Source organism: Petromyzon marinus, chromosome 66 (genome assembly GCF_048934315.1).
Source record: "Petromyzon marinus isolate PM22_M1 ecotype Great Lakes invasive population chromosome 66, UKy_Petmar_22M1.pri1.0, whole genome shotgun sequence".
In the NCBI taxonomy this organism is placed as follows: domain Eukaryota; kingdom Metazoa; phylum Chordata; class Hyperoartia; order Petromyzontiformes; family Petromyzontidae; genus Petromyzon; species Petromyzon marinus.
In genome coordinates, this window is record NC_133732.1 from 5744970 (window position 1) to 5868425 (window position 123456).

Consider the following 123456-nt stretch of genomic DNA (forward strand, 5'->3'; position numbering starts at 1 on the left):
ACCATCCACCCACTCAATCACTCGGTCATTCGCCCACTCACTCGCCCACTCACTCGCTCGCCCATCCACTCACTCACTTGCCCATCCACCCACTCACTCACCCACTCACTCACTCACTCACTCGCCCATCAACACACTCACCCGTTCACTCACTCACTCGCCCATCCACACGCTCACTCAGTCACTCGCCCATCCACACGCTCGCCCATTCACTCGCCCATCCACACGCTCGCCCGTTCACTCACTCACTCGCCCATCCACACGCTCGCCCGTTCACTCACTCACTCACTCGCCCATCCACACGCTCACTCACTCACTCGCTAGTAGAGACTTGTACCACGTGGAGTGTGTGAGCTACTCGCTGGTAGAGACTTGTCCCACGTGGAGTGTGTGAGCTACTCGCTGGTAGAGACTTGTCCCACGTGGAGTGTGTGAGCTACTCGCTGGTAGAGACTTGTCCCACGTGGAGTGTGTGAGCTACACGCTGGTAGAGACTTGTCCCACGTGGAGTGTGTGAGCTACACGCTGGTAGAGACTTGTCCCACGTGGAGTGTGTGAGCTACTCGCTAGTAGAGACTTGTCCCACGTGGAGTGTGTGAGCTACTCACTAGTAGAGACTTGTCCCACGTGGAGTGTGTGAGCTACTCGCTGGTAGAGACTTGTCCCACGTGGAGTGTGTGAGCTACTCGCTGGTAGAGACTTGTCCCACGTGGAGTGTGTGAGCTACTCGCTGGTAGAGACTTGTCCCACGTGGAGTGTGTGAGCTACTCGCTGGTAGAGACTTGTGAGCTACTCACTAGTAGAGACTTGTCCCACGTGGAGTGTGTGAGCTACTCACTGGTAGAGACTTGTCCCACGTGGAGTGTGTGAGCTACACGCTGGTAGAGACTTGTCCCACGTGGAGTGTGTGAGCTACACGCTGGTAGAGACTTGTCCCACGTGGAGTGTGTGAGCTACACACTGGTAGAGACTTGTCCCACGTGGAGTGTGTGAGCTACTCGCTGGTAGAGACTTGTCCCACGTGGAGTGTGTGAGCTACACACTGGTAGAGACTTGTCCCACGTGGAGTGTGTGAGCTACTCGCTGGTAGAGACTTGTCCCACGTGGAGTGTGTGAGCTACTCACTAGTAGAGACTTGTCCCACGTGGAGTGTGTGAGCTACACGCTGGTAGAGACTTGTCCCACGTGGAGTAGCTGGTAGAGACTTGTCCCACGTGGAGTGTGTGAGCTACTCGCTAGTAGAGACTTGTCCCACGTGGAGTGTGTGAGCTACTCGCTGGTAGAGACTTGTCCCACGTGGAGTGTGTGAGCTACACACTGGTAGAGACTTGTCCCCCACGTGGAGTGTGTGAGCTACTCGCTGGTAGAGACTTGTCCCACGTGGAGTGTGTGAGCTACACACTGGTAGAGACTTGTCCCACGTGGAGTGTGTGAGCTACACGCTAGTAGAGACTTGTCCCACGTGGAGTGTGTGAGCTACACGCTGGTAGAGACTTGTCCCACGTGGAGTGTGTGAGCTACTCGCTGGTAGAGACTTGTCCCACGTGGAGTGTGTGAGCTACTCGCTGGTAGAGACTTGTCCCACGTGGAGTGTGTGAGCTACTCGCTGGTAGAGACTTGTCCCCCACGTGGAGTGTGTGAGCTACTCGCTGGTAGAGACTTGTCCCACGTGGAGTGTGTGAGCTACTCGCTGGTAGAGACTTGTCCCACGTGGAGTGTGTGAGCTACACGCTAGTAGAGACTTGTCCCACGTGGTGTGTGAGCTACTCGCTGGTAGAGACTTGTCCCACGTGGAGTGTGTGAGCTACTCGCAGGTAGAGACTTGTCCCACGTGGAGTGTGTGAGCTACTCGCTGGTAGAGACTTGTCCCACGTGGAGTGTGTGAGCTACTCGCTGGTAGAGACTTGTCCCACGTGGAGTGTGTGAGCTTCTCGCTGGTAGAGACTTGTCCCCCACGTGGAGTGTGTGAGCTACTCGCTGGTAGAGACTTGTCCCAAGTGGAGTGTGTGAGCTACTCGCTGGTAGAGACTTGTCCCACGTGGAGTGTGTGAGCTACACGCTGGTAGAGACTTGTCCCACGTGGAGTGTGTGAGCTACTCACTAGTAGAGACTTGTCCCACGTGGACTGTGTGAGCTACTCGCTGGTAGAGACTTGTCCCACGTGGAGTGTGTGAGCTACTCGCTGGTAGAGACTTGTCCCACGTGGAGTGTGTGAGCGACTCGCTGGTAGAGACTTGTCCCACGTGGAGTGTGTGAGCTACACGCTGGTAGAGATTTGTCCCACGTGGAGTGTGTGAGCTACACGCTGGTAGAGACTTGTCCCACGTGGAGTGTGTGAGCTACTCGCTGGTAGAGACTTGTCCCACGTGGAGTGTGTGAGCTCCTCGCTGGTAGAGACTTGTCCCACGTGGAGTGTGTGAGCTACTCACTAGTAGAGACTTGTCCCACGTGGAGTGTGTGAGCTACACACTGGTAGAGACTTGTCCCACGTGGAGTGTGTGAGCTACTCGCTGGTAGAGACTTGTCCCTGACGTGGAGTTTGTGAGCTACACACTGGTAGAGACTTGTCCCACGTGGAGTGTGTGAGCTACTCGCTGGTAGAGACTTGTCCCACGTGGAGTGTGTGAGCTACTCGCTGGTAGAGACTTGTCCCCCACGTGGAGTGTGTGAGTTACTCGCTGGTAGAGACTTGTCCCACGTGGAGTGTGTGAGCTACACGCTGGTAGAGATTTGTCCCACGTGGAGTGTGTGAGCTACTCGCTGGTAGAGACTTGTCCCACGTGGAGTGTGTGAGCTACTCGCTGGTAGAGACTTGTCCCACGTGGAGTGTGTGAGCTACACGCTAGTAGAGACTTGTCCCACGTGGTGTGTGAGCTACTCGCTGGTAGAGACTTGTCCCACGTGGAGTGTGTGAGCTACTCGCTGGTAGAGACTTGTCCCACGTGGAGTGTGTGAGCTACTCGCTGGTAGAGACTTGTCCCACGTGGAGTGTGTGAGCTACTCGCTGGTAGAGACTTGTCCCTCACGTGGAGTGTGTGAGCTACACGCTAGTAGAGACTTGTCCCACGTGGTGTGTGAGCTACTCGCTGGTAGAGACTTGTCCCACGTGGAGTGTGTGAGCTACTCGCAGGTAGAGACTTGTCCCACGTGGAGTGTGTGAGCTACTCGCTGGTAGAGACTTGTCCCACGTGGAGTGTGTGAGCTACTCGCTGGTAGAGACTTGTCCCACGTGGAGTGTGTGAGCTTCTCGCTGGTAGAGACTTGTCCCCCACGTGGAGTGTGTGAGCTACTCGCTGGTAGAGACTTGTCCCAAGTGGAGTGTGTGAGCTACTCGCTGGTAGAGACTTGTCCCAAGTGGAGTGTGTGAGCTACACGCTGGTAGAGACTTGTCCCACGTGGAGTGTGTGAGCTACTCACTAGTAGAGACTTGTCCCACGTGGACTGTGTGAGCTACTCGCTGGTAGAGACTTGTCCCACGTGGAGTGTGTGAGCTACTCGCTGGTAGAGACTTGTCCCACGTGGAGTGTGTGAGCGACTCGCTGGTAGAGACTTGTCCCACGTGGAGTGTGTGAGCTACACGCTGGTAGAGATTTGTCCCACGTGGAGTGTGTGAGCTACACGCTGGTAGAGACTTGTCCCACGTGGAGTGTGTGAGCTACTCGCTGGTAGAGACTTGTCCCACGTGGAGTGTGTGAGCTCCTCGCTGGTAGAGACTTGTCCCACGTGGAGTGTGTGAGCTACTCACTAGTAGAGACTTGTCCCACGTGGAGTGTGTGAGCTACACACTGGTAGAGACTTGTCCCACGTGGAGTGTGTGAGCTACTCGCTGGTAGAGACTTGTCCCTGACGTGGAGTTTGTGAGCTACACACTGGTAGAGACTTGTCCCACGTGGAGTGTGTGAGCTACACACTGGTAGAGACTTGTCCCACGTGGAGTGTGTGAGCTACACACTAGTAGAGACTTGTCCCACGTGGAGTGTGTGAGCTACACACTGGTAGAGACTTGTCCCACGTGGAGTGTGTGAGCTACACACTGGTAGAGACTTGTCCCACGTGGAGTGTGTGAGCTACACACTAGTAGAGACTTGTCCCACGTGGAGTGTGTGAGCTACACACTGGTAGAGACTTGTCCCACGTGGAGTGTGTGAGCTACTCGCTGGTAGAGACTTGTCCTCCACGTGGAGTGTGTGAGCTACTCGCTGGTAGAGACTTGTCCCACGTGGAGTGTGTGAGCTACACACTGGTAGAGACTTGTCCCATGTGGAGTGTGTGAGCTACACGCTGGTAGAGACTTGTCCCATGTGGAGTGTGTGAGCTACTCACTGGTAGAGACTTGTCCCACGTGGAGTTTGTGAGCTACTCGCTGGTAGAGACTTGTCTCACGTGGACTGTGTGAGCTACACGCTGGTAGAGACTTGTCCCACGTGGAGTGTGTGAGCTACTCGCTGGTAGAGACTTGTCCCACGTGGAGTGTGTGAGCTACACACTGGTAGAGACTTGTCCCACGTGGAGTGTGTGAGCTACTGGCTGGTAGAGACTTGTCCCACGTGGAGTGTGTGAGCTACTCGCTGGTAGAGACTTGTCCCACGTGGAGTGTGTGAGCTACTCGCTGGTAGAGACTTGTCCCACGTGGAGTGTGTGAGCTACTCGCTGGTAGAGACTTGTCCCACGTGGAGTGTGTGAGCTACACGCTGGTAGAGACTTGTCCCACGTGGAGTGTGTGAGCTACTCGCTGGTAGAGACTTGTCCCACGTGGAGTGTGTGAGCTACTCGCTGGTAGAGACTTGTCCCACGTGGAGTGTGTGAGCTACTCGCTGGTAGAGACTTGTCCCACGTGGAGTGTGTGAGCTACTCGCTGGTAGAGACTTGTCCCACGTGGAGTGTGTGAGCTACACACTGGTAGAGTCTTGTCCCACGTGGAGTGTGTGAGCTCCTCGCTGGTAGAGACTTGTCCCACGTGGAGTGTGTGAGCTACACACTAGTAGAGACTTGTCCCACGTGGAGTGTGTGAGCTACTTGCTGGTAGAGACTTGTCCCACGTGGAGTGTGTGAGCTACACGCTGGTAGAGACTTGTCCCACGTGGAATGTGTGAGCTACTCGCTGGTAGAGACTTGTCCCACGTGGAGTGTGTGAGCTACACACTAGTAGAGACTTGTCCCACGTGGAGTGTGTGAGCTACACGTTGGTAGAGACTTGTCCCACGTGGAGTGTGTGAGCTACACACTGGTAGAGACTTGTCCCACGTGGAGTGTGTGAGCTACTCGCTGGTAGAGACTTGTCCCACGTGGAGTGTGTGAGCTACTCGCTGGTAGAGACTTGTCCCACGTGGAGTGTGTGAGTTACACACTGGTAGAGACTTGTCCCACGTGGAGTGTGTGAGCTACTCGCTGGTAGAGACTTGTCCCACGTGGAGTGTGTGAGCTACACGCTGGTAGAAACTTGTCCCACGTGGAGTGTGTGAGCTACACACTGGTAGAGACTTGTCCCACGTGGAGTGTGTGAGCTACTCGCTGGTAGAGACTTGTCCCACGTGGAGTGTGTGAGCTACACACTGGTAGAGACTTGTCCCACGTGGAGTGTGTGAGCTACTCACTGGTAGAGACTTGTCCCACGTGGAGTGTGTGAGCTACACACTGGTAGAGACTTGTCCCCCACGTGGAGTGTGTGAGCTACTCGCTGGTAGAGACTTGTCCCACGTGGAGTGTGTGAGCTACACACTGGTAGAGACTTGTCCCACGTGGAGTGTGTGAGCTACTCACTGGTAGAGACTTGTCCCACGTGGAGTGTGTGAGCTACACACTGGTAGAGACTTGTCCCACGTGGAGTGTGTGAGCTACACGCTGGTAGAGACTTGTCCCACGTGGAGTGTGTGAGCTACTCACTGGTAGAGACTTGTCCCACGTGGAGTGTGTGAGCTACTCACTGGTAGAGACTTGTCCCACGTGGAGTGTGTGAGCTACACACTGGTAGAGACTTGTCCCACGTGGAGTGTGTGAGCTCCTCGCTGGTAGAGACTTGTCCCACGTGGAGTGTGTGAGCTACACGCTGGTAGAGACTTGTCCCACGTGGAGTGTGTGAGCTACTCGCTGGTAGAGACTTGTCCCACGTGGAGTGTGTGAGCTACTCGCTGGTAGAGACTTGTCCCACGTGGAGTGTGTGAGCTACTCGCTGGTAGAGACTTGTACCACGTAGAGTGTGTGAGCTACTCGCTGGTAGAGACTTGTCCCACGTGGAGTGTGTGAGCTACACACTGGTAGAGACTTGTCCCACGTGGAGTGTGTGAGCTCCTCGCTGGTAGAGACTTGTCCCACGTGGAGTGTGTGAGCTACACACTAGTAGAGACTTGTCCCACGTGGAGTGTGTGAGCTACTTGCTGGTAGAGACTTGTCCCACGTGGAGTGTGTGAGCTACACGCTGGTAGAGACTTGTCCCACGTGGAATGTGTGAGCTACTCGCTGGTAGAGACTTGTCCCACGTGGAGTGTGTGAGCTACACACTGGTAGAGACTTGTCCCCCACGTGGAGTGTGTGAGCTACTCGCTGGTAGAGACTTGTCCCACGTGGAGTGTGTGAACTACACGCTGGTAGAGACTTGTCCCCCACGTGGAGTGTGTGAGCTACACGCTGGTAGAGACTTGTCCCACGTGGAGTGTGTGAGCTACTCACTGGTAGAGACTTGTCCCACGTGGAGTGTGTGAGCTACACACTGGTAGAGACTTGTCCCACGTGGAGTGTGTGAGCTCCTCGCTGGTAGAGACTTGTCCCACGTGGAGTGTGTGAGCTACACGCTGGTAGAGACTTGTCCCACGTGGAGTGTGTGAGCTACTCGCTGGTAGAGACTTGTCCCACGTGGAGTGTGTGAGCTACTCGCTGGTAGAGACTTGTCCCACGTGGAGTGTGTGAGCTACACACTGGTAGAGACTTGTCCCACGTGGAGTGTGTGAGCTCCTCGCTGGTAGAGACTTGTCCCACGTGGAGTGTGTGAGCTACACACTAGTAGAGACTTGTCCCACGTGGAGTGTGTGAGCTACTTGCTGGTAGAGACTTGTCCCACGTGGAGTGTGTGAGCTACACGCTGGTAGAGACTTGTCCCACGTAGAATGTGTGAGCTACTCGCTGGTAGAGACTTGTCCCACGTGGAGTGTGTGAGCTACACACTAGTAGAGACTTGTCCCACGTGGAGTGTGTGAGCTATACGTTGGTAGAGACTTGTCCCACGTGGAGTGTGTGAGCTACACACTGGTAGAGACTTGTCCCACGTGGAGTGTGTGAGCTACTCGCTGGTAGAGACTTGTCCCACGTGGAGTGTGTGAGCTACTCGCTGGTAGAGACTTGTCCCACGTGGAGTGTGTGAGTTACACACTGGTAGAGACTTGTCCCACGTGGAGTGTGTGAGCTACTCGCTGGTAGAGACTTGTCCCACGTGGAGTGTGTGAGCTACACGCTGGTAGAAACTTGTCCCACGTGGAGTGTGTGAGCTACACACTGGTAGAGACTTGTCCCACGTGGAGTGTGTGAGCTACTCGCTGGTAGAGACTTGTCCCACGTGGAGTGTGTGAGCTACACACTGGTAGAGACTTGTCCCACGTGGAGTGTGTGAGCTACTCGCTGGTAGAGACTTGTCCCACGTGGAGTGTGTGAGCTACACACTGGTAGAGACTTGTCCCCCACGTGGAGTGTGTGAGCTACTCGCTGTTAGAGACTTGTCCCACGTGGAGTGTGTGAACTACACGCTGGTAGAGACTTGTCCCACGTGGAGTGTGTGAGCTACTCGCTGGTAGAGACTTGTCCCCCACGTGGAGTGTGTGAGCTTCTCGCTGGTAGAGACTTGTCCCCCACGTGGAGTGTGTGAGCTACTCGCTGGTAGAGACTTGTCCCACGTGGAGTGTGTGAGCTACTCGCTGGTAGAGACTTGTCCCAAGTGGAGTGTGTGAGCTACTCGCTGGTAGAGACTTGTCCCAAGTGGAGTGTGTGAGCTACACGCTGGTAGAGACTTGTCCCACGTGGAGTGTGTGAGCTACTCACTAGTAGAGACTTGTCCCACGTGGACTGTGTGAGCTACTCGCTGGTAGAGACTTGTCCCACGTGGAGTGTGTGAGCTACTCGCTGGTAGAGACTTGTCCCACGTGGAGTGTGTGAGCGACTCGCTGGTAGAGACTTGTCCCACGTGGAGTGTGTGAGCTACTCGCTGGTAGAGACTTGTCCCACGTGGAGTGTGTGAGCTACACACTAGTAGAGACTTGTCCCACGTGGAGTGTGTGAGCTACACACTAGTAGAGACTTGTCCCACGTGGAGTGTGTGAGCTACTCACTGGTAGAGACTTGTCCCACGTGGAGTGTGTGAGCTACACACTGGTAGAGACTTGTCCCACGTGGAGTGTGTGAGCTACACGCTGGTAGAGACTTGTCCCACGTGGAGTGTGTGAGCTACACGCTGGTAGAGACTTGTCCCACGTGGAGTGTGTGAGCTACTCGCTGGTAGAGACTTGTCCCACGTGGAGTGTGTGAGCTACTCGCTAGTAGAGACTTGTCCCACGTGGAGTGTGTGAGCTACACACTGGTAGAGACTTGTCCCACGTGGAGTGTGTGAGCTACTCGCTGGTAGAGACTTGTCCCTGACGTGGAGTTTGTGAGCTACACACTGGTAGAGACTTGTCCCACGTGGAGTGTGTGAGCTACACACTGGTAGAGACTTGTCCCACGTGGAGTGTGTGAGCTACTCGCTGGTAGAGACTTGTCCCACGTGGAGTGTGTGAGCTACACACTGGTAGAGACTTGTCCCACGTGGAGTGTGTGAGCTACACACTGGGAGAGACTTGTCCCACGTGGAGTGTGTGAGCTACACGCTGGTAGAGACTTGTCCCACGTGGAGTGTGTGAGCTACACACTGGTAGAGACTTGTCCCACGTGGAGTGTATGAGCTCCTCGCTGGTAGAGACTTGTCCGACGTGGAGTGTGTGAGCTACTCGCTGGTAGAGACTTGTCCCACGTGGAGTGTGTGAGCTACTCGCTGGTAGAGACTTGTCCCACGTGGAGTGTGTGAGCTACTCGCTGGTAGAGACTTGTCCCACGTGGAGTGTGTGAGCTACTCGCTGGTAGAGACTTGTCCCACGTGGAGTGTGTGAGCTACTCGCTGGTAGAGACTTGTGAGCTACACGCTGGTAGAGACTTGTCCCACGTGGAGTGTGAGAGATTTGTATCTCGTCTGTGTTACTCGCCCCCCCCTCCCCCGTTGATTTTGCTTCTTCAAATGGACGCAGATCATCGACAAGAGCAAGCGGGACCCCTCGGAGGAGATTGAGATCCTTCTCCGCTACGGGCAGCACCCCAACATCATCACGCTGCGCGACGTGAGTGCTGGTCGCTCGATCGCCCGCTCGCTCGCTCGCTCGCTCACTCACCCACTCACTCATCCACCCACTCGCTCGCCCACTCATTCACTCACTCGCCCACTCACTCACTCACTCGCCCACTCACTCACTCGCTCACTCGCCCACTCACTCACTCGCTCACTCACTCACTCATTCACTCACTCGCTCGCCCACTCACTCACTCACTCACTCGCCCGCCCACTCGCCCACTCACTCGCCGGCTCGCTCGCTCGCTCGACCGATGGCGCGTGTTTGTGTGTGTGTGTGTTTGTGTGTTTGTGTGTGTGTGTTTGTGTGTGTGTGTTTGTGTGTGTGTTTGTGTGTGTGTGTTTGTGTGTGTGTGTTTGTGTGTTTGTGTGTGTGTTTGTGTGTGTGTTTGTGTGTGTTTGTGTTTGTGTGTGTGTGTGTGTTTGTGTGTGTGTGTGTGTGTTTGTGTGTGTGTGTTTGTGTGTGTGTGTTTGTGTTTGTGTGTGTGCGTGCGTGTCGGTGCGAAGGTTTACGACGACGGGAAGCACGTCCACCTGGTCACGGAGCTGATGACGGGCGGCGAGCTGCTGGACAAGATCCTGCTGCAGAAGTTCTTCTCGGAGCGCGAGGCCAGCGCAGTGCTGCAGACGGTGACGCGCACCGTAGCTTACCTTCACTCGCAGGGGGTGAGACTCGCTCACTCACTCACACACACACGTTTACTTACACACACACTCACTCACTCACACACTCACTCACTCACACACACTCACTCACACACTCACTCACTCACACACACACACACTCACACACGCTCACTCACCACTCACACACACACTCACTCACACACACGCTTACTCACACACTCATTCACACACTCACTCACACACTCACTCACGTTTACTTACACACTCACTCACACACTCACTCACTCACACGCTCACTCACTCACTCACACACTCACACACTCACTCACACACTCGCTCACTCACTCACTCACACGTTTACTCACACGCTCACTCACACACTCACTCACTCGCTCACTCACTCACACGCTCACTCACACGCTCACTCATTCACACACACACTCACTCACACACTCACTCACACACTCACTCACACACTCACTCACACACTCACACACACTCACTCGCTCACTCACACGCTCACTCACTCACTCATTCACACACTCACTCACACACTCACTCACACACTCACTCACACACTCACTCACACACTCACACACTCACACACTCACACACACGCTTACTCACACACACACACACACGCTCACTCACTTGCTCACTCACTCACACGCTCACTCGCTCACTCACTTACACACTCACACACTCACACACTCACGCACTCGCTCACTCACTCACTCGCTCACTCACTCACACACTCACGTTTACTTACACACTCACTCACACACTCACACACACTCACACACTCACACACTCACACGCTCACTCACTCACTCATTCACACACTCACTCACTCGCTCACTCACTCACACGCTCACTCGCTCACACACTCACACACTCACACACTCACTCACGTTTACTTACACACACTCACACACACGCTTACTCACACACACACTCACACGCTCACTCACTCACTCGCAGGGGGTGCGACACGCTCACTCACTCACGCTCACTCGCTCACACACTCACACGCACTCACACACTCATTCACACGCTCACTCACACACACACTCACACACTCACTCGCTCACTCACTCACACACACACTCACACACTCATTCACACACTCACTCACTCACACACACTCACTCACACACGTTTACTTACACACACTCACACACACGCTTACTCACACACACACTCATTCACACACTCATTCACACACTCACTCACGTTTACTTACACACACACTCACACGCTCGCTCACTCACTCACTCACACACACACACACACGTTTACTTACACACACACTCACTCACACACTCACTCACTCGCTCACACGCTCACTCACACACTCACTCACTCACACGCTCACTCACTCGCTCACACACACACACACTCACTCACACACTCACACACTCACACACGTTTACTTACACACACTCACACACTCACTCACTCACACACTCACTCGCTCACTCACTCACTCACACACTCGCTCACTCACTCACTCGCTCGCTCACTCACTCACACGCTCACTCGCTCACTCACACACACACTCACACACTCACTCACTCACACACACTCACACACTCACACACGTTTACTTACACACTCACTCACACACTCACACACTCACTCACACACACACTCACTCACACGCTCACTCACTCACTCACACACTCACTCACACACACACTCACTCACACACTCACACACTCACACACTCACACACTCGCTTACTCACACACACGCTCACTCACTCACTCACACACTCACTCACACACACACTCACTCACACACTCACACACACGTTTACTTACACACACACTCACACACTCACTCACTCACTCACACACACTCACACACTCACACACGTTTACTTACACACTCACTCACACACTCACACACTCGCTTACTCACACACACGCTCACTCACTCACTCACACACTCACTCACACACACACTCACTCACACACTCACACACACGTTTACTTACACACACACTCACTCACACGCTCACACACTCGCTCACACGCTCACACGCTCACTCACACGCTCACTCACTCACACGCTCACTCACTCACACGCTCACTCACACGCTCACTCACATGCTCACTCACACGCTCACACGCTCACTCACACACTCACTCACACACTCACTCACACACTCACTCACACACTCACTCACTCACTCACACACTCACACACACACTCACACACTCACTCACACACTCACACGCTCACACGCTCACTCACACGCTCACTCACTCACTCACACACTCACTCACTCACTCACACGCTTACTCACTCACACGCTTACTCACTCACACGCACACTCACACACTCACACACACACACGCTCACTCACTCACTCACTCGCTCACTCGCTCACTCACTCACTCACACGTTTACTTACACACACACTCACACACACGCTCACACACACGTTTACACACACTCACTCGCTCACACACACACTCACACACTCACTCGCTCACTCACACAATCACTCACTCACTCGCTCACACGCTCACACGTTTACTTACACACACTCACTCAGACACACGCTCACTCACACGCTCACTCACTCACTCACACACTCACTCACTCACACACACGCTTACTCACACACACACACACTCACTCACTCACACACTCACTCACTCACACGCTCACTCGCTCACTCACTCGCCCACTCACTCACACACACGCTCACTCACACACACACTCACACACTCACTCACTCGCTCACTCACTCACTCACACAATCACTCACTCACTCACACACTCACTCACTCACACACACGCTTACTCACACACACACACTCGCTCATTCGCTCACACACTCACACACTCACTCGCTCACTCGCTCACTTGCTCACACGCTCACACACACGCTCACTCACTCACTCACACGTTTACTTACACACACACTCACACGCACACTCACACGCTCACTCACTCACACGTTTACTCACACACTCACTCGCTCACACGTTTACTTACACACACACGCGCACACTCACTCACACACTCGCTCACTCACTCACACGTTTACTCGCTCACACGTTTACTCACTCGCTCACTCACACGCTCACTCGCTCACACGCTCACACGCTCACTCGCTCACACACACACACACTCACACACTCACTCACTCACACACACACACTCGCTCACACACTCACTCACACGCTCACTCACACGCACGCTCACTCACACGCTCACTCACTCACACGCTCACTCACACGCACGCTCACTCATACACTCACTCATACACTCAGTCACACGCTCACTCGCTCACACGCTCACTTACACGCTCACTCACACGCTCCCTCACTCACACGCTCACTCGCTCACTCGCTCACACACTCACTCGCTCACACATACACTCACTCACACGCTCACTCACTCGCTCGCTCACTCACACATACACTCACTCACACGCACGCTCACTCATACACTCACACATACACTCAGTCACACACTCACTCGCTCACTCGCTCACTCGCTCACACGCTCACTTACACGCTCACTCACACGCTCACTCACACGCTCACATGCTCACTCACATGCTCACACACTCACACACTCACACGCTCGCTCACTCGCTCACACACTCACTCACTCACTCACACGCTCACTCACTCACACACTCACTCACACGCTCGCTCACTCGCTCGCTCACTCAGTCACACGCTCGCTCACACGCTCGCTCACTCACACGCTCACTCACACGCTCAATCACACGCTCACTCACACATACTCACTCACACGCTCACACGCTCACTCACACGCTCACTCACACGCTCACACGCTCACTCACACGCTCACTCGCTCACTCACACGCTCACACACACGCTCACACGCTCACTCACACGCTCACTCGCTCACTCGTACGCTCACTCGCTCACACACTCACACGCTCACTCACACGTTCACTCGTACGCTCACTCGCTCACACGCTCACTCACTCGCTCGCTCACTCACTCACTCACACGCTCGCTCACTCACACGCTCACACGCTCACTCACTCACTCACACGCTCACTCACACGCTCACTCACACGCTCACTCACACGCTCACACGCTCACTCACTCATCTCACCCACTCACACGCTCACTCGCTCACTCGCTTACTACTAACAGCACTTGCCCCTACAGTCTGCTCGAGGCTACACGGGTTATCTGTGTCTTTGTATGCTCATAGGTAGCTGCTGCTACTCGCTACTCACGGCACTTGCCCCATCACTGTACGAGGCTACACGGGGGACCTTTGTGTGTGTGTGTGTGTGTTGGCCAGGTGGTGCACAGGGATCTCAAGCCCAGCAACATGCTGTTTGTGTGTGTGTGTGTTGGCCAGGTGGTGCACAGGGATCTCAAGCCCAGCAACATGCTGCTTGTGTGTGTGTGTGTTGGCCAGGTGGTGCACAGGGATCTCAAGCCCAGCAACATGCTGTTTGTGTGTGTGTTGGCCAGGTGGTGTACAGGGATCTCAAGCCCAGCAACATGCTCTTTGTGTGTGTGTGTGTGTTGGCCAGGTGGTGCACAGGGATCTCAAGCCCAGCAACATGCTGTTTGTGTGTGTGTGTGTGTTGGCCAGGTGGTGCACAGGGATCTCAAGCCCAGCAACATGCTGTTTGTGTGTGTGTGTTGGCTAGGTGGTGCACAGGGATCTCAAGCCCAGCAACAATGCTCTTTGTTTGTGTGTGTGTGTGTTGGCTAGGTGGTGCACAGGGATCTCAAGCCCATCAACATGCTGTTTGTGTGTGTGTGTTGTCCAGGTGGTGCACAGGGATCTCAAGCCCAGCAACATGCTGTTTGTGTGTGTGTGTGTGTTGTCCAGGTGGTGCACAGGGATCTCAAGCCCAGCAACATGCTGTTTGTGTGTGTGTGTTGGCTAGGTGGTGCACAGGGATCTCAAGCCCAGCAACATGCTCTTTGTTTGTGTGTGTGTGTGTTGGCTAGGTGGTGCACAGGGATCTCAAGCCCATCAACATGCTGTTTGTGTGTGTGTGTTGTCCAGGTGGTGCACAGGGATCTCAAGCCCAGCAACATGCTCTTTGTGTGTTTGTGTGTTGGCCAGGTGGTGCACAGGGATCTCAAGCCCAGCAACATGCTGTTTGTGTGTGTGTGTGTGTTGGCCAGGTGGTGCACAGGGATCTCAAGCCCAGCAACATGCTGTTTGTGTGTGTGTGTTGTCCAGGTGGTGCACAGGGATCTCAAGCCCAGCAACATGCTGTTTGTGTGTGTGTGTTGTCCAGGTGGTGCACAGGGATCTCAAGCCCAGCAACATGCTATTTGTGTGTGTGTGTGTGTTGTCCAGGTGGTGCACAGGGATATCAAGCCCAGCAACATGCTATTTGTGTGTGTGTGTTGTCCAGGTGGTGCACAGGGATCTCAAGCCCAGCAACATGCTGTTTGTGTGTGTGTGTGTTGGCCAGGTGGTGCACAGGGATCTCAAGCCCAGCAACATGTTGTGTGTGTGTGTGTGTTGGCCAGGTGGTGCACAGGGATCTCAAGCCCAGCAACATGCTGTTTGTGTGTGTGTGTGTGTTGGCCAGGTGGTGCACAGGGATCTCAAGCCCAGCAACATGCTGTGTGTGTGTGTGTGTTGGCCAGGTGGTGCACAGGGATCTCAAGCCCAGCAACATGCTGTGTGTGTGTGTGTGTTGGCCAGGTGGTGCACAGGGATCTCAAGCCCAGCAACATGCTGTTTGTGTGTGTGTGTGTGTGTTGGCCAGGTGGTGCACAGGGATCTCAAGCCCAGCAACATGCTGTTTGTGTGTGTGTGTGTTGTCCAGGTGGTGCACAGGGATCTCAAGCCTAGCAACATGCTGTTTGTGTGTGTGTGTGTTGGCCAGGTGGTGCACAGGGATCTCAAGCCCAGCAACATGCTGTTTGTGTGTGTGTGTGTTGTCCAGGTGGTGCACAGGGATCTCAAGCCCAGCAACATGCTGTTTGTGTGTGTGTGTGTTGTCCAGGTGGTGCACAGGGATCTCAAGCCCAGCAACATGCTCTTTGTGTGTGTGTGTGTGTTGGCCAGGTGGTGCACAGGGATCTCAAGCCCAGCAACATGCTGTTTGTGTGTGTGTGTGTGTTGTCCAGGTGGTGCACAGGGATCTCAAGCCCCGCAACATGCTGTTTGTGTGTGTGTGTGTTGGTCAGGTGGTGCACAGGGATCTCAAGCCCAGCAACATGCTGTTTGTGTGTTTGTGTGTTGGCCAGGTGGTGCACAGGGATCTCAAGCCCAGCAACATGCTGTGTGTGTGTGTGTGTTGGCCAGGTGGTGCACAGGGATCTCAAGCCCAGCAACATGCTGTTTGTGTGTGTGTGTGTTGGCCAGGTGGTGCACAGGGATCTCAAGCCCAGCAACATGCTGTTTGTGTGTGTGTGTGTGTTGGCCAGGTGGTGCACAGGGATCTCAAGCCCAGCAACATGCTGTTTGTGTGTGTGTGTGTGTTGGCCAGGTGGTGCACAGGGATCTCAAGCCCAGCAACATGCTGTTTGTGTGTGTGTGTTGGCCAGGTGGTGCACAGGGATCTCAAGCCCAGCAACATGCTGTTTGTGTGTGTGTGTGTGTTGGCCAGGTGGTGCACAGGGATCTCAAGCCCAGCAACATGCTGTTTGTGTGTGTGTGTTGTCCAGGTGGTGCACAGGGATCTCAAGCCCAGCAACATGCTGTGTGTGTGTGTGTGTTGGCAAGGTGGTGCACAGGGATCTCAAGCCCAGCAACATGCTCTTTGTGTGTGTGTGTTGGCAAGGTGGTGCACAGGGATCTCAAGCCCAGCAACATGCTGTTTGTGTGTGTGTGTGTTGGCAAGGTGGTGCACAGGGATCTCAAGCCCAGCAACATGCTCTTTGTGTGTGTGTGTGTGTTGTCCAGGTGGTGCACAGGGATCTCAAGCCCAGCAACATGCTGTTTGTGTGTGTGTGTTGTCCAGGTGGTGCACAGGGATCTCAAGCCTAGCAACATGCTGTTTGTGTGTGTGTGTGTGTTGGCCAGGTGGTGCACAGGGATCTCAAGCCTAGCAACATGCTGTTTGTGTGTGTGTGTGTGTTGGCCAGGTGGTGCACAGGGATCTCAAGCCCAGCAACATGCTGTTTGTGTGTGTGTGTGTGTTGGCCAGGTGGTGCACAGGGATCTCAAGCCTAGCAACATGCTGTTTGTGTGTGTGTGTGTGTTGGCTAGGTGGTGCACAGGGATCTCAAGCCCAGCAACATGCTGTTTGTGTGTGTGTGTGTTGTCCAGGTGGTGCACAGGGATCTCAAGCCCAGCAACATGCTGTGTGTGTGTGTGTTGTCCAGGTGGTGCACAGGGATCTCAAGCCCAGCAACATGCTGTTTGTGTGTGTGTGTGTTGGCCAGGTGGTGCACAGGGATCTCAAGCCCAGCAACATGCTGTGTGTGTGTGTGTTGTCCAGGTGGTGCACAGGGATCTCAAGCCCAGCAACATGCTGTTTGTGTGTGTGTGTGTGTTGTCCAGGTGGTGCACAGGGATCTCAAGCCCAGCAACATGCTGTTTGTGTGTGTGTGTTGTCCAGGTGGTGCACAGGGATCTCAAGCCCAGCAACATGCTGTTTGTGTGTGTGTGTGTGTTGTCCAGGTGGTGCACAGGGATCTCAAGCCCAGCAACATGCTGTGTGTGTGTGTGTTGGCAAGGTGGTGCACAGGGATCTCAAGCCCAGCAACATGCTGTGTGTGTGTGTGTTGGCAAGGTGGTGCACAGGGATCTCAAGCCCAGCAACATGCTCTTTGTGTGTGTGTGTGTGTTGGCTAGGTGGTGCACAGGGATCTCAAGCCCAGCAACATGCTCTTTGTGTGTGTGTGTGTGTTGGCCAGGTGGTGCACAGGGATCTCAAGCCCAGCAACATGCTGTTTGTGTGTGTGTGTGTTGGCTAGGTGGTGCACAGGGATCTCAAGCCCAGCAACATGCTGTTTGTGTGTGTGTGTGTGTTGTCCAGGTGGTGCACAGGGATCTCAAGCCCAGCAACATGCTGTTTGTGTGTGTGTGTGTGTGTTGGCCAGGTGGTGTACAGGGATCTCAAGCCCAGCAACATGCTGTTTGTGTTTGTGTGTGTGTTGGCCAGGTGGTGCACAGGGATCTCAAGCCCAGCAACATGCTGTTTGTGTGTGTGTGTGTGTTGTCCAGGTGGTGCACAGGGATCTCAAGCCCAGCAACATGCTGTTTGTGTGTGTGTGTGTGTTGTCCAGGTGGTGCACAGGGATCTCAAGCCCAGCAACATGCTGTTTGTGTTTGTGTGTGTGTGTTGGCCAGGTGGTGCACAGGGATCTCAAGCCCAGCAACATGCTGTTTGTGTGTGTGTGTGTGTTGTCCAGGTGGTGCACAGGGATCTCAAGCCCAGCAACATGCTGTTTGTGTGTGTGTGTGTTGGCCAGGTGGTGCACAGGGATCTCAAGCCCAGCAACATGCTGTTTGTGTGTGTGTGTTGGCTAGGTGGTGCACAGGGATCTCAAGCCCAGCAACATGCTCTGTGTGTGTGTGTGTTGGCCAGGTGGTGTACAGGGATCTCAAGCCCAGCAACATGCTGTGTGTGTGTGTGTGTGTTGGCTAGGTGGTGCACAGGGATCTCAAGTCCAGCAACATGCTGTTTGTGTGTGTGTGTTGTCCAGGTGGTGCACAGGGATCTCAAGCCCAGCAACATGCTCTTTGTGTGTGTGTGTTGGCAAGGTGGTGCACAGGGATCTCAAGCCCAGCAACATGCTGTTTGTGTGTGTGTGTTGGCCAGGTGGTGCACAGGGATCTCAAGCCCAGCAACATGCTGTGTGTGTGTGTGTGTTGGCCAGGTGGTGCACAGGGATCTCAAGCCCAGCAACATGCTGTTTGTGTGTGTGTGTGTTGGCCAGGTGGTGCACAGGGATCTCAAGCCCAGCAACATGCTGTTTGTGTTTGTGTGTTGGCTAGGTGGTGCACAGGGATCTCAAGCCCAGCAACATGCTGTTTGTGTGTGTGTGTTGGCTAGGTGGTGCACAGGGATCTCAAGCCCAGCAACATGCTGTTTGTGTGTGTGTTGGCCAGGTGGTGCACAGGGATCTCAAGCCCAGCAACATGCTCTTTGTGTGTGTGTGTGTGTTGGCCAGGTGGTGCACAGGGATCTCAAGCCCAGCAACATGCTGTTTGTGTGTGTGTGTGTGTTGGCCAGGTGGTGCACAGGGATCTCAAGCCCAGCAACATGCTGCTTGTGTGTGTGTGTGTTGGCCAGGTGGTGCACAGGGATCTCAAGCCCAGCAACATGCTGTGTGTGTGTGTGTGTTGGCCAGGTGGTGCACAGGGATCTCAAGCCCAGCAACATGCTGTTTGTGTGTGTGTGTGTTGGCCAGGTGGTGCACAGGGATCTCAAGCCCAGCAACATGCTGTTTGTGTTTGTGTGTTGGCTAGGTGGTGCACAGGGATCTCAAGCCCAGCAACATGCTGTTTGTGTGTGTGTGTGTTGGCTAGGTGGTGCACAGGGATCTCAAGCCCAGCAACATGCTGTTTGTGTGTGTGTTGGCCAGGTGGTGCACAGGGATCTCAAGCCCAGCAACATGCTGTTTGTGGACGCGTCGGCCGACCCGGAGTCCGTGAGGCTCTGTGACTTCGGCTTCGCCAAGCAACTCCGTGCCGACAACGGCCTGCTGATGACGCCCTGCTACACCGCCAACTTCGTCGCTCCAGAGGTCGCCTGCCCGCTCGCTCGCTCGCTCGCTCACTCGCTCACCCACTCACTCACCCACTCACTCACCCACTCACCCACTCACTCACCCACTCACTCACCCACTCACTCACTCGCCCACTCACTCGCCCACTCACTCACTCACCCACTCACTCACCCACTCGCCCACTCACTCGCCCACTCACTCACCCACTCACTCACTCACTCACCCACCCACTCACTCACTCGCTCACTCACCAACTCGCTCACTCAGTCACTCGCTCACTCGCTCACCCACTCACTCACCCACTCACTCACCCACTCGCTCGCTCACTCGCTCACCCACTCACTCACCCACTCACTCACCCACTCACTCACTCACCCACCCACTCACTCACCCACCCACTCACTCACTCGCTTACTCACTAACTCACCCACTCACTCACTCACTCAATCACTCACCCACTCGCCCGCTCACTCACTCACACACCAACTCACCCGCCCACTCAGTCACTCACTCGCTCACTCACTCACTCGCCCACTCAATCGCTCACCCACTCACTCACCCACTCACCCACCCACTCACCCACTCACTCACCCACTCGCTCACTCACTCGCTCGCCCACCCACTCCCTCACTCACTCGCTCACCCACTCACGCACTCACTCAGTCACTCACTCACTCACCCACCCACTCACTCACCCACTCAATCGCTCACCCACTCACTCACCCACTCACTCACTCACCCACTCACTCGCCCACTCACTCACCCACTCACTCACTCACCCACTCACTCACTCACTCACCCACCCACTCACTCGCTTACTCACTAACTCACCCACTCACTCACTCAATCACTCACCCACTCGCCCGCTCACTCACTCACACACCAACTCACCCGCCCACTCACTCACACACTCACTCGCTCGCTCACTCACTCACTCACTCACTCGCCCGCTCACTTACTCACTCACACACTCACTCAGTCACTCGCTCGCTCACTCACTCACTCACACACTCACTCAGTCACTCGCTCGCTCACTCACTCACTCGCCCACTCACTCACTCAGTCACTCACTCACTCACCCACCCACTCACTCACCCACTCGCTCGCTACTCAATCGCTCACCCACTCACTCACCCACTCACTCACTCGCCCACTCACTCACCCACTCACTAACTCACCCACTCACTCACTCACTCACTCGCCCACTCAATCGCTCACCCACTCACTCACCCACTCGCCCACTCACTCGCCCACTTACTCGCCCACTCACTCACCCACTCACTCGCCCACTCACTCACTCACTCACACACTCACTCAGTCACTCGCTCGCTCACTCGATCGCCCGCTCACTCACTCACCCACTCTCTCACCCGCCCGCTCACCCACCTGCTCGCTCACTCACATGCTCACTCAATTGCCCACTCACTCACCCACCCACTCACCCAACAACTCACTCACCCACCCGCTCACTCACCCACCCGCTCACTCACCCACCCACTCACCCACCCGCCCACTCACCCACCCACTCACCCACTCACTCACCCACTCACTCACTCACTCACCCACCCACCCACTCACCCACCCACCCGCCCACTCAATCACCCAACCACTCACCCACCCACTCACCCACTTACTTGTCCATGACCCTTGACCCTTGGCCGTAACCCTTGACCCCGTCCTCAGGTTCTGAAGAAGCAAGGTTACGACGCGGCCTGCGACATCTGGAGCCTGGGCATCCTCCTGTACACCATGCTGGCTGGGTACCTCATTCACTCATTCATTCACTCATTCATTCACTCATTCATTCACTCATTCATTCATTCACTCATTCACTCACTCATTCACTCACTCATCCTCCTGTACACCATGCTGGCTGGGTACCTCATTCACTCACTCATTCACTCACTCATTCATTCACTCATTCACTCACTCATTCACTAATTCACTCACTCATACACTCATACACTCACTCATCCTCCTGTACACCATGCTGGCTGGGTACCTCATTCACTCATTCATTCACTCATTCACTCACTCGTTCACTCATTCACTCATTCATTCACTCACTCATTCACTCACGCATCCTCCTGTACACCATGCTGGCTGGGCACCACACTCATTCATTCACTCACTCATTCACTCATTCATTCACTCATTCACTCATTCATTCACTCATTCATTCACTCATTCATTCACTCATTCACTCACTCATTCATTCACTCATTCATTCACTCATTCACTCACTCATTCACTCACACATCCTCCTGTACACCATGCTGGCTGGGTACCACACTCATTCATTCACTCATTCATTCACTCATTCATTCATTCACTCACTCACACACTCATCCTCCTGTACACCATGCTGGCTGGGTACCTCATTCACTCATTCATTCACTCACTCATTCACTCACTCACTCATCCTCCTGTACACCATGCTGGCTGGGTACCTCATTCACTCATTCATTCACTCATTCATTCACTCATTCATTCACTCATTCACTCACTCATTCACTCACTCACTCACTCATCCTCCTGTACACCATGCTGGCTGGGTACCTCATTCACTCATTCATTCACTCATTCATTCACTCATTCATTCACTCATTCACTCACTCATTCACTCACTCACTCATCCTCCTGTACACCATGCTGGCTGGGTACCTCATTCACTCATTCATTCACTCATTCATTCACTCATTCATTCACTCATTCACTCACTCATTCACTCACTCACTCATCCTCCTGTACACCATGCTGGCTGGGTATCTCATTCACTCACTCATTCACTCATTCATTCACTCACTCATTCATTCACTCACTCATTCACTCATTCATTCACTCATACACTCACTCATACACTCACTCATCCTCCTGTACACCATGCTGGCTGGGTACCTCATTCACTCATTCATTCATTCACTCATTCACTCACTCATTCACTCATTCATTCACTCATTCATTCATTCACTCATTCACTCACTCACTCACTCATCCTCCTGTACACCATGCTGGCTGGGTACCTCATTCACTCATTCATTCACTCATTCATTCACTCATTCATTCACTCATTCACTCACTCATTCACTCACTCACTCATCCTCCTGTACACCATGCTGGCTGGGTACCTCATTCACTCATTCATTCACTCATTCATTCACTCATTCATTCACTCATTCATTCACTCATTCACTCACTCATTCACTCACTCACTCATCCTCCTGTACACCATGCTGGCTGGGTATCTCATTCACTCACTCATTCACTCATTCACTCACTCATTCATTCACTCACTCATTCACTCATTCATTCACTCATACACTCACTCATACACTCACTCATCCTCCTGTACACCATGCTGGCTGGGTACCTCATTCACTCATTCATTCATTCACTCATTCACTCACTCATTCACTCATTCATTCACTCATTCATTCACTCATTCACTCACTCATTCACTCACTCACTCATCCTCCTGTACACCATGCTGGCTGGGTACCTCATTCACTCATTCATTCACTCATTCATTCACTCATTCACTCATTCACTCATTCATTCACTCATTCATTCACTCATACACTCACTCATACACTCACTCATCCTCCTGTACACCATGCTGGCTGGGTACCACACTCATTCATTCACTCATTCACTCATTCATTCACTCATTCACTCACTCATTCACTCACTCATCCTCCTGTACACCATGCTGGCTGGGTACCACACTCATTCATTCACTCATTCATTCACTCATTCACTCATTCACTCACTCATCCTCCTGTACACCATGCTGGCTGGGTACCACACTCATTCATTCACTCACTCATTCATTCACTCACTCATTCACTCACTCATCCTCCTGTACACCATGCTGGCTGGGTATCTCATTCACTCATTCATTCACTCATTCATTCACTCATTCACTCACTCATTCACTCATTCACTCATCCTCCTGTACACCATGCTGGCTGGGTACCACACTCATTCATTCACTCACTCATTCATTCACTCACTCATTCACTCACTCATCCTCCTGTACACCATGCTGGCTGGGTATCTCATTCACTCATTCATTCACTCATTCATTCACTCATTCACTCACTCATTCACTCATTCACTCATCCTCCTGTACACCATGCTGGCTGGGTACCACACTCATTCATTCATTCACTCATTCATTCACTCATTCACTCACTCATTCACTCATCCTCCTGTACACCATGCTGGCTGGGTACCACACTCATTCATTCACTCATTCATTCACTCATTCATTCACTCATTCACTCACTCACTCATTCATTCACTCATCCCCCTGTACACCATGCTGGCTGGGTACTCAATTCACTCATTCATTCACTCATTCATTCACTCACTCATTCACTCACTCATCCTCCTGTACACCATGCTGGTTGGGTACCACACTCATTCATTCACTCATTCACTCACTCATTCACTCATTCATTCACTCATTTACTCACTCATTCACTCACTCATCCTCCTGTACACCATGCTGGCTGGGTACTCAATTCACTCATTCATTCACTCATTCACTCACTCATTCACTCACTCATCCTCCTGTACACCATGCTGGCTGGGTATCTCATTCACTCATTCATTCACTCATTCACTCATTCATTCACTCACTCATTCACTCATTCACTCATCCTCCTGTACACCATGCTGGCTGGGTACCACACTCATTCACTCATTCATTCACTCATTCACTCACTCATTCACTCACTCATTCACTCATCCTCCTGTACACCATGCTGGCTGGGTACCACACTCATTCATTCACTCATTCATTCACTCATTCACTCATTCACTCACTCATTCATTCACTCATCCTCCTGTACACCATGCTGGCTGGGTACCTCATTCACTCATTCATTCACTCACTCATTCATTCACTCATTCATTCACTCATTCACTCACTCACTCATCCTCCTGTACACCATGCTGGCTGGGTACTCAATTCACTCATTCATTCACTCATTCATTCACTCATTCACTCACTCATTCACTCACTCATCCTCCTGTACACCATGCTGGCTGGGTATCTCATTCACTCATTCATTCACTCATTCATTCACTCATTCATTCACTCACTCACTCATTCACTCATTCACTCATCCTCCTGTACACCATGCTGGCTGGGTACCACACTCATTCATTCATTCACTCATTCATTCACTCATTCACTCACTCACTCATTCACTCATTCACTCATCCTCCTGTACACCATGCTGGCTGGGTACCACACTCATTCATTCATTCACTCATTCATTCACTCATTCACTCACTCATTCATTCACTCATCCTCCTGTACATCATGCTGGCTGGGTATCTCATTCACTCATTCATTCACTCATTCACTCACTCACTCATTCACTCATCCTCCTGTACACCATGGTGGCTGGGTACCACACTCATTCATTCATTCACTCATTCATTCACTCACTCATTCACTCATTCACTCATTCACTCATCCTCCTGTACACCATGCTGGCTGGGTACCACACTCATTCATTCATTCGCTCATTCATTCACTCACTCATTCACTCACTCACTCATTCATTCACTCATTCATTCACTCATTCATTCATTAGCTCACTCACTCATACATTCACTCACTCATTCACTCACTCACTCATTGACTCACTCACTCATACATTCACTCACTCATTCCCTCACTCACTCATTCACTCATTCACTCACTCACTCATACATTCACTCACTCACTGATTGACTCACTCACTCATACATTCACTCACTCATTCACTCATTCACTCACTCACTCACTCATTGACTCACTCGCTCATACATTCACTCACTCATTCACTCACTCACTCACTCATTCACTCACTCATACATTCACTCACTCAGTCACTCACTCACTCATTGACTCACTCACTCATACATTCACTCACTCATTCACTCACTCATTCACTCACTCACTCATTGACTCACTCACTCATACATTCACTCACTCATACATTCATTAACTCACTCATTCACTCACTCATTCACTCACTCATTGACTCACTCACTCATACATTCACTCTCTCATTCCCTCACTCATTGACTCACTCACTCACTCCTACACTCATACACTAATTCATTCACTTATTCACTCATTCACTCACTCATCCACTCACTCATTGACTCATTTACTCACTCATACATTCACTCACTCATTCACTCACTCACTCACTCATTGACTCACTCACTCATACATTCACTCACTCATTCACTCATTCACTCACTCATTCATTCACTCACTCATACATTCACTCACTCATTCACTCATTCACTCACTCACTCATTGACTCACTCACTCATACATTCACTCACTCATACATTCATTCACTCATTCACTCACTCATTCACTCACTCACTCACTCATACATTAACTCACTCATTCACTCACTCATTCACTCACTCATTGACTCACTCACTCATACATTCACTCTCTCATTCACTCACTCATTGACTCACTCACTCACTCCTACACTCATACACTAATTCATTCACTTATTCACTCATTCACTCACTCATCCACTCACTCATTGACTCATTTACTCACTCATACATTCACTCACTCATTCACTCACTCACTCACTCACTCATTGACTCACTCACTCATACATTCACTCACTCATTCACTCATTCACTCACTCATTCATTCACTCACTCATACATTCACTCACTCATTCACTCATTCACTCACTCACTCATTGACTCACTCACTCACTCATACATTCACTCACTCATTCACTCACTCACTCATACATTCACTCACTCATTGACTCACTCACTCACTCCTACACTCATACACTAATTCATTCACTTATTCACTCATTCACTCACTCATCCACTCACTCATCCACTCACTCATTGACTCATTTACTCACTCATACATTCACTCACTCATTCACTCACTCACTCATTGACTCACTCACTCATACATTCACTCACTCATTCACTCATTCACTCACTCACTCACTCATTCATTCACTCACTCATACATTCACTCACTCATTCACTCATTCACTCACTCACTCATTGACTCACTCACTCACTCATACATTCACTCACTCATTCACTCACTCACTCATACATTCACTCACTCATTCACTCACTCATTCACTCACTCATTCACTCACTCATACATTCACTCACTCATTCACTCACTCATTCACTGACTCACTCATTGACTCATTTACTCACTAATTAATTGATTTCTCCCCCCCCCGTGCCCCCCCCGTGCCCCCCCCCGTGCCCCCCCCATGCCCCCCCCCGTGCCCCCACCGTGACCCCCCCCGTGCCCCCCCCGTGCCCCCCCCGTGCCCCCCCCCGTGCCCCCCCCGTGCCCCCACCGTGCCCCCCCCGTGACCCCCCCCGTGCCCCCCCCGTGCCCCCCCCCAGCTTCACGCCGTTTGCTAACGGCCCTGAGGACTCAGCTGAAGAGATTCTCGCTCGCATCGGCAGCGGCCGTTTCTCACTCACGGGGGGCACCTGGGCCTCGGTGTCCAGCACCGCCAAGGTGGGGGGCAGGGGGGGGCAGGGGGGGGCAGGGGGGGGGCAGGGGTGGCTCTGTCTGACTCACCTCTCTCCGTGTGTCACTGTGTGTGTCACTGTGTGTGTGTCACTGTGTGTCACTGTGTGTGTCACTGTGTGTGTCACTGTGTGTGTGTCACTGTGTGTGTCACTGTGTGTGTCACTGTGTGTGTCACTGTGTGTCACTGTGTGTGTGTGTGTCACTGTGTGTGTGTCACTGTGTGTGTGTGTAACTGTGTGTGTCACTGTGTGTGTGTAACTGTGTGTCACTGTGTGTGTCACTGTGTGTGTCACTGTGTGTCACTGTGTGTGTGTGTGTCACTGTGTGTGTGTCACTGTGTGTGTGTGTAACTGTGTGTGTCACTGTGTGTGTGTAACTGTGTGTGTGTGTCACTGTGTGTGTCACTGTGTGTGTGTGTCACTGTGTGTGTGTGTCACTGTGTGTGTGTCACTGTGTGTGTGTGTGTCACTGTGTGTGTGTGTGTCACTGTGTGTGTGTGTCACTGTGTGTGTGTGTCACTGTGTGTGTGTCACTGTGTGTGTGTGTAACTGTGTGTGTCACTGTGTGTGTGTGTAACTGTGTGTGTCACTGTGTGTGTGTGTAACTGTGTGTGTCACTGTGTGTGTGTAACTGTGTGTGTCACTGTGTGTGTGTGTAACTGTGTGTGTCACTGTGTGTGTGTGTAACTGTGTGTGTCACTGTGTGTGTGTGTAACTGTGTGTGTGTCACTGTGTGTGTCACTGTGTGTCACTGTGTGTGTCAGTGTTACTGTGTGTGTGTCACTGTGTGTGTGTCACTGTGTGTCTGTGTGTGTGTGTGTCACTGTGTGTGTGTGTGTCACTGTGTGTGTGTGTGTCACTGTGTGTGTGTGTCTGTGTGTCACTGTGTGTGTGTGTCACTGTGTGTGTGTCACTGTGTGTGTGTCTGTGTGTGTGTCACTGTGTGTCACTGTGTGTCACTGTGTGTGTGTCACTGTGTGTCACTGTGTGTCACTGTGTGTGTGTCACTGTGTGTCACTGTGTGTGTGTGTTACTGTGTGTGTGTCACTGTGTGTGTGTCACTGTGTGTCACTCTGTTTCACTGTGTGTGTGTCACTGTGTGTCACTCTGTTTCACTGTGTGTGTGTCACTGTGTCACTCTGTGTCACTGTGTGTGTGTCACTGTGTGTCACTGTGTATGCCACTGTGTGTGTCACAGTGTGTGTGTGTGTGTGTCACAGTGTGTGTGTCACAGTGTGTGTGTCACAGTGTGTGTGTCACTGTGTGTGTCACTCTGTGTGTGACACTGTGTGTCACTGTGTGTGTCACTGTTTGTCACTGTGTGTGTCACTGTGTGTCACTCTGTGTCACTGTGTGTGTCACTGTGTGTCACTGTGTGTGTCACTGTGTGTGTCACTGTGTGTGTCTCCTCTTCCTGCACTTCCGCTACTGCTGCTACTTCTGCTGCTACTACTACTACTGATGATGATGATGCTACTACTGCTTCTGATGCTACTGCTGTTACTGATGATGCTACTACTGCTACTGATGCTACTGCTACTACTGATGCTACTACTACTGCTGCTGATGCTACTGATGCTACTGCTGCTGGTGATGCTACTACTACTGATGCTACTGCTGCTGATGCTACTGCTACTACTACTGTTGCTGATGCTACTGATGCTACTACTGCTACTGATGCTACTACTACTGATGCTACTGCTGCTGATGCTACTGCTACTACTACTGTTGCTGATGCTACTGATGCTACTACTGCTACTGATGCTCCTACTACTGCTGATGCTACTGCTGCTGCTGATGCTACTACTGCTACTGATGCTACTGCTACTACTGATGATGCTACTACTACTGATGATGCTACTACTACTACTGACGATGCTACTGATGCTACTGCTGCTGATGCTACTACTGCTACTACTGATGATGCTACTACTACTGATGCTACTACTACTGCTGATGCTACTACTACTACTGCTGATGCTACTACTACTGCTGATGCTACTACTACTACTGATGCTACTACAACTACTGCTGCTACTACTACTACTACTGATGATGCTACAACTACTACTGCTGCTACTACTGATGCTGCTGCTACTACTACTGCTGCTCCTGCTGCTGATGATGCTACTACTGCTACTACTACTACTACTGATGCTACTGCTGCTGCTACTACTGATGGTACTACTACTATTGATGCTACTACTACTACTGCTGCTACTGCTGCTGCTGATGCTACTACTACTGCTACTACTGATGCTACTGCTGCTGCTACTACTGATGGTACTACTACTACTATTGATGCTACTACTACTGATGATGCTACTACTAATACTGATGCTACTACTACTGATGATGCTACTGCTACTACTGCTGATGCTACTACTACTGATCCTACTGCTGATGCTACTACTACTGATGATGCTACTACTACTGATGCTACTACTACTGATGATGCTACTACTACTGATGCTACTACTGCTACTGCTGCTGCTACTACTGATGGTACTACTACTATTGATGCTACTACTACTGATGATGCTACTACTGCTGCTGCTGCTACTACTACTGCTACTGATGGTACTACTACTACTACTGATGCTACTGCTGCTACTACTGATGATGCTACTACTACTGATGCTACTACTACTACTGATGATGCTACTACTACTACTGATGCTACTGCTGTTGCTACTACTGATGATGCTACTACTACTGATGCTACTACTACTACTGATGATGCTACTACTACTGATGATGCTACTACTACTGATGATGCTACTACTACTGATGCTACTACTACTACTGATGATGCTACTACTACTGATGCTACTGCTGCTGCTACTACTACTGATGATGCTACTACTACTGATGCTACTGCTGCTGCTACTACTACTGATGATGCTACTACTACTGATGCTACTGCTGCTGCTACTACTACTGATGGTACTACTACTGATGCTACTGCTGCTACTACTGATGATGCTACTACTACTACTGATGCTACTACTACTACTGATGATGCTACTACTACTACTGATGATGCTACTACTATTGATGCTACTACTACTACTGATGCTACTGCTGCTACTGCTACTACTGATGACGCTACTACTACTGATGCTACTGCTGCTACTGCTGCTACAACTACTGATGATGCTACTACTACTGATGCTACTGCTACTACTGATGATGCTACTACTACTGATGATGCTACTACTACTGATGCTACTACTACTACTGATGATGCTACTACTACTGATGCTACTGCTGCTGCTGCTACTACTGATGATGCTACTACTACTGATGCTACTGCTGCTGCTACTACTACTGATGCTACTACTACTGATGCTACTACTGATGATGCTACTACTACTGATGATGCTACTACTATTGATGCTACTACTACTACTGATGCTACTGCTGCTACTGCTACTACTGATGACGCTACTACTACTGATGCTACTGCTGCTACTGCTGCTACAACTACTGATGATGCTACTACTACTGATGCTACTGCTACTACTGATGATGCTACTACTACTACTGATGATGCTACTACTACTGATGCTACTACTACTACTGATGATGCTACTACTACTGATGCTACTGCTGCTGCTGCTACTACTGATGATGCTACTACTACTGATGCTACTGCTGCTGCTACTACTACTGATGCTACTACTACTGATGCTACTACTGATGATGCTACTACTACTGATGATGCTACTACTATTGATGCTACTACTACTACTGATGCTACTGCTGCTACTGCTACTACTGATGACGCTACTACTACTGATGCTACTGCTGCTACTGCTGCTACAACTACTGATGATGCTACTACTACTGATGCTACTGCTACTACTGATGATGCTACTACTACTACTGATGATGCTACTACTACTGATGCTACTACTACTACTGATGATGCTACTACTACTGATGCTACTGCTGCTGCTACTACTACTGATGATGCTACTACTACTGATGCTACTGCTGCTGCTACTACTACTGATGGTACTACTACTGATGCTACTGCTGCTACTACTGATGATGCTACTACTACTGATGCTACTACTACTACTGATGATGCTACTACTACTACTGATGATGCTACTACTATTGATGCTACTACTACTACTGATGCTACTGCTGCTACTGCTACTACTGATGACGCTACTACTACTGATGCTACTGCTGCTACTGCTGCTACAACTACTGATGATGCTACTACTACTGATGCTACTGCTACTACTACTGCTACTGATGCTGCTACTGCTGCTGCTACCGCTGCAGGATCTGGTGCGCCGGATGCTGCACGTGGACCCGCAGCAGCGTCTCACAGCTGCCCAGGTGCTGCAGCACCCATTCATAGCTCAGCGTGACGCCCTGCCACAGAGCCAGCTTACACGGCCAGACGCACAGGCCGTCAAGGTACGTGTGTACGTGTACACGTGTGTGTGTGTACACGTGTGTGTGTGTACACGTGTGTGTGTGTACACGTGTGTGTGTGTACACGTGTGTGTGTGTACACGTGTGTGTGTGTACATGTGTGTGTGTGTACACGTGTGTGTGTGTACGTGTGTGTGTGTACATGTGTGTGTGTGTACACGTGTGTGTGTGTACGTGTATGTACATGTGTGTGTGTACGTGTGTACACGTGTGTGTGTGTGTGTACACGTGTGTGTACGTGTGTGTGTACACGTGTGTGTACGTGTGTGTACGTGTGTACGTGTGTGTGTGTGTGTGTCTGTGTGTACGTGTGTGTGTACGTGTGTGTGTGTACGTGTGCACGTGTGTGCGTGTACGTGTGTGTGTGTGTGTGTACGTGTGTGTGTGTACACGTGTGTGTGTGTGTGTACGTGTGTGTACGTGTGTGTGTGTGCGTCTGTGTGTGTGTACGTGTGTGTGTGTGCGTCTGTGTGTGTGTACGTGTGTGTGTGTGTGTGTGCGTCTGTGTGTGTGTACGTGTGTCTGTGTGTGTGTGCGTCTGTGTGTGTGTACGTGTGTGTGTGTACGTGTGTGTGTACGTGTGTGTGTGTGCGTGTGTTTGCGTGTGTGTGTACGTGCGTGTGTGTGTGTGTGTACGTGTGTGTGTGTGTACGTGTGTGTGTGTGTGTACGTGTGTGTGTGTGCGTGTGTGTGTGCGTGCGTGCGTGTGTGCGTGCGTGTGTGTTTGTGCGTACGTGTGTGTTTGTGCGTACGTGTGTGTGTGCGTGTACGTGTGTGTGTGCGTGTGCGTACGTGTGTGTGCGTGTGTGTGTGTATCTGTGTGTGTGTCTGTGTGTGTGTGTTAGTGTGTGTGTGGGGAGCGGTAGTGTAGTGGTTAGCGCTACGCTGCGCTATGAACCTGGCGACCCGGGTTCGATTCCCGCTCACGGCCAACACCAGCGACGATTATCTGAACCGGTCCCGGGCCTCCCCTAGGTCGACTCAGCCTCAAATGAGTACCTGGTGCTGTGTGTAGTAAACATCGCCACTAGGGAGACAAAGGCGGTCGGGCGTGGTGCTGGCCACCCACCCCCTCGTGTACCGTTCCGGCCTTCATAGGTGCTCGCTAACAGCACTTGCCCCTACAGTCTGTTAAGGCTATATGGGGGATCTTTGTCTTTGTGTGTTCATAGGCTGCTGCTGCTACTCGCTACTAACAGCACTTGCCCGTACAGTCTGCTAGAGGCTACACGGGGGATCTTTGTCTTTGTGTGTTCATAGGTAGCTGCTGCTACTCGCTACTAACAGCACTTGCCCCTACAGTATGTTGAGGCTACACGGGGGACCTTTGTCTTTGTGTGTTCATAGGTAGCTGCTGCTGCTACTCCCTACTAACAGCACTTGCCCCTACAGTTTGCTAGAGGCTACACGGGGGATCTTTGTCTTTGTGTGTTCATAGGTAGCTGCTGCTACTCGCTACTAACAGCACTTGCCCCTACAGTCTGCCAGAGGCTACACGGGGGACCTTTGTCTTTGTCTCTGTGTGTGTGTAGGGGGCGGTGCGGGCGACCTATCAGGCGCTCAGTTCTTCACCGCAGCAGCCGGCGCTGCAGCCAATCGCTGCGTCCGGCCTTGCCCAGCGCCGTGGGCTGAAGCCTGGCAACCTCCCGCACTGAGAGGGGGGAGGGGGAGGAGGAGGGGGAGGTGGTGGAGGAGGTGGATGAGGTGGTGGTGGAGGTGGTGGAGGTGGTGGTGGTGGTGGTGGTGGTAGTGGTGGTGGAGGTGGTGGATGTGGTGGAGGTGGTGGTGGTGGAGGTGGAGGAGGTGGTGGTAGTGGTGGAGGTGGTGGTGGTGGAGGTGGTGGTGGAGGTGGTGGTGGAGGAGGTGGTGGTAGTGGTGGTGGTGGTGGTGGTGGAGGAGGTGGTGGTAGTGGTGGTGGTGGAGGTGGTGGTGGAGGTGGTGGTGGTGGAGGTGGTGGAGGTGGTGGAGGAGGGGGAGGTGGTGGAGGAGGTGGTGGAGGTGGTAGTGGTGGAGGTGGTAGTGGTGGTGGAGGAGGTGGTGGTGGATGTGGTGGAGGAGGAGGTGGAGGAGGTGGTGGAGGTGGAGGAGGTGGTGGAGGAGGAGGTGGAGGAGGTGGTGGAGGTGGTGGTGGAGGTGGAGGAGGTGGTGGTGGTGGGGAAAGTGGAGGAGGTGGTGGAGGTGGAGGAGGTGGAGGAGGGAGCAGGGAGTCTATCCACCACCCCCACTCCCTCCTGTCATCGTCACCACGTTGCTTCCACCACCACTGCCACCACCACAACCATCACCACAACCATCACCACAACCATCACCACAACCATCACCACCACCACAACCATCACCACTTCCATCATCACCATCACCACAACTATCACAACCATCACCACAACCATCACCACAACCATCACCACAACCATCACCACAACCGTCACCACAACCAGAAAGATCTGGGGATCCCCAGCCCACCGATCTCCCCCGCGTCCAGTCCACCTGTGCTACAGCTCTCGGTGATGGTGATGATGGTGGTGGTGACGGCGGTGGTGACGATGATGATGGTGACGATGGTGACCATGATGATGGTGATGGTGATGATGACGACGACGGTGATGATGACAATGGTGACCATGATGATGGTGACGACGATGATGGTGATAATGACGATGGTGATGGTGACGATGGTGGTGGTGACGGCGGTGATGGTGACCATGATGATGGTGACGATGGTGATGATGATGACGATGGTGATGGTGACCATGATGATGGTGACGACGATGATGATGGTGACGATGGTGGTGGTGATGATGATGATGGTAATGATGATGATGATGGTGGTGACGATGGTGGTCGTGGTGACGGCGGTGACTGTGACGATGACCTTAGTGTCAAGGACCTCGCTGTGAACCGCAGCTGGCCAATCGCGACCTCCCAAACCTCATCCACACCTCTACACTGGGATCACACTCCCTGCCTCTCTCTCAACTCTCTCTTAACTCTCTCTTAACTCTCTCCCTGTCTCTCAACTCTCTCTTAACTCTCTCTTAACTCTCTCCCTGTCTCTCAACTCTCTCTTAACTCTCTCTTAACTCTCTCCCTACCTCTCTCTCTTAACTCTCTCTTAACTCTCTCTCAACTCTCTCTCTTAACTCTCTCTTAACTCTCTCCCTGCCCCTCTCTCAACTCTCTCTTAACTCTCTCCCTACCTCTCTCTCTTAACTCTCTCCCTGTCTCTCAACTCTCTCTTAACTCTCTCCCTCTCTCTCTTTACTCTCTCTTAACTCTCTCCCAACCTCTCTCTCTGCCTCTCTCCCCGCCCCTCTCCCTGCCTCTCTTAACTCTCTCTCTCCCTCTCTCCCTGCCTCTCTCCCTGCCTCTCCCCGCCTCTCTCTTAACTCTCTCTCCCTCTCCCCCTTGCTTCTCTCTCTGCCTCTCTCTCCCTCTCCCCCTTGCCTCTCCCCCTGCCTCTCTCCCCCTGCCTCTCTCCCCTCCCTCCGTCGCTTCCCTCCCACCGGTCCCCTCCCCTTCCCAAAATCCACGGAACGCTCAGCGCGTTGTGGAGAGGGGGGGAAGATGGCGGTGTGGTCAGCCCTACGGATAGACTCGCCCTCCCCCAACCCCCCCCCGGGGCATAGGGAATGTGGAATTTCCATCCCAGCTGTCTCCGCAGGGGCTGTGAAAGGGAGACTGTTGCACCGTTGCCTCGGCAGGGAATCTCCTTGGACATCTTCCGTTTGAATTTAAATACTGTATCGTGTCCTCCTGAGAGCGAGTGTTACATTTCAGCAACCGTGAACATATTGTCGCATTGACGCGGGGCCTTATTCTGAGTCGCATACGAACTACCGAGACCTGAGGGTTAGGGTTGTAACCGATCCTAGGGGTCCTATTAAGGTGGTCTGGAACCTATCACTGTGACCTGGGCCTTACTCTGTAGCTCATTCATATCGGCAGGACTCTCAGCTCAATGTGAATGCCATCCGTGGAACGTTTAACAAAAACTTCTGCCGCCCTGTTTTTAACCCGCCTTCAGGTTCGTGTTGATTTTTTTTCTTTCCCCGAGGCTGTGGTTATTAAGAATGGTTAAATGATGGTGCGGTTTTTTTTTTGGGGCGGTGGGATTTATGTCTTTGCATTTAAAACAAAAAAATATATAAAAATAGAACAAAACAGAACAAACTTGTTTTTAGGTTGGAGGAGATGGGGGAGGGAGGCGTGAATTCGTTAAATGTTTCGAAATAAAATGGCCGCGTTTCCGACCACGGCTCTCACCGATTGGCTGGTGGGGTGTGAGGTGAGGTCACGTGGGAGTTTTTGTTTAAACGCAAAATGGCCGCCAGGCAAAGGGTTAAAAATAAAATGGCCGCCGGCTGCTGGCGAGTCTTTAAATCTAGAATTGAGTCTTAAAAAGGTTTAAAGAGGTTGATTTTTGGGGGGTGGAAAAAAAACGATTTAAGATTAAAGCTTTCGTGACTGCAAGGATGATTCATCTTCTTTGGTTCTTTCGGTAAAGTCACCGCCGCGTAGAATGAGAGTAAAATAATAAAATAAAACAATAAAATTCTCACGACGTTTCGGCCACAACACAAGCGGCCTTCACCAGCCGACTGTCCTCCAAGACAGTCTCGTCCCTTCACCTGATGATGGCCGCTCGCGTTGTGGCCGAAACGTCGTGAGAATTTAATCGTGTTATTTTATTTTATTCTCATTCTACGTGGTGACTTTACCGAAAGAACCAAAGAATAAGAAAAAAAACTATAGCCACTTGGGTGGGGTGGGGGGTCAAAAAATATAAAATAAATTTGCATGGACGTGCACAGCCTCATGATGGACTCTGCTCGAGTCTCCTGTGTGATCACGCCTGCTCAGAAGCCCCTCCCCTCTCATCCAGAGATCTCGACCTCTCTCTACCTCTCTCTCTAAACCAGCTCAAGCATCCAGTAGACCACGTGGCTCTTGTCTGGTCACGCCCACTCTGAATCACCACCCCCCACCCCCCCCATCCAAACGCTCCCAACAATTTCCCCAAGCTTACCGCTGTCCGACATTGACGGGGATTCCGGATTTGAAGCTTGTCGCGAGTGCAAGGATTCACGCTTTTTTTTTCTCTCTTCGGTAAAGTCGCGCGGGGTAAAACGAAATCAATTAAATTTCGATTTGAAGCTTTCGTGACTGCAAGGATGATTCATCTTCTTTGGTTCTTTCGGTAAAGTCACGTAGAATGAGAATAAAATAATAAATTGATAAAATAAAATAACACCAATAATATTCTCACGACGTTTCGGCCACAACACAAGCGGCCTTCATCAGGTGAAGGGACGAGACTGTCTGGAGGACAGCGCTGGAGTGAAAGAGCCACGTTCAGATCACGGCCTTTAAGCTGTGTGAGAAGAAACAAAGCGCCTTGACAAAGGAATTAGCATATAATTTAGCATTGAAATAGCTGAGTGATTAGCTTGTGACTGGTCACAGAAATAGCTATGTTAAAAGTTAAAGCATACACATCCGCCTCTGCAGATGTGTATGCTTTAACTTAGCTATTTCAATGCTAAATTCTATGCTAATTCCTTTATTAAGGGGTGTCTCTGCGGATGTGTATGCTTTAACTTTAACATAGCTATTTCTGTGACCAGTCACAAGCTAATCACTCAGTTATTTCAATGCTAAATTCTATGCTAATTCCTTTGTCAAGGGGTGTCTCTGTGGATGTGTATGCTTTAACTTTTAATATAGCTATTTCTGTGACCAGTCACAAGCTAATCACTCAGCCATTTCAATGCTAAATTAATTGCTAATTCCTTTGTCAAGGCGCTTTGTTTCCTCTCACACAGCTTAAAGGTTGTGATCTGAACGTGGCTCTTTCACTCCAGCGCTGTCCTACCAGACAGTCTCGTCCCTTCACCTGATGAAGGCCGCTTGTGTTGTGGCCGAAACGTCGTGAGAATATTATTGTGTTATTTTATTTTATCAATTTATTATTTTATTCTCATTCTACGTGACTTTACCGAAAGAACCAAAGAAGATAAATCAACTAAAACGACTAAATTTTTTTAAAAAAACATCGCGACGTTCCGGTGGCAACGCGAAGACTCCCCTTCTTCGGGTGACTCTACCGAAAAGAAAACTAAGAGAGTATTGACGGGGCCGTTTGAGGGAACAACCCCCCGGGGACGAGATAACCCCGCTAGGCGATGCGAACCAACCCCGATGTCCCCCTCCCCCACCCACCCAAACACATTTCCCAAGCTCTGCTGGTCCCCACGTTCAAGTCGGGATGTTTTGGGCCCCGCTCCAGAAAGTTGATCTCGAAGAAGCGTGCCGTGACGTCGGCCGGGCAGCCGCACGCGGCGGGGAGGGGGGTAGGGGGTGGTGGTGGTGGTGGGGTGGTGGGAGGGGGGAGGGGTGAGTGCGCCGTGTCCGACGTTTCGCTCCGCGTGCCTGCGTGGACGCGGGGCGGGGAGCGCCCGTTCTTCCTGTGCGAGCTGTACCCCCTCACCACGTCCCTCACCACCACGCTCACCACCCACCTCACCACCACCCTCACCACCCCCCTCACCACCACCCTCACCACCACGCTCACCACCACCTCACCACCACGCTCACCACCACCCTCACCACCCACCTCACCACCCACCTCACCACCACCCTCACCACCCACCTCACCACCCACCTCACCACCACCCTCACCACCACCACCCTCACCACCACCCTCACCACCACCTCACCACCACCCTCACCACCCCCCTCACCATCCACCTCACCACCACCCTCACCACCCCCCTCACCATCCACCTCACCACCACCCTCACCACCCCCCTCACCATCCACCTCACCACCACCCTCACCACCCACCTCACCACCACCCTCACCACCACGCTCACCATCCACCTCACCACCACCCTCACCACCCACCTCACCACCACCCTCACCACCCCCCTCACCATCCACCTCACCACCACCCTCACCACCCACCTCACCACCACGCTCACCACCCACCTCACCACCACCCTCACCACCACCCTCACCACCACCCTCACCACGTCCCTCACCACCACCCTCACCACCCACCTCACCACCACGCTCACCACCCACCTCACCACCCACTGTGTTTCTGTCTGCTAACCTCGAAGGCCTTAATTTTACTCTGGTGGCAGTCGACCACCAACGTGGAGGGGGGCCCCGGTGGCGCCCCCCCCCCACCTCACTGTGACGCGGGGGACTGGGCGGGAGAGCCCCCCCCCCCCACAGCCCCCCGAGAAGCCAGCACGGTGGAGAGAGGAGACGCGAGAGAGCGACGATTGGGAACGACGAAGAACGAGACGCCGTGAAGTGTGCCCAACTCTCTTCGCCACCACCACCACCACCACCAACCCCCCCACCACCACCACCCCCCCACCACCACCACCCCCAACCCCCCACCACCACCACCCCTCCCCGCCGTCGAGCCAGCTTCTGACACGTCTGTGACCTGTCTACGACCTGCCTACGACCTGTCTATGACCTGTCTACGACCTGTCTACGACCTGTCTATGACCTGTCTGTGACCTGTCTACGACCTGTCTACGACCTGTCTACGACCTGCCCACGACCTGTCTACGACCTGTCTACGACCTGCCCACGACCTGTCTACGACCTGTCTACGACCTGTCTACGACCTGTCTACGACCTGTCTATGACCTGTCTACGACCTGTCTACGACCTGTCTATGACCTGTCTACGACCTGTCTATGACCTGCCCACGACCTGTCTACGACCTGTCTATGACCTGTCTGTGACCTGTCTACGACCTGTCTATGACCTGTCTACGACCTGCCTACGACCTGCCTACGACCTGTCCATGACCTGTCTATGACCTGTCTACGACCTGTCTACGACCTGTCTACGACCTGTCTACGACCTGTCTACGACCTGTCTACGACCTGCCTACGACCTGTCTACGACCTGTCTATGACCTGCCTACGACCTGCCTACGACCTGTCTACGACCTGCCTATGACCTGTCTACGACCTGTCTACGACCTGCCCACGACCTGCCCACGACCTGTCTACGACCTGTCTACGACCTGTCCAAGACCTGTCTACGACCTGTCTACGACCTGCCCACGACCTTCCTACGACCTGTCTGTGACCTGTCTATGACCTGTCTACGACCTGTCTACGACCTGTCCACGACCTGTCTACGACCTGTCTACGACCTGCCCACGACCTTCCTACGACCTGTCTGTGACCTGTCTATGACCTGCCCACGACCTGTCTACGCGTGACCTTTATTGGCCTTCCAAAGCGTCGCTCCAACATTTCTGGTCGGCGGGGGGTGGGTGGAGGTGGGGGGAAGTTTGTGGTGGTGGTGGTGGTGATGGTGGTGGTGGTGGTGATGGTGGTGGTGGTTTTTGTGGTGGTGGTGATGGTGGTGGTGCCAAGGCGCAGGGGGAGCGGTGGCGCTGTGGTTAGCTCACTGCGCTGCGAACCCAGCGAGGGCCCCCGCGTTCGATTCCCGCTCGAGGCCAGCGCACGATCGCCCGAGCCGGCTCTCCCCACGGTTGACTCGGCCTCAAAACGAGCACCTCGTGGCGACGATTTAAAAGCATCCGCCGCTCGGTGGTTAGACAGGCGTGGTTCTTTTTTTGTTGTGGCCACGCCACCCTCCCATCCATAGGTGCGGCACCGTGCCGGCCTTTTGTAGATGCTGCTGCTCGCCAACAGCCCGTTGAATGGTCCACGGTGGATCTTCGTCTTACGGTGGTGGTGGTGGTGGTTGTAGAAGGTTCATTTTAATGGTTGAATCGCTGGGGCGGGTCGAGTGGGTGCGGTGGGGTGGGTGGGGTGCGGTGGGTGGGGTGGGTGGGGTGGGTGGGGTGGGTGGGGTGGGTTGTGTTTCGAATCAAGCAGCCACGTGCCACCACCACCACCACTACCAGATGAATCTCGAAAGTGGATGGACAATCACCGCCACCGCTAAGCCCCACCCCCACTAAGCCCCGCCCCCCACTACGCCCCGCCCCCCCCCCACTGTGTGACGTGCATGGCTTGTTCTGTTTTAGCCCCCGCCCCGACCCCCCTCCTCCATTAATTAACGAGCAGCATGCGCGCTAAGCGAAGCATTACTCGCCATCTCTCAGCGGTGCCTGTACGAGCACGTGGCCTAGCGCGTGGTCTGGCACGTGGTCTAGCACGTGGCCGAGCACGTGGTCGACCACGTGGCCGAGCACGTGGTCGACCACGTGGCCTAGCGCGTGGTCTGGCACGTGGTCTAGCACGTGGCCTAGCACGTGGCCTAGCGTGTGGTCTAGCACGTGGTCGACCGCGTGGTCTAGCACGTGGTCGACTACGTGGTCTAGCACGTGGCCTAGCCCGTGGTCGACCACGTGGTCTAGCACGTGGCCTAGCACGTGGTCGACCACGTGGCCTAGCACGTGGTCGACCACGTGGCCTAGCGTGTGGTCTAGCACGTGGTCTAGCGTGTGGTCTAGCACGTAGTCTAGCGCGTGGCCTAGCACGTGGTCGACCACGTGGTCTAGCACGTGGTCTAGCACGTGGTCTAGCACGTGGCCTAGCACGTGTGTGTGTGTTGGGTTCGTGACGTCAAGGGCCGTGTTGTATTATCACGGTTCCCCCCACCTCCTTTGTGCGCCGTGTACCCCGTTGTGAGTGTTATGGTTTGGGAGTGGGGGGGGGGGGGTGTGTAGGGGTGTGTGTGGGGGGCGGGGGGGGGGTCGAGTTTGTGTAACGGGCGCGAGAACGAACAACAACAACAAACTGCTGCGGACTGCCTAAAACAAAACAAGAAAATATATCGACAAGGATTGTTGATTCAGGATTGTTTTGTAAACTCGTTTCTTCACACACCCGTCTCCCTCCCCGTTGCATCATATCTCGGTTTTTTTTTAATTCGTTTTTGTTTGCGGGCGGCGGCGGCGGCGGTGGTGGCGGGCGGCGGTGGGGTTAAGGACGTGATAGATTTTAACAAAAATCCGGTGAGCCGCACGGTTCCACCGCCGGCTTCGCAGACCGCTCCACGGTTCGACGCGGGGCCCGGCCGCCCTGGTGAACTCGGCTCGCGTGTGTATTGTTGTAACCGCGGGAATGAAACTACTACTACTACTGCTACTCGCTTTGCTCATGTCTCGTTCTCGGTCTGCCTCTGTCTTGTACAAAAAGCAGCACCGAAGGCGATTTCGATACGAAACACACACACACAAGTCAACAGCAACAAACAACACAAACACAATCATTGGAAAGATGCCATCAACCACTCGGGGCCATGACTGCCTCCAACTGCCCAGTAGCGTCCTTCACGAGCCTCCTCCACAGAGGCCGATCTTGACACCGCTGGTACCAGTCATTGGCAAGTCCAATCAGCTCCACGTCTTCCTGTACCACGTCACTCCATCTGTTCTCTAGCCCGTGCCGCGCCCGTTTAGCCCCCTCGATCCGGCTGAACAAAAGCTGTTTAGGCATGCGATGACTTGGCATGCGGGCTACATGGGCCAGGCAACGCAGCCTTGCCTGCCGGAGAAGCTCACCGATGGGATTTTGCCCAGATCTTTCAAGGATTTGTGAGCTCCTCACACAATCCAGCCTGGTTAAACCCAGGATGGATCGTAGGCAGGCCAGCCTAAATGTTTCTAACCGGCGAAGATGTTCCATTAGGGGGGTCCACGTTTCGCAAGCGTAAAGAAGGGAGGGAACGACTGTGGCCGAGAAGACCTGAAGCCTCATGCAGAGCGACAGACCAGGTAGCTTCCACACAGCGTTACGCAACTGATGAAAATATATTGCCACTCGACTGATTCGGAGTGAGACTTCTGCTGTTAAACTGGAGCCGGTCATGAGCACACTGCCCAGGTATGGGAAACTCTCCACTCTCTCCACAACTGCCCCATCACAAATTGGAAGTTGTGGGGGTGGAGTGTCCGATGGTACAAAATACCCAGGCAGGTGCTTAGTTTTGGTGGGGCTGATGGTAAGACCCCATCTCTTAGTAGCACGCTCCAGTCTCAGCAGCAGCATCTCCAACTCCTCCTCTGAATGAGCAGCTATTACCAAATCATTGGCATACATAACGTGGTTGAGCAATAGGGAGCCATCCCTTGACCGCACCCGGGCATCAATCCCATTATATCTGTACCAAATATAAATTCCTCCGGTACAGCTATTGAAGGCTTCACGCACTAGGTGGTCAAAATAGATGTTAAATAATGTGGGAGCCAGAGGCCATCCCTGTTGCATCCCAAGGTGTACAGGGAATGGCTCTGACTCCCGGCCACGTAGTATTACCCAGGCCTGCTCACCATCGTGAAGGTCCTTAATGATTGTGAGCAGAGGGTTAGGGACTCCAAAAGCACGAAGAACAACCCAGAGCCCAGGCCTACTGATGGTATCATAGGCCCTTACCAGGTCAATAAAGCAGAGATGTAGGTCTTGTTGGAACTCCCTACACCTCTGCTGTAGCAGACGGACAGAAAATATGGCATCTGTGCAGGACCACCCTTTCCTGAAACTGCATTGGGGCTCTGAAAGCCTCTCCTCAGCGTGCCTGGCAAGGCGATGTTGAATAATCCTTGCCAGGACCTTTCCCGGCACACCGAGTGAGATGCCCCTGTAGTTGTTACAGTCTGTGCGGTCCCCCTTCTTAAAGAGGGGGGCGGTTAGGGCATCCTTCCAATCCTGCGGAACCTGTCCAGTGGTCCAGACTATTGTTATGTCATGTAGGGCAGTCTGTGCACAAATGCCACCCTCCCTCAGCATTTCGCTTGGGAGATCATCTCTGCCCGGTGCCTTTCCTGGTCAGTACTGCAACAGATGGAACCTCAGCAAGCCACTCCAGGCGGTGACTTCCTCCTCCAATATTTGAGGCACCGCAGCCTCAGCAGGGTCATCCCCACTTTGTCCCATGATGTTTTCCAGGCTGAGAGATTTCCCCTCCCCCAGGACCTCAGAAATGCTCAGCAAATCTGCAAACCTGTTCCTGGGGGTTGGAGATTGGATCACCGTTCTTTCCCCTAATGATGGTAATAGGTGTGTCGCTGCAGGTTACTTTTTTGTAGGAGTTAAATAGGGATTTGTGATCGCGGGCCACTGAGGCAGACTCCATCTCCTCAGCAACCCGCGACCACCACCCATCCTTGCAGTGCCTCACGGTTCTCCGAACCTCCGAGCGAAGGCTGCAGTAAGCCTCCTCATTCTCTGACATGGGATGCTGTAGACGATGAGAGTGGGCCTGTCGCTTTTTCTCAACCATCCTGAACACCTCCTCTGTCAGCTAGAGTCTATGGGGAGGTCTGGACCGCGTACCCAAAGCAGCCACTGCAGCTGCATGAGCCACAGTCCTAAACCTCGCCCATTTACCCTCGACATCAGGAGTGGGGGACGAACCCAACCCCAAGCGATGATGAAATTCTCGCTTGCAACTTCCATCAGCTGAGACCAGGCCACCTTTGGTTGGAATGGGGTCCTGGGTGTACACCCACCACCGGAGTGGAAGAATGGCAGGCGCATCTTACTGATGACAAGTCGATGGTCAGAGGGCAGATCAGCTCCACGGTAGGTCCTGGTGTCAAGGACATGGGCCCGCATCCGCTGTTCCGTCACTACGTAGTCCAGCAGATGTTCTTGCTTGGACCCGGCATGCATCCATGATGTTGTGTGGATGCGCCGATGCCGGAACAGCGTGTTGGTAATTACAAGCCCATGGGCTTGTAATTACCAACACGCTCACACAGACACACATCCTCACAGACACACACACACACAGTGTGACGAACAACTCCTCCAGCCGTACATCCACTGCCTATCCTTTATTACAAAACACGCCGACGTACACAAAAACACAGCGAGCATCAAAGTGCATCACATTTCTAAACGTGGAGTTTCCAGTTATCGATTTCTATAGTCGCAAGATTAATCCCAGCAGAGTTCGGTACCAGTTAACAGCCACACAACCCACACAAAATACAAACATCCCCCGTCTAGCCTATACCAGACTGTAGGGGCAAGTGCTGTAAGCGAGCACCTACCAAGGCCGGCGCTGCGGCACACGAGGGGGTGTGGGTGTCCAGCAGCACCACGCCCGGCCGCCTTTGTCTCCCCCAGTGCTGGCGATGTTCACTACACCGCTACACCAGGTAACTCATTTGAGGCTGAGTCGACCTAGGGGAGGCCCAGGACCGGTTCAGATAATCGTCACCGGTGTTGCTGGCCGTTAGAGCGGGAATCGAACCCGGGTCGCCGGGTTCGTAGTGCAGCGTGGCGCTAACCGCTACACCCACCGCTCCCCACACTTCGCTCACGAGCGCCAATCGCGTATACAATCACCCACAATCTAAACCCACCGACTCACTCATCTAATCGCTCGCTCGCTCGCTCTGTGTGTGTGTGTAAGGCGGGCGAGTGTTTGAGCGAGAATGCGAGTGGATGTGGGCGAGTGGCTATTTAAATAATTGCAGATCCCACCACCACCACCACCGCCGCCACCACAGGGCAGGGACGTGCGGGTCAGGTGAGGCAGGGGAGGCAGAGAGCCTCACCTGTCATACCGCAATGAAAACAGCTGTTACGAAAAGTAAAAAATAATAATAATCAAATAAAATAAATATTAAGATTTTTGCCACCGATCTGCGTTCATAAATGTCATTTCTGTACGATTCCAATCTTTTTCATGGTCACAGGCGCCAAATTTGCGGAGCTCCGCTGCAAATACTGCAAGGGGAGGCGAGAGGTGAGGCAGCGACGAGCTCAGCCTCCCCTGTGATTGCGCAACCCCTCAGTAACCGGATGGAGCGCGGGCAATAAGGGCCTGCCTGTCACGATCTCAGTACGTCACCAACGTAATGTTTGTAGACCCCCTTCATTTCACGTCCTCGCCTTCCACACTCCAGGTAACTCATTTCACGTCTTATGCGTATAAAGAGATTTAGTCTCGCTTGGTCTCGTCATGAAACTGCAATGGAAAAGCACCAGGGGAGGCAGCAGTCACATCTGCCTCACTGAGGGACACGTGTCTAACACGCCCCCCAGCTCAGTGAGGACACGCCCCCCCCCTCAGTGAGGCCACACCCCCTCTCCGTGAGGCCACACCCCCCCTCCCCTCAGCTGTGTTTAATCTGGCTCTGACACGAGCCAGTGCGCGCGTCCCCAGCCACTGACCTCGCCGCAACGTCACCACCACAGGGCCACAACGTCACCACCACGTCACCACCACAGGGCCACAACGTCACCACAACGTCACCACCACAGGGCCACAACGTCACCACAACGTCACCACCACGTCACCACCACAGGGCCACAACGTCACCACAACGTCACCACCACAGGGCCACAACGTCACCACAACGTCACCACCACGTCACCACCACAGGGCCACAACGTCACCACGTCACCACCACAGGGCCACAACGTCACCACCACAACGTCACCACCACAGGGCCACAACGTCACCACCACAGGGCCACAACGTCACCACAACGTCACCACCACGTCACCACCACAACGTCACCACCACGTCACCACAACGTCACCACCACAACGTCACCACCACAACGTCACCACCACGTCACCACCACGTCACCACCACAGGGCCACAACGTCACCACCACAACGTCACCACCACAACGTCACCACCACAACGTCACCACCACAACGTCACCACCACATCGTCACCACCACATCGTCACCACCACAGGGCCACAACGTCACCACCACAACCTCACCACCACAACGTCACCACAACGTCACCAACACCACAACGTCACCACCACAACGTCACCACCACAACGTCACCACCACCACGTCACCACCACAGGGCCACAAAGCGGGCCAAGGCACCTCGTGGTTCCCGTGATAAACATCGCAAGAACGTCACTCGCTCCACATTCCATTCTGCAGCGTCGGATCGATTACAAGATTGCCGCCGCCGCTACCGCCGCTACCGCTGCTGCTACCGCTGCTGCCGCTGCTGAGACACTGAATGTCGAGACCGCTCCCTGCCTATACACATCTGGGGCCAGTTCCATCAGCGTCGGCTCAAGCGGAGCCCGGATCGACTGCTGATGAGGTGGGCGGGGAGGGGTGGCAATGGGGGGGGGGGGGGTTCACACAGCTAGGGGGTTCAGGGGGGGGTTCACACAGCTAGGGGGTTCAGGGGGGGGTTCACACAGCTAGGGGGTTCACACCGCTAGGGGGTTCATACAGCTAGGGGGGTCACACAGCTAGGGGGTTCACACCGCTGGGGGTTCACACAGCTAGGGGGTTCACACCGCTGGGGGTTCAGACAGCTAGGGGGTTCAGGGGGGGTTCACACAGCTAGGGGGTTCATACAGCTAGGGGGTTCAGGGGGGGTTCACACCGCTAGGGGGTTCATACAGCTAGGGGGGTCACACAGCTAGGGGGTTCACACAGCTAGGGGGTTCACACAGCTAGGGGGTTCATACAGCTAGGGGGTTCACACAGCTAGGGGGTTCACACAGCTGAGGGGTTCATACAGCTAGGGGGGTCACACAGCTAGGGGGGTCACACAGCTAGGGGGTTCACACTGCTAGGGGGTTCACACCACTAGGGGTCACACCACTAGGGGTCACACCACTAGGGGTCACACAGCTGAGGGGTTCACACAGCTAGGGGGGTCACACCACTAGGGGGTTCACACAGCTGAGGGGTTCACACAGCTGAGGGGTTCACACAGCTGAGGGGTTCACACAGCTAGGGGGTTCACACCGCTAGGGGGTTCACACCGCTAGGGGATTCACATCACACCGCAGCTCCGCCGCCCGTGCCGCACAAAAAAACCCAATAAACGGGTAGGAGAAAAAAAATCCGCGTAGAGCTCCAAGCTCCAGCCGGCCTCGAAACGAACGTTGACATTTGGGACTTTAAAATTTGTTTTTTAAATTTTTTAAAACCCAACAGCAGCAGCAGCAGCAGGGAGGAGGGCCGAGGACGACAACAAGCCGCACTCGTACGGCGTCACAGATCAAAGACAAAAGCTCCCCCCCCCCGTTCCCCGTGTAGCCTCAACAGACGGCCCCGGGGTCAAGTGCCGTTAGCGAAGGGCGGCACGGCGGAACAACAACAAGGGGGGGTGGCCCAGCAGCACCACGCCCGGCCGCCTTTGTCTCCCCATAGCGGCGATGTTTACTACACACCGCTACACCGGGTAACTCATTTGAGGCCGAGTCGACGACCAGGGGAGAGCCCCGGGACCGGTTTGGATAATCGTCACCGGCGTTGGTCGTGGATGCGGGAATCGAACCCCGGGTCGCCGGGTTCATAGCACAGCGTGGCGCTAACCGCTACACACCACCGCTCCCCACCTATGTACACACACACACACAAACACACACACAAACACACACAAACACACACACACACACAAACACACACACACAAACACACACACACAAACACACACACACACAAACACACACACACACACACAAACACACACAAACAAACACACACACAAACACACAAACAAACACACAAACAAACACACACACACACACAAACAAACACACAAACAAACACACAAACACACACACAAACACACACACACACAAACACACACACACACAAACACACACACACACAAACAAACACACACACACAAACACACACACACACACAAACACACAAACACACAAACACACACAAACACACACAAACACACACACACAAACACACACACAAACACACAAACACAAACACACACAAACACACACAAACACACACACACAAACACACACACAAACACACAAACACACACACAAACAAACACACACAAACACACACACAAACACACACACACACAAACACACACACACACAAACACACACACAAACACACAAACAAACACACAAACAAACACACACAAACACACAAACACACACACACACACAAACAAACACACACAAACACACACACACAAACACAAACAAACACACACACACACAAACAAACACACACACAAACAAACACACACACACACACAAACACACACAAACACACACACAAACAAACACACACACACAAACACACACAAACACACACACACACAAAAACACACACACACAAACACACACACACAAACACACACACACAAACACACAAACAAACACACAAACAAACACACACACACAAACACACACACACAAACAAACACACACACACAAACACACACACACACACAAACACACACACACACAAACACACAAACAAACACACACACACAAACACGCGCGCGACACTGCGGCATTCCGGTGCGTGGAGAGGGTGGTGGGCGTGGGGGGTGTACACACGTTTCACTCGGTCGCAGAAAGCCTCGATTTGGCATCGTTCAGAAGTGCAGTGCCGTTGGCAAGCGTCTCCGTCTTGACCGCCTGCAGACCACCACCACCACCATCGTCAAAAGTCAGCCACTTCGTAGCCCGTCGGGTATGAATGCAGCCTGCGATGGCAAGCAACGGCGGGGAAGAGACTCGGGGTTACGGGAGAGGCCGGTGGACCGCAAGCAGTCGCTCTAAGCCACTCGCCCGTCTCTCTCAGAACGGACCACGGTAAGTGGATATCACAGAGCTACATCCGAGATCAACTTCGACTTCAAGTGACACTGTGGTCCACTCACAACGGCCCACGGAAGCGGCTATCACAGAGCTACACCCGAGATCAACTACAAGTGACACACTGTGGTCCACTCACAACGGCCCACGGAAGCAGCTATCACAGAGCTACACCCGAGATCAACTACAAGTGACACACTGTGGTCCACTCAGAACGCCCCACGGAAGTGGATATTAGAGAACTACCTTTGAGATTAACTTCTTCCAGTGACACTGGTCCACAATCAGAACAGCCCACGGAAGTGGATATCACAGAGCTACATTCGAGATCAACTTCAACTTCAAGCGATACTCTGTGGTCCACTCACAGCGCCCCACGGAAGTGGCTATCACAGAGCTACATCCGAGATTAACTTCAACTTCAAGTGACACTCTGTGGTCCGCTCACAACGGCCCACGGAAGCGGCTATCACAGAGCTACACCCGAGATCAACTACAAGTGACACACTGTGGTCCACTCACAACGTCCCACGGAAGCGGCTATCACAGAGCTACATCCGAGATCCACTTCAACCGACACTCTGTGGTCCACTCACAACGGCCCACGGAAGCGGCTATCACAGAGCTACACCCGAGATCTCCTTTTGAGCGACACTCCGTAGCCGCCATCAACGGGCGCACACACAATCTACCTTGGGGCTCCTGAACTCATTCAAGGGGGTGGTGGTGGTGGTGGGGTGGGGGGCAGCCACCTCTTTAAAGCCGTGCCGCGAGAATCAAGCGACGCTTTCACCGGGGCTGATCGAGCCGAGATCGTTCAGGGCGTTTGTCCGCTGGCAGGAATGTCCACGTGATGATGATGATGATGGTGGTGGTGCCGATGTTGAGCTGTCAATTCGCGAGAGCCAGAGTCCGCTTCTGACAAACAGCTCCACAGCTCTGGTGGAGGTGTTTTTGGTTGTGCGTTTTGTTGGGGTTAGATGGTGTAAATGTGACCCTAATAAAAACCCGGCACCACCCGACACAGCCAACTAGTACAGGGTTGTCACGTAAACAGAACGTGGCCAATTCGTCACTAGTACAGCACTAGTGTGTAGTGTAGTGTGTAGTGTAGTGTGTAGTGTAGTGTGTAGTGTAGTGTGTAGTGTATAGTGTAGTGTGTAGTGTAGTGTGTAGTGTAGTGTGTAGTGTAGTGTGTAGTGTATAGTGTAGTGTGTAGTGTAGTGTGTAGTGTAGTGTGTAGTGTAGTGTGTAGTGTATAGTGTAGTGTATAGTGTAGTGTGTAGTGTAGTGTGTAGTGTAGTGTGTAGTGTAGTGTAGTGTGTAGTGTAGTGTGTAGTGTAGTGTGTAGTGTATAGTGTAGTGTGTAGTGTAGTGTGTAGTGTATAGTGGTGTGTAGTGTAGTGTGTAGTGTATAGTGTAGTATACTAGTACAGCACTAGTACAGCACTAGTACAGCACTAGTGTATAGTGTAGTGTGTAGTGTATAGTGTAGTGTATAGTGTAGTGTGTAGTGTAGTGTGTAGTGTAGTGTATAGTGTGTAGTGTAGTGTGTAGTGTATAGTGTAGTGTATAGTATAGTATACTAGTACAGCACTAGTACAGCACTAGTACAGCACTAGTGTATAGTGTAGTGTATAGTGTAGTGTATAGTGTAGTGTATAGTGTAGTGTATAGTGTAGTGTATAGTGTAGTATACTAGTACAGCACTAGTGTATAGTGTAGTGTATAGTGTAGTGTGTAGTGTAGCGTGTAGTGTATAGTGTAGTGTGTAGTGTAGTGTGTAGTGTAGTGTATAGTGTAGTGTAGTGTGTAGTATACTAGTACAGCACTAGTGTGTAGTGTAGTGTAGCGTGTAGTGTAGCGTGTAGTGTAGCGTGTAGTGAAGCGTATAGTGTAATGTATAGTGTAGTATACTAGTACAGCACTAGTACAGCACTAGTGTATAGTATAGTGTGTAGTGTGTAGTGTAGTGTGTAGTGTATAGTGTAGTGTAGTGTATAGTGTAGTATACTAGTACAGCACTAGTACAGCACTAGTGTATAGTGTAGTGTGTAGTGTAGTGTGTAGTGTATCGTGTAGTATGGTTTAGTATATAGTGTAGTGTATAGTATAGTGTAGTAGTGTAGTGAATAGTGTAGTGTACAGTGTAGTGTATAGTGTAGTATATATTGTAGTGTATAGTGTAGTATGGTTTAGTATATAGTGTAGTGTATAGTGTAGTGTAAGTGTATAGTGTAGTATGGTTTAGTATATGGTGTAGTGTAGTGTATAGTGTAGTATGGCTTAGTATATGGTGTAGTGTATAGTGTAGTATACTCATACAGCACTAGTGTATAATGTAGTGTGTAGTGTATAGTGTAGTGTACAGTGTAGTATACAGTGTAGTGTATAGTGCAGTGCATAGTGTAGTGCAGTGTAGTGTATAGTGTAGTGTACAGTGTAGTGTACAGTGCAGTGCACAGTGTAGTGCATAGTGTAGTGCACAGTGTAGTGCATAGTGTAGCGCATAGTGTAGTATATAGTGTAGTGCACAGTGTAGTGTGTAGTGTATAGTGTAGTGCATAGTGTAGCGTACTCATACAGCACACCGGTGTGTTGGAGAGCCGAGCCACAACATTTCCTATCCGAGTACCGTAAAGTTTCGCCAGTAATTACAACCAGCTTAATCAGGCGACAGGCAGACATGCGATCTAACCCAAACAAAAAAGCCTCCCCTACGGATATCGGTCTCTCAGCGCGGCCTTTACCCCTGGTGAAGATAAAAAAATAATAATAATTATAGTAATTATCAATTATTAATTATTAAGTTTCATTTGCAGATTCGCATGTTTGTAAAAGCGATTCCGTCGATACCTTTCCTACATATCCTTGATTCTGTCAGTAAAGTCACGCAGAAGGGAAACAAGAAAAATAAAACATAATACAATAAAGCGATTTTTTTGTTAAACATTATATCACGTTAAATAATAAAAATAAAACAGTAAAAACGCATTTTTTCAGGGCGTTCGATTATTTTTTATTATTATTATTTTATCGTTTCCCTTCCGCGCGGCGGCGGCGGCGACTTTACCGGGAAAGAACCACGAATGTGACTCCCTGCAGTCGCTGAAGCTTCACATCGAAACCTTTCCTGCACTTTGTACTCCTAACCGTGTCCGTAGCCGTCACGGCCTTTTACACCCTCACCCACCCACACACCCACACACCCAACACCCCACACACACACCCACACACCCAGCCACCACCCCACACACACACACACACCCACCCACCCAGCCACCACCCCACACACACACACACACCCACCCACCACCCCACACACACACATCCACCCACCACCCCACACACACACACCCACCACCCCACACACACACACACCCACCACACACACACATCCACACACCCACCCACCACCCCACACACACACCCACCCACCCCACACACACACCCACCCACCCACCACCCCACACACACACCCACCCACCAACCCACCACCCCACACACACACCCACCCAGCCACCACCCCACACACCAACCCACCCACCCACCACCCCACACACACACACACCCACCCACCCCACACACACACACCCACCCACCCACCACCCCACACACACACACACACCCAGCCACCACCCCACACACACACACACCCACCCACCCACCACCCCACACACACACACCCACCCACCCCACACACACACCCACCCACCCACCACCCCACACACACACCCACCCACCCACCACACACACACACCGTGCTCCGGACTGGACATCGCTAAGGAAGAGGGAAGCTGCATCAGCTCATCGGATTCCCCTCCGGTAATGAATGCACCCTCCGGTTTGCGTCTCCGACGGTCGCGATGGGGCCACGGCAACAGCGCACCGGCAAACGCGGTGCCGGCATGGCAGAGTAGTCGCGTGTGGCTCGCTGTGAATGGCCACGTGCTGAGCGTACTGCTGAGCGTACTGCTGAGCGTACTGCTGAGTGTACTACTGTGTGTACTGCTGAGTGTACTACTGTGTGTACTACTGAGTGTACTACTGAGTGTACTGCTGAGCGTACTACTGAGCGTACTGAGTGTACTAGTACTACTGAGTGTACTGCTGAGCGTACTGCTGAGCGTACTGCTGAGCGTACTGTGTGTACTGCTGAGCGTACTGCTGAGCGTACTGCTGAGCGTACTGCTGAGCGTACTGCTGTGCGTACTGCTGAGCGTACTGCTGAGCGTACTACTGAGTGTACTGCTGAGCGTACTGCTGAGCGTACTGCTGTGCGTACTGCTGAGCGTACTGCTGAGCGTACTGCTGAGCGTACTGCTGTGCGTACTGCTGAGCGTACTGCTGTGCGTACTGCTGAGCGTACTGCTGAGCGTACTGCTGAGCGTACTGCTGAGCGTACTACTGTGCGTACTGCTGAGTGTACTGCTGAGCGTACTACTGAGCGTACTACTGTGTGTACTACTGAGTGTAGTACTGTGTGTACTACTGTGTGTACTACTGAGTGTACTACTGAGTGTACTGCTGTGTGTACTACTGAGTGTACTACTGAGTGTACTACTGAGTGTACTGCTGTGTGTACTGCTGAGCGTACTGCTGAGCGTACTGCTGAGCGTACTGCTGAGCGTACTGCTGAGCGTACTACTGTGCGTACTACTGAGCGTACTGCTGAGCGTACTGCTGAGCGTACTGCTGAGCGTACTACTGAGCGTACTACTGAGCGTACTACTGAGTGTACTACTGATTGTACTACTGAGTGTACTGCTGAGTGTACTGCTGAGTGTACTACTGTGTGTACTACTGTGTGTACTACTGAGTGTACTACTGAGTGTACTACTGAGTGTACTGCTGTGTGTACTACTGAGTGTACTACTGATTGTACTACTGAGTGTACTGCTGAGTGTACTACTGTGTGTACTACTGTGTGTACTACTGAGTGTACTGCTGAGTGTACTACTGAGTGTATTACTGTGTGTACTACTGTGTGTACTACTGAGTGTACTACTGTGTGTACTACTGAGTGTACTACTGAGTGTACTACTGAGTGTACTGCTGTGTGTACTACTGAGTGTACTACTGAGTGTACTACTGTGTGTACTACTGAGTGTACTACTGAGTGTACTACTGTGTGTACTACTGAGTGTACTACTGAGCGTACTGCTGTGTGTACTACTGAGTGTACTACTGAGTGTACTGCTGTGTGTACTGCTGAGTGTACTACTGTGTGTACTACTGAGTGTACTACTGAGTGTACTACTGAGTGTGCTGCTGTGTGTACTGCTGAGTGTACTACTGTGTGTACTACTGAGTGTACTACTGAGTGTACTACTGAGTGTACTACTGTGTGTACTACTGAGTGTACTACTGAGTGTACTACTGAGTGTACTACTGTGTGTACTACTGAGTGTACTACTGAGTGTACTGCTGTGTGTACTGCTGAGTGTACTGCTGTGTGTATTGTCGTACCGACGGCCCCGTTTTACCCACACTTTACCCCACCATCACCACCACCACCACCAAGAGGAGGGAGTCACCCACACTTTACCCCACCACCACCACCACCAAGAGGAGGGAGTCACCCACACTTTACCCCACCACCACCACCAAGAGGAGTGAGTCACCCACACTTTACACCACCACCACCACCAAGAGGAGGGAGTCACCCACACTTTACACCACCACCACCACCAAGAGGAGGGAGTCACCCACACTTTACACCACCACCACCACCAAGAGGAGGGAGTCACCCACACTTTACACCACCACCACCACCAAGAGGAGGGAGTCACCCACACTTTACACCACCACCACCACCACCAAGAGGAGGGAGTCACCCACACTTTACACCACCACCACCACCACCAAGAGGAGGGAGTCACCCACACTTTACACCACCACCACCACCAAGAGGAGGGAGTCACCCACACTTTACACCACCACCACCACCAAGAGGAGGGAGTCACCCACACTTTACACCACCACCACCACCACCAAGAGGAGGGAGTCACCCACACTTTACCCCACCACCATCACCACCAAGAGGTGGGAAGTCACCCACATTTAACAACGACACACTACCATAACACACACACACTCGTACACCGTAACACACACACACACACTCATACACCGTAACACACACACACTCATACACCGTAACACACACACACACACTCGTACACCGTAACACACACACACACACTCGTACACCGTAACACACACACACTCGTACACCGTAACACACACACACTCATACACCGTAACACACACACACACACACTCATACACCGTAACACACACACTCGTACACCATAACACACACTCCATAACACACACACACTCATACACCGTAACACACACACACTCCATAACACACACACTCATACACCGTAACACACACACACTCCATAACACACACACACTCATACACCGTAACACACACACACACTCATACACCGTAACACACACACACACTCGTACACCGTAACACACACAACGGATCTCTCACAACAGCAGTTGAAGTGGATGTCCCCAAGTCTTCAGAATGAAATTTCAACCCTCCGAATCTAACAGACACAGACAGAAGGCGAAACATCGTCATTAGCATCATCGTCATTGCACTTATCATCATCATCGCATCATCATCAGCATCATCATCATCATCAGCAGCAGCAGCAGCAGCATCACTTAACACTTAAACATCCGACGGGAGTCCGTATGGAGCTGCCCTGCCGCACTCTAGCCCGGGGGCGGGTGGTGGGGACGACCCGCCACCCGGGAGCGGGCAGGCGGGCGGGCGGGCGGGCGGGCAACTGGGGAGTCCAACTCATCCAGCGTCCGGCGTCCGTGACGCCGGACGGCCAACGGGGTGGGCTCCGCCGGCGGATCGGCCAGCGTCGTCCGCGTTTTTACCGTTGGGCTCGCGCGTCGAGTAAGCTGTGAACACGCCCGACCCGACGGCAGATACCCCACGGCTCGGGGCGAGCGGCGACATCACGAGTGCGGATGGGCATCGCGAGCCCTCGCTGCTCTGATGGGTGGCGTTTGCCTTCGTGCCGCGCGCGACTTTTGGCGTCCTCCGGTCTAACACCGTTTTTGAGACGAGGCTCAAAATTTAAAAAAAAAAAAAACAAAAGCCGCCTCTGCTGTGGACCAATCAGCTTCAAGGACAATGCCGCGCGGATTATCAGAGTGTGCGTTTTTTTTTGTGTGCATTCCGACCACAAGTGTTGTGGTTAATGCAGACATCATTCCACGTAAAAAAGGTTTCAGTTTGGTGTTTTAACATCTTAACGCGGCTGTTTTGTCTCCAGAAACATAGTTTAGTTTTCAAGTCTCGTGTCTCCTATTGCTGGAGAATCTGCGGGAGACTCCGTGTCTCTGTCTCACTCTCCCTCTACTGGAGACTCCGTGTCTCTGTCTCACTCTCCCTCTACTGGAGACTCAGTGTCTCTGTCTCACTCTCCCTGTACTGGACACTCAGTGTCTCTGTCTCACTCTCCCTCTACTGGAGACTCAGTGTCTCTGTCTCACTCTCCCTCTGCTGGAGACTCAGTGTCTCTGTCTCACTCTCCCTCTGTTGGAGACTCAGTGTCTCTGTCTCACTCTCCCTCTACTGGAGACTCAGTGTCTCTGTCTCACTCTCCCTCTACTGGAGACTCAGTGTCTCTGTCTCACTCTCCCTCTACTGGAGACTCAGTGTCTCTGTCTCACTCTCCCTCTACTGGACACTCAGTGTCTCTGTCTCACTCTCCCTGTACTGGACACTCAGTGTCTCTGTCTCACTCTCCCTGTACTGGAGACTCCGTGTCTCTGTCTCACTATCCCTCTGTTGGAGACTCCGTGTCTCTGTCTCACTCTCCCTCTACTGGACACTCAGTGTCTCTGTCTCACTCTCCCTCTGCTGGAGACTCAGTGTCTCTGTCTCACTCTCCCTCTACTGGAGACTCAGTGTCTCTGTCTCACTCTCCCTCTGCTGGACACTCAGTGTCTCTATCTCACTCTCCCTCTGCTGGACACTCCGTGTCTCTGTCTCACTCTCCCTCTGTTAGAGACTCAGTGTCTCTGTCTCACTCTCCCTCTACTGGAGACTCAGTGTCTCTGTCTCACTCTCCCTCTACTGGACACTCAGTGTCTCTGTCTCACTCTCCCTCTTCTGGACACTCAGTGTCTCTGTCTCAGCGTCTCCCTCTACTGGACACTCAGTGTCTCTGTCTCACTCTTCCTCTGCTGGAGACTCAGTGTCTCTGTCTCACTCTCCCTCTACTGGACACTCAGTGTCTCTGTCTCACTCTCCCTCTGCTGGAGACTCAGTGTCTCTGTCTCAGCGTCTCCCTCTGCTGGAGACTCAGTGTCTCTCTCTCCCTCTACTGGACACTCAGTGTCTCTGTCTCACTCTCCCTCTGCTGGAGACTCAGTGTCTCTGTCTCACTCTCCCTCTGTTGGACACTCAGTGTCTCTGTCTCACTCTCCCTCTACTGGAGACTCAGTGTCTCTGTCTCAGCGTCTCCTTCTGCTGGAGACTCAGTGTCTCTGTCTCACTCTCCCTCTGTTAGAGACTCAGTGTCTCTGTCTCACTCTCCCTCTGCTGGACACTCCGTGTCTCTGTCTCACTCTCCCTCTGCTGGACACTCAGTGTCTCTGTCTCAGCGTCTCCCTCTGCTGGAGACTCAGTGTCTCTCTGTCTCACTCTCCCTCTACTGGAGACTCAGTGTCTCTGTCCCACTCTCCCTCTGCTGGAGACTCAGTGTCTCTGTCTCACTCTCCCTCTGCTGGAGACTCAGTGTCTCTGTCCCACTCTCCCTCTGCTGGAGACTCCGTGTCTCTCTGTCTCACTCTCCCTCTACTGGAGACTCAGTGTCTCTGTCCCACTCTCCCTCTGCTGGAGACTCAGTGTCTCTGTCTCACTCTCCCTCTGCTGGAGACTCAGTGTCTCTGTCTCACTCTCCCTCTGCTGGAGACTCAGTGTCTCTGTCTCACTCTCCCTCTACTGGAGACTCAGTGTCTATGTCTCACTCTCCCTCTACTGGAGACTCAGTGTCTCTGTCTCACTCTCCCTCTACTGGAGACTCAGTGTCTCTGTCTCACTCTCCCTCTGCTGGAGACTCAGTGTCTCTGTCTCACTCTCCTTCTGCTGGAGACTCAGTGTCTCTGTCTCACTCTCTGCTGGAGACTCAGTGTCTCTGTCTCACTCTCTGCTGGAGACTCAGTGTCTCTGTCTCACTCTCTGCTGGAGACTCAGTGTCTCTGTCTCACTCTCCCTCTACTGGACACTCAGTGTCTCTGTCTCACTCTCCCTCTTCTGGACACTCAGTGTCTCTGTCTCAGCGTCTCCCTCTACTGGACACTCAGTGTCTCTGTCTCACTCTTCCTCTGCTGGAGACTCAGTGTCTCTGTCTCACTCTCCCTCTACTGGACACTCAGTGTCTCTGTCTCACTCTCCCTCTGCTGGAGACTCAGTGTCTCTGTCTCACTCTCCCTCTACTGGAGACTCAGTGTCTCTGTCTCAGCGTCTCCCTCTGCTGGAGACTCAGTGTCTCTCTCTCCCTCTACTGGACACTCCGTGTCTCTGTCTCCCTCTGCTGGAGACTCAGTGTCTCTGTCTCACTCTCCCTCTACTGGACACTCAGTGTCTCTGTCTCACTCTCCCTCTGCTGGAGACTCAGTGTCTCTGTCTCAGCGTCTCCCTCTGCTGGAGACTCAGTGTCTCTCTCTCCCTCTACTGGACACTCAGTGTCTCTGTCTCACTCTCCCTCTGCTGGAGACTCAGTGTCTCTGTCTCACTCTCCCTCTACTGGAGACTCAGTGTCTCTGTCTCACTCTCCCTCTACTGGAGACTCCGTGTCTCTGTCTCACTCTCCCTCTGCTGGAGACTCAGTGTCTCTGTCTCACTCTCCCTCTGTTGGACACTCAGTGTCTCTGTCTCACTCTCCCTCTGCTGGAGACTCAGTGTCTCTGTCTCACTCTCCCTCTGTTGGACACTCAGTGTCTCTGTCTCACTCTCCCTCTGCTGGAGACTCAGTGTCTCTGTCTCACTCTCCCTCTGTTGGACACTCAGTGTCTCTGTCTCACTCTCCCTCTACTGGAGACTCAGTGTCTCTGTCTCAGCGTCTCCTTCTGCTGGAGACTCAGTGTCTCTGTCTCACTCTCCCTCTGTTAGAGACTCAGTGTCTCTGTCTCACTCTCCCTCTGTTGGACACTCAGTGTCTCTGTCTCACTCTCCCTCTGCTGGACACTCCGTGTCTCTGTCTCACTCTCCCTCTGCTGGACACTCCGTGTCTCTGTCTCAGCGTCTCCCTCTACTGGAGACTCAGTGTCTCTGTCTCACTCTCCCTCTACTGGAGACTCAGTGTCTCTGTCTCACTCTCCCTCTACTGGAGACTCAGTGTCTCTGTCTCACTCTCCCTCTGCTGGAGACTCAGTGTCTCTGTCTCACTCTCCATCTACTGGAGACTCAGTGTCTCTGTCTCTCTCTCCCTCTACTGGAGACTCAGTGTCTCTGTCTCACTCTCCCACTGTTGGAGACTCAGTGTCTCTGTCTCACTCTCCCTCTGTTGGAGACTCAGTGTCTCTGTCTCACTCTCCCACTGCTGGACACTCAGTGTCTCTGTCTCACTCTCCCTCTACTGGAGACTCAGTGTCTCTGTCTCACTCTCCCTCTGCTGGAGACTCCGTGTCTCTGTCTCACTCTCCCTCTGTTGGAGACTCAGTGTCTCTGTCTCACTCTCCCTCTGTTGGACACTCCGTGTCTCTGTCTCACTCTCCCTCTACTGGAGACTCAGTGTCTCTGTCTCACTCTCCCTCTGCTGGAGACTCAGTGTCTCTGTCTCACTCTCCCTCTGCTGGAGACTCAGTGTCTCTGTCTCACTCTCCCTCTGTTGGAGACTCAGTGTCTCTGTCTCACTCTCCCTCTACTGGAGACTCAGTGTCTCTGTCTCACTCTCCCTCTACTGGAGACTCAGTGTCTCTGTCCCACTCTCCCTCTGCTGGACACTCAGTGTCTCTGTCTCACTCTCCCTCTGCTGGAGACTCAGTGTCTCTGTCTCACTCTCCCTCTACTGGAGACTCAGTGTCTCTGTCTCACTCTCCCTCTACTGGAGACTCAGTGTCTCTGTCTCACTCTCCCTCTGCTGGACACTCAGTGTCTCTGTCTCAGCGTCTCTCTCTGCTGGAGACTCAGTGTCTCTGTCTCACTCTCCCTCTTCTGGACACTCCGTGTCTCTGTCCCACTCTCCCTCTACTGGAGACTCCGTGTCTCTGTCTCACTCTCCCTCTGTTGGAGACTCAGTGTCTCTGTCTCACTCTCCTTCTGCTGGAGACTCAGTCTCTCTGTCTCACTCTCCCTCTGCTGGACACTCAGTGTCTCTGTCTCACTCTCCCTCTGCTGGAGACTCAGTGTCTCTGTCTCACTCTCCCTCTGCTGGAGACTCAGTGTCTCTGTCTCACTCTCCCTCTGTTGGAGACTCAGTGTCTCTGTCTCAGCGTCTCCCTCTGCTGGAGACTCAGTGTCTCTGTCTCACTCTCCCTCTGCTGGAGACTCAGTGTCTCTGTCTCACTCTCCCTCTGTTGGAGACTCAGTGTCTCTGTCTCAGCGTCTCCCTCTGTTGGAGACTCAGTGTCTCTGTCTCACTCTCCTGGAGACTCAGTGTCTCTGTCTCACTCTCCCTCTGCTGGACACTCAGTGTCTCACTGCCTCTCTAGTCTCAGTGTCTGTCTCCAGCCTGTGTCTCCCTCTGCTGGGGGCCTCAGGATCTCTCTCCGTCTCTTTGTGTGCCTGCGTGTGTGTGCGTGCGACGTGCGTGCGTGCGCGTGTGTGTGCGCGTGTCTGAGTGTGTGTGCGCGTGTGCGTGCCTGAGTGTGTGTGCATGCGTGTGTGTGTGTGTGCCTGCGTGTGTGTGTGCGCGTGTGGTGCACGGCCGAGATCTCATTACATTTCGCCGCTGCCGTCGGGCTCCTGTGCTTGTCCGCGAGAATCTCCGACACCGGCACCGTGGTTCCCATGCGCGGCACCACCCGCGTGGTCACCGCCGGCTCCGCCGCCGCCGCCGCCGCCGCCGCCGCCTTGTGGTGCAGCGACTGCTGCAGCTTGTGGCTGAGCTCCTGCGAGAACTCCTTGGAGAATCCCACCGGGACGCCCCCCGCGGGGACTCCACCCACCACGACCGCCGCCATCCTCCGCTTCTCCGCCGGAAAGCCGCCCCCGCCGCCCCCGCTGCCCCCACTGCCTCCGCCGCCATCCAACGGCTTCCCTTCCCGGGCAAACTTCCTGGCCGGCGTCGGTGGGCCCCCCCGTCCCGAGCCCCCGCCCTCCGGCGTTCCCGGGGGCCTGCCGGCGGCGGCCCGGGCCAGCCCGTGCCCGTCCGCGGAGGCGGCGCCGAGCGGCCTTCCGTAACCGCGGCGATCTGCGGCGGGGGGCCGGAGACGTTGCCTCCTTCCGTCGGCGTCGGCGTCGTCGGCGTCGGCGTCCGGCGTCGTCCCGGCGACGGTTTTGCCGGCGGTCCGAGGTGGCCCGCGTGCGTCCGGCACGCGGCCGGGAGGGTAGTCGGGCGGCCCCGCGGTCAATCTCGCCGGCTCCCCGTTCCCCGGGATCGAGCTGCCCCCTCGGGGAGGCTGCTCCCTCCGTCCGCCGCCCTCCGGCACTGCCGGGGGGTCTCCGGCCGCCGCCGCGGCTTTCCCGGCGGTCTGGGCTCCTCCGGGTCCCTCGGCGCCGGGGTAAGGGATCTGGCCCGGGGGGTAGTCCGGAAAGCCTCCGGAAATTCGAACGGGCTCCCTGCTCCCCGGGATCCCGTATCCGGCTCTGCGGCTCCGGCAGAGCTGTTCCCTCCTTCCGTCCTCTTCGGAGAGGTTTCCCGACAGCGGCCGCCGCTGCCGCTGCTGCTGCTGCTGCTTCTTCGGGATCAGCTCCACAAGCCTCGCTTCCCGCTGGACAGCGAAATTCACGGCTGGTTCGGGCACCAGAGCCGGGGAAGAATGAGCAGGAGGGTAATACCCGGCGGTGCCGGCGGTGCCAGCGGCGAGGCTCAACCCGTCGGGGTAGCTGCGGTTGCCGGCGCTCTCCCGGACGAGCCCCCAAGACGTCGCCACTTCCCGGTGCTGCTTCCTCTGCGAGAGCTTCTCCCAGTGCCGCGCCTCGTCCTCCAGGAAGTCCGGGAGCGACGCTCCGTGCACGGGCCTGGCCCTGGGCGGGCCCCAGCCGTCCGCGGGCGGGGGCTGGGCCGGAAAGGCCGCGGCCTGCCCGGGAGGTGCCGCGGCCTGGGCGGCGAGGGTGAGAACCGGCGACGCTCGCGAGCGCGTGGGCGTGGCCTGCGCCACGGGGGGCCTCCCCGCCTGCGCGGGAGCGGGCGGGGCTTGCGCGGGAAGGGGCGGGGCTTGCGCGGGAAGGGGCGGGGCTTGCGCGGGAAGGGGCGGGGCTTGCGCGGGAAGGGGCGGGGCGGGCGACGAGTCGCGCGACGGCCTCGCGCTGCCATTTCTGGAGACGACGTCGTTGTAAGAGGAATCTGTGGAGAGAGAGAGAGAGAATCGGGAGAACTTCGTTGGATTTGATTTTTATTTTTGTCAATTAAAGAGGAAAAAAAAGGGCCTCCCGTGGCTATGCCTGTACCACACTCGTGCAACCGGGGCCCTTGTGTTGGAGCGGTGCACGCGTGCACAGCGAGGGGGCAGCTGGGGATCAGAGGCCACAGGCGCCGAGATCCTGGGCTTCAGGTACTGTGCAACCCCCGCGGAACTCCCAACCCCACAACGCCCGCTCACAACCACCCGCCCCCACCCCCCAATTACCCCCCCACCGAACTCCCACGGACCTCCACACTCCCCACCCACCACCCCCCAATTACCCCCCCACCGAACTCCCACGGACCTCCACACTCCCCACCCACCACCCCCCAATTACCCCCCCACCGAACTCCCACGGACCTCCACACTCCCCACCCACCACCCCCCAATTACCCCCCCACCGAACTCCCACGGACCTCCACACTCCCCACCCACCACCCCCCAATTACCCCCCCACCGAACTCCCACGGACCTCCACACTCCCCACCCACCACCCCCCAATTACCCCCCCACCGAACTCCCACGGACCTCCACACTCCCCACCCACCACCCCCCAATTACCCCCCCACCGAACTCCCACGGACCTCCACACTCCCCACCCACCACCCCCCAATTACCCCCCCACCGAACTCCCACGGACCTCCACACTCCCCACCCACCACCCCCCAATTACCCCCCCACCGAACTCCCACGGACCTCCACACTCCCCACCCACCACCCCCCAATTACCCCCCCACCGCACTCCCACGGACCTCCACACTCCCCACCCACCACCCCCCAATTACCCCCCCACCGAACTCCCACGGACCTCCACACTCCCCACCCACCACCCCCCAAACGCCCCGCACGGACCTCCCCACCCACAACACACGCTCCCCACCACCACCACCACCACCCCAACGTTCCCCACCGTGCACACACCCACCCCTCCACCCCTCCCTACCCCTCCCCCCCCCCACCCCCCCCACCCCCCCCACCCGACGGACCTTCGCACTCCTGCAGCAGCTGGGCGGCGGTGAGCAGGCAGGCTCGGTGCTCGGGGTCCAGGATGCGCATCTTGGTGAGGTCGTCGGCATCCAGCAGCTTCAGCATGTCCAGCTCCTCGAAGCCGTTGCTCATGAGCGTGCCCGTGTGCTCCTGCCGAGCGCCGGGAGCACAAACGCGAGGGGGTGCGGGGTGCGGGGTGCGGGGGGCCGCCGGTGAACGTCGTGGCAACGCCGCAACGTTGTTCAGGGGGCTTAGCCACGGGACAAACGGGACCCACGCCCACTCACTCACCAACTCAGTCAGTCACTCGCAAACATCATTCACAAGGGGAGGGTTGGTGTGGCCCTAGTGAACGTTGTGGCAACGCTGCTCCTCAGGGGCTTAGCCACGAGACAAACGGGACCCACGCCCCCACTCGCTCACCAACTCAATCAGTCAGCCGCAAAACTCATTCACTCATTCACAAGGGGAGGGTTGGTGTGGCCCTAGTGAACGTCGTGCCAACGCCGCTGTTGTTCAGGGGGCTTGGCCACGGGACAAACGGGACCCACGCCCCCACTCGCTCACCTACTCAGTCACTCACAAAACTCATTCACAAGGGGAGGGTTGGTGTGGCGCTAGTGAACGTTGTGGCAACGCTGCTCCTCAGGGGCTTAGCCACGAGACAAACGGGACCCACGCCCACTCGCTCACCTACTCAACCAGTCACCCACAAAACTCATTCACAAGGGGAGAGTTGGTGTGGCGCTAGTGAACGTTGTGGCAACGCTGTTGCTGAGGGGCTTAGCCACGGGACAAACAGGACCCACGCCCCCACTCGCTCACCTACTCAATCAGTCACCCACAAAACTCATTCACTCATTCACAAGGGGAGGGTTGGTGAGGCGCTAGTGAACGTTGTGGTAACGCTGCTCCTCAGGGGCTTAGCCACGAGACAAACGGGACCCACGCCCCCACTCACTCACCAACTCAGTCAGTCACTCGCAAACATCATTCACAAGGGGAGGGTTGGTGTGGCCCTAGTGAACGTTGTGGCAACGCTGCTCCTCAGGGGCTTAGCCACGAGACAAACGGGACCCACGCCCCCACTCGCTCACCAACTCAATCAGTCAGCCGCAAAACTCATTCACTCATTCACAAGGGGAGGGTTGGTGTGGCCCTAGTGAACGTCGTGCCAACGCCGCTGTTGTTCAGGGGGCTTGGCCACGGGACAAACGGGACCCACGCCCCCACTCGCTCACCTACTCAGTCACTCACAAAACTCATTCACAAGGGGAGGGTTGGTGTGGCGCTAGTGAACGTTGTGGCAACGCTGCTCCTCAGGGGCTTAGCCACGAGACAAACGGGACCCACGCCCACTCGCTCACCTACTCAATCAGTCACCCGCAAAACTCATTCACAAGGGGAGGGTTGGTGTGGCGCTAGTGAACGTTGTGGCAACGCTGCTCCTCAGGGGCTTAGCCACGAGACAAACGGGACCCACGCCCACTCGCTCACCTACTCAACCAGTCACCCACAAAACTCATTCACAAGGGGAGAGTTGGTGTGGCGCTAGTGAACGTTGTGGCAACGCTGTTGCTGAGGGGCTTAGCCACGGGACAAACAGGACCCACGCCCCCACTCGCTCACCTACTCAATCAGTCACCCACAAAACTCATTCACTCATTCACAAGGGGAGGGTTGGTGAGGCGCTAGTGAACGTTGTGGTAACGCTGCTCCTCAGGGGCTTAGCCACGAGACAAACGGGACCCACGCCCACACTCGCTCACCTACTCAATCAGTCACTCGCAAAACTCATTCACAAGGGGAGAGTTGGTGTGGCGCTAGTGAACATTGTGGCAACGCTGCCGCTGAGGGGCTTAGCCACGGGACAAACGGGACCCACGCCCACTCACTCACCTACTCAGTCACCCGCACAACTCATTCACACATTCACAAGGGGAGGGTTGGTGAGGCGCTAGTGAACGTTGTGGCAACGCTGCTCCTCAGGGGCTTAGCCACGGGACAAACGGGACCCACGCCCACACTTGCTCACCTACTCAATCAGTCACCCACAAAACTCATTCACTCATTCACAAGGGGAGGGTTGGTGAGGCGCTAGTGAACGTTGTGGCAACGCTGCCGCTGAGGGGCTTAGCCACGGGACAAATGGGACCCACGCCCACTCACTCACCAACTCAATCAGTCACCCGCAAAACTCATTCGCAAGGGGAGGGTTGGTGAGGCGCTAGTGAACGTTGTGGCAACGCTGCTGCTGAGGGGCTTAGCCACGAGACAAACGGGACCCACGCCCACTCGCTCACCTACTCAATCAGTCACCCGCAAAACTCATTCACAAGGGGAGAGTTGGTGTGGCGCTAGTGAACGCTGTGGCAACGCTGCCGCTGAGGGGCTTAGCCACGAGACAAACGGGACCCACGCCCACTCGCTCACCTACTCAGTCAGCCGCAAAACTCATTCACTCATTCACAAGGGGAGGGTTGGTGAGGCGCTAGTGAACGTTGTGGCAACGCTGCCGCTGAGGGGCTTAGCCACGGGACAAACAGGACCCACGCCCACTCGCTCACCTACTCAATCAGTCAGCCGCAAAACTCATTCACTCATTCACAAGGGGAGGGTTGGTGAGGCGCTAGTGAACGTTGTGGCAACGCTGCTCCTCAGGGGCTTAGCCACGAGACAAACGGGACCCACGCCCACTCACTCACCAACTCAATCAGTCACCCGCAAAACTCATTCACAAGGGGAGGGTTGGTGAGGCGCTAGTGAACGTTGTGGCAACGCTGCTCCTCAGGGGCTTAGCCACGAGACAAACGGGACCCACGCCCCCACTCGCTCACCTACTCAATCAGTCACCCGCAAAACTCATTCACAAGGGGAGGGTTGGTGAGGCGCTAGTGAACGTTGTGGCAACGCTGCCGCTGAGGGGCTTAGCCACGAGACAAACGGGACCCACGCCCACTCGCTCACCTACTCAATCAGTCACCCACAAAATTCATTCACAAGGGGAGAGTTGGTGTGGCCCTAGTGAACGTTGTGGCAACGCTGCTCCTCAGGGGCTTAGCCACGAGACAAACGGGACCCACGCCCACTCACTCACCAACTCAATCAGTCACCCGCAAAACTCATTCACAAGGGGAGGGTTGGTGAGGCGCTAGTGAACGTTGTGGCAACGCTGCTCCTCAGGGGCTTAGCCACGAGACAAACGGGACCCACGCCCCCACTCGCTCACCTACTCAATCAGTCACTCACAAAATTCATTCACAAGGGGAGGGTTGGTGAGGCCCTAGTGAACGTTGTGGCAACGCTGCTCCTCAGGGGCTTAGCCACGAGACAAACAGGACCCACGCCCCCACTCGCTCACCTACTCAGTCAGCCGCAAAACTCATTCACACATTCACAAGGGGAGGGTTGGTGAGGCGCTAGTGAACGTTGTGGCAACGCTGCCGCTGAGGGGCTTAGCCACGGGACAAACGGGACCCACGCCCACTCACTCACCTACTCAAATCATTCACTTACTAACTCACCTACTCAATAATTCACTCACCTCAATAAATCACTCACCTACTCAATCACTCACCCACTCATTGATTAAATTACAAGCGAAGGGTTGGTATGGCGCAAGCGGACGTTGTGCCAATGCTGCTGCTGCTAAGGGGCCTAGCCACGAGACACGCTCACTCACTCACCTACTCAATCGTTCACTCCCCCATTCACTCATCAAGTCACTCGCTCGCTCAGTCACCGACTTACTCTTGTTCAATCGATACGATGATGGGTTATTGCTCCCGTGAACTTCACTTGCCTGGCCAATCCCTCACTCACTCACAGGTGGGTCAGTCGCCTCCGTGTCACTCTTCTACCGCTACTACTAGTGTGGACTTCACTCAGCCAGTCATTCCAGACGCTCACTCACTCACAGGTGGGCCAGTCGCCTGCCTGTCGCTCTCCTATCACCGGCCATCGAACAAAGACGGTGATCGCCGGCACCGCGTTCCGATGCGCCGCTTCCGCGGCCGTCTGGAACGCTCTTCCTTCCTCCGGACATTGGGAAGCCTCTCGGAGCTTGCCACCTTTAGATCGTCATCTAGATTGACGAACTCGCTTCTTTACGACATCTTTGTTTTGCCTTCAGGCCGTTGTCCTTCCCAACGAACCTCCGATTCAGCACGGCTGGCCAACGTACGGTGCGAAGGAACTCGCATGCACACGCACGCACGCACGCACGCACGTACCTCCATGCCGATGCGCTTGAGCACGTGCGGGACCGTGGCGAGGCGGATGCGGTGAGGGGGCCGCGAGGGACGCTCCGTGTGGCGGCACCGGTCCAGGGAGCCCCCCTAAGAGCCCCCCACAACCATCACCACCACCACCACCACCACCGCGCTGGTCTCAGAGCGAACGCGGCGGCCCATACACGCTCATACAAATGTCCCGTGTATGTACGTACGTATGCACGTATGTATGCTGAAGTTCTTTCGCGCCGTACGTGGCCCATCGTGTTAAATCGGAGGCGTAGCCTTTAACCGGGCTGCTGATGAGAGTGCTGTACACGAGAAACTAACTACTTACAATTTTTATTTTACGTAGGTAAGGATCACTGAGCTTATGTAGCTCTTTTTTTAGAAGTGACCTGGCTATCAGAAATGAGAGCGCCAAAAAAAAAAGTGGCTAATTATCATCACGTGGAAATTCATCGCAAATTCAAATACTCGAAACCAGGGGTGGGGGAGAACCCTTTTTTTCTGCCAAGGGCCATTTGGATATTTATGTAACATCATTCGCGGGGCCACACAAAATTATCAACCGAAAAATTAGCCCGCATTATTTCGTCAAACATTTAATGAACTCACCCCTAATGCGATGGGCTGGAACTGCTTCTCTTTGGCGAGGTGTGTGGTGACGTTAGCCGGTGTTGATGATGTTGCTGCTACTCGCGAATGCTTTTCTAGGGCTTTGCTCTCCTAGATTTATTGAATTTCGAGTCCCGCCTGCGGTTGCCTTGGCAGGGCCAGAGACCCAAATTATTTCGCGGGCCTCATAAGGCCCGTGGGCCGGACGTTCCCCACCCCTGCTCTAAACGCATGTTTATAAGTGTGTAGAGAAAAATCAAAGAACCCGGAGAATAATCCACGCCACCACGGGGAGAGACGCGCAAACTCCAAATATACGGTAGGCAGGCATCAGGGTCGGCGATCGAACCCACGACTTCGTGCATACCAGGCGAGGTAGTTAACATCTCCTAGCCACTGTGGTGATGATGATGATGAGAGACGCGTAAACTTAAAAATATACAGCAGCAGACGTCAGAGTCGGGATCGAACCCACGACCTCATGTATACCAGGCGAGGTAGTTAACATCTCCTAGCCACCGTGATGATGATGGTGGTGGAACCCACGACCTCCTGTAGACCAGGTGAGGTAGTTAACATCTCCTAGCCACCTTGATCATGATGGTGGTGGAACCCACGACCTCCTGCATACCAGGCGAGGTAGTTAACATCTCCTAGCCACCGTGATGATGGTGGTGGAACCCACGACCTCCTGTACACTAGGTGAGGTAGTCAACATCTCCTAGCCACCGTGATGATGATGGTGGTGGAACCCACGACCTCCTGTATACCAGGCGAGGTAGTCAACATCTCCTAGCCACCGTGATAATGATGGTGGAACTCACGACCTCCTGTATACCAGGCGAGGTAGTTAACATCTCCTAGCCACCGTGATGATGATGGTGGTGGAACCCACGACCTCCTGTATACCAGGCGAGGTAGTCAACATCTCCTAGCCACCGTGATGATGATGGTGGAACTCACGACCTCCTGTATACCAGGCGAGGTAGTTAACATCTCCTAGCCACCGTGATGATGATGGTTGTGGTGGAACCCACGACCTCCTGTACACCAGGCGAGGTAGTTAACATCTCCTAGCCACCGTGATGATGATGGTGGTGGTGGAACCCACGACCTCCTGTACACCAGGCGAGGTAGTTAACATCTCCTAGCCACCGTGATGATGATGGTGGTGGTGGAACCCACGACCTCCTGTACACCAGGCGAGGTAGTCAACATCTCCTAGCCACCGTGATGATGATGGTGGTGGTGGAACCCACGACCTCCTGTACACCAGGCGAGGTAGTTAACATCTCCTAGCCACCGTGATGATGATGGTGGTGGTGGAACCCACGACCTCCTGTACACCAGGCGAGGTAGTCAACATCTCCTAGCCACCGTGATGATGATGATGATGGTGGTGGAACCCACGACCTCCTGTATACCAGGCGAGGTAGTCAACATCTCCTAGCCACCGTGGCGCCCCGAGTAGCAGCGTCTATGAAGGACAAAGATCCCCCGTAGAGCCTTTACTAGGCTGTTGGGGCAAGTGCTTGCAGAGCAGGCCTCCATCCAGCAGTAGAGTGACCATGGCTGATGATGATGATGGTGGTGGAGGCTTGGGGTGGCCTCCATCCAGCAGTAGAGTGACCATGGCTGACGATGATGATGGTGGAGGCTTGGGGTGGCCTCCATCTAGCAGTGACGTGACTATGGCTGACGATGATGATGATGATGGTGGAGGCTTGGGGTGGCCTCCATCCAGCAGTGGAGTGACCATGGCTGATGATGATGATGGTGGAGGCTTGGGGTGGCCTCCATCCAGCAGTGGAGTGACCATGGCTGATGATGATGGCGGTGGTGGTGGCTTGGGGTGGCCTCCATCCAGCAGTGAAGTGACCATGGCTGATGATGATGGTGGTGGAGGCTTGGGGTGGCCTCCATCTAGCATTGGAGTGACCATGGCTGATGATGATGATGGTGGTGGGGGCTTGGGGTGGCCTCTATCCAGCATTGGAGTGACCATGGCTGATGGTGGTGGGGGCTTGGGGTGGCCTCCATCCAGCAGTAGAGTGACCATGGCTGATGATGATGATGATGGTGGAGGCTTGGGGTGGCCTCCATCCAGCAGTAGAGTGACCATGGCTGACGATGATGATGGTGGTGGAGGCTTGGGGTGACCTCTATCCAGCAGTGAAGTGACCATGGCTGATGATGCTGACGGTGGCGGTGGCGATGAGGAATCGGCGAGATGACGCCGACGGAAGGGAAATCGAACCCAGGTGTCAAAGGTCGTGCTGTCACTCACCTCCCCGTCCTCCCTCGTCCGCTGGGTGTCCACCGACGAGTCCACCGTGTGTCCACCTGGGGTGGACAACAACCACAATGGGTCAACCGCCCAGCCCGCCCGGTCACACAAAGACAAAGCTCCTCCCACCCCCATTGTAGCCTCAACGGACTGTCGGGGCAAGTGCCGTTAATGAGTAGCAGCACAGACAAAGTGTCCTGGCCGTGGGTACGTGCCCGCTCGCTAACAGCACTTGCCCCAAAAGTCCGTCAAAGGGTTACACGGGGGACCTTTGTCTGTGTCTCCTTAACAGGCGCTGCTACACGCTGACAGCACTTGCCCCAACAGCCTGTATAGAGGCTACACGGGGGACCTTTGTCTGTGTCTCTTTCATAAGCGCTGCTACACGCTGACAGCACTTGCCCCAACAGCCTTACAGAGGCTACACGGAGGACCTTTGTTTGTGTCTCCTTAACAGGCGCTGCAACACGCTGACAGCACTTGCCCCAAAAGTCCGTCAAAGGGTTACACGGGGGACCTTTGTTTGTGTCTCCTTAACAGGCGCTGCAACACGCTGACAGCACTTGCCCCAACAGCCTTATAGAGGCTACACGGGGGACCTTTGCCTCTGTCTCTTTCATAAGCGCTGCTACACGCTGACAGCCCTTGCCCCGACAGCCTTACAGAGGCTACACGGGGGAAGTTTGTCTGTGTCTCTTTCATAAGCGCTGCTACACGCTGACAGCACTTGCCCCAACAGCCTGTTAAAGGGTACACACGGGTGATCTTTGCCAGTGTCTCCTTCATTAGGCACCGCTGCTGCTGCTACTTGCTAACAGCACTTGCCCCAGCAAACTGTTAAGGGCTACACAGCGGATCTTTGTCAGCGTCTCCTTCATAGGCACCGCTACACCCTGACAGCAGCCTGTATAGAGGCTACACGGGGGACCTGTGTCTGTGTCTCCTTCACAGGGGCTGCTGCTGCTACTCGCTACTTGCTAAGAGCACTTGCCCCAACAGCCAGTTAAAGGCTACACGGGGGATCTTTGTCTCCATCAAAGGCGCTATTCGCTAACAGCACTTGCCCCAACAGCCAGTTAAAGGCTACACAGGGGATCTTTATCTTTGTCTCCATCAAAGGCGCTGCTGCTGCTATTCGCTAACAGCACTTGCCCCAACAGCCAGTTAAAGGCTACACGGGGGATCTTTATCTTTGTCTCCATCAAAGGCGCTGCTACACGCTGACAGCACTTGCCCCAACAGCCAGTTAAAGGCTACACGGGGGATCTTTGTCTGTGTCTCCATCAAAGGCGCCGCTACACTCTAACAGCACTTGCCCCAACAGCCAGTTAAAGGCTATACGGGGGATCTTTGTCTTCATCAAAGGCGCTATTCGCTAACAGCACTTGCCCCTACAGCCAGTTAAAGGCTACACGGGGGATCTCTGTCTTTTTCTCCATCAAAGGCGCTGCTATTCGCTGACAGCACTTGCCCCTATAGCCAGTTAAAGGCTACACAGGGGATCTTTGTCTCCATCAAAGGCGCTATTCGCTAACAGCACTTGCCCCAACAGCCAGTTAAAGGCTACACGGGGGATCTTTGTATTTGTCTCCATCAAAGGCGCTGCTTCTGCTATTCGCTGACATCACTTGCCCCAACAGCCAGTTAAAGGCTACACGGGGGATCTTTGTCTTTGTCTCCATCAAAGGCGCTGCTACACGCTAACAGCACTTGCCCCAACAGCCAGTTAAAGGCTACACGGGGGATCTTTATCTTTGTCTCCATCAAAGGCGCTGCTACTCGCTAACAGCACTTGCCATTACAGCCAGTTAAAGGCTACACGGGGGATCTTTGTCAGTGTCTCCTTTGTAGGCACCGCCGCTGCAGCTGCTGCTGCTGCTGCTACTTGCTAACAGCACTTGCCCCAACAGTCCACCAAGGGCTACGTGGTGGTGGTGGAGGTGGTGGTGGCGAGGGTTGAACTCACTGGCACAGCTGTAGGCGCCGCCGCTGCTGCTGCTGCTGCTACTTGCTAACAGCACTTGCCCCAACAGTCGACCAAGGGCTACGTGGTGGTGGTGGAGGTGGTGGTGGCGGGGGTTGAACTCACTGGCACAGCTGTAGGCGCTGCCGCTGCTGCTGCTGCTGCTGCTGCTACTTGCTAACAGCACTTGCCCCAACAGTCGACCAAGGGCTACGTGGTGGTGGTGGTGGAGGTGGTGGTGGCGAGGGTTGAACTCACTGGCACAGCTGTAGGCGCCGCCGCTGCTGCTGCTGCTACTACTTGCTAACAGCACTTGCCCCAACAGTCCACCAAGGGCTACGTGGTGGTGGTGGTGGTGGCGGGGGTTGAACTCACTGGCACAGCTGTAGGCGCCGCCGCTGCTGCGGCTGCTGCTGCTGCTACTTGCTAACAGCACTTGCCCCAACAGTCCACCAAGGGCTACGTGGTGGTGGTGGTGGTGGCGAGGGTTGAACTCACTGGCACAGCTGTAGGCGCCGCCGCTGCTGCTGCTACTTGCTAACAGCACTTGCCCCAACAGTCGACCAAGGGCTACGTGGTGGTGGTGGTGGAGGTGGCGAGGGTTGAACTCACTGGCACAGCTGTAGGCGCCGCCGCTGCTGCTGCTGCTGCTACTACTTGCTAACAGCACTTGCCCCAACAGTCGACCAAGGGCTACGTGGTGGTGGTGGTGGTGGTGGCTGAACTCACTGGCACAGCTGTAGGCGCTGCTGCTGCTGCTACTTGCTAACAGCACTTGCCCCAACAGTCGACCAAGGGCTACGTGGTGGTGGTGGTGGTGGCGAGGGTTGAACTCACTGGCACAGCTGTAGGCGCTGCTGCTGCTACTTGCTAACAGCACTTGCCCCAACAGTCCACCAAGGGCTACGTGGTGGTGGTGGTGGTGGCGAGGGTTGAACTCACTGGCACAGCTGTAGGCGCCGCCGCTGCTGCTGCTGCTGCTACTACTTGCTAACAGCACTTGCCCCAACAGTCGACCAAGGGCTACGTGGTGGTGGTGGTGGCTGAACTCACTGGCACAGCTGTAGGCGCTGCTGCTGCTGCTACTTGCTAACAGCACTTGCCCCAACAGTCGACCAAGGGCTACGTGGTGGTGGTGGTGGCGAGGGTTGAACTCACTGGCACAGCTGTAGGCGCTGCTGCTGCTGCTACTTGCTAACAGCACTTGCCCCAACAGTCGACCAAGGGCTACGTGGTGGTGGTGGTGGTGGTGGCTGAACTCACTGGCACAGCTGTAGGCGCTGCTGCTGCTGCTACTTGCTAACAGCACTTGCCCCAACAGTCGACCAAGGGCTACGTGGTGGTGGTGGCGAGGGTTGAACTCACTGGCACAGCTGTAGGCGCTACCGCTGCTTGCGCTGGACTGCAGGCTGTCGCGCGAGCGGCCCAGGCTGAAGCCCACGCTAGGCCCGAACGAAGAGAAGCCTCCCACAGCCTCGCTGGAGGCGGCCTGCGGGCACCGGCGAGAGAAAGACACGGGGTCGCGGGGGAAGGGTCGCGGGGAAGGTCGCGGGGAGGTCACGGGGAGGTCGCGCAATCCTTAGTCTACGCCGAGGAGATCCAGCGAGGGGGCGAGTCTTGAGCCTCGTCCGAATTGCATCTGGAAGGATGTACGTCGCCATCCGTCCCTCCACGGAGGCGTGGGCGTGGGTGGGGGAGCACGACAAACCCAGCGCAAAAAAGGCGTCGCAATGAAATGAGTTTGTTTTTCAACCCGGGCGATTAAAACGTGCACGGACCCAGTGGCTTCCCAATACCGGGAGGAGCGTTCCACCGGTGCTAGAAACAGCGTGGACCAAAGTGGACAGTGAAAGGACGATGCAAAAATAAGCCCCTTTCCTCGCTCATAATCGTGCCACGGTGGTCGGAGGTACTGGTGTTAACGGAGTTCCGGACGGGGTGAGTTTTGAGCTTCGTCCGCATCAGGGAATCACTCGGATCAGACAACACCCACCCCCGAACAACCCCACCCTCCCCCCCTTCTAACCCCATCCTTTCCCGTACTTCCCACAGCTCTCCACCGATCCCATTAATTTCCCCTCCCAACGGTTGTCCCAAACCGAGCCCGGGAGAGCTTGACGGGGGGGGGGGGGGGGGGGGGATTCACTATCAGCATCAGCAGTCACGATCCACCGCCATCGGAATCAGAAGTCCTTCTTCAAAGGCTGACCCCATCCCTGTAGGAATTAATGAGTAGGCACAAGGACTATTTGCCTCCTCCTCCTCCTCCAACTCCTCCCCCTCCCAGTCTCCTCCCCCTCCCAGTCCCCTCCCCCTCCCAGTCTCCTCCCCCTCCCAGTCTCCTCCCCCTCCCAGTCTCCTCCCCCTCCCAGTCTCCTCCCCCTCCCAGTCTCCTCCCCCTCCCAGTCTCCTCCCCCTCCCAGTCTCCTCCCCCTCCCAGTCTCCTCCCCCTCCCAGTCTCCTCCCCCTCCCAGTCTCCTCCCCCTCCCAGTCTCCTCCCCCTCCCAGTCTCCTCCCCCTCCCAGTCTCCTCCCCCTCGCACCCTCCTCCCCCTCCCACCCTCCTCCCCCTCCCACCCTCCTCCCCCCCTCCCACCCTCCTCCCCCTTCACCTCTTCCCAATCCTCCTCATCCACCCCTTCACCTCAATACATTAAATGGGTAAAGCCACACAGCATCACCTCATTCCCACTTCTCCACCACCCTCCTCCACCCCTCCTTACTCCCACACCGCCCACACCCCCCACACCGCCCACGCCCCCCACACACCGCCCACGCCCCCCACACTGCCCACGCCCCCCACACCGCCCACGCCCCCCACACACCGCCCACGCCCCCCACACACCGCCCACGCCCCCCACACACCTTGTCGTGCCGCGGCGAGGGGGTGAGGAGCTTGCGACGCACGGAGGCCATCACGCGCCGGATCAGCCCCGGGGACGGGTGCTCGTTGGCGGGGGACTCACGATCGGGGGGCTGGTAGGCGGCACGGGGGAGGCAGAGGTGAGTGGGGGGGGGGGGTGAGGAGATGGGGGGGTGGGTGGGGGGGAGGGGTGGGGGGGGGGCATGAACCGTCACGCAAGGCCGGCTCATCCGCGCGGATAGCCGTCGGACAAAAACGGCTTTTCAGATGCGCGATGAGGTGACCCCCCCCCCCCCCCGCCTGGAACGGTCACTGCATGGTGGGGGAGGAGGAGGGAAAGGTTGAGGAGGAGGAGGAGGAGTGGGAGGAGGAGGAGTGGGAGAAGGAGGAGTGGGAAGAGGAGGTGGAGGAGTGGAGGGAGAGAGAGAGAGGGAGGGAAGGGAGGGAAGGAGGGGAGGGAGGGGAGGGAGGGGAGGGAGGGGAGGGAGGGAGGGGAGGGAGGGGAGTAAGTGAGGTAGGGGGTGAGTGAGTGAGTGGGTGAGTGAGTGAGTGGGTGAGTGGGTGAGTGAGTGGGTGAGTGAGTGGGTGAGTGGGTGGGTGAGTGAGTGGGTGAGTGAGTGAGTGAGTGGGTGAGTGAGTGAGTGGGTGAGTGAGTGAGTGGGTGAATGAGTAGGTGAGTGGGTGAGTGAGTGGGTGAGTGAGTGGGTGAGTGAGTGGGTGAGTGAGTGGGTGAGTGAGTGGGTGAGTGAGTGGGTGAGTGAGTGGGTGAGTGAGGTAGGGAGTGAGTGAGTGAGTGGAGTGGGTGAGTGAGTGAGTGAGTGGGTGAGTGAGTGAGTGGGTGATTGAGTGAGTGGGTGGGTGAGTGAGTGAGTGGGTGATTGAGTGAGTGGGTGGGTGGGTGAGTGAGTGGGTGAGTGAGTGAGTGGGTGAGTGAGTGGGTGAGTGAGTGAGGTGGAGCTCACGTGGGAGGGGGTGACGTGGACGAGTGGCTGCTCGTCCTCTGCCATGGCCCGCGTCACGAAGTCAAAGCCTCCGAAGCTGCTCGACCTCTGCACTCGGCGGGCGTGGCACAGAGGGCAGCAGGTCAGCTGGTGGTGGTGCTGGTGTCTGGTGGTGGTGGTGTCTGGTGGTGGTGGTGCTGGTGGTGTTGGTGGTGGTGTTGGTGGTGGTGTTGTCTGGTGCTGGTGGTGGTGTTGGTGGTGGTGCTGGTGGTGGTGGTGCTGGTGGTGCTGTCTGGTGGTGGTGCTGGTGTTGGTGGTGTTGGTGGTGGTGCTGGTGGTGTTCGTGGTGGTGTTGTCTGGTGCTGTTGGTGGTGGTGTTGGTGGTGCTGTCTGGTGGTGGTGGTGGTGTTGGTGGTGGTGGTTCTGGTGGTGGTGCTGGTGGTGGTGGTGCTGTTTGGTGGTGGTGCTGTCTGGTGGTGGTGGTGGTGGTGCTGGTGGTGTTGCTGGTGGTATTGTTGGTGGTGTTGGTGGTGGTGCTGGTAGTGGTGCTGGTGTTGGTGCTGGTGGTGGTGGTTCTGTCTGGTGGTGCTGGTATTGGTGGTGTTGGTTCTGTCTGGTGCTGGTGTTGGTGGTGCTGGTGTTGGTTCTGTCTAGTGGTGGTGCTGGTGTTGGTGCTGGTGTTGGTGCTGGTGTTGGTGCTGGTGTTGGTGCTGGTGGTGGTTCTGTCTGGTGTTGGTGGTGTTGGTGGTGTTGGTGGTGTTGGTGCTGTCTGGTGGTGGTGGTGCTGGGTCTGGTGGTGGTGCTGGTGCTGTCTGGTGGTGGTGGTGTTGGTGGTGGTTCTGTCTGGTGGTGGTTGTGTTGGTAGTGTTGGCGGTGGTTCTGGTGCTGGTAGTGGTTCTGGTGGTGGTGCTGGTGGTGTTGGTTCTGTCTGGTAGTGGTTCTGGTGGTGGTGCTGGTGGTGGTGTTGGTGGTTCTGGTGCTGGTGCTTGTGGTGGTGTTGGTGGTGGTGCTGGTGGTGGTGTTGGTGGTGGTTCTGGTGGTGGTGCTGGTGACAGAGGGGGTGAACCGGGTCTCCTGCTCCAGTGGTGCTGACCCAGCAGGTGGTGCTGGTGTTGGTGGTGGTGCTGGTGTTGGTGGTGTTGGTGGTGGTGGTGGTGTTGGTGGTGGTGTTGGTTGTCTGGTGGTGGTGTTGGTGGTGTTGGTTCTGTCTGGTGCTGGTGGTGCTGGTGGTGGTGCTGGTGGTGGTGCTGGTGGTGGTGCTGGTGGTGCTGGTGGTGGTGTTGGTGACAGAGGGGTGAACCGGGTCTCCTGCTCCAGTGGTGCTGACCCAGCAGGTGGTGTTGGTGGTGGTGTTGGTGGTGTTGGTGGTGGTGGTTCTGGTTCTAGTGCTGGTGGTGGTGCTGGTGACAGAGGGGGTGAACCGGTTCTCCTGCTCCAGTGGTGGCGTCTGGCATCATCGTTACCGAGTGCGACCGCATCACTGCGTGCCGCGATTGGTTCCCTTCGGTCTTCTCTCCCGCTCCTCCTCCTCCCTCTCCACCTCCTCCTCCTCCACCTCCTCCTCCTCCTCCCTCTCCACCTCCTCCTCCACCTCCTCCACCACCTCCTCCACCACCTCCTCCCCCTGCCGAGTCGGCGGTGCGAGTGGCGCAGGGCCGGCTCGGCTTGACGAGGCCATAGCGTCCAGCCAGGCTGTGCGTCCGTCCGCGAGGGCTCCCCAGCTCCTGCCCGGCCTTAGCGGCGGCGGCGGCGGCGGCGGCAACCGCTGCTGGAGGGGGTCACAGAGGTCGCGGAGGTCACGGAGGTCACAGAGGTCGCAGAGGTCGCAGAGGACACGAGAGGAGGCGTCCGCTACCGACGCTCGACCCCGGCGAAGAGAGCGGCCCGGGTTGCGTTCCTGACCCTGGCCCTGTTGTGCAGAGGTGGGAGGCTAGGGGGAGGAGGCCTCCATCCAGCAGTGGATAGGCCACGGCTGAAGATGGTGGTGGTGGTGGCGGTGGCTAGAGGAGGCATTCATGCAGCAGTGGATCGAGCACGGCTGACGACGATGATCATGGAGGCTAGGGGGACGAGCGAGGCCTCCATCACCGCCTAGCAGTGGATAGACCACGGCTGATGATGACGATGATCATGGAGGCTAGAGGGAGAAGGCCTTCATCACCGCCTAGCAGTGGATAGACCACGGCTGATGATGACGATGATCATGGAGGCTAGCGGAAGGCCTCCATCACCGCCTAGCAGTGGATAGACCACGGCTGATGATGACGATGATCATGGAGGCTAGGAGGAGGCCTTCATCACCGCCTAGCAGTAGATCGAGCACGGCTGATGATGACGATGATCATGGAGGCTAGGGGGAGAAGGCCTCCATCACCGCCTAGCAGTGGATAGACCACGGCTGATGATGACGATGATCATGGAGGCTAGGGGGACAAGGCCTCCATCACCGCCTAGCAGTGGATAGACCACGGCTGATGATGACGATGATCATGGAGGCTAGCGGAAGGCCTCCATCACCGCCTAGCAGTGGATCGAGCACGGCTGATGATGACGATGATCATGGAGGCTAGGGGAACGAGCGAGGCCTCCATCACCGCCTAGCAGTGGATAGACCACGGCTGATGATGACGATGATCATGGAGGCTAGGGGGAGAAGGCCTCCATCACCGCCTAGCAGTGGATAGACCACGGCTGATGATGACGATGATCATGGAGGCTAGGGGAACGAGCGAGGCCTCCATCACCGCCTAGCAGTGGATAGACCACGGCTGATGATGACGATGATCATGGAGGCTAGGGGGAGAAGGCCTCCATCACCGCCTAGCAGTGGATAGACCACGGCTGATGATGACGATGATCATGGAGGCTAGGGGGACAAGGCCTCCATCACCGCCTAGCAGTGGATAGACCACGGCTGATGATGACGATGATCATGGAGGCTAGGGGGAGGCCTTCATCACCGCCTAGCAGTGGATAGACCACGGCTGATGATGACGATGATCATGGAGGCTAGGAGGAGGCCTTCATCACCGCCTAGCAGTAGATCGAGCACGGCTGATGATGACGATGATCATGGAGGCTAGGGGGAGAAGGCCTCCATCACCGCCTAGCAGTGGATAGACCACGGCTGATGATGACGATGATCATGGAGGCTAGGGGGACAAGGCCTCCATCACCGCCTAGCAGTGGATAGACCACGGCTGATGATGACGATGATCATGGAGGCTAGCGGAAGGCCTCCATCACCGCCTAGCAGTGGATCGAGCACGGCTGATGATGACGATGATCATGGAGGCTAGGGGAACGAGCGAGGCCTCCATCACCGCCTAGCAGTGGATAGACCACGGCTGATGATGACGATGATCATGGAGGCTAGGGGGAGAAGGCCTCCATCACCGCCTAGCAGTGGATAGACCACGGCTGATGATGACGATGATCATGGAGGCTAGGGGAACGAGCGAGGCCTCCATCACCGCCTAGCAGTGGATAGACCACGGCTGATGATGACGATGATCATGGAGGCTAGGGGGAGAAGGCCTCCATCACCGCCTAGCAGTGGATAGACCACGGCTGATGATGACGATGATCATGGAGGCTAGGGGGACAAGGCCTCCATCACCGCCTAGCAGTGGATAGACCACGGCTGATGATGACGATGATCATGGAGGCTAGGGGGAGGCCTTCATCACCGCCTAGCAGTGGATAGACCACGGCTGATGATGACGATGATCATGGAGGCTAGGGGGACAAGGCCTCCATCACCGCCTAGCAGTGGATAGACCACGGCTGATGATGACGATGATCATGGAGGCTAGCGGGAGGCCTCCATCACCGCCTAGCAGTGGATAGACCACGGCAGCGGAGACTCACGGGCGAGCTGCGAGCGCCAGGAGGCGGCGGAGCGGTCGAACTCCAGCGTGGCCGCGCTGTGCACGTCGCCGCCGCCGCCGCTCGCCGTCGGCATGGCGACGGCGGCGGAGGAGGAGGTGGCGGAGGAGGAGGTGGCGGAGGAGGTGGCGGAGGAGGAGGTGGCGGAGGAGGTGGAGGAGGAGGGGTCTCCGCCACGCGGCGTCCGCACGACGCGTGCGTACACGTCTACACGCTCGCACGCACACGCCGGGGTCGGGGGCAGCCGTTGGGTTACCGGTGGCGTCGATGGTGCCGCTGCTGCTGATACTGCTGCTGCTGCTGATGATAGTGCTGCTGATACTACTGCTGCTGATACTACTACTGCTGATACTACTGCTGATACTGCTGCTGCTGATACTACTGCTGCTGATACTACTGCTGCTGATACTACTGCTGCTGATACTACTGCTGCTGCTGATACTACTGCTGCTGCTGATACTGCTGCTGATACTACTGCTGCTGATACTACTGCTGATACTACTGCTGCTGCTGATACTACTGCTGCTGCTGCTGATACTACTGCTGCTGCTGATACTGCTGCTGCTGCTGATACTGCTGCTGATACTACTGCTGCTGCTGATACTACTGCTGATACTACTGCTGCTGCCGCTGCTGATACTACTGCTGCTGATACTACTGCTGATACTACTGCTGCTGCTGATACTACTGCTGCTGCTGCTGATACTACTGCTGCTGCTGCTGATACTACTGCTGCTGCTGCTACTACTGCTGCTGATACTACTACCGATACTACTGCTGCTGATACTACTGCTGCTGCTGCTACTACTGCTGATACTACTGCTGCTGCTGCTGATACTACTGCTGCTGCTGATACTACTGCTGCTGCTGCTACTACTACTGCTGATACTACTACCGATACTACTGCTGCTGCTGACACTACTGCTGCTGCTGCCACTACTGCTGATACTACTGCTGCTGCTGCTGATACTGCTGCTGCTGATACTGCTGCTGCTGATACTGCTGATACTACTGCTGCTGCTGATACTACTGCTGCTGCTGATACTACTGCCGATACTACTGCTGCTGCTGCTACTACTGCTGCTGCTGATACTGCTGCTGCTGCTGATACTACTGCTGCTGCTGATACTACTGCTGCTGCTGATACTACTGCTGCTGCTGCTACTGCTGCTGCTACTGCTGCTGCTACTGCTGCTACTGCTGATGCTCCTGTTGATGCCACGACTACTACTACTACTGCTGCTGCTACTGCTGCTGCTGCTACTACTACTGCTGCTGCTACTACTACTACTGTTGCTACTACTACTGCTGCTACTACTACTACTGCTGCTACTACTGATGCTACTGGTGACGCTGCTGCTGATGATCATGATGATGCTACTGTTACTATTCTTCTTGTTGCTGGTAGTGGTGCCGGTGGTGGCGTTAGTGGTGGCGATGGTGGTGGTGCTAGTGGCGTTCGTGGTGGCGTTAGTGGCGATGGTCGTGGTGTTAGTGGTGGTGGTGACGTTAGTGGTGGCGATGGTGGTGGTGGTGTTAGCAATAGCGGTGGCGATGGTGGTGGCGATGGCGGCGATGGTGGTGGCGGTGGCGATGGTGGTGGTGGTGTTAGCAATAGCGGTGGCGATGGTGGTGGCGATGGTGGTGGTGGCGATGGCGGCGATGGTGGTGATGGTGGCGGTGGTGGCGGCAATGGTGGTGGTGATAGTGGTGGCGGTGGTGGTGATGGCGATGGTGGTGGTGATGGCAGTGGCGATGGTGGCGGTGGCGATGGTGGTGGTGGTGATGATGGTGGTGGTTGATAGTGGTGATGGTGGTGGTGATGGCGGTGGTGGTGGTGATGGTGATAGTGGTGATGGTGGCGGTGGCGATGGTGGTGGTGGTGATGATGGTGGTGGTGATAGTGGTGATGGTGGTGGTGATGGCGGTGGTGATGGTGATGGTAGTGGTGGTGATGGTGATGATGATGGTGATGGTAGTGGTGGTAGTGGTGTTGTTGTTGTTGATGTTGTTGTTGTGGTTGATGTTGTTATTTGTTGTTGTTGATGTTGTTGTTGTTGTGGTTGTTGTTGTTGATGTTGTTGATGTTGTGGTTGTTGTTGTGGTTGTGGCTCACCGCGGCAGGTCGCCCTACGCTTATCGTCCACCTTGATCAGCTCCCGGGGTGCACGGCGCCGTGCCTGGGGACTGCCCCCCGCCTGCTGCAACAGTCACAGGCAACAGTCACAGGCAACACGGTCACAGGCAACAGTCACAGGCAACACGGTCACAGGCAACAGTCACAGGCAACACGGTCACAGGCAACACAGTCACAGGCAACACGGTCACAGGCAACACAGTCACAGCCAACACGGTCACAGGCAACACAGTCACAGCAACAGTCACAGGCAACAGTCACAGCAACAGTCACAGCAACAGTCAAGGCAACAGTCACAGGCAACAGTCACAGGCAACAGTCACAGCAACAGTCACAGGCAACAGTCACAGGCAACAGTCACAGGCAACAGTCACAGCAACACGGTCACAGCAACAGTCACAGGCAACACGGTCACAGGCAACACGGTCAAGGGCAACACAGTCACAGGCAACACAGTCACAGGCAACAGTCACAGCAACACAGTCACAGGCAACAGTCACAGGCAACAGTCACAGGCAACAGTCACAGGCAACACGGTCACAGGCAACACAGTCACAGGCAACACGGTCACAGGCAACACGGTCACAGGCAACACGGTCACAGGCAACACGGTCACAGGCAACAAGGTCACAGGCAACACAATCACAGGCAACACGGTCACAGGCAACACGGTCACAGGCAACACGGTCACAGCAACACAGTCACAGCAACAGTCACAGGCAACACGGTCACAGGCAACAGTCACAGCAACACGGTCACAGGCAACACAGTCACAGCAACAGTCACAGCAACAGTCACAGCAACAGTCACAGCAACAGTCACAGGCAACAGTCACAGGCAACAGTCACAGGCAACAGTCACAGCAACACGGTCACAGCAACACGGTCACAGGCAACACGGTCACAGCAACACGGTCACAGGCAACAGTAACAGGCAACAGTCACAGGCAACAGTCACAGGCAACAGTCACAGCAACACAGTCACAGCAACAGTCACAGGCAACACGGTCACAGGCAACACGGTCACAGCAACACGGTCACAGGCAACAGTCACAGGCAACACGGTCACAGGCAACACGGTCACAGGCAACACGGTGGAGGTGATGATAGTGACGTTGGTGATGATGGTGATGATGATGGTGGTGTTGATAATGGTAGTGATGGTGATGATGGTGATAACGGGAGTGATGGTGGTGGTGATGATGATTGTGATGATGTTGATAACGGTAGTGATGGTGGTGGTGATGATGTTGGTGATGATGTTGATAACAGGAGTGATGGTGGTGGTGATGATGGTGGTGATGATGTTGATAACGGGAGTGATGGTGGTGGTGATGATGTTGATAACGGGAGTGATGGTGATGGTGGTGGTGATGATGTTGATAACGGGAGTGATGGTGATGGTGGTGATGATGTTGATAACATGAGTGATGGTGATGGTGATCATGTTGATAACGGGAGTGATGGTAGTGATGGTGGTGATGTTGATAACGGGAGTGATGGTGATGATGATGTTGATAACAGGAGTGATGGTAGTGACGGTGGCGATGATGTTGATAACGGGAGTGACGGTAGTGACGGTGGCGATGATGTTGATGACGGTAGTGACGGTGGCGATGATGTTGATAACGGTAGTGACGGTAGTGACGGTAGTGATGGTGGCGATGATGTTGATAACGGGAGTGACGGTAGTGACGGTGGCGATGATGTTGATGTTGATAACGGTAGTGACGGTGGTGATGGTGGTGACGGTGATGTTGATAACGGTGGTGACGGTGGTGACGGTGGTGACAGTGGTGACGGTAGCGATGGTGGCGACGGTGGTGACGGTAGTGACGGTGGTGACGGTAGTGACGATGTTGATAACGGTGGTGACGGTGGTGACGGTGGTGACGGTGGTGACGGTAGTGACGGTGGTGATGTTGATAACGGTGGTGACGGTGGTGACGGTGGTGACGGTGGTGATGGTAGTGACGATGTTGATAATGGTGGTGACGGTGGTGACGGTAGTGATGGTGGTGACGGTGATGTTGATAACGGTGGTGACGGTGGTGACGGTGGTGACGGTGGTGACGGTGGTGACGGTGATGTTGATAACGGGAGTGACGGTGGTGACGATGGTGACGGTGGTGACGGTGGTGATGGTAGTGACGATGTTGATAATGGTGGTGACGGTGGTGACGGTAGTGACGGTGGTGACGGTGGTGACGGTGATGTTGGAAACGGTGGTGACGGTGGTGACGGTGATGTTGATAACGGGAGTGACGGTGGTGACGGTGGTGACGATGGTGACGGTGGTGACGGTGGTGACGGTGGTGACGGTGGTGACGGTGGTGACGGTGGTGACGGTGGTGACGGTGGTGACGGTGGTGACGGTGGTGACGGTGGTGATGGTGATGTTGATAACGGTAGTGACGGTGGTGATGGTAGTGACGATGTTGATAACGGTGGTGATGTTGATAACGGTGGTGACGGTGGTGACGGTGGTGACGGTGGCGACGGTGGTGACGGTGGTGACGGTGGTGATGGGCCTCACGTGGTCAGTGGAGAAGCAGCTCTCCCAGGAGCGGCTCCGTGAGGTGAAACTCGGCGCTCTCTCCCTCTGACCCCTGCCCTGCTCCAGCTGGGGGGCACGGTGGTGGGGGGGGGCACGGTGGTGGTGGTGGGGGGGGGGCAGTGGGGGGCGAGAGGTGGGGGCACCCGAATAAATCACGCAGAACCGACCAATGATACGTGGCCAACCGGCACTGGTGGGTACCTGTGGGTCCCTGTGGGCGCTAGCGGGGTTCAGGAGGTGTCACATTGGGTCCCTGCGGGTCCCTGTGGGCGCTAGCGGGGTTCAGGAGGTGTCACATTGGGTACCTGTGGGTACCTGTGGGTCCCTGTGGGCGCTAGCGGGGTTCAGGTGTCACGTTGGGTACCTGTGGGCGCTAGCGGGGTTCAGGTGGTGTCACATTGGGTACCTGTGGGTCCCTGTGGGCGCTAGCGGGGTTCAGGAGGTATCACATTGGGTACCTGTGGGTCCCTGTGGGCACTAGCGGGGTTCAGGAGGTGTCACATTGGGTACCTGTGGGTACCTGTGGGTCCCTGTGGGCGCTAGCGGGGTTCAGGAGGTGTCACATTGGGTACCTGTGGGTACCTGTGGGTGCTAGCGGGGTTCAGGAGGTCTCACATTGGGTACCTGTGGGTACCTGTGGGTCCCTGTGGGTCCCTGTGGGCGCTAGCGGGGTTCAGGAGGTGTCACATTGGGTACCTGTGGGTCCCTGTGGGTACCTGTGGGTCCCTGTGGGTACCTGTGGGTCCCTGTGGGTGCTAGTGGGGTTCAGGAGGTGTCACGTTGGGTACCTGTGGGTACCTGTGGGTCCCTGTGGGTACCTGTGGGCGCTAGCGGGGTTCAGGAGGTGTCACATTGGGTCCCTGTGGGTCCCTGTGGGTGCTAGCGGGGTTCAGGAGGTGTCACATTGGGTACCTGTGGGTCCCTGTGGGTGCTAGCGGGGTTCAGGAGGTGTCACGTTGGGTCCCTGTGGGCGCTAGCGGGGTTCAGGTGGTGTCACATTGGGTACCTGTGGGTACCTGTGGGTCCCTGTGGGCGCTAGCGGGGTTCAGGAGGTGCCACGCTGGGTACCTGTGCCAGCGCCTGGCTGATGGTGAGCTTGCCCTCCCCCACGGCCCGCGACAGCTGCTCCCGCTCCGATCCGCTAACCCCCACGTCCGCCGCGAAGCCGACGAAACCTTCACAGGCAAAGGGTCACCACCACCCCAGCCCCCAGGTAGCATTAAAAACCACTATAAACTCTTCAAAACGATTGTTTATCTGACCAGGCAAAGGGTCACCACCACCCCCAGCCCCCAGGTAGCATTAACAAACAACTATAAACTCTTCAAAACGATTGTTTATCTGACCAGGCAAAGGGTCACCACCACCCCAGCCCCCAGGTAGCATTAACAAACAACTATAAACTCTTCAAAACGATTGTTTATCTGACCAGGCAAAGGGTCACCACCACCCCCAGCCCCCAGGTAGCATTAACAAACAACTAAAAACTCTTCAAAACGATTGTTTATCTGACCAGGCAAAGGGTCACCATCCCCAGCCCCCAGGCCCCAGGTAGCATTAAAAACCACTATAAACTCTTCAAAACGATTGTTTATCTGACCAGGCAAAGGGTCACCACCACCCCAGCCCCCAGGTAGCATTAAAAACCACTATAAACTCTTCAAAACGATTGTTTATCTGACCAGGCAAAGGGTCACCACCACCCCAACCCCCAGGTAGCATTAACAAACCACTAAAAACTCTTCAAAACGATTGTTTATCTGACCAGGCAAAGGGTCACCACCACCCCCAGCCCCCAGGTAGCATTAACAAACCACTAAAAACTCTTCAAAACGATTGTTTATCTGACCAGGCAAAGGGTCACCACCACCCCCAGCCCCCAGGTATCATTAAAAACCACTATAAACTCTTCAAAACGATTGTTTATCTGACCAGGCAAAGGGTCACCACCACCACCAGCCCCCAGGTAGCATTAAAAACCACTATAAACTCTTCAAAACGATTGTTTATCTGACCAGGCAAAGGGTCACCACCCCCAACCCCCAGGTAGCATTAAAAACCACTAAAACCTCTTCAAAACGATTGTTTATCTGACTAGGCAAAGGGTCACCATCACCCCCAGCCCCCAGGTAGCATTAACAAACCACTATAAACTCTTCAAAACGATTGTTTATCTGACCAGGCAAAGGGTCACCACCCCCCAGCCCCCAGGTAGCATTAAAAAAAACACTATAAACTCTTCAAAACGATTGTTTATCTGACCAGGCAAAGGGTCACCATCACCCCCAGCCCCCAGGTAGCATTAAAACCCACTATAAACTCTTCAAAACGATTGTTTATCTGACCAGGCAAAGGGTCACCACCCCAGCCCCCAGGTAGCATTAAAACCCACTATAAACTCTTCAAAACGATTGTTTATCTGACCAGGCAAAGGGTCACCACCCCAGCCCCCAGGTAGCATTAAAAACCACTATAAACTCTTCAAAACGATTGTTTATCTGACCAGGCAAAGGGTCACCACACCCCCAGCCACCAGGTATCATTAACAAACCACTATAAACTCTTCAAAACGATTGTTTATCTGACCAGGCAAAGGGTCACCTCCACCCCCAGCCCCCAGGTAGCATTAACAAACAACTATAAACTCTTCAAAACGATTGTTTATCTGACCAGGCAAAGGGTCACCACCACCCCCAGCCCCCAGGTAGCATTAACAAACCACTATAAACTCTTCAAAACGATTGTTTATCTGACCAGGCAAAGGGTCACCACCCCAGCCCCCAGGTAGCATTAAAAACCAGTATAAACTCTTCAAAACGATTGTTTATCTGACCAGGCAAAGGGTCACCACCACCCCAGCCCCCAGGTAGCATTAAAAACCACTATAAACTCTTCAAAACGATTGTTTATCTGACCAGGCAAAGGGTCACCACCCCAGCCCCCAGGTAGCATTAACAAACCACTATAAACTCTTCAAAACGATTGTTTATCTGACCAGGCAAAGGGTCACCACCACCCCCAACCCCCAGGTAGCATTAAAAACCACTATAAACTCTTCAAAACGATTGTTTATCTGACCAGGCAAAGGGTCACCACCGCCCCCAGCCCCCAGGTAGCATTAAAAACCACTATAAACTCTTCAAAACGATTGTTTATCTGACCAGGCAAAGGGTCACCACCGCCCCCAGCCCCCAGGTAGCATTAACAAAACACTAAAAACTCTTCAAAACGATTGTTTATCTGACCAGGCAAGGGGCTCCCCACTGAGCTGTCTCATTTGCAGAAGCCAACTGGCTACCACAAATGAGAGCGGCTCAATCAAGTGGTGGCTTGTCGTCGTCGTCATCGTCATGATCGTCATCGTCGTCATGATCATCATCGTCATCGTCGTCGTCGTCATCGTCGTCATCGTCGTCATCGTCATCGTCATCGTCATCATCGTCATCATCATCGTCGTCATCGTCGTCGTCATGATCATCATCGTCATCGTCGTCGTCGTCATTATCGTCATCATCGTCGTCATCGTCGTCATCATCAACATCATCGTCGTCGCCGCGTGGAAATTTGTAGCAGGAGCCAAACCAGTCTGGGGACGCGCGACCACGGGCAGAGGAGACGCGCAAATATAACGGGCAGAGGCGTCGGGCTCGCTGATCGAACCCACGTGACCCTCTCCCACCCCTCTCCTGCATGACGGGCGAGGCAGCCAACATCTCGCTGGCACGTGACTTCCGTTGAGATCGCGGCTGCCTCTTGTGGGCAAAAGGCGGCGGTGGTGTGTACGTGTGTGTGGCTGTGGGTACCGCCAGCGAAAAAAAAACCACGGCCGCCTTTGTCTCCCCCAGTGCGTCTATGCTCTTCAACGCTTTCGATTCAATGAGGAATTAAAGTTTTGATTTGAAGCTTTCGTGACTGCAGTGATTCGTACTCTTGGCTCTTTCGGTAAAGTCACCACGTTGAAGGGGAAACAATAAAATAATATAAAACATATATATAAAACAATAAAAAAAAATTCTCACGACGTTTCGACCATAACACAAACCGTCGTCATCAGGTGTGTCGGTTCGCATTCATTTGTTTATTTTTAAACGTTGTATTAATTTATTTATAAAAAACGTCAGCGCCACGCACAGCGATTTGGCAGTTTATTTAGAAGGACTAGTCAGTCCACCTATTTTTTTTTATTTAAAGCTTTCGTGACTGCAGTAATTCATATTCTTAGCTCTTTCGGTAAAGTCACCACGTTGAAGGGAAACAATAAAATAAATATCAAACAATAAAAAAAATTATCACGTTTCGACCGGTCGACCATAACACAAACTGTCAACCGTTTGTGTTGTGGTCGAAACGTCGTGAGAATTTTTATTGTTTTATATATATATTTATACTGGTAGGAAGGAAGTTGTGAACTGAGTGTACCAGCCTGCAATAGATTAATGTGTCCGTCCGTCCGTCCCCTTTCAATACTTTAACGAAGTGAAATCTCGTGTGACTGTCATCCTTTATTTAACCACGTGAGTGGCGTCATTGAGAGTCACTCTCTTGTCACTGCCATCCTTTATTTAACCACGTGAGTGACGTCATTCAGAGTCACTCTCTTGTCACTGACATCCTTTATTTAACCACGTGAGTGACGTCATTCAGAGTCACTCTCTTGTCACTGACATCCTTTATACTGGTAGTAACGAAGTTGTGAACTGAGTGTACCAGCCTGCAATAGATTAATGTGTCCGTCCGTCCCCTTTCAATACTTTAACGAAGTGAAATCTCGTGCTGTTGGGGTGTAAAATCAGCAAAGGACAGCGTAGAGACTTGCCCTACCAGCCCACCCCCTGCAGGGACCTGTTATTATTTTATTGTTTCCCTTCAACGTGGTGACTTCACCGAAAGAGCTAAGAATATAAATAAAGAATTAAAGCTTTCGTTAATGTATACTCACTCCCGTCTGTCGTTGTTGTCGTCCTCAAATCTTCGCGACTCGATTTGAACCCACTTACCACCATGTGGTGCCGACTGCAAACTCGGCTACACTTTATGTCATGCCGCTGGGCAATAAAACTATATTCCATCAGAAAACGTATATACGTATTTATTTTTCTTTTTGAAAACGTTAATTTTTTTGTTGTTGCTTGTAATATACGCGGGCTATGTTTCGTCCTGGGTCCAATTGTGCACGGTTAAAACTCGACGCTGGCTGCAATTGGCCCACGGTCGCCTTACGTCACGGCAAACTTCGGTGGGACCCACTTCCGTTGCTTAGTGCGGCACACTGCATTAAAGCGCGCGAGTTTCTATAAAAAAACAACGAAAAAAGTGTTTTTTAAAAATGTTACTTATTTTTGGGACACTTTTACTAACTGCACCAGGAAATTCATTTGGGGGCCCAGTCACCCTAGGGGAGGAGGCCTAGGGGAGGGGCAAGTGCTGTTAGTAGCGAGTAGCAGCAGCTACCTATGAACACACAAAGATCCCCCGTGTAGCCTCTAGCAGACCGTAGGGGCAAGTGCTGTTAGTAGCGAGTAGCAGCAGCTACCTATGAACACACAAAGACAAAGATCCCCCGTGTAGCCTCTTCGCAGACCGTAGGGGCAAGTGCTGTTAGTAGCGAGTAGCAGCAGCTGCCTATGAACACACAAAGACAAAGGTCCCCCGTGTAGCCTCTTCGCAGACCGTAGGGGCAAGTGCTGTTAGTAGCGAGTAGCAGCAGCTGCCTATGAACACACAAAGACAAAGATCCCCCGTGTAGCCTCTTCGCAGACCGTAGGGGCAAGTGCTGTTAGTAGCGAGTAGCAGCAGCTGCCTATGAACACACAAAGACAAAGGTCCCCCGTGTAGCCTCTAGCAGACTGTAGGGGCAAGTGCTGTTAGTAGCGAGTAGCAGCAGCTGCCTATGAACACACAAAGACAAAGATCCCCCGTGTAGCCTCTAAAAGACTGTAGGGCCAAGTGCTGTTAGTAGCGAGTAGCAGCAGCTACCTATGAACACACAAAGACAAAGGTCCCCCGTGTAGCCTCTAGCAGACTGTAGGGGCAAGTGCTGTTAGTAGCGAGTAGCAGCAGCTGCCTATGAACACACAAAGACAAAGGTCCCCCGTGTAGCCTCTAAAAGACTGTAGGGCCAAGTGCTGTTAGTAGCGAGTAGCAGCAGCTACCTATGAACACACAAAGACAAAGGTCCCCCGTGTAGCCTCTAGTGTCCAGCACCACGACGCCCGGCCGCCTTTGTTTCTCCCAGTGCTAGCGATGTTTACTACACACACCGCACTGCGTACTCATGGATATACACACACACACACGCGCACACGTCACCCACACGCGTGTTACAGCACCTGTGGCTGGAGTCTCCTCGGCCTCCCGGCTCTTCTGGAAGTTCGTCCAGAAAGATTTCTTCTTCTTCCCTGTGGCACAGCAACAGTGTGGGTGGACTGATCCCCATCTGTTCCATCTCGCTCCCTTCTATACCCGTGTGTGGGCTGATCTCCATCTGTTCCATCTCACTCCCTTCTACCCCGTGTGTGGACTAATCTCCATCTGTTCCATCTCACTCCCTTCTACCCGTGTGTGGACTAATCTCCATCTGTTCCATCTCGATCCCTTATACCCCGTGTGTGGACTAATCTCCATCTGTTCCATCTCGCTCCCTTCTACACCGTGTGTGGACTAATCTCCATCTGTTCCATCTCACTCCACCTTCTACACCGTGTGTGGACTAATCTCCATCTGTTCCATCTCACTCCACCTTCTACACCGTGTGTGGACTAATCTCCATCTGTTCCATCTCGCTCCCTTCTACCCCGTGGGTGGACTAATCTCCATCTGTTCCATCTGTGGGTGGGTGTCGAGGAGGAGCCGTACCCCCCCTGGCTCTGGTCAGGAGAAGGCGGTGGTACAACAGCGTGTGGAGCAATGTTCCACACAAAATAGTAAGGTAGCCAGAGAACCGAGCTAGGTTGGCGCTGTATCGCCGGTGGAAAAAGGGAGGTAACCAGAGAACCGTGCTAGGCTGGCGCTGTATCGCCGGTGGAAAAAGGGAGGTAGCTTTAGAACCGTGCCAGGCTGGCGCTGTATCGCCGGTGGAAAAAGGGAGGTAGCTTTAGAACCGTGCCAGGATGGCGCTGTATCGCCGGTGGAAAAAAGGGAGGTAGCTAGAGAACCGTGCCAGGCAGGCGCTGTATCGCCGGTGGAAAAAGGGAGGTAGCTTTAGAACCGTGCTAGGCTGGCGCTGTATCGCCGGTGGAAAAAAGGGAGGTTAGCTTTAGAACCGTGCCAGGCAGGCGCTGTATCGCCGGCGAAGGTGCGATGGCGTGTCTTACCCTCATCCGATCTGGGCTTGTGAAAGGAACTCCTGCAAGGTAAAAACCAAACACCCGGAGTAAGAATCGTGGCTGTGCGTGGATCCCAGGCAGACAGTGAGGGGGGTGGTGGAGGCCTCCCAGGCACCGCCCTGGTCGGCGCTCACGGCAGAGAGACAGAGAGAGAGATCACCCGGGGCAATGAGGCGGGCGGATGTCGCAACGGCTGGAAAGATCGTCTTGGGCATGAGGCTTCTTGTTTTCATCATTTAGAAATGCGACCGATTTCACCGCCCCCATCTGCATTATCCGTGGTTACGATCCCGACCCCCGATACTTGTTGCAATATTTGGCGTTTGCGGTTTCTCTCTCCCTCTCTCTCTCCCCCTGTGGCCGCGTTCGGATTTGTCTCCGCGATTTTCCCACCTCCGCATTTAGAATCAACATCACGCGTCTGGCAGAGCCGGTGGTGGTGGTGGTGGTGGTGGGGGGGGGGGGGGGGGGGGGGGGGGGGGGTGGGGTGGCACGTGCCCCCCCAATGATCCGATCGAAATCGCTAATTTCGATCGGATCATTGGGGTTTATTGGTAATAAATCGGCATTCTGCGACCCCCACTGCAACCGAGTAGCATGTTATTATTACGTGCCAGGGACTCTATGAGATGATAGGACAACACAACGACAACACAAAAACAACACCGACAACACAACACAAAAACAACACAACACCGACAACAACACAACACCGACAACACCGACAACACAAAAACAACACAACAACACAACAACGACAACACAAAAACAACACAAAAACAACACAACGACAACACAAAACAACACAAAAACAACACAACAACACAACAACGACAACACAAAACAACACAAAAACAACACAACAACACAACAACAACACAAAACAACACAAAAACAACACAACAATGACAACACAAAATAACACAAAAACAACAACACAAAAACAACACAACAACACAACAACGACAACACAAAAACAACACAAAAACAACACAACAACGACAACACAAAAACAACACAAAAACAACACAACAACGACAACACAAAACAACACCGACAACACAACGACAACACCGACAACACAAAAACACCGACAACACAAAAACAACACAAAAACAACACAACAACGACAACACAAAAACAACACCGACAACACAACGACAACACAACACCGACAACACAAAAACACCGACACAACAACACAACAACGACACAACAACACAACACGACAACAACAACACAACAACACAGCAACGACACAACACAACACAAAAACACCGACAACACAACACAACGACACAACAACAACGACGCCGCCGTGCAGGGGGGGCGTCACGCACGTGCGCGGCAGATCCAAGTGCGGGGCTCTCGTGGGCGTGTCCGGCGTGGACAGCTTCCGATGCACGGCCACCCGCTCCGGAGACTGGCGGGCCGACTTGAGGCGCGACACGACAGCACGCACACACAGACACACACAGACACACAGTCACACACACAGTCACACAGACAGACACACACAGATACACACACACACACACACAGACACACAGACACACACACAGAGACACACACACACACTCAGATACACACACACACACAGATACACACACACACAGACACAGACACACAGACACACACAGACACACACAGACACACACACAGTCACACACAGTCACACACACACACACACAGACACACAAACACACAGTCACACACAGACACACACACACAAACAGACACACACACACAGACACACACAGACACACACACACAAACACACAGTCACACACACAAACACACAGTCACACACAGTCACACACACGCACACACACAGATACACACACAGACACACACACAGTCACACACACAGTCACACACACACAGACACACACAGTCACACACACACAGTCACACACACACACAGTCACACACAAACACACAGACAACAAAGACAAAGATCCCCCATATAGCCTTAACAGACTGTAGGGGCAAGTGCTGTTAGCGAGCACCTATGAAGGCCGGAACGGTACACGAGGGGGTGGGTGGCCAGCACCACGCCCGACCACCTTTGTCTCCCTAGTGGCGATGTTTACTACACAGCACCAGGTACTCATTTGAGGCTGAGTCGACCTAGGGGAGGCCCGGGACCGGTTCAGATAATCGTCACTGGTGTTGGCCGTGAGCGGGAATCGAACCCGGGTCGCCAGGTTCATAGCACAGCGTAGCACTAACCACTACACTACCGCTCCCCACAGACACCGACAACACAAAACACACAGACACACACACACATACACACAGACAGACACACACACAGACACACAGACACACACACAGACACACACACACACAGACACACACACTGACACACAGACACACACACAGACACACACACACACAGACACACACACTGACACACAGACACACACACAGACACACACACAGACACACGGACCGCGCTACGAAAATGCGTAGCGACCCAAATTCCTCAAGCTGACGGGACTGCCGGGCAAGTGGACCAAGAGAGAGAGAGAGAGAGGGGGGGGATTTTCCTCCACCTTGGGCGCGGGGGGCGAGGCCTACCGGGGGCGGGGGGGGGGGGGCTAAGGTGAGATCCCGACCGTCGAAGGCGGCATCGCGAAGACGACCGCCCCGGTGGGAGCGGGGGCCACGAGCGTTGGACGAGGAGAGTTTGGGGGGGGGGCGTGAGAAGGTTCGGGAAGGAGTTGGCCTAAAAGGAGAGGCGTGGGGGGACAAGTCTGGGCCCCCCAGGGGCAGCGCGTCGTTCCCAAGGTAGAGGCGCGGAATAATTCCGCGCGTCGGCGAGATTACACAAGCAGGCAGAGGTTGCAGTGACGGGTTTTTACCCCTTTTAACTGGCACAAAAAAAACTGACGCCTTTATTCAAGGCGTCATGTTTGCAATAGCCACAACACAAGCAGTCAAAAATGCAAACAAAAAAGAGAGACAACTCTGATAATGATATTGGCACTGTCCTTGAATTTGATTGGTCCACACCAGAGACGGCTTTTCTTAGAGCCCCTTAAGTCTCCACTGGTGTTGGGCCAAAAGGCGTACAACTCAAAAACAGCGCACCATCAGAGTATTGAGGGCTCGGGGTGAGCATTTACATTATGAGACCTCTTTTAACAGTAACAAGATATAGGAATAGGTTTTTACCCTTTTAACTGGCACAAAAACTGACACCTTTATTTATTCAAGGCGTCATGTTTGCAATAACCACAACACAAGCAGTCAAAAATGCAAACAAAAAAGAGAGACAACTCTGATAATGATATTGGCACTGTCCTTGAATTTGATTGGTCCACACCAGAGACGGCTTTTCTTAGAGTCCCTTAAGTCTCCACTGGTGTTGGACCAGAAGACGCCAAAAGGCGTACAACTCAAAAACAGCGCACCATCACAGTATTGAGGGCTCGGGGTGAGCATTTACACTATGGGTAAAACCTATTACTATATCTTGTTACTGGCAAAGGAGGTCTCATAATGTAAATGCTCACCCCGAGCCCTCAATACTCTGATGGTGCGCTGTGTTTGAGTTGTACGCCTTTTGGCGTCTTCTGGTCCAACACCAGTGGAGACTAAAGGGGCTCTAAGAAAAGCCGTCTCGGGTGTGGACCAATCAAATCCAAGGACAGTGCCAATATCATTATAAGAGCTGTCTTCTTTTTTGTTTGCATTTTTGACTGCTTGTGTTGTAGTTATTGCAAACATGACACCTTGAATAAAGGTGTCAGTTTTTTGTGCCAGTTAAAAGGGTAAAAACCTATCACTACATCTTGTTACTGGCAAAAGGAGGTCTCGTAAGGCGGAGGTCGCTCGCTAAAAGCGCTTGCCCCAACGGTCTGTTGAGGCTACGCGCGGGGGGGGCGAGGAGGTGGATCTTTTGTCTTTGTTAGGTGCGGGTTGAAACTCTTTCGCTGCCACCGTGCGTGGCCGACGGCGCCAATTTTGAGGCGCGCGGTGGCGGGGGGGAGGAGGACAACAAACTGAAGACAAGAACAAGAAGCAGGTCTAAAGAAAATTGTTTTTTTGATGATGACGGTGGTGGTGGTGGTGGTGGCGGCAATGATGGTGATTGATGACTGCGATGATGATCAGGATGGTGACGGTGGTGGTGGCAATGATGGTGATTGATGACTGCGATGATGATCAGGATGGTGACGGTGGTGGCGGCAATGATGGTGATTGATGACTGCGATGATGATCAGGATGGTGACGGTGGTGGTGGTGGCGGCAATGATGGTGATTGATGACTGCGATGATGATCAGGATGGTGACGGTGGTGGTGGCGGCAATGATGGTGATTGATGACTGCGATGATGATCAGGATGGTGACGGTGGTGGTGGTGGCGGCAATGATGGTGATTGATGACTGCGATGATGATCAGGATGGTGACGGTGGTGGTGGTGGTGGCGGCAATGATGGTGATTGATGACTGCGATGATGATCAGGATGGTGACGGTGGTGGTGGTGGTGGTGGCGGCAATGATGGTGATTGATGACTGCGATGATGATCAGGATGGTGACGGTGGTGGTGGCGGCAATGATGGTGATTGATGACTGCGATGATGATCAGGATGGTGACGGTGGTGGTGGTGGCGGCAATGATGGTGATTGATGACTGCGATGATGATCAGGATGGTGACGGTGGTGGTGGTGGTGGCGGCAATGATGGTGATTGATGACTGCGATGATGATCAGGATGGTGACGGTGGTGGTGGTGGTGGTGGCGGCAATGATGGTGATTGATGACTGCGATGATGATCAGGATGGTGACGGTGATGGTGGTGGTGGTGGCGGCAATGATGGTGATTGATGACTGCGATGATGATCAGGATGGTGACTGTGGTGGTGGTGGCGGCAATGATGGTGATTGATGACTGCGATGATGATCAGGATGGTGACGGTGGTGGTGGCGGCGGCAATGATGGTGATTGATGACCGCGATGATGATCAGGATGGTGACGGTGGTGGTGGTGGTGGCGGCAATGATGGTGATTGATGACTGCGATGATGATCAGGATGGTGACGGTGGTGCTGGTGGTGTTAGTGACAACGACGATGATCACGATTGGGACGGCAGCTAATTGGGAAGCGCGGGGGAAGAACAACAAACTAAGCACCACAACAACAACAACAAGCATTTTGATTTAAAGCTTTCGTTGGTTTTCACACCTGATGACGACTGCCTGTGTTGCAGTCGAAACGTCGTGAGAATTTTATTGATTTATATATATTTTATTATTTTATTGTTTTCCCTTCAACGTGACTTCACCGAAAGAACCAAGAATAACAACAAGCATCTCTAAAGAAAATAGTTTTTTGATAATGATTACGATGGTGGTGGTGATAATGATGGTGATGACGATGACTGTGATGATGATAAGGATGGTGGTGGTGGTGATGATGGTGGTGTTAGTGGTGAAAACGCCGATGATCACAATGTATCAACGATGAACTTATTTCGCACCGTACTTAGCCAACCGCGCAAATCAGAGGTGCGGGGTAGGTGGTGGTGGTGGTGGCGAGGTACCTGCGTCTGCAGCCTGTCTGTGATGAGGTCCGTGGCTTTACAATCCTCTTCCTGTGGGACCCAAGTAACACACCAAAGACAAAGGTCCCCCGTGTAGCCTGTCACCGACCGTTTGGGGCAAAGTGTCGTCTTCGAGCAACTACGAAGGCCGGCAGTGTGGCACACGAGGGGGTGGGTGGCCAGTAGCTCGCCCGGCCGCCTTTGTCTCCCCCAGTGCTAGCGATGTTTACCACAACCACACACCGCACCAGGTACTCGTTTGAGGCAGAGCAGACCTAAGGGAGGGAAGGGCTATGGACCCGATTCAGATAATCGTCACCGGTGTTGGCCGTGAGCGGGAATTGAACTCGGGTTGCGGGGTTCGTAACGCGATGCGCTAACCGCGACACCACCACTTCCCAAGCACACACACACACAGTAACACAGACACAAACATACACACAGACACACACAGACAAACAGATACAAACATACACACAGACACACACACACAGTAACACAGACACAAACATACACACACAGACACACACAAACGGAAACACAGACACACACAGTAACACAGACACAAACATACACACAGACACACACACACAGACACAAACACACAGACACAAACAGTAACAGACACAAACATACACACAGACAGACACACAGACACACAAACACACAGACACACAGACACACACAGAAAGACAGACACAAACATACACACAGACACACACATACACACAGACACACACAGTAACACAGACACAAACATACACACAGACACAGACACACACGGAAACACACGCAGAAAGAGAGACACACAGACAGACACAAACACAGACACACACAGTAACACAGACAAACATACACACAGACAGACACACAGACACACACAGTAACACAGACACAAACATACACACAGATAGACACACAGACACAAACATACACACAGATAGACACACAGACAAACATACACACAGACACACACACACAGTAACACAGACACAAACATACACACACACAGACACACACACGGAAACACAGACACACACAGTAACACAGACACAAACATACACACAGACACACAAACACACAGACACACAGGCACACACAGTAACACAGACACAAACATACACACAGACACACAAACACACAGACACACACAGAAAGACAGACACAAACATACACACAGACACACAGACACACACATACACACAGACACACACAGTAATACAGACACAAACATACACACAGACACAGACACACACGGAAACACACGCAGAAAGAGACACACAGACAGACACAAACACAGACACACACAGTAACACAGACAAACATACACACAGACAGACACACACAGTAACACAAACACACACACAGATAGACACACAGACACAAACATACACACAGATAGACACACAGACACACAAACACACAGACACACAGAAAGACAGACAAACATACACACAGACAGACACAAACAGACACACAGACACAAACACACAAACACAGACACAAACAAACACAGTAACAGACACAAACATACACACAGACAGACACACAAACATACACACAGACACACACAGAAAGACAGACACAAACATACACACAGACAAACACACAGACACAAACATACACACAGACACACATATAGACACACACACACGGAAACACACACTGTCTGTGTGTCTCTGACACACACACAACAACGTAAATAACGCAACACCGTTCCGCAGCTATAGGTGCTACTCGCCAACAGCACTTGCCCCTACAGCCTGTATAGAGGCTACACGGGGAATCTTTCTCTTCGTCTTCTTCACAGGCGCTGCTACTCGCTAACAGCACTTGCCCCTGCAGGATAAAATATAGAGGCTAGATGGGGGACATGTGTCTTTGTCTCCCTCATGGGTGCTGCTGCTGCTACTTGCTCACAGCACTTGCCCCTACAGCCTGTTAAGAGGCTACACGGGGGATCTTTGTCTCCTTCATAGGCATTGCTACTTCGCTAACAGCACTTGCCCCTACAGCCTGTCAAGAGGCTACACGGGGGACATTTATCTCCGTCATAGGCATTGCTACTTCGCTAACAGCACTTGCCCCTACAGCCTGTCAAGAGGCTACACGGGGGACATGTCTCCTTCAGAGGCATTGCTACTGCGCTAACAGCACTTGCCCCTACAGCCTGTCAAGAGGCTACACAGGGGACATTTATCTCCGTCATAGGCATTGCTACTTCACTAACAGCACTTGCCCCTGCAGCCTATCAAGAGGCTACACGGGGGACCTTTATCTCCTCCATAGGCATTGCTACTTCGCTAACAGCACTTGCCCCTACAGCCTGTCAAGAGGCTACACGGGGGATCTTTGTCTCCTTCATAGGCATTGCTACTTCGCTAACAGCACTTGCCCCTACAGCCTGTCAAGAGGCTACACAGGGGACATTTATCTCCGTCATAGGCATTGCTACTCCATGAGAACACTTGCCCCTGCAGCCTGTCAAGAGGCTACACGGGGGACCTTTATCTCCTTCATAGGCATTGCTACTCCATGAGAACACTTGCCCTTACAGCCTGTCAAGAGGCTACACGGGGGACCTTCGTCTCCTTCATAGGCATTGCTACTCGATGAGAACACTTGCCCCTACAGCCTGTCAAGAGGCTACACAGGGGATCGTTGTCTCCTTCATAGGCATTGCTACTTCGATAACAGCACTTGCCCCTGCAGCCTGTCAAGAGGCTACACGGAGGACATTCATCTCCTTCATAGGCATTGCTACTTCGCTAACAGCACTTGCCCCTGCAGCCTGTCAAGAGGCTACACGGGGGATCTTTGTCTCCTTCATAGGCATTGCTACTTTGCTAACAGCACTTGCCCCTACAGCCTGTCAAGAGGCTACACAGGGGACATTTATCTCCGTCATAGGCATTGCTACTTCGCTAACAGCACTTGCCCCTGCAGCCTGTCAAGAGGCTACACGGGGGATCTTTGTCTCCTTCAGAGGCATTGCTACTTCGCTAACAGCACTTGCCCCTACAGCCTGTCAAGAGGCTACACAGGGGACATTTATCTCCGTCATAGGCATTGCTACTTCACTAACAGCACTTGCCCCTGCAGCCTATCAAGAGGCTACACGGGGGACCTTTATCTCCTCGATAGGCATTGCTACTTCGCTAACAGCACTTGCCCCTACAGCCTGTCAAGAGGCTACACGGGGGATCTTTGTCTCCTTCATAGGCATTGCTACTTCGCTAACAGCACTTGCCCCTACAGCCTGTCAAGAGGCTACACAGGGGACATTTATCTCCGTCATAGGCATTGCTACTCCATGAGAACACTTGCCCCTGCAGCCTGTCAAGAGGCTACACGGGGGACCTTTATCTCCTTCATAGGCATTGCTACTCCATGAGAACACTTGCCCCTACAGCCTGTCAAGAGGCTACACGGGGGACCTTCGTCTCCTTCATAGGCATTGCTACTCGATGAGAACACTTGCCCCTACAGCCTGTCAAGAGGCTACACAGGGGATCGTTGTCTCCTTCATAGGCATTGCTACTTCGATAACAGCACTTGCCCCTGCAGCCTGTCAAGAGGCTACACGGAGGACATTCATCTCCTTCATAGGCATTGCTACTTCGCTAACAGCACTTGCCCCTGCAGCCTGTCAAGAGGCTACACGGGGGATCTTTGTCTCCTTCATAGGCATTGCTACTTCGCTAACAGCACTTGCCCCTACAGCCTTTAAAGAGGCTACACGGCGGACCTTCGTCTCCTTCATAGGCATTGCTACTCGATGAGAACACTTGCCCCTGCAGCCTATCAAGAGGCTACACGGGGGACCGTTATCTCCTCCATAGGCATTGCTACTTCGCTAACAGCACTTGCCCCTACAGCCTGTCAAGAGGCTACACGGGGGACATTTATCTCCGTCATAGGCATTGCTACTCGATGAGAACACTTGCCCCTACAGCCTGTCAAGAGGCAACACGGGGGAATCTTTGTTTCCTTCATAGGCATTGCTACTCGATGAGAACACTTGCCCCTGCAGCCTCTACAGAGGCGACACTGGGGACACTTGTCTTCGTGTGTGCTCACCTCCTGCACGTGACGCATGTGGATGTCTATGAGTGACTCCAGGACGTGTGGCACGGCCGAGCCCAGCAGCGAGGAGTAGGCATGCGCCAGCAGCTGCAGCTGGAGGCTTCCGGCCTGCACCGGAAACAATGGAGGGGCAAAGGCGGGGCACCGTCCGCCAGACTGTTCGGCGTGTTGGTTGAGTGGGTGAGATGGTGGGTGGGTGAAATGGTAGGTGTGTGGGATAGTGGGTGGGTGAGATGGTGGGTGGGTGAGATGATGGGTGGGATGGTGAGATGGTGTGTGGGTGGGTGAGTGAAATGGTAGGTGGGTGGGTGAGATGGTGGGTGGGTGGGATGGTGAGATGTTGGGTGGGATGTTGAGATGGTGGGTGGGTGAGATGTTTGTTGAGTGAGTGAGATGGTGGGTGGATAGGTGGATGAGATGATGGGTGGGTGAGATGGTGGTTGAGTGGGTGATTGAAATGGTAGGTGGGTGAGTGAGATGGTGGGTGAGTGAGATGGTGGGTGAGTGAGATGGTGGGTGGGATGGTGAGATGGTGTGTGAGTGGGTGTGTGAAATGGTAGGTGGGTGGGTGAGGTAGTGGGTGGGTGGGTGAGATGGTGGGTGGGTGAGATGGTGGGTGGGTTGATATGGTGGGTGGGTTGAGATGGTGGGTGGGATGGTGAGATGGTGTGTGGGTGAGTGAAATGGTAGGTGGGTGGGATAGTGGGTGGGTGAGATGGTGGGTGAGATGGTGGGTGGGATGGTGAGATGGTGTGTGGGTGGGTGAGTGAAATGGTAGGTGGGTGGGTGAGATGGTGGGTGGGATGGTGAGATGGTGGGTGGGATGGTGAGATGGTGGGTGGGATGGTGAAATGTTGGGTGGGATGGTGAGATGGTGGGTGGGTGAGATGTTGGTTGAGTGAGTGAGATGGTGGGTGGATAGGTGGATGAGATGATGGGTGGGTGAGATGGTGGTTGAGTGGGTGAGTGAAATGGTAGGTGGGCGGGTGAGATGGTGGGTGAGATGGTGGGTGGGTGAGATGGTGGATGAGTAAATGATTGAGTGAACGAGATGCCGAGCGAGTTCTAGAGTTCAACTAAATTCTGTGTGACCAGGCTGAGAACTCTGGAGAGACCAGGACCGGATTTTCTCAGTCGCAAAAAATTGGCGAAATTGGGACGGTGACGCCGGCACATGATGATCCCCCTCTGACCGAGCGATGTCACCGGACCTTGAACGATTACGGTGGCGACAATAATGCAACGATGTTGGTGGTGGCAGCGGCGGTGGCGACGGTGACCACGACGTGAACTCCGACCTCCCTCCGCTCACCTCCCCGTGGAACCTGGGCTGACTCAGCCTCAGGCCCTCGCCCTCCAGCAGCTCCAAGAGCCTCGCCTTGAGCTTGAGCCTCGAGATCCTGGCCCCTTCGCCGCCGCCGCCGCCCGGCACACGGTCGGAGGACTTTCCCACCTCCTCCAGGCTGATGTCGTGTGGCTCTAGGGTGAAGTAAAGGCCCGACGATGCCGCCGCCCCAGCCGCCGCCGCCGCCCCACCGGAGTTTGCCGTTGACGAGGAGGAGCGGCAGGAGGAGGAGGAGGAGGAGGTGACGGGGGAGGCCCGCAAGGGCGACGGAGCGGCCAGCAGAGCGGCCGCCGCGTCCAGCAGGGCCCGCCGGTGGCCCGGGTCGGCCACGCCGACGGCGTCGAGGTCGGCGTGGCCCAGGCGGCTGGCCATGTCCAGGTCGTCGTAGCCGTTGTCGACGAGGCGGGGAAGGTAGGCCTGCAGGCCCAGCGAGGTGAGCCACGCACGCAGGCCTTCGCTTGCCTCCATGGGGGCTGGTGGGCGAGGGGAGGGGAGGGAGAGGGAGAGGAGGGAGGGAGGGAGGGAGGGAGAGGGAGGGAGAGAGGGAGAGGGAGGGAGGGAGAGAGGGAGGGGAGGGGATGGAGGGAGGGGAGGGAGGGAGGGAAGGGAGGGAGGGAGGGGAGGGGAGGGAGGGAGAGAGGGAGGGAAGGGGGGGATGGGAGGGAGGGAAGGGGGGGAGGGAAGGGAGGGAGGGGAGGGAGGGAAGGGGAGGGAGGGAGGGAGAGAGGGAGGGAAGGGGGGGATGGGAGGGAGGGGAGGGAGGGAGGGGAGGGAGGGAGGGAAGGGGGGAGGGAGGGAGGGGAGGGGAGGGAGGGATGGAGGAAAGGGAGGGAGGGTCGCTCAAGCCCGCTCCTCAGGCTGCCACACTGCACACCGCCAAGGGAGGTAGGTCACACACGGTGTGCGGGTTACATTCCGTGGACAAAGCTCGCTGCATTATCAATTCTCAGGCGCGACGCCTAACTTTCCACCTTCCCCCCCGCCCCCCTCCCGTCATCATCAATTCGTTCATTGTTTATTATTATTATTATTATGCTGATGAACAGGTTTGTTGATGGTGCCGATGGTGGTGGTGGTGGTGCTGTAGTCGTGGAGAGCGTTGGCGTAGCGGTGAGCAGCGCTACGCCAACGCCGGCCCGGAGGTCATCCGAACCGGTCCTGGGCCTCCGCCCCCTAGGCAGCCTCGGCCTCAAGCGAGTACCTGGTACGGTGGCTAAGTAACAACCATCGCCACCGGCCTTCATAGCTGCTGTTCGCCAACACCACTTGTCGCGACAGCCAGTCCAGGCTATGCTGGCGGGGGGGGGGGGGATGATCTTTTAGTTTACCTTCGGTGCCAAAGTAGTAGCACATTGGGCACGCTGCGTTCACGTGACAAACCTTAACAGTTGACTGTGCCGGTTGGAGGACGGCGTCACGACACACTAACGAGATCTAACCGCCGACGCGGCAACCAAAAAATCGTCACGGTAAAAAAATGTTTTTTTGTTTTTTAAAATTTGGTTCAAAAAAAAAGAAATGTCGGGGGACAGTGACGCCGCGGGAAACACGGTCGGACTAACCCCGTGCCAACAACGTCACGGGAATCTTCAATATCGCAGATGGCACGCACGTACCATGTATCCACTCGCTCAGCCACACACTCCGTTACTCGCTCAGTCGGCCACACACTCCGTTACCCACACAGTCGGTCACACAGTCGGTCACACAGTCGGTCACCCCACTCGGTCACCCCACTCGGTCACCCCACTCGGTTACCCGCCCATCCACTCAAACAGCCACACACACTCAGTCATGCCATCACTCAGCCACCCACTCATCCACCCACCCACTCACCCACAAATACTGTTGCGAATGTCGTCACGGGATCTTTAAATCCGTCCACTGTGACTGAAGCAGACAGTGCCTGGTAGCAGTGGCATTACGGTTAACCCACACGCACACACACACAACCGCAGTGTTAACCAGGGTGGCCCACCAGGGTAGAAACGTTATAACGCTGGGCTACGCCACCACCATCCTGTTTAAGAGGAGTCTGGGCTGTGGTTAATTTTGTCAGAGCGTGCAGCCTGAATGGTTGGGTTTACGTTGTGACTCATCACTCCTGCACCGAGAGATTGACTGTGAAGTCACACAGGGATAGAGACAAAGGTCCCCCCCCCCCCGTGTAGCCCACACACGGCTGTCGGGGCAAGTGCTGTTAGCGAGTAGCAGCAGCGCCTGTGAAGACCGGAACGGGTGGTGTGTGTGTGTGTGTGTTTAACACGTAGCTTTTCGCGACCAATATTATCCACGAGAGGTTTTTTTGGTGGGGGGGGGGGGGGGGTTACATCGCCCCTTTCAGGGGGATTTATCCACAAATCTGGCTGTCGCCCAATGATGCTGCTTGTTGCTGTAAGAACTGGCGAAACATCACGGTAATCGAATTGTAAATGTCGAAGTGGGTTTACTCTCCAACACACAACTGATTAGTGATGTACTAGTATACTACACTATACACTACACACTACGCTATACACTACGCTACACACTACACTACGCTATACACTACAATTGTAAATGTCGAAGTGGGTTTACTCTCCAACACACAACTGATTAGTGATGTACTAGTATACTACACTATACACTACACACTACGCTATACACTACGCTACACACTACACTACGCTATACACTACAATTGTAAATGTCGAAGTGGGTTTACTCTCCAACACACAACTGATTAGTGATGTACTAGTATACTACACTATACACTACACACTACGCTATACACTACGCTACACACTACACTACGCTATACACTACAATTGTAAATGTCGTAGTGGGTTTACTCTCCAACACACAACTGGTTAGTGATGTACTAGTATGCTACACTATACACTACACTATACACTACGCTATACACTACACACTACGCTATACACTACACTATACACTACGCTATACACTACACTACACACTTCGCTATACACAACACTATACTACACTATACACTACACTACACACTACGCTATACACTACGTTATACACTACAATTGTAAATGTCGAAGTGGGTTTACTCTCCAACACACAACTGGTGAGTGATGTACTAGTATACTACGCTATACACTACACTATACACTACACAATACACTACACTACACACTACGCTATAATTGTAAATGTTGTAGTAGGTTTACTCTCCAACACACAACCGGTTAGTGATGTACTAGTATACTACACTATACACTACACTATACACTACACAATACACTACACAATACACTATACACTACACACTACTCTATACACTACAATTGTAAATGTCGTAGTGGGTTTACTCTCCAACACACAACCGGTTAGTGATGTACTAGTATACTACACTATACACTACACTATACACTACACTATACACTACACTATACACTACAATTGTAAATGTCGTAGTGAGTTTACTCTCCAACACACAACTGGTGAGTGATGTACTAGTATGCTACACTATACACTACACACTACGCTATACACGACACTATACACTACACTATACACTACACTATACACTACGCTATACACTACACACTACACTACGCTATACACTACACTATACAATACACTATACACTACACTGCACACTACACTACACTACACACTACACTATACACTACACTATACACTACACTACGCTATAATTGTAAATGTCGTAGTATGTTTACTCTCCAACACACAACCGGTTAGTGATGTACTAGTATACTACACTATACACTACGCTATACACTACACTATACACTACACTACGCTATACACTACGCTATACACTACACTATACACTACACTATACACTACACTATACTATATACTACACTATACACTACGCTATACACTACGCTATACACTACGCTATACACTACTATACACTACACTATACACTACACTATACTATACACTACGCTATACACTACGCTATACACTACGCTATACACAACACTACACTATACACTACTATACACTACACTATACACTACACTATACACTACACTATACACTACACACTACACTACGCTATACACTACAATTGTAAATGTCGTAGTGTGCTTACTCTCCAACACACAACCGGTTAGTGATGTACTAGTATACTACACTATACACTACGCTATACACTACGCTATACACTACACTATACACTACACTATACGCTACACACTACGCTATACACTACACTATACACTACACTATACACTACACTACACACTACGCTATACACTACGCTATACACTACACTACGCTATACACTATACACTACGCTATACACTATACCATACACTACACTGTAATTGTAAATGTCGTAGTGAGTTTACTCTCCAACACACAACCGGTTAGCGATGTACTAGTATACTACACTATACACTACACTATACACTACATTACACTATACACTATACTATACACGATACTATACACTACACACTATACTATACACTACACTATACACAACGCTATACACTACACTATACACTACAATTGTAAATGCCGTAGTGAGTTTACTCTCCAACACACAACCGGTTAGTGATGTACTAGTATGCTACACTATACACTACACTATACACTAGACTATACACTATGCTATACACTACACTATACACTACACTGTAATTGTAAATGTCGAAGTGGGTTTACTCTCCAACACACAACCGGTTAGTGCTTAACTAGCGACAAACTGGCCATGTGTTGTTTACGTGACAAATCCTTAACGATTGGCTGTGTGTCCGGTGGTGGCCGGTTTATCGACGCATTTTTATTGACGTGATCCAACCCCCGAAAAAAAACACAAACCTCTATTATGGGCGGTGTGTGGTCAGCACTGGCACCACGCCCCCTGCCCGGCCGCCTTTGTCTCCCCAGTGGTGGTGACGTCACCACGACGCTTGTGCCAGGCCATGTGCACCTTGAGGCCACGTGAAGTGTCGAACGCCCGCTGGCAGGAGGTCACGGGGCAGAACCAGCAGGTGCCACGGGTCGACTGACTTCAGATGACCGGCTGATGCACCACCCGTGCCCCCTACTGTGCCAACTTGCTGTGCTTTAGCCACGCATACCACCAATGGTATTCATATGAGGCCGAGTCGACCTAGGGGAGTCCCAGCTGCCGATTCGGATAATCGCCACTGATGATGGTGGTGGCCGTGAGCAGGAATCTAACTCGGGTGAATGCCGGGCCCATAGCGCATTTGCGCTAACCGCTGCACCACCACTCCACACCAGTCACACACATGATGATAGTGATGCTGATGATGGTGGTAGATGATGGTGATGCTGGTCTTTTTGGTGATGACGATGGTATTCATGATAATGATGATGATGAATGTGGTGATGGTGATAATGATGATGGTGGTGGTCGTGATGTCTGTGTGTTGAACTTCGTTGGCACCGTACGTAGCCAGCCGTGCTAATCGGAGGTGCGGGAATGCTGGTGGCGATGATGGTGGTGGTGGTGAAGATGATGATGGTGACGATGAAGGTTATTTGAGGTGTTAATGATGGTGGTGATTACGGTGATGATGCTGGTGGTGACGATGGTGGTGGTGTTGATGATGGTGGTGTTGATGGTGACAATGGTGGTAATGATGGTAGTGATGCTGGTGATGATGATGGTGGTGATGATAACGATTTTGGTGATGATTAGGATGGTGTTGATGATGGTGTTGATGATGATGGTGGTGATGGTGATGATGCTGGTGATGATGCTGGTGATGATGATGTTGGTGTTGATGGTGACAATAATGACAATGGTGGTGGTGATGATGGTGATGCTGGTGATGGTGGTGTTGATGGTGACAATGGTGGTGGTGATGATGGTAGTGATGCTGGTGATGATGATGGTGGTGATGATAACGATTTTGGTGATGATTAGGATGGTGTTGATGATGGTGTTGATGATGATGGTGGTGATGGTGATGATGCTGGTGATGATGATGTTGGTGTTGATGGTGACAATAATGACAATGGTGGTGGTGATGATGGTGATGCTGGTGATGGTGGTGTTGATGGTGACAATGGTGGTGGTGATGATGGTAGTGATGCTGGTGATGATGGTGGTGATGATAACGATTTTGGTGATGATTAGGATGGTGTTGATGATGGTGTTGATGATGATGATGATGCTGGTGATGATGCTGGTGATGATGATGTTGGTGTTGATGGTGACAATAATGACAATGGTGGTGGTGATGATGGTGATGATGCTGATGGTGGTGATAACGATTTTGGTGATGTTGGTGATTAAAATTGTATTCATGGTGTCAATAATGGCGATGATGATGTTGGTGATGATTAAAATTATGGCGTTGCTGATGACGATGTTGATGACAATGACTCTAACGTCACACATCTCTCTGCTCGCAATACAATTGACCTTGAATGGTGTAAGAATGGTGTAAGAATGATACTAGTCCAATTACAATAGCAATTATAACGCAGCAAAGCCTTCGTTAAAATGTATAACAGTGATTTAAAGCTTTCGTGACTGCAGGGATTCATATTCTTGGTTCTTTCGAAAGAACCAAGAATATGTATAAGTGTATTAATGTGTTGCAGTGTAGAGTGTGACACACTATATTTGGTGCATGTTTAACAATGTACAGGACTGCATGATGATGATTTTAAGTCTAATTAAAGCCACTAATTATTGCGTTAAAAGTGTATAATGTGTAAAACAGTGACAGATTATAATGTTGTATACAAGCCTACGTGAATGTATTAAAGAGTCTAACGACGTTCAAGACTGCGTATAAGTTAAGTTATATGTATAAGTTATATGTATAAGTTAATAAGACGCATGTGGGCGAATCCCTTCTGCGGTATTACAATGCACAATCCACTGCAACAATTGTTACAATCGGAGCAACTTTAACCCGTACACGAGCGTTTATCAAATAACAACATTAATAACTTTATGAACTTACAAGAGCGAGTGAGTTTTAATGTGTCTAGGGAACTTTTACAGTGGACAGTTTTAACCGCTATGCGATGCAGTGCGGCGTACGGGGACACTGTTACAATTACAAACTATTACGACTTTAACAAACCACCCCGGGGTGCGTTATGAGTTATCACAAGAGTTGATAAAGATTTAAAACTCACCACCCATTAGGTGATCATCTGAAATCGCTTCTTGTTCGGGGTGCGCCTACACATTCAGACGCACGTTCCATTAACTCGATAAACAACAATTAACAACAACACGTTTCCTCAGAAAAAGCTTCGCTATGCGAACGTTGATAAAGTAACGACCAAAAAAAGCCGATTAAAACGCAACTATTTTACACGGAATATTAACAGATAAGGCCCCTCCGTCGGCTAAACTATGTCACGACTTTTTTTTTTCGATGTAAAGCTTTCGTGACCGCAGGGATTCCATATATTCTTGGTTCTTTCAAGATAAAGTCACCGCCGCGTAGAAGGGAAATAATAAAACAATAAAACGATACAATTCTCACGACGTTTCGGCCACAAACGCAGGCAGCCGTCCTCAGGATTAAAGCAAAAAAGTGGACATTTTAAAAGCGGTACTCTTTAAAAAAAACGAAACGAAAAACACTTTCGATGCCTCGAAAAACAAAACAAAACCAACAACTTAGGCGTCAAACTCCATTAACTTTTTTTTTACTGTGGTTAAACAAAAAAATTAAAGTTTTTTTTTACACTAAAAAACTTAAGATTCTGAGGGGAAAAAAACTTTTAACGAACCCCAAACGCCGCCACCACCACCACAGCCGCAGCAGCAGCAGCGACAACTTCCTGAGGGGCGGGCGGAGCGAGCGACGAGGTGGTGGGGGAGGGAGCCGCTTTAACGCCTCGGTAACGATGAGAGGAGAGACGAGGAGGAGGAAGAGGAGGAGATGAGAGGAGGAGAAGGATAAAGTGCGGTGGCCATAGCCTTTGGTTATTTGGGTAAAGTCACGTAGATAGAAAAAAAATTTAAAATTTTTTTTTAAAGTAAATGTTAAATTAAATTAAAAATACAATTAAAAAAATGTAATACAAAATAAAAGCAGAGAAAAACCCCGCCCCCGCCCCCCACGACGTTTCGATCGCAACGCAAGCGGTCTTCATCAGGCGGAGAAGAAAAAAAACTTGCGGTGGCCATGTTGGTAAGGGGTTGGGTAGCGCCCATGCTGAGTCAATGGGGGCGGCGGCGGCGGTGGGGAGTGAGGCGATGAGTCCCTGAGCAAGATGGCCGCCACCACCAAAAACTGGGTTATCCCTACGCAAGATGGCTGACCGCCGCCCACCGAACAGCGGGCTATCCCTGCATAAGATGGCTGACGGCTCTCCCCCACCCCCCCCACGTTACGGTGACGTCACGCGCAATCTCCGCCCCTAATGATCGGACGAGGAAAAAGAGAGATAGACGGATCGATTCCCCGATTCCAGTATCGATTCCCTAACTGTTTTAAATCACCGGCGCCGCGTGTAGAATCAAACACCGGCGGGAAGGGCAAATCGATTACTTGTGGAGAGAATCTAAGCCTCAGCGATTCACCACCCCGCCGCCCACCCGCCGCCGCCGGAAGCGTTGGTCGTGCGGGTGACGTCACGAGGGGGATTCCCCCCAAATCTACCCCCCTCGCGATGACGTCACGCCTGAGGCATGTGGCTAATAACGTCACTGTGCGTTTATCGCGGTGGGGGGGGGATAACAGTGGGGGGTGGGGGGGATGACGTCAGGATGACGGCGAGAATCTTATGTATTTTTGTTCGATTTCTCGATTCGCAATGAAATTCGATTACGTATAAGAATCGCAAATTGTGATCGGTTCCAAACTCGCAATCGATTCTCTGCCCACCGTGCGCTGACCCCGTGTGCTGATGATGATTTGATGGCGCTGATGATGATTTGGTGGTGCTAATGATGATTTGGTGGTGCTGCTGATGATTTGGTGGTGCTGCTGATGATTTGATGCTGATGATGATTTTATGGTGCTGATGATGATTTGATGCTGATGATGATGATTTGATGCTGATGATGATTTGGTGGTGCTGATGATGATTTGGTGGTGCTGCTGATGATTTGGTGGTGCTGATGATGATTTGGTGGTGCTGATGATTTGGTGGTGCTGATGATGATTTGATGGTGCTGATGATGATTTGGTGGTGCGGCTGATGATTTGATGCTGATGATGATTTGATGGTGCTGATGATGATTTGGTGGTGCTGATGATGATTTGATGCTGATTATTTGGTGGTGCTGATGATGATTTGGTGGTGCTGATGATGATTTAGTGGTGCTGATGATGATTTGGTGGTGCTGCTGATGATTTGATGCTGATGATGATTTGATGGTGCTGATGATTTGATGCTGATGATGATTTGATGGTGCTGATGATGATTTGGTGGTGCTGATGATTTGATGCTGATGATGATTTGGTGGTGCTGATGATGATTTGATGGTGCTGATGATGATTTGGTGGTGCTGATGATGATTTGGTGGTGCTGATGATGATTTGATGGTGCTGATAATGATTTGATGGTGCTGATGATGATTTGGTGGTGCGGCTGATGATTTGATGCTGATGATGATTTGATGGTGCTGATGATGATGATTTGGTGGTGCTGATGATGATTTGATGCTGATGATGATTTGGTGGTGCTGATGATGATTTGGTGGTGCTGATGATGATTTGGTGGTGCTGATGATGATTTGATGGTGCTGATGATGATTTGGTGGTGCTGATGATGATTTGGTGGTGCTGATGATGATTTGATGGTGCTGATGATGATTTGGTGGTGCGGCTGATGATTTAATGCTAATGATGATTTGGTGGTGCTGATGATGATTTGGTGGTGCTGATGATGATTTGATGGTGCTGATGATGATTTCGTGGTGCTGATGATGATTTGGTGGTGCTGATGATGATTTAGTGGTGCTGATGATGATTTGGTGGTGCTGATGATGATTTGATGGTGCTGATGATTTGATGCTGATGATGATTTGATGGTGCTGATGATGATTTGGTGGTGCTGATGATTTGATGCTGATGATGATTTGGTGGTGCTGATGATGATTTGATGGTGCTGATGATGATTTGGTGGTGCTGATGATGATTTGGTGCTGCTGATGATGATTTGATGGTGCTGATAATGATTTGATGGTGCTGATGATGATTTGGTGGTGCGGCTGATGATTTGATGCTGATGATGATTTGATGGTGCTGATGATGATGATTTGGTGGTGCTGATGATGATTTGATGCTGATGATGATGATTTGGTGGTGCTGATGATGATTTGGTGGTGCTGATGATGATTTGGTGGTGCTGATGATGATTTGATGGTGCTGATGATGATTTGGTGGTGCTGATGATGATTTGGTGGTGCTGATGATGATTTGATGGTGCTGATGATGATTTGGTGGTGCGGCTGATGATTTAATGCTAATGATGATTTGGTGGTGCTAATGATGATTTGGTGGTGCTGATGATTTGATGGTGCTGATGATGATTTGGTGGTGCTGATGATGATTTGGTGGTGCTGATGATGATTTAGTGGTGCTGATTTGGTGGTGCTGATGATGATTTGGTGGTGCTGATGATGATTTAGTGGTGCTGATGATGATTTGATGGTGCTGATGATGATTTGGTGGTGCTGATGATGATTTGATGGTGCTGATGATGATTTGATGGTGCTGATAATGATTTGATGGTGCTGATGATGATTTGGTGGTGCGGCTGATGATTTGATGCTGATGATGATTTGATGGTGCTGATGAAGATTTGGTGGTGCTCATGATGATTTGATGCTGATGATGATGATTTGGTGGTGCTGATGATGATTTGGTGGTGCTGATGATGATTTGGTGGTGCTGATGATGATTTGATGGTGCTGATGATGATTTGGTGGTGCTGATGATGATTTGGTGGTGCTGATGATGATTTGATGGTGCTGATGATGATTTGGTGGTGCGGCTGATGATTTAATGCTAATGATGATTTGGTGGTGCTGATGATGATTTGGTGGTGCTGATGATTTGATGGTGCTGATGATGATTTGGTGGTGCTGATGATGATTTGGTGGTGCTGATGATGATTTAGTGGTGCTGATGATGATTTGGTGGTGCTGATGATGATTTGGTGGTGCTGATGATGATTTAGTGGTGCTGATGATGATTTGATGGTGCTGATGATGATTTGGTGGTGCTGATGATGATTTGATGGTGCTGATGAAGATTTGGTGGTGCGGCTGATGATTTCATGCTGATGATGATGATTTGATGGTGCTGATGATGATTTATTGGTGCTGATGCTGATTTGATGCTGATTTGGTGGTGCTGATGATGATTTGGTGATGCTGATGATTTGGTGGTGCTGATGATGATTTGGTGGTGCTGATGATGATTTGGTGGTGCGGCTGTTGATTTAATGCTAATGATGATTTGGTGGTGCTGATGATGATTTGGTGGTGCTGATGATGATTTAGTGGTGCTGATGATGATTTGGTGGTGCTGATGATGATTTGATGGTGCTGATGATTTGATGCTGATGATGATTTGATGGTGCTGATGATGATTTGGTGGTGCTGATGATTTGATGCTGATGATGATTTGGTGGTGCTGATGATGATTTGATGGTGCTGATGATGATTTGGTGGTGCTGATGATGATTTGGTGGTGCTGATGATGATTTGATGGTGCTGATGATGATTTGGTGGTGCTGATGATGATTTGGTGGTGCTGATGATGATTTAGTGGTGCTGATGATGATTTGGTGGTGCTGATGATTTGATGGTGCTGATGATGATTTGGTGGTGCTGATGATGATTTGGTGGTGCTGATGATGATTTAGTGGTGCTGATGATGATTTGGTGGTGCTGATGATGAATTGGTGGTGCTGATGATGATTTAGTGGTGCTGATGATGATTTGATGGTGCTGATGATGATTTGGTGGTGCTGATGATGATTTGATGGTGCTGATGATGATTTGGTGGTGCGGCTGATGATTTCATGCCGATGATGATGATTTGATGGTGCTGATGATGATTTATTGGTGCTGATGCTGATTTGATGCTGATTTGGTGGTGCTGATGATGATTTGGTGATGCTGATGATTTGGTGGTGCTGATGATGATTTGGTGGTGCTGATGATGATTTGGTGGTGCGGCTGTTGATTTAATGCTAATGATGATTTGGTGGTGCTGATGATGATTTGGTGGTGCTGATGATGATTTGATGGTGCTGATGATGATTTGGTGGTGCTGATGATGATTTGGTGGTGCTGATGATGATTTAGTGGTGCTGATGATGATTTGGTGGTGCTGATGATGATTTGATGGTGCTGATGATTTGATGCTGATGATGATTTGATGGTGCTGATGATGATTTGGTGGTGCTGATGATTTGATGCTGATGATGATTTGGTGGTGCTGATGATGATTTGATGGTGCTGATGATGATTTGGTGGTGCTGATGATGATTTGGTGGTGCTGATGATGATTTGATGGTGCTGATGATGATTTGGTGGTGCTGATGATGATTTGGTGGTGCTGATGATGATTTAGTGGTGCTGATGATGATTTGGTGGTGCTGATGATGATTTGATGGTGCTGATGATTTGATGCTGATGATGATTTGATGGTGCTGATGATGATTTGGTGGTGCTGATGATTTGATGCTGATGATGATTTGGTGGTGCTGATGATGATTTGATGGTGCTGATGATGATTTGGTGGTGCTGATGATGATTTGGTGGTGCTGATGATGATTTAGTGGTGCTGATGATGATTTGGTGGTGCTGATGATGATTTGATGGTGCTGATGATGATTTGATGCTGATGATGATTTGATGGTGCTGATGATGATTTGGTGGTGCTGATGATGATTTGATGCTGATGATGATTTGGTGGTGCTGATGATGATTTGGTGGTGCTGATGATGATTTGATGGTGCTGATGATGATTTGGTGGTGCTGATGATGATTTGGTGGTGCTGATGATGATTTAGTGGTGCTGATGATGATTTGATGGTGCTGATGATGATTTGGTGGTGCTGATGATGATTTAGTGGTGCTGATGATGATTTGGTGGTGCTGCTGATGATTTGATGCTGATGATGATTTGATGGTGCTGATGATTTGATGCTGATGATGATTTGACGGTGCTGATGATGATTTGGTGGTGCTGATGATTTGATGCTGATGATGATTTGGTGGTGCTGATGATGATTTGATGGTGCCGATGATGATTTGGTGGTGCTGATGATGATTTGGTGGTGCTGATGATGATTTGATGGTGCTGATAATGATTTGATGGTGCTGATGATGATTTGGTGGTGCGGCTGATGATTTGATGCTGATGATGATTTGATGGTGCTGATGATGATGATTTGGTGGTGCTGATGATGATTTGATGCTGATGATGATTTGGTGGTGCTGATGATGATTTGGTGGTGCTGATGATGATTTGGTGGTGCTGATGATGATTTGATGGTGCTGATGATGATTTGGTGGTGCTGATGATGATTTGGTGGTGCTGATGATGATTTGGTGGTGCTGATGATGATTTGATGCTGATGATGATTTGGTGGTGCTGATGATGATTTGGTGGTGCTGATGATGATTTGGTGGTGCTGATGATGATTTGATGGTGCTGATGATGATTTGGTGGTGCTGATGATGATTTGATGGTGCTGATGATGATTTGGTGGTGCTGATGATGATTTGGTGGTGCTGATGATGATTTGATGGTGCTGATGATGATTTGGTGGTGCGGCTGATGATTTAATGCTAATGATGATTTGGTGGTGCTGATGATGATTTGGTGGTGCTGATGATTTGATGGTGCTGATGATGATTTGGTGGTGCTGATGATGATTTGGTGGTGCTGATGATGATTTAGTGGTGCTGATGATGATTTGGTGGTGCTGATGATGAATTGGTGGTGCTGATGATGATTTAGTGGTGCTGATGATGATTTGATGGTGCTGATGATGATTTGGTGGTGCTGATGATGATTTGATGGTGCTGATGATGATTTGGTGGTGCGGCTGATGATTTCATGCTGATGATGATGATTTGATGGTGCTGATGATGATTTATTGGTGCTGATGCTGATTTGATGCTGATTTGGTGGTGCTGATGATGATTTGGTGATGCTGATGATTTGGTGGTGCTGATGATGATTTGGTGGTGCTGATGATGATTTGGTGGTGCGGCTGTTGATTTAATGCTAATGATGATTTGGTGGTGCTGATGATGATTTGGTGGTGCTGATGATGATTTGATGGTGCTGATGATGATTTGGTGGTGCTGATGATGATTTGGTGGTGCTGATGATGATTTAGTGGTGCTGATGATGATTTGGTGGTGCTGTTGATGATTTGATGGTGCTGATGATTTGATGCTGATGATGATTTGATGGTGCTGATGATGATTTGGTGGTGCTGATGATTTGATGCTGATGATGATTTGGTGGTGCTGATGATGATTTGATGGTGCTGATGATGATTTGGTGGTGCTGATGATGATTTGGTGGTGCTGATGATGATTTGATGGTGCTGATGATGATTTGGTGGTGCTGATGATGATTTGGTGGTGCTGATGATGATTTAGTGGTGCTGATGATGATTTGGTGGTGCTGATGATGATTTGATGGTGCTGATGATTTGATGCTGATGATGATTTGATGGTGCTGATGATGATTTGGTGGTGCTGATGATTTGATGCTGATGATGATTTGGTGGTGCTGATGATGATTTGATGGTGCTGATGATGATTTGGTGGTGCTGATGATGATTTGGTGGTGCTGATGATGATTTGGTGGTGCTGATGATGATTTGATGGTGCTGATGATGATTTGATGCTGATGATGATTTGATGGTGCTGATGATGATTTGGTGGTGCTGATGATGATTTGATGCTGATGATGATTTGGTGGTGCTGATGATGATTTGGTGGTGCTGATGATGATTTGATGGTGCTGATGATGATTTGGTGGTGCTGATGATGATTTGGTGGTGCTGATGATGATTTAGTGGTGCTGATGATGATTTGATGGTGCTGATGATGATTTGGTGGTGCTGATGATGATTTAGTGGTGCTGATGATGATTTGGTGGTGCTGCTGATGATTTGATGCTGATGATGATTTGATGGTGCTGATGATTTGATGCTGATGATGATTTGACGGTGCTGATGATGATTTGGTGGTGCTGATGATTTGATGCTGATGATGATTTGGTGGTGCTGATGATGATTTGATGGTGCTGATGATGATTTGGTGGTGCTGATGATGATTTGGTGGTGCTGATGATGATTTGATGGTGCTGATAATGATTTGATGGTGCTGATGATGATTTGGTGGTGCGGCTGATGATTTGATGCTGATGATGATTTGATGGTGCTGATGATGATGATTTGGTGGTGCTGATGATGATTTGATGCTGATGATGATTTGGTGGTGCTGATGATGATTTGGTGGTGCTGATGATGATTTGGTGGTGCTGATGATGATTTGATGGTGCTGCTGATGATTTGGTGGTGCTGATGATGATTTGGTGGTGCTGATGATGATTTGATGGTGCTGATGATGATTTGGTGGTGCGGCTGATGATTTAATGCTAATGATGATTTGGTGGTGCTGATGATGATTTGGTGGTGCTGATGATGATTTGATGGTGCTGATGATGATTTGGTGGTGCTGATGATGATTTGGTGGTGCTGATGATGATTTAGTGGTGCTGATGATGATTTGGTGGTGCTGATGATGATTTGATGGTGCTGATGATTTGATGCTGATGATGATTTGATGGTGCTGATGATGATTTGGTGGTGCTGATGATTTGATGCTGATGATGATTTGGTGGTGCTGATGATGATTTGATGGTGCTGATGATGATTTGGTGGTGCTGATGATGATTTGGTGGTGCTGATGATGATTTGATGGTGCTGATAATGATTTGATGGTGCTGATGATGATTTGGTGGTGCGGCTGATGATTTGATGCTGATGATGATTTGATGGTGCTGATGAAGATTTGGTGGTGCTGATGATGATTTGATGCTGATGATGATGATTTGGTGGTGATGATGATGATTTGGTGGTGCTGATGATGATTTGGTGGTGCTGATGATGATTTGGTGGTGCGGCTGATGATTTAATGCTAATGATGATTTGGTGGTGCTGATGATGATTTGGTGGTGCTGATGATTTGATGGTGCTGATGATGATTTGGTGGTGCTGATGATGATTTGGTGGTGCTGATGATTTAGTGGTGCTGATGATGATTTGGTGGTGCTGATGATGATTTGGTGGTGCTGATGATGATTTAGTGGTGCTGATGATGATTTGATGGTGCTGATGATGATTTGGTGGTGCTGATGATGATTTGATGGTGCTGATGATGATTTGGTGGTGCGGCTGATGATTTCATGCTGATGATGATGATTTGATGGTGCTGATGATGATTTATTGGTGCTGATGCTGATTTGATGCTGATTTGGTGGTGCTGATGATGATTTGGTGATGCTGATGATTTGGTGGTGCTGATGATGATTTGGTGGTGCTGATGATGATTTGGTGGTGCGGTTGATGATTTAATGCTAATGATGATTTGGTGGTGCTGATGATGATTTGGTGGTGCTGATGATGATTTGATGGTGCTGATGATGATTTGGTGGTGCTGATGATGATTTGGTGGTGCTGATGATGATTTAGTGGTGCTGATGATGATTTGGTCGTGCTGATGATGATTTGATGGTGCTGATGATTTGATGCTGATGATGATTTGATGGTGCTGATGATGATTTGGTGGTGCTGATGATTTGATGCTGATGATGATTTGGTGGTGCTGATGATGATTTGATGGTGCTGATGATGATTTGGTGGTGCTGATGATGATTTGGTGGTGCTGATGATGATTTGATGGTGCTGATAATGATTTGATGGTGCTGATGATGATTTGATGCTGATGATGATTTGGTGGTGCTGATGATGATTTGGTGGTGCTGATGATGATTTGATGGTGCTGATGATGATTTGGTGGTGCTGATGATGATTTGGTGGTGCTGATGATGATTTAGTGGTGCTGATGATGATTTGGTGGTGCTGATGATGATTTGATGGTGCTGATGATTTGATGCTGATGATGATTTGATGGTGCTGATGATGATTTGGTGGTGCTGATGATTTGATGCTGATGATGATTTGGTGGTGCTGATGATTTGATGGTGCTGATGATGATTTGGTGGTGCTGATGATGATTTGGTGGTGCTGATGATGATTTGATGGTGCTGATAATGATTTGATGGTGCTGATGATGATTTGGTGGTGCGGCTGATGATTTGATGCTGATGATGATTTGATGGTGCTGATGAAGATTTGGTGGTGCTGATGATGATTTGATGCTGATGATGATGATTTGGTGGTGCTGATGATGATTTGGTGGTGCTGATGATGATTTGATGGTGCTGATGATTTGATGGTGCTGATGATGATTTGGTGGTGCGGCTGATGATTTAATGCTAATGATGATTTGGTGGTGCTGATGATGATTTGGTGGTGCTGATGATGATTTGATGGTGCTGATGATGATTTGGTGGTGCGGCTGATGATTTAATGCTAATGATGATTTGGTGGTGCTGATGATGATTTGGTGGTGCTGATGATTTGATGGTGCTGATGATGATTTGGTGGTGCTGATGATGATTTGGTGGTGCTGATGATGATTTAGTGGTGCTGATGATGATTTGGTGGTGCTGATGATGATTTTGTGGTGCTGATGATGATTTAGTGGTGCTGATGATGATTTGATGGTGCTGATGATGATTTGGTGGTGCTGATGATGATTTGATGGTGCTGATGATGATTTGGTGGTGCGGCTGATGATTTCATGCTGATGATGATGATTTGATGGTGCTGATGATGATTTATTGGTGCTGATGCTGATTTGATGCTGATTTGGTGGTGCTGATGATGATTTGGTGATGCTGATGATTTGGTGGTGCTGATGATGATTTGGTGGTGCTGATGATGATTTGGTGGTGCGGCTGTTGATTTAATGCTAATGATGATTTGGTGGTGCTGATGATGATTTGGTGGTGCTGATGATGACTTGATGGTGCTGATGATGATTTGGTGGTGCTGATGATGATTTGGTGGTGCTGATGATGATTTAGTGGTGCTGATGATGATTTGGTGGTGCTGATGATGATTTGATGGTGCTGATGATTTGATGCTGATGATGATTTGATGGTGCTGATGATGATTTGGTGGTGCTGATGATTTGATGCTGATGATAATTTGGTGGTGCTGATGATGATTTGATGGTGCTGATGATGATTTGGTGGTGCTGATGATGATTTGGTGGTGCTGATGATGATTTGATGGTGCTGATGATGATTTGGTGGTGCTGATGATGATTTGGTGGTGCTGATGATGATTTAGTGGTGCTGATGATGATTTGGTGGTGCTGATGATGATTTGATGGTGCTGATGATTTGATGCTGATGATGATTTGATGGTGCTGATGATGATTTGGTGGTGCTGATGATTTGATGCTGATGATGATTTGGTGGTGCTGATGATGATTTGATGGTGCTGATGATGATTTGGTGGTGCTGATGATGATTTGGTGGTGCTGATGATGATTTAGTGGTGCTGATGATGATTTGGTGGTGCTGATGATGATTTGATGGTGCTGATGATGATTTGATGCTGATGATGATTTGATGGTGCTGATGATGATTTGGTGGTGCTGATGATGATTTGATGCTGATGATGATTTGGTGGTGCTGATGATGATTTGGTGGTGCTGATGATGATTTGATGGTGCTGATGATGATTTGGTGGTGCTGATGATGATTTGGTGGTGCTGATGATGATTTAGTGGTGCTGATGATGATTTGATGGTGCTGATGATGATTTGGTGGTGCTGATGATGATTTAGTGGTGCTGATGATGATTTGGTGGTGCTGCTGATGATTTGATGCTGATGATGATTTGATGGTGCTGATGATTTGATGCTGATGATGATTTGATGGTGCTGATGATGATTTGGTGGTGCTGATGATTTGATGCTGATGATGATTTGGTGGTGCTGATGATGATTTGATGGTGCTGATGATGATTTGGTGGTGCTGATGATGATTTGGTGGTGCTGATGATGATTTGATGGTGCTGATAATGATTTGATGGTGCTGATGATGATTTGGTGGTGCGGCTGATGATTTGATGCTGATGATGATTTGATGGTGCTGATGATGATGATTTGGTGGTGCTGATGATGATTTGATGCTAATGATGATTTGGTGGTGCTGATGATGATTTGGTGGTGCTGATGATGATTTGGTGGTGCTGATGATGATTTGATGGTGCTGATGATGATTTGGTGGTGCTGATGATGATTTGGTGGTGCTGATGATGATTTGATGGTGCTGATGATGATTTGGTGGTGCGGCTGATGATTTAATGCTAATGATGATTTGGTGGTGCTGATGATGATTTGGTGGTGCTGATGATGATTTGATGGTGCTGATGATGATTTGGTGGTGCTGATGATGATTTGGTGGTGCTGATGATGATTTAGTGGTGCTGATGATGATTTGGTGGTGCTGATGATGATTTGATGGTGCTGATGATTTGATGCTGATGATGATTTGATGGTGCTGATGATGATTTGGTGGTGCTGATGATTTGATGCTGATGATGATTTGGTGGTGCTGATGATGATTTGATGATGCTGATGATGATTTGGTGGTGCTGATGATGATTTGGTGGTGCTGATGATGATTTGATGGTGCTGATAATGATTTGATGGTGCTGATGATGATTTGGTGGTGCGGCTGATGATTTGATGCTGATGATGATTTGATGGTGCTGATGAAGATTTGGTGGTGCTGATGATGATTTGATGCTGATGATGATGATTTGGTGGTGCTGATGATGATTTG

The 123456-nt window shown here is 52.5% G+C and overlaps 2 protein-coding genes across 9 annotated transcripts in view; one reads left to right on the plus strand and one right to left on the minus strand.

The window, feature by feature from the left end:
• The window catches only part of LOC116956558 (ribosomal protein S6 kinase alpha-3-like), a 120905-nt gene extending 87551 nt beyond the window's left edge, over positions 1 to 33354 (plus strand). For 4 of the 5 annotated variants that reach the window (XM_076054461.1, XM_076054460.1, XM_076054462.1 and 1 more), the window contains exons 17-19: positions 9261 to 9350; positions 9866 to 10024; positions 15014 to 15832. In XM_076054461.1, the coding sequence (XP_075910576.1) occupies positions 9261 to 9350; positions 9866 to 10024; positions 15014 to 15817 (1053 nt within the window). In that variant the 3' untranslated portion in view covers positions 15818 to 15832. Of the gene's footprint in view, positions 1 to 9260; positions 9351 to 9865; positions 10025 to 15013; positions 15833 to 19503; positions 19666 to 21330; positions 21408 to 27075; positions 27194 to 31506; positions 31645 to 33194 lie in introns of those variants that run through there. The other variant, XM_076054464.1, reaches the window with a different exon arrangement.
• Positions 33355 to 52942: 19588 nt separating this feature from the next.
• LOC116956535 (uncharacterized) lies at positions 52943 to 111581 on the minus strand. 4 transcript variants are annotated; one of them, XM_076054468.1, is made up of 22 exons: positions 111269 to 111579; positions 110663 to 110708; positions 108356 to 108497; positions 103514 to 104019; positions 102196 to 102309; positions 98116 to 98166; positions 93898 to 93992; positions 92546 to 92577; positions 91562 to 91630; positions 86301 to 86407; positions 85212 to 85298; positions 82656 to 82740; positions 80522 to 80746; positions 78115 to 78419; positions 76673 to 76759; positions 75713 to 75823; positions 74214 to 74337; positions 70886 to 70941; positions 67981 to 68085; positions 63748 to 63898; positions 61138 to 62703; positions 52943 to 55773 (listed from the first exon to the last, which is right to left on the minus strand). In XM_076054468.1, exons 4-22 carry the CDS (start codon positions 104012 to 104014, stop codon positions 55760 to 55762), a joined length of 3885 nt encoding a protein of 1294 aa, XP_075910583.1. In that variant the 5' UTR covers positions 104015 to 104019; positions 108356 to 108497; positions 110663 to 110708; positions 111269 to 111579; the 3' UTR covers positions 52943 to 55759. The 4 variants fall into 4 exon arrangements, with proteins under 4 accessions (XP_075910583.1, XP_075910582.1, XP_075910581.1 ...); XM_076054467.1 differs by having other exon boundaries at positions 108356 to 108602; XM_076054466.1 differs by lacking the exon at positions 108356 to 108497 and having other exon boundaries at positions 82656 to 82737; positions 111269 to 111581.
• Between the last annotated feature and the right edge of the window lie 11875 nt (positions 111582 to 123456).

Excerpts from the sequence above, each read along its gene's own strand:
- LOC116956535 (XM_076054465.1), bottom strand. Across the intron at positions 80,747-82,655 it reads GCGTAGGGCGACCTGCCGCG|ACGTGTACGCACGCGTCGTG; the intron begins GTGAGCCACAAC and ends GCGAGCGTGTAG. Across the intron at positions 62,704-63,747 it reads GCTGCTGCAGGAGTGCGAAG|ATTCCTCTTACAACGACGTC; the intron begins GTCCGTCGGGTG and ends CTCTCTCCACAG.